At 42.1% G+C, this 144,179-nt stretch overlaps 1 protein-coding gene across 1 annotated transcript; it reads left to right on the top strand.

The window, feature by feature from the left end:
• The first annotated feature begins 31,794 nt into the window (after nucleotides 1–31,794).
• Nucleotides 31,795–67,205, top strand: LOC126259717 (uncharacterized). Its single transcript, XM_049956692.1, has 2 exons — nucleotides 31,795–31,885; nucleotides 65,537–67,205. The coding sequence occupies exons 1-2, from the start codon at nucleotides 31,807–31,809 to the stop codon at nucleotides 66,772–66,774; spliced, it is 1,317 nt and encodes a 438-aa protein (XP_049812649.1). The 5' UTR covers nucleotides 31,795–31,806; the 3' UTR covers nucleotides 66,775–67,205.
• Nucleotides 67,206–144,179: the final 76,974 nt, after the last annotated feature.

Below are 144,179 nucleotides of genomic sequence, written 5' to 3' on the forward strand. Positions count from 1 at the left end.
GACATGATTGAATCTACTAAACAATAGAAGAGACTGAGTCGACCGCAGTTCTGAGTGTTAATTAAAAAACACTTGCTGCCGAAACGCAAGCATGCGTGTTTACCTTTCGTCAGCGGCAGCAGTGGTGGCTGATGCTGTGAATTTTCGAAATATCTCCTGACTGTTAAACGCATGTCGAATACATTTTCTATGTCTTCAGTGAAGCCGACACTCCTAGTTGTTCCGTAGCTAAGCTAATTGCCATGGTAAACACTATTTGGCTGGAACAGCGCGTACGTCGTTGCCCTCAAATCGCTTCCATGTGTTAACTGTCAGTGCTCGGTGTGATTCTCCGTACTAGGAGGCTTTGCAGTTTAAGTCCTTACGAGATAAGACTAACCTGTGAACAAGTGTTCACATAATGACTCTCGCAATCGTCTCAGTGTGGCGCGAGTCGCCTTATTCAAACACTCGAAGAATTGCTGCGAGAGAAAGAGCGAGTTTTTCTGTTCACAAATTGTCTATATTAATGCTGATAGCCATGCATTTTCTTTCTGGCCAATAAAAGTGTTGGCGCTTGTTATAACTCCACCTACTAGAATTTTGTAGCATATCACAGGCATTGTTTCTTCTGTAGGACAGAGTTTAACTTCTGCTACGTAATATTGAGATAAACAGTTTTTTCTTTCATGCGAGTTTTAACACAGGTGGCTGCAGCAGTGTTTTGAGTTTGCCCAGACGTTTATTTGCCATCTCCAGCCTTGTTCCTGTAGGAAGGCTTTCTGAACTGTCATCGTTCAAAACAAGGACAACGGTACCTTTTGCCGAGGGACTGCACAGTGGCTCCGGCGTGTCATTGTGTCCGCTAGATGTCCCGCTGTGTGGGTATCCTCCTAACATTGGGATGGGAGTTGCAGTCTTAAAATTTCCTTCCCTCATAACTACGTCTCGTACTCGGGTCTGGGAAATTACTTGCGTGTAATTGCTACAGTGGTTTATATTTATGAAATGCTGACTTGTTTATTCGTTTTGTCTATCAATAATTCATTTTCCCGTAACTATGTCGTATGACATATCGATGTAACCGGAATTGTTTCAGGAATTCAATGTAAGTTGTATTATTTGATTGCACCTTACTGATCACCTTCCTTCCACGATAATTTTTGTACTGAAGCTAGACAATGGTGGAGGTGTTGTCTAAGTCAGACAAAAATTGTACTTTTTCTCAAGCATTGAATATTAGTCAGCCACTTGGTCTAGTCCTTATTCCATTTAATTCTTTTGGTTTGGATACTTTAATTTTTAACATGGTTAACTTTGCTAATAATTTAATTTTATCCCTTAAGTGAAGACTATATAATTCTTTTGTTAATACTATCAAATTCATTTTTTATTTATTTAAATATTTTGTGTGTATTTTAGATTTTATATCGAAGCTGAGGAGCCCCTCAAGTTGATCTTTTAATGCTGTTTTCTCAACACTTACAATTTAAATCAGTTCAAAACGTTAAAGGACTTTATACATAATGCAAAAATACATTGTTTTTGTTTGTTTTACAAAAATTAGCATTGTAAGAATAATATAACAATCAAAATAAATCTTTAGCAAATCCTACTCAGGTCGAAATTTTAAAACTTTATATTAATGAAATGCAAAATTCAAAAGTATTATAGTCACAAACAATGTATGAATAAAATTGCAGAATATTACACTCATAGACAGTAAATTAACTTTACAAAAATGTTATCTTTAAGACACAATATACATGAGCAGGTTTTCTTTTTAACATAGTATTCTAATTAACATTATAAGTAGATGACACATTTCTTTACAAAAAAGTTTCTCCTGCATTACTCATGAAACAGAGACTACGAAAAGACTGTTATTCAGTTCTTATTTAGACACTTACACATATTATATAGAGAGATGTAAATTGCATCAATGCATCGAAGTCCTATGTTAATTGTTGTGCTTGTTGCAGCTTTTTCACTGTCTGACACTGATCTTTACCTAATTTTGACCAATATTTTCATGCCATGTCTACGAATGTTCTTCCGTGAGGTTGGCGACGAATGTCTGTGCACGAAGCTGAAGGATCTGTGCGAGATGTTTATTGGCGAACCTTTGGGTAGGCACCGTCGTTCTTCATCGAATTTTGCAACAGGATGTTGCCATAGATTGATGTGGCTCTCATAATAAGTGCGGATACTCGTGGATTATTGGCTTTAAAACGTGTATATTTCTTGTTAATCAACTGCTAAAGGTATTTATTTTTTTATAGCACTTTGGAGACGATCGGTTTGCAGTCGGATGGGTATTTGGAAAGGCATATCTTGAAATATTCTCGCCCATTGCCCAGACGTTTATTTGCCATCTCCAGCCTTGTTCCTGTAGGAAGGCTTTCTGAAATGTCATCGCTCAAAACAATGACAACGGCACCTTTTGCCGAGGGACTGCACAGCTGTTTCACAAAGGAAGACCGCACTGCAGTTCCTTCTCTAAATCCTCGCACGAACGAAAAAATGGCTGACATGGAAATAAGTGTCCAAGAAATAGAAAAGCAACTGAAACCACTCAACAGAGGAAAGTCCACTGGACCTGACGGGATACCAATTCGATTCTACATAGAGTACGCGAAAGAACTTGCCCCCCTTCTAACAGCTGTGTACTGCAAGGCTCTGGAGGAACGAAAGGTTCCAAATGACTGGAAAAGAGTACAGGTAGTGCCAGTTTTCAAGAAGGGTCGTCGAGCAGATGCGCAAAACTGATATCGATCTGTTGTAGAATTTTAGAACATGTTTTTTGCTCTCGTATCATGTCATTTCTGGAAACCCAGAATCTACTCTGTAGGAATCAACATGGATTCCGGAAACAGTGATAGTGTGAGACCCAACTCGCTTTATTTGTTCATGAGACTCAGAAAATATTAGGTACAGGCTCCCAGGTAGATGCCATTTTCCTTGACTTCCGGAAGGCGTTCGATACAGTTCCGCACTGTCGCCTGATAAACAAAGTAAGAGCCTACGGAATATCAGACCAGCTGTGTGGCTGGATTGAAGAGTTTTTAGCAAACAGAAAACAGCATGTTTTTCTCAATGGAGAGACGTCTACAGACGTTAAAGTAACCTCTGGCGTGCCACAGGGGAGTGTTATGGGATCATTGCTTTTCACAATATATGTATAAATGACCTAGTAGATAGTGTCGGAAGTTCCATGTGGCTTTTCGCGGATGATGCTGCAATATACAGAGAAGTTGCAGCATTAGAAAATTGTAGCGAAATGCAGGAAGATCTGCAGCGGATAGGCTCAAATGGTTCAAATGGCTCTGAGCACTATGGGACTTAACTACTGTGGTCATCAGTCCCCTAGAACCAGTCCCCTACTTAAACCTAACTAACCTAAGGACATCACACACATCCATGTCCGAGGCAGGATTCGAACCTGCGACCGTAGCAGCGGATAGGCACTTGGTGCAGGAAGTGGCAACTGACCCTTAGCATAGACAAATGCAAAGTATTGCGAATACATAAAAAGAAGGAACCTTTATTGTATGATTATATGATAGCGGAATAAACACTGGTAGCAGTTACTTCTGTAAAATACGTATGCCTACGGAACGATTTGAAGTGGAATGATCATATAAAATTAATTGTTGGTAAGGCGGGTGCCAGGTTGAGATTCATTGGGAGAGTCCTTAGAAAATGTAGTCCATCAACAAAGGAGGTGGCTTACAAAACACTCGTTCGACCCATAGTTGAGTATTGCTCATCAGTGTGGGATCCGTACCAGGTCGGGTTGACAGAGGAGATAAGATCCAAAGAAGAGCGGCGCGTTTCGTCACTGGGCTATTTGTTAAGCGTGATAGCGTTACGGAGATGTTTAGCAAACACAAGTGGCAGACTCTGCAAGAGAGACGCTCTGCATAGCGGTGCAGCTTGCTGTCCAGGTTTCGAGAGGGTGCGTTTCTGGATGACGTATCGAATATATTGCTTCCCCCTACTTGTACCTCCTGAGGAGATCACGAATGTAAAATTAGAGAGATTCGAGCGCGCACTGAGGCTTTCCGGCAGTCGTTCTTCCCGCGAACCATACGCGACTGGAACAGGAAAGGGAGGCAATGACAGTGGCACGTAAAGTGCCCTCGGCCATACACCGTTGGGTGGCTTGCGGAGTATAAATGTATATGTAGATGTAGATCTTTCTTCAGCATCAGTATTGGGACTCTACATCTTCTATTCTTCCAAGCAACTTCCTTTCTTCAGACTTGATCCTTACCCCTTCTCGGGGCAGGATATAGGAAATTATTGACTAATAGTTGCTTTGAAGTTTTTCATTCGACAGTCTTTTAATCGTTGATTAGGATGTGTAATTCAGCATTGATTGACTGATTTTCCTTCAGCTGTGTAGTTCAATATAACAACGCAGTTTGGTGGTGACAGTGTGTTTCTACACGTAATTTTTTGCCAAATTGTGCCTCAAAGAAGTCTGGGTTTCGGGGAGGCATTTTGTTTTTATGCCGTGCACTGGCTGCTGTTTGGTTTTTTATGGCCCGTCGTTGGCTGCAGTCCTTTTGACACGAGTATTGCTCGAAAATGAATTTTCGCAAGGCCTAGACCCAACGTCGATATTCTTCTGCTCATCCACCCTCCTTGTAATTGTCAAGGGACGGTTGCTACTGGTGTTAGGTACAAGAGTTGCCTTGGTTACAAATCACCATTCTTCTCGGGCACTTGTCAGTGTCTCCGCATCATAGAAAATCGTTGATCTCGTCCATTCACGTCCCATACAGATTTTCAGTTGTCGTCTACCGCATCGAAGTCTCTTGCAGAACTTTGAGTACAAAAATCTTGCCGGCCGCAGTGGCCATGCGGTTCTAGGCGCTTCAGTCTCGAGCCGCGCGACCGCTACGGTCGCAGGTTCGAATCCTGCCTCGGGCATGGATGTGTGTGATGTCCTTAGGTTAGTTAGGTTTAAGTAGTTCTAAAATCTAGGGGACTGATGACCACAGATGTTAAGTCCCATAGTGCTCAGAGCCATTTGAACCATTTGAACAAAAATCTTTTCTCATAATCTACCTTATGCCTAATGCCTAACTTACACCTCTTAAGAGATTCTTGAGATGATTTGGCATCCTATCTATGCGTTACAGATCTAGTTTCTCTATCAGGTTGCAATTTTTTTCCTGATATCTTAGGTTAATGAACTCTTTGTAATATTCGTTACGTGTGGTATTGTGGTGTGGCATGTTAGTATGTCATGGTGTTAGATCATGATTTATGCGTTGCACCTTTGCAAACTCCACATATCATGTTAGTTAGTACATACAGAAATTTAAGATACTCCTCATTTCTCTGTCTCTTCTTTTCCTCAGACTCCTGGTCATGTCCTGTCTGAAACATACTTGACAGCTTCTTTGATATTATTTACTGATACCTATAAATGATTATTCATCAATATGGCTTACATAATGAAGTCCTGAACTTCGAATAATATTGTCCTTAGCACAGTGAGTTGTCAGGGATGAGTGAGATCTAAACTGTCGGTACAGCTGAGCCTTCACCACAGGCTTCCCCAGTCAAGACCAGTGGCAGTGCCAAGTCACGCTGAGGACGAGTGTCCCGAGGGCAACCCACTCGTAACCAGAGTCAAGACCAGAATCTCCTCTCCAGACCAGAGTCTGAATCAGATGCCATTTCTCCACTCTTCCCTTTCCATCAAACCTCGGTAAACTCGAAAAGTGCACCCATGCAACTATTCCTGCGAGGGTCTCATGCCAATCAAGTGACTATACGAGCGCCATGTCTCCCCTGTAGCTCTTCTGCTCTACCTTGTGGTCAATCGTAACCAATGTTGATAATATTAATTTCCCTGCTGTACAGTCAATCCCTGACTTGTAAATTTCTGCACAGGGAGGAGAAGACATTACGTTCCCAAATTATTATTCCCATGGCCACATGAGGCAGCGTGTTTTCAGTTTCCGTTTAGGCCTAACGTAATCAACATACTTATCACCAAGATCATATTGTTGACAGGCCAAACGCTGCAGCATGTCTGACCAGGGGTCTCAGATAAACGAAGAGAAGCGCTTGTGTGTCCCGACATAGACCATTTTATAGCCGCTATAAATGTTGCGTTCCTTCCTAAAATTCTTCCGAAGGCCTGAGGCTTCCCAAAAATCTCGGCAGGCAGAGGGCTGATACCACCTGATGGCCCATCAATAGCGCCTGGTCCAGGTTGAACATGGATTTTTATGGATGCCATCTCTTTACAAAATGGGCGATTGCGACACTGTCGAAACACCTTGGTCAGGCAACCTACTTCTCTCCTGTCCCTGCCATGCCCAGAATCTTCTAACAGGTAGGTCCAGGTAGGTAATTTTTCGCCTCTTCAGCCGAAAGCATTATCTGCACACCAGTGCGAATATTCTTGGGACTAACGTTCTGTTTTGGTAATTAATTTCAGATGCTACTCTCCCTAACAGCTGCATGTGACTCCCATGCCCCAAATGTCCATTGCAAGATTGACTGTTAAATCACCAAAACAAATGCTTGTTGTCATCTCCAGAAAATGCTATTTGAAGGAGAGCTATTGTAAAGATCTCACATGCAAAACAATGTACATGCTCACATTGATAAGTTCCTGTTTTCTCACAAAAACGTCTATGGTGTGATAACAACATTAACGAGTAGGCTTGAATATAAAATAAGTGAGAGAGTGACTTGTTCTTTCTCAACAGATATGTGAGTGACTTGAAGACTGTTTAAGTAATAGAACCCAGTTTATGTCCTCGTCGGTGAATGTTCATCGGAGACAAGCGTATCGTCAGGAGTGTCCCAGGGAAGTGTCGTAGGACTGCTGTTGTTCTCTATATACACTACTGGTCATTAAAATTGCTACACCAAGAAGAAATGCAGATGATAAACCGGTATTCATTGGACAAATATGTTATACTAGAACTGACATGTGATTACATTTTCACGCAATTTGGGTGCAGAGATCCTGAGAAATCAGTACCCAGAACAACCACCTCTGGCCGTAATAACTGCCTTGATACGCCTGGGCATTGAGTCAAACGGAGCTTGGATGGCGTGTACACGTACAGCTGCCCTTGCAGCTTCAACACAATACCACAGTGCATCACGAGTAGTGACTGGCGTACTGCGACGAGCCAGTTGCTCGGCCACCATTGGCCAGACGTTTTCAACTGATGAGAGATCTGGAGAATGTGCTGGCCAGGGCAGCAGTCGAACATTTTCTGTATCCAGAAAGGCCCGTACAGGACCTGCATCATGCGGTCGTGCATTATCCTGCTGAAATGTAGGGTTTCGCAGGGATCGAAGGAATGGTAGAGCCACGGGCCGTAACACATCTGAAATGTAACGTCCACTGTTCAAAGTGCCGTCAATGCGAACAAGAGGTGACCGAGACGTGTAACCAATGGCATCCCATACCATCACGCCGGGTGATATGCCAGTATGGCGATGACGAATACACGCTTCCAATGTGCGTTCACCGCGATGTCGCCAAACATGGATGAGACCATCATGATGCTGTAAACAAAACCTGGATTCACCAGAAAAAATGATGTTTTGCCATTCGTGCACCCAGTTTCATCGTTTAGTACACCATCGCAGGCGCTCCTGTCGGTGATGCAGCGTCAAGGGTAACCGCAGCCATGGTCTCCGAGCTGATAGTCCATGCTGCTGCAAACGTCGTCGAACTGTTCGTGCAGATGGTTGTTATCTTGCAAATGTCCCCATCTGTTGACTCAGGGATCGAGACGTGGCTGCACGATCCGTTACAGCCATGCGGATAAGTTGCCTATCATCTCGACTGCTAGTGATATGAGGCCGTTGGGATCCAGCACGGCGTTCCGTATTACCCTCCTGAACTCACCGATTCCATATTCTGCTAACAGTCATTGTACTATCTCGACCACCGCGAGCAGCAATGTCGCGATACGATAAACCGCAATCGCGATAGGCTATAATGCGACCTTTAACAATGTCGGCAACGTGATGGTACGCATTTCTCCTCCTTACATGAAGCATCACAACAACATTTCACCAGGCAACGCCGGTTAACTGCTGTTCGTGTATGAGAAATCGGTTGGAATCTTTCCTCATGTTAGCATGTTGTAGGTGTCGTCACCGGCGCCAACCTTGTGTGAATGCTCTGAAAAGCTAATCATTTGCATATCACAGCATCTTCTTCCTGTCGGTAAAATTTCTCGTCTGTAGCACATCATCTTCGTGGTGTAACAATTTTAATGGCCAGTAGTGTACATAAATGATGTGGCGGGCAGGGTGAGCAGCAATCTGCCGTCGTTTGCTGATGATGCTGTGGTTTGCAGTGCTGTGTGGAAAATGAGTTACTGTAGGGAGGTACAAGATGGCCTAGACAAAATTTCATTTGATATGATGGATGGCAGTTAACTCTAAATGTGGAAAAATGTGAGTTAATGCAGTTGAGTACGAAGAACAAGTCTATAATGTTTGGTTACAGTGCAACTAGTGTCCCACCTGACACAGTCAAGTCGTTTAAATATCAGGGCGTAACCTTGCAAAGCTGTATGAACTGGAACGAGCATATGAGAACTGTGGCAGGGAAGGGGAATGGTCGACTTCGGTTTATTGGGAAAATTTTAGGAAAGACTATTTCATCTGTAAAGGAGACTGCATGTACGAAGAAGCTGGTGCGACCTACACACTGCTTTAGTGTTTGGGATCCATACCAGGTCAGAATGAAGGAAGACATTGAAGCAATCCAGGGGCAGACTGCGGTATTTGTAACCGGTAGTTTCGAGTAACAAAGAGAAACACTGTTGAGAAAATTTAGAGGACTGGCATTTAAAGCTGACTGCCGAACGATTCTGCTGCCGCCAACAGACATTGCACGTAAGGACCACGAAGGTAAGATTCGAGGAATTAGGGTTCAAACAGTCGTTTTATCCTCGCTGTATTTGCGAGTGGAACAGGAAACGAAATTACTAGTAGTTGTACAGGGTACTATCCACCACACACTGCACGATGCCTTGCGTAGTATCTATGAATATGTCATGTAGATAGTATTGAAGATGAAGAAGTGCTCTTACCTCTTAAGGTATGCGCTCTAGAGCCCTAGTTCACTGGACGTTTTTCTTGTTATGGTGTAAAGAACCTACCCCTAAATTTGTCCATATTTTTTATGTGCCCAGGTCGCGTCAGTCAGAACTCTGCCTTCGTAGCGCACATGTCGGCGCTCGATGATGTGGAATTCGTATGTACAGTATTACGATTGCAGTCACAAAGTGCTGCACAAAGAAAAGCAAGAAGAAGTGGCGATGGGCGAAAAATTGGAAGGCGTTCTACACTCCACCATGCTAACATGCTGAGAGAACTTGCTGCCGAACAAGATGACTATCGGAATACTTTAAAAATGAACGAGGAATCTGTCAACGAACTGGTTAACTTCGTTACACCACATGTGCACAGAAAGCACATTGTTCATATACTCGCCGGATTTCGCTGTCCTTAGTGCTAGAAGCTATTTGTAAACCCGAAAAGACATTATTGCAGAGGATCGGTAGGTAGTGTTGTTATGTACACTGCTGGCCACCGTAAATGCAACACCAAGAAAGACAAGAGGTAGCACAACAAAATTTATTTTGTAGATAACATGTTGACCAAGTATCAAATGACAGACGTCTGTGACATGTGGTTCCTGCCAGAATCAGTAGCCAGAGTAGCCGCCATTGTTGGAGATCACCGCTGCCACACGTCTCGGCATTGAGTCAAAGAGACGTTGGATGTGTTCCTGAGGTACAGCGGCCCAAGCAGCTTCCACACGTTGCCAAAGATCATCTGGTGTGGCAGCTGGGGATGTAATCTGGGTCACTCATTGAGCAACCATGGACCACATGTTTTCTATCGGCGAAAGATCCGGAGAGCGAGCCGGCCAGGGAAGCAATTCAATCTGGTTATTGACGAAGAACCTTTGGAAAATGCGTGCCACGTGTGGTCGCGCATTATCCTGTTGAAATATGGCTGTGGCCGAGCCCTGAAGGTAAGGAAGGACAACTGGCTCCAGCATCTCGGATATGTAGCGCCGGCTATTTAAAGTACCGGCAATGCGTACTAGAGGCGTGCGAGAGTAATATCCAATACCGCCCCATACCATAATACCCTGTGCAAGACCAGTGTGGCGATGCATAATGCAGCTGTCCAGCATCCTCTCTCCACGGTGTCTCCACACTCGAATCCGACCATCGTGGTGCTGCAGACAGAAGCGTGCCTCGTCAGTAAAGACAACGTCATTCCATTCTGCCGTACACATCCGTCTGTCATCACACCATTGGCGACGGAGACGTCTGTGGTTCTGCGTCAATGGTAGATGAAGCAATGGACGTCGTGCGGACAGACCACTCTGCTGTAAACGGCGTCGAATGGTACGCGCAGACACTGGATGATGCGTTACAGACGCAATGTGCTGTGCTATGGTTTGGGATGTCACTGAGCGATCCGTCACTGCCATGCGCACAACTTGCCTATCAGCACGCGCAGTGGTGCACCGAGGTGAATGCGATCGACCACGTCGGTCCGTCGTACCCTCCTGCATCCAACGATCACATATCCGCATTACAGTTGTTTGGTTTCGTCCAACACGACTAGCGATTTCTCTGTATGATAATCCACAATCTCGGTAAGCCAATATCCTTCCTCTGTCGAACTCGGATACTTGATCAAACAATGTTCGCTGTTGTCTACGAGGCATAACTGATCGTCTTGTGAAACAACCACAAGGTAAACACACGTGCCGAACGTACACTCGTCGAAATCGCCAAGCCTTAAATGGCGCTATGAGGTGGCGCCACAGGCGCGCGTGATGTGCGTCTGCACTGAAATTCTAATCAGTTGCATACCTCATCGCTGCAAACCCATGGTGTAAATTTCACTTGATTCGGATGCTTCCTTCAGGGTGTTGCATTTACGGTGGCCAGCAGTGTATTTCTGCAGTACACAGTTGTAGCTTTAAGTAGCTTCTTTATATGTTTGTATGTTGGCTGCACTATATACTGTATTAATATCGCTGCAGCGTTCTGCGCCCTTGGCAAGAGACTGTGGTTGGACGGACTAGGGGTTAGCACTTAGAGAGCGGGCGGCTTTGACATGTGTCCTTCGTGGAGACTCAGTGTTGGTAGGACATGCATTGTAAAATGAGGATCGATGTAGTTGGTAATGTTAGGGTAGTGGAATTATTGACAACGATATAATTTTGGGAACTAAATGTCACATGAATAAGGTAAAATCTGCTAAATACATTGTTTGCTCTTCAACAAAATCTTTCTTTTGCTAATCATATGTCTCCTAGTAGTTAGAGCCTATAGTAGTTAGAATCCTTTTATGTAGCTGGCTGTAGTTGCTGCTTGGTGTAAATGCTGTAGTTCGTTTTATGAAGATTTTCTGTGAGGTAACTGACTTATGAAAAGTATGGGTTATTGTTAGGATTTCTTCCAATTCGGGGCGATTCTTTTGTGTTAATTATTTGACGCAATGTTGTCATTGTATAGCAGTCAGATTGTGTTGGGTTTGTATATTGTGGGTAATAAATGAATAGGTTAAGTTTGGGTTCTCCTTGTCAGGGAAAATTCTGTAGATCAGTGTTTGAAATGAGAAAATAGGTAAACACTAAGAAGCTTCATACCCTCTGAAACGAACAAATAAGCAGTTGCAGTGTTATTTCCGTGCACTCCAACACTTCTGTCGAATGTTTCCACAGATTATTGATTAAGTGTTAAATATGCACTTGAATGGATGATTCCACTCATCTGTCTTTCCTGATGTACTCGTCTTCTTATGGCGAATCAACATAATTTGTTTAAACCTTCGAAAAGCATGAAGTATCGGCGGGAACAGCCATGTATTGCACAATATCACCCTCAAAAAACACGGTACGGTATACTGCGCAATATATGTAGTGACGGTCAAGATTTTTAAAGCCTTTCAGTCTTTTTCAATAAGTCTGCCCAAACCGCCAGCACTTCTCACAGACGTTCAGTATTATTCGGCTTACTCAGTACTGCGCAATAAGTGCTGAGCGTCTGAGGGTCCCTTTAGTCGCACGTCCAGTGGATGACAATTCGAACATTTGCGGAATATAAATGAAAACTTTGAACGTAAAAGCAGTTCTCAAAAGTATGCAAAGATTCTGTGTACATGTATGTAAGGAAGATGCCCTTCCAACGTCAGATAGTTATTTCAATAAATTTTACTTTTTCTTTTTACCTCCATTTTTATAGAACTTATACTCGAGTAAAGTTCTGTCAGTCATTTTAAAACCCCTTGTCTTTTTAGTATATGCTGATGATGCACTAAAGTTTCAAGAGCACAGGATTTACGGCTTGCACTCTATCATTAAATAACGTTCATAAGGAATTTTGGTGTCCTAATTTCTAAAGCTAAATCAGAAACACTGGAGTATCTACAGTAAAGAGACAACCTGAAGCAAAGTTATTTTATCGTAATATTAGAGCAAATATCATCATTCTGCAATTTGTATTCCCAAATTGGACAGATATTAATAAAGGTCTTGGAACCAACCAGTCTAACTGGAGCGATGACATGATATGGAACAGAACCCGACAAAAACAGAGAAGAAGGTTCCATAAAACTATGGCTTTTCCACTCCTTTTGTGCTGTAAAGGATCGAGATGAAATTTACAAGAATAACAGCTTGTTACTCTAGATCAAAACATATAAGAAATGAAAAGATATGGCAAGAAGTACAGACACACACACACAAAAAAAAGTTTTGCATCACCTCCGTTCCGAGAGTTCCGGAACTTGTACAGAAAATTGAAATAGAGACCAACATAAACAACATTTCTGCCCTTTTTATTGTTCATTACAAACTACACATTGCGTGTTGTACCACATATAGTCAGACCTTCAGAGGTCGTGTTTCAGTTAGCTGTACACACTGGTACCTCTAATACCCAATAGCACATCCATTTGCATTGATGTATGCCTGTTTTCGTCGTGGCATACTATCCACAAGTTCATCAAGGCATTGTTGGTCCGGATAATCCCACTACTCAACGGCGATTCGGCGTGGATCCCTGAGAGTGGTTGGTGGGTCACGTCGTCCATAAATAGCCCTTTTCAATCTATCCCAGGCATGTTCGATAGGGTTCATGTCTGAAGAATATGCTGACCACTCTAGTAGAGCGATGCCTTTATCCTGAAGGAAGTGATTCACAAGATATGGACGATGAAGGCGCGTATTGTCGTCCATGAAGACGAATGCATCACCAATATGCTGCCGATATGTTTGCACAATCGGTCGGAGGATGGCATTCACTTATCGTACACCCGTTAAAGCGCCTTCCATGACCACTAGCGGAGTACGTCGGCCCCACATAATGCCACCACAAAACAGAGGGGAACTTCCACCTTGCTGCACTCGCTCTACAGTGTGTCCAAGGCGTTCAGCCTAACCGGGTTGCCTCGAAACACGTCTCCGACGATAGTCTGGTTGAAAGCCTATGCGACACTTGGTGAAGAGAACGTGATGCCAACCCTGAGCTTTCCATTTGAAAGGTGGCTGCACTGAGCCACAGCGCCAGAGATCGCGCCAGAGAGTATTATTCAGCCGCCTCCACTGGCAGTGCTTGTCGAGAACTCGTAGTAGTCAGTGCTTATTGAGAAGTAGCGGTAGGCAGTGCGTGTCGAGAAGTCGTAGTGGAGAGTGCTTATCGAGATGTGGTGGTAGAGAGTCGGTGTTGAGATGTTGTAGTAGGGAGTGCTTGTTCCATGTTTTATGCAGTTTTGATGGGCTAGACAGCAGATGTTGTTCGAATGGAGATATTGTCATGATCAGAGTGCTTTTCGTCAATATATATGAAGGTAAAAAAAAATTCCCTTTTCTATTATTTCAATGTCTTAAATAATGCGTCATTACAGGTTCAGTCAACAAAGCATCTGGCTTGTGCTCTTGTATTAGAGTGTAATTCTGGTTTCCTTACGCAATTATAGTATTTCTATTTTTTTTAATTACTTCAGTATAAATGGTATTTAAAATTTCTTGTCTTATTGAAGAAGAACCGTGCCAGATGTGTACGTTGAATCACACTTCCACACACAGAACAGCGACACTTGTGTTTTGGTTTCGTACGTTTTATAGTTGCTGGGGACTTAATTAATTAATTGTGTTAACGGAAATTTTCTTTCATTCTTTGTTGTTATTCTATGCAGTCAGATTGCGTACTAAAACTAGTCAGGGCCAACCGTTTACGACACTTCGTAACCGAACATACAGCTACTAAAATTTAAATTTATTTGCATTCTTTTTTTAAATAATTAAGCCCCCATGCACGTGGCGACCGCTGCTTCGGATCGTCCCTTGGAATTCTTCTGATTGTAAAAATAGTAGACAGTAGTATTGTTGTAGTAATTTGTAGTTTAGTAATTGTAGTCTATATTGCATGTGTAGATTTGGTAATTGAGATTCTTCTAATGGTATTTTGCAAAATTTAATTTCTGTTGTCTTGTCTATGGGTTTGACAATTTAGTGCCATTATTTCAATTGTTCGATTAATCGTGTTTGTGGGAAACATTTCGTGTGAATGGTATTGTTGGAGATAAAGAGTGATTGCGTGTAATTTTGGTACAGTGAAGAGTTTTGTATGTTTTGTAAATGATTACGCGATCGATGAAAAAGGCAAAAATGATGGATAGTCAGAATGACGAAATTGTGGACATGGCGAACTCGCCAACACAGGAGAACAGTATGATGAATAATGAAGTGGAAAACAATTTAATAAGTCGGGAAAATAGTCCGGAACCATTTCAAAATTTTTCTCAATCAAAAAATTTTCAGAATCCGAGATTAACGACGGAAGATTCTGTAATAGTATCAAACACAGATAGCCTTACAGCTATGATGAAGGAAGCTGGTTTTGTGGGAAATGTTAGGGGCGAAAGGAATTTTGAACTAGTTCATACGGAGCAGTTGATGGGTGCAATATTAAATTTGGGATCACGGTTAGACTCACTGGGATCACAGTTACGATCTGAAATTAAAATTGATATGGGAACAATGGAATCAATGTTGGGATCTAAATTTAAAACAGAGATGGGAACTTTGAGATCTGAATTAAAAACTGATATGGGAACAATGGAAACACGGTTAGACTCACTGGGATCACAAAAAGAAATTAGAGAAGAAGTACAACCGATTTTGAACTCTCACAATAATAGATTAATTGCAGTAGAGATTAGACAAAGGGAACAGGATAGAGAACAGGAAGAAAGAGATCGCGTGATAGTACAGAAATTGTCAGAGTTAAACTTACAACGTGCACACGATAAGGAAGAAATATTTGAGAGAATCGAGGAATCCGTACCAAATGACAGATTAAATAACCTAACACAACAATATGAACAGTTAACTACCAAATGTGTCAATACTGAAACCCGAGTCGCAACACTTACGGAAGACGTAAATAAGCAGAAAGAAAAAATAGGTGACTTATCGGAAAGAGTTGAGGAGATTTCAGATAAATTGACAAATCTTAGTTTACATGGGGACAGAGATTCGGATGATACAGCTCCATTACCATTTGCAGAAACCGAAGAGTACCAGAACATACATAAGCATGTTGAAAATAAGGGAAAATTTAATGAACGCGTGAAAAATGAATTTGAGGCATTACAAAAGCAAGTCAAACAAATTGAAGGCGAAATCGTAGGAAAAGACAGCAAAAGAAATTTAGAATCACAGGTAGCAGAGGGATTTGAAGAAAGTAATTTGTTTCACTTACGGGATGCAACAAGAGAGCGCCAGGCGCGCGAACTTGACAATAATCAACACTGGGACTGGGACAGACGCGGTAGGTCTTTGTCGCCGCGAGGCGAAAACGTTGACTTTAAACACTTTTTGGCTGTTCGGAAATTTAAGATCTTCCGCAATTCTAAGAATGACATACATCCATGTTCATGGTTAGATCAATTTATGTACGCACTTCCACCAAATTGGCCACTAAGTCACAAACTGGAATTTATGTGTGGATATTTAGAAAACGAACCGGCGACGCGGATGCGCGCACTCATTAGAGATTGTAATAATCTGAATGATTTTTATCATGCATTTCTATCGGCATATTGGTCCGAAAACACACAAGACAGAGTCAAACATAGTCTGATTATGCAGTGTAATTTTAAACAGTCTGAGTTCCGCACGCCGGCAAAATACTTTGAAGACATGATTCGAAAGAATCAGTTCCTGTCCAACCCTTATAGCCCGACTAAATTAATTCGCATTTGTTTAACTAAGCTGCCACAATCCATAAGACAAATTGCTTTAGCCGGAAGATGTAAAGACGACATTGAGACTTTTAAGACTTTGCTACAAGAACTTGAGTATGACAACGACGACGGGACTTCTTGTAATTATTTCATTAACAGTAATTACAATAGATTTTCAGAGAAAAGTGATAGTGATCGGAACGGGCGTTATATGGGTAACTTTGAGAATGACAGACGTAACAGACAGGACAATAGATACCAGCCTTATGACAATAACAGACGTTCTAACAGAAATTACACAGACAATTATAATAACGGTAATTCCTACCGGAATGATCAATCATACGGAAACAGTAATCGGTATCATGAAGACAGAAATTATTCATACAATAATAGAAATTATTACTACAGAAATAACCAGGGCAGTAGATCTAACAGTAATTTCAGAAGTGACAGTCGAAATTACACAAGAAGCAGTCATGCAGACAGACAGGAAAATAGAAATTTTAATAACAGACACAACCAAGAATTTGCATATAACAGACAGGAGGGACCTAATTGGCATCCTCCACGTGACAGAACTTCAGAGAGACAAGTGCAAATAGTAGAAATTGATCCGCGAAATGACGCGAATAATCGAAGACGTGACGCAAGCAGTCGACAATGACTTGTAGCTTCGGCTTCTGGCAGCAATATAGACGGTTCAGAAAGTAATGACACTACGACTTTACACTACGTACGCCTGGAAGACATGAGAGACATTTTGCTAGACGAAAAGGAAAATAATGTAGACGCATTTTTACATCCTGTTATTGAAGTATGTGTGGGTAAGAATAAGTTCACTGCAGTTTTAGATTCTGGGAGCCCATTGAATGTTATTAGTGAATCAGTTTTTCGTATATGTGTAAGAACTATTGCTTGTCCTGTGTTACCTGTTTCTAAAACTACAATTCGAGGAGCTATTTCTGGAAAAAGTGTGGAAGTCAAACAACAGACCAACCTAAATTTCATTTGTCAAGGATACGAATTTTCTGCTAATTTTATTATTGTTCCACTACTCAATACACAAATTATATTAGGTATGGAGTTTCTTAACACACATAAGGCAATTTTAAACTCTAAAGAAGGAAGTGTGAATTTGACTGTTGCCGGAATGCCGAAATGTTTGAAATTTTTCGAGTGTTTAGCAAGATCTGAATCAGATACAAAATGTTTAAGGTTTCTTACTTCTGATGTTTTCGTTGAGCATTATGACGACAATGTGTTCATTCATGACAATGACAATAGATACAGAGACGCGATGGATGATATAATTAATAGCGAAGAATTAATTAATGAAAAGGTTAAGAAAGCTGAAGTGCCAGATGACGTTGCAAGAGAAGAGCTGCACCACATTTTGACTTCACATGCTGCAGTATTTAGTCATCACACAGGAACTATACAAGGCTTACAATATTTATTTAAAGTAAAAGAACACACACCATTTCGGGGGAAAACGTACGCTATTCCTTTGGCTTACAGAGACAAGGTTAAGAGTGAACTTCAATACATGATAGATCAAGGCATTATTGAGCCAGCAGTCAGTCCTTATACCAGCCCATTACACGTTGTTCTTAAAAAGGATGGGTCAATTCGTTTGGTTCTGGATTCCAGACAGGTAAATAATATCATCATTCCTGAAACTGACCGTCCACAAAATTTAGATGAACTTCTTCAACATTTCCATGGAATTAAAGTTTTATCCACGATTGATATGCGCGCAAGTTTTTGGCAAATAGAACTCCACCCTGATTGTAGAAAATATACTGCCTTTTTAGCCTTTGGTAACTGTTACCAGTTTCGGAAATTACCGTTTGGACTTACTGTATCTTCAGCAGCATTCATTCGTAGTTTAAACGAAATCTTACCTGTTTATCTTCGTGACAATATTACTTCATATGCTGACGACATTCTTATTGCTAAACATTCTTGGAGTGAGCACAACAAAATTTTGGATCCATTATTACGTATTTTTGCAAGAGTTGGTATTACAGTGAACTTAGAAAAATCTGAATTTGGTCGTTCTCAGGTGAAATTTCTTGGTCATATTATTTCTACAGAAGGTATTCTTCCTGATCCAGAGAAATTAGACACTATTCGTAATTATGCTGTTCCTACCACAAAACGTGATGTTCGTAGTTTCCTTGGTGTCTGTAATTTTCTTAGACGCTTTGTTACATTGGACAATTTGGCCACACCTCGTTTATGTGAACTATCTGGAAAGAATTCTAATTGGTGTTGGGATGAGGAAGCTCAATCAGAATTTGAACAACTTCGTGATGCTTTAGTTGCTGCTCCACTTCTTTCACATCCGGATTTATCTAAAGATTTTTGTTTGGCGACAGACTCATCATACAAAGGCCTAGGTGCACATTTATTTCAAGAGATAGAAGAAAACGGCGTTGTAGTGCAGAAAACTATTGCCGATCTGTTCTTGCCAAATGCAAATTATGTCAAAAGGCTAAGCCGCCAACTATTCCTCACAGAGCACCGTTGTTTCCTATCATTCCAGCGAAATTAAAGGAGATGGCTGCAGTCGATTTGTTCGGTCCAGTGGTTCGTTCTACTAATGGTTATGCGTACATTTTGGTAGCAGTGGAATTGACATCAAAATATGTGTGTTTTACACCTTTACGCAAAGCAACAGCTCGTTCAGTATCTAATGCTTTCATCAAACATTTTCTTAAAGAAGTGGATCATGTTGATAAGGTTATATCAGATAATGGATCACAGTTTCGCTCTAAAATTTGGCTTCGTACTCTACAGCATCGTAAGATTAAACCAAATTTCATTTCACTTTTTCACCCTCAATCTAACGCTTCAGAGAGATGGATGAAGGAAATCAATAAATTGTGTCGACTTTATTGTCATCAGAATCACAGAACTTGGGATCAGTATCTTCATATTTTTCAAAACATTCTGAATGAACTTCCTAATGACTCAACTTCTTTACCGCCTATACTGATATTAAAAAACAAAGCACCGACAAATCGCATTTCTGAAATCGTTCCTTTTCCGCCTTCACGGAAACTGCGGCATTCTGAAGTTGTCAACCTGGCTCTGCAAAATATTACATCTGCGGCTGCTAGAAGAGAGAAATCAGCTAAACATCCTGGTCGTTTAAAAACCTTGTCAGTTGGTCAAAAGGTGTTAATTAAGTCTCATCGTTTGTCTCACAAAGGAAAAGGCTTGTGTCGCAAATTTTTTCTGCTTTATAACGCTCCATATAGAATTCGCAAAATTATTCATGATAACACTGTTGAAGTAGAAACTCTTAAATCTCGGCGCTCTAAAGGAATACATCATATATCAAACGTTAAAATTTTTGTGGATTGACATACTTTTGAGACATCAACAGTTATACGTAAACACACGGAGAATGCAAGGATACCGCGCTGTGTTCCGGCGGCGGCACATACTCAAAGCAACAGTCAAGTCTGCGCGCCGCACAAGGCAGTCGTTGACCGCAAACAATAACTTCCTACGTCACGCGCCTACAGGTGATCGAGCGCGCAGTGCGAATGCACTGACAGCCGTAAACAAATACACAGTCTAATTTCTCCGATTAAATTCAGTATAAAGCTATAGTGACTTGATGAATTATGTTATTAACGTTCAGTATTTTTCAGGATACGGTTCTATAAAATATTTAAGAACTTCAGGTAAATTCTGTGTGTGTCCGACGTTAAGACGTCTTGCTATGGAGAAAATTTCAGGAAGAATGTAATTTCGAAGAAAAAAGTAATAAACTAAAAAGGGTAACTATTAATTGAGTTTATTTTTCAGGTAACATAATTCCACTTAGGTACGTACTTTAGACGTAATTTGCTGCTCGCGATTACGTGATTTATACTTTGTGCTAAATTTCATGTTCTATGAATTTACTTGTGAAGCGACGTGCTTGCGTACATTAACTGATTTTGACAATGATTGATTAATGAACAGGGTTGCTACTTATGTATATTATGCATCTCTTGGCTGCACTGCTTTTTCACTGATGTCACTTTTTATTATGTGCCTGCTGTGCTTATTTATTTAAATTATAGTTGTCACCTGATTAGTTGTGCTGATATGGTTATGTATGAAAGTTATACTTTGTGATTTATCTGGTTGCACCGTCATGTTTACTTATTAAGATTACATACGAACATTTATTTGCTTATGCTGATATGATGCTAATGACCTGTTTATTATGTAAGATACATATTTGCTGCTTTGCGTATGGATTGCATATTTATACATTTCTGTTTGTTGTCATAACTACTCTTTAATTTAGTATTTAGAAATGCTGATATACTGCGTACGAACATGGAGTTTGGGTCACACTATGGTATTAATTATAGATTGTTTGCTTGGCAGAGCCTCATGGTAGGAATTGTGCTGCATCCACTTGTTGACATTATGTTCTCCACTGGTATATTTACTCGCTGTTGCATGTTTTACTTACGCTTAGTGCCTTATATTTTAAGATAAGAAAATGAACTGCTGTAATTCTACGAACGACGTTGGTACAAGAAACTTCATTGAAGTCACATGAGCTGGAGGTTTTATGGAAGCTGTATAAATTAATGCTAATAGGAAGGAAGCTAACGACATGCCATACCAATACTAGGTTTAGACCATTAACAATTATTACACTGCATTCTTCGTGAGCAATTGAAATAGCAAGTGACACTTGACACAAAAAATACTCCACATGTTTGCTTCTGCCATGATTCTTGAAGTGGTGTACACACTGTGAAATATTATGATCATTCACACTCCCTAATCGTACTTAATTACTGAGAGTTTTTCGAAGTCTGTTAGAGGTCATGTATGCATTTCTTTTGTTTAATGATGGACAAGGTAACCAAAATGTATTTTATAATTCATAATGAGTAGAAGATTTGGGTCAGATGGATTACACAGAGATTGTGTGTGAACATTGTGTCTTCGGATTGCATGGGATGATGAATTGAAGTTTGCACTAGGATTTTATCTGTACTTGTTCGAGGAGACTGACTAGAGGAAAGAGTTGTTATGGAAGTGAAATGATATTGGTAATAAGTTTTATATGTGTTGACGTATTGAAGAGGTATTATTGAGGTATTAGGATTGTGTGAAGTTGATGATTATTGGAGTTTTGGTGGATAAGAGGCAAATTAAGTGAGGAGCATATTTTTTTAGTTGGTTTATATGGAACAAGGAGGATGAAGATGGCAGACTAGAACACTAAAGTGGAAGGAAGATTGTCTACACACACTTTGTTAAATCAATAAGCAGTACCTTTTTTTTTTTTTTTTGTAGTAATTTTGTAGTAATTTTTTGAAGTAATTGCATATCTTGGCACACTGACAGTTGTTCAGCAACCGTACATTTTGATCTGGATTGGCAAAAATTGGTCTTGACATGATGACTATGACATTGACTAACTATTATTGACTGTTGTACATTGCTGCCACTACTACTTGATACACATGATGAACATCAAATTTTGACAGAATTGCATTTACACAGTTAACACTATTCAATTACACAGTAGCACTAATGTGGACGAAAGATGAGTGAGTGTGTTTTGTGTGTTTTCCCTTCCTAATCCCAAATAATTGGTACCGACCTATCTCCTAAATATTATTTTACTTGTTTGTTGTGGCTTGCACTGACTCCCATAAATATTGTAGGTTTACTGATATTTGTGTATTTGTAATAGTTAATATGACAATTATCTGATATCATTTGTGTGTTTATTAGAATTTGTATGTTTAGTGTAAGAGCATTGAGAATAATTTTGTAAAAGCAATGGTGTGTGCATTCAAACTGTTGTTCACACCTGCACTTGTTCAACATTGTGTGCCACTTAGAAATGTTTAATTTCTGCTGACGAACTGTGTGATTAGTGATAGTGAATATTATGGACTGTTACTTCCACTTTTTCTACATGATTGGTGCCACTAGGACATGTTTAATTTCTGCTTATAAACTCTGTTGAACAGTGTGATTAGTGATAGTGAATATTATGGACTGCTGTCTGCACCTGTTCAACATTACTGGGTGCCACAGATGGAACTGCTTCTACTGAAAAGATGTCACCTGTTGGTGTCTGCACTTGCTCAACATTGCTGGGTGCCACTGATGGACTGCTGTCTGCACCTGTTCAACATTACTGGGTGTCACTAGTGGAACTGCTTATACTGAAATGATGTCACTTGTTGCTGTCTGCACCTGCTCAACATTGCTGGGTGCCACTATTGGAACTGCTTCTATTGAAATGATGTCACTTGTCGGTGTCTGCACCTGCTCAACATTGCTGGGTGCCACTGATGGACTGCTTCTACTGAGATAATGTCACTTGTTGGTGTCTGCACCTGTTCAACATTACTGGGTGCCACTGATGGACTGCTTCTACTGAGATAATGTCACTTGTTGGTGTCTGCACCTGTTCAACATTACTGGGTGCCACTGATGGACTGCTTCTACTGAGATAATGTCACTTGTTGGTGTCTGCACCTGTTCAACATTACTGGGTGCCACTGATGGACTGCTTCTACTGAGATAATGTCACTTGTTGGTGTCTGCACCTGTTCAACATTACTGGGTGCCACTGATGGACTGCTTCTACTGAGATAATGTCACTTGTTGGTGTCTGCACCTGTTCAACATTGATGGGTGCCACTGATGGACTGCTTCTACTGAAATGATGTCACTTGTTGCTGTCTGCACCTGCTCAACATTACTGGGTGCTACTGATGAACTGCTTCTACTGAAATAATGTCACTTGTTGGTGTCTGCACCTGCTCAACATTGCTGGGTGCCACTGATGGAACTGCTTCTAATGAAATGATGTCACTTGTTGATGTCTGCACCTGCTCAACATTACTGGGTGCCACTGATGGACTGCTGTCTGCACCTGTTCTACATTTCTGGGTGCCACTGATGGACTGCTTCTACTGAAATGATGTCACTTGTTGGTGTCTGCACCTGTTCAACATTGCTGGGTGCAACTGATGGAACTGCTATTGAAATGATGTCGCTTGTCGGTGTCTGCACCTACTCAACATTGCTGGGTGCCACTGTTGGAACTGTTTCTACTGAAATGATGTTACTTCTTGCTGTTTGCACCTGTTGACCATTGCTGGGTGCTACTGCTGGAACTATCAACTACTTGTTTTTTTTTTAATAATTGAAAGCATTTTATGTGAACATTTGTATAAACTGATTTTTTGTGTATTGTGTAAACTATTATGTAAAGTCACATGTATGAAAGAATTTGTATTCCTTACTGTATTTTATATATTAGGTTATTGAAAGGTCAGTGCAAAGCCAAAATTTTATCTAATTATGTGATATTTACGTATTAATACTCTCTTTTATTTTTGTCTGTATTTTTGCGGACGAATTTGGTGGTATTTTCACCACCAATGCTGGCAAAAATACCATCAAATTCTGGCCCGTGGAGGAAGGGCATATGAAAGGTGGCTGCACTGAGCCACAGCGCCAGAGATCGCGCCAGAGAGTATTATTCAGCCGCCTCCACTGGCAGTGCTTGTCGAGAACTCGTAGTAGTCAGTGCTTATTGAGAAGTAGCGATAGGCAGTGCGTGTCGAGAAGTCGTAGTGGAGAGTGCTTATCGAGATGTGGTGGTAGAGAGTCGGTGTTGAGATGTTGTAGTAGGGAGTGCTTGTTCTATGTTTTATGCAGTTTTGATGGGCTAGACAGCAGATGTTGTTCGAATGGAGATATTGTCATGATCAGAGTGCTTTTCGTCAATATATATGAAGGTAAAAAAAAATTCCCTTTTCTATTATTTCAATGTCTTAAATAATGCGTCATTACAGGTTCAGTCAACACAGCATCTGGCTTGTGTTCTTGTATTAGAGTGTAATTCTGGTTTCCTTACGCAATTATAGTATTTCTATTTTTTTTAATTACTTCAGTACAAATGGTATTTAAAATTTCTTGTCTTATTGAAGAAGAACCGTGCCAGATGTGTACGTTGAATCACACTTCCACACACAGAACAGCGACACTTGTGTTTTGGTTTCGTACGTTTTATAGTTGCTGGGGACTTAATTAATTGTGTTAACGGAAATTTTCTTTCATTCTTTGTTGTTATTCTATGCAGTCAGATTGCGTACTAAAACTAGTCAGGGCCAACCGTTTACGACACTTCGTAACCGAACATACAGCTACTAAAATTTAAATTTATTTGCATTCTTTTTTTAAATAATTAAGCCCCCATGCACATTCGGCATGTTGTTGGGCCCATCTGTATCGCGCTACATGGTGTCGTGGTTGCAAAGATGGACCTCGCCATGGACATCGAGAGTGAAGTTGCGCATCATGCAGTCTAAGGCGCACAGTTTGAGTCGTAACACGACGTCCTGTGGCTGCACGAAAGGCATTATTAACATGGTGGCGTTGGTGTCAGGGTTCCTCTGAGCCATAATCCCTAGGTAGCGGTCATCTAATGCAGTAGTAGCCCTTCGGCAGCCTGAGCGAGGTATGTCGTCGACAGTTTCTGTCTCTCTGTATCTCCTCCATATTCAAACAACGTCGCTTTGGTTCACTCTGAGACATCTGGACACTTCCCTTGTTGAGAGCCCTTCTTGGCACAAAGTAACAATGGGCACGCGATCTAACCGCGGTATTGACTGACGAGGCACGGTTGAACTACAAACAACACGAGCCGTGTACCTCCTTCCCGGTGGAACAATTGGAACTGATCGTCTGTCGGACCCCTTCCGTCTAATAGGCGCTAACCGCGCATGGTTGTTTACATCTTTGGGCGGGTTTAGTGACATCTCTGAACAGTCAAAGGGACTGTGTCTGTGATCCAATATCCAGAGTTAATGTCTATCTTCAGCAGTTCTGGGAACCGGGATGATGCAAAACTTTTTTGATGTGTCTATAGTGGTGGCAGTTGAGGAAAAAAACAAAAACTTACCACTACAGTTGGTGTGAAGAAATACAAAGGCTAGGCAATAAAATATTTCCTAGATTGTCTTTACCTTATAAACCATGCGCGAGATGTACACCACAAGAGGAAAGAAGATATGGAAGGAATTTGTTAAAATGAAACAGGCTAAGAAGGATGCGAAAGAGAAGATAATACTAAATGAGATGTTTTTTTTTCTCTCTGTTTCGACTTCAGTATCAGAAGTTCAGCTAGTATCGGGTAGAGCATTGTTTCGGACTAGAATTCTTTCTAGGCCCTAGTTAAGGTGACAGCACTTGTTACCATGGCAAAACATAAACAAGTGCGCTTGGGAGTGGCAACAAGTTATCTGAACCTAGTGGTTTTCGGTGCATGGAAATTTGCATTTTGTTTGCAAGTACGTAATATTACATTTCCATTGTATTTTTAAATAAAACTTTTATTATTCCCTGTGTTATAAGTTGTGATAGATCTAGCCGATGTAATAACAACAGGAACTACCATGGCGGTAGAATGCACGCAGAATAATGGGGCCAGTAGATGCGCAGTTGGCAGCACCAGCATTGGGAGGGGGGGGGGGGGAGCGGGTATGTGTAGACGATTATCGTGCTGTAGGTGAAATGCCGAGCGCTGGAAGGGAAGTACCATTCTAAAATGATAAACTGATGCCTACGCTCATATTTTTCGCAAGTATTAGCCGGAGTCCCTCCATGCCTGCACTGGCATGGTGACCATCCAAAAAGATCTACGTCACCTTTGCTTTGATTAGTCTCTATAAAGAATGCCGCTGCAGATGCAACAAAATCTGGTATTTATTTTCGCTTGACCTGTTGTAACTTTCAGAGGGGTATCAAAAGTAGCGAATTTTGAGTAAAATCTACATTTCTCTAGTTACCATTTTAAAATTTGCTTCTGTTGTGAAAACACGGTGGAGTTTACACAAAGTCACCCAACTATCATGTAATGCAGACGCAATTGCGAGAGAATTCTGAAACAGTGATGTATTAAGTTTATTAAATGAGGAAATGCGAACAGGTAAGGTCAGTAACTTATGAGAAAGCACATCCTCGGTACAAAAATAAACGTGTAATGTCTTTACTTATTTTATTCCAAAACACACACCATTTCTCGTTTCTAGCTATCTATAGCCCTTAAAAATTACGTGCTTTCTTCCGAAAAGACTGTTGTAAGTGGAATAACACGGTAGATAATGAAGTTTCGCATAATAATCATATGGAGAAATGTTCTCCTTTTTGTGTGCTATCATTTTCCTAAATCTCCTTTCTATATCTCAAACAGGTGATGTGTTACAACGAATGTTATGGATATATCCTTCTGGCTTTATCGTTGACGCGAGCAATCGCAAATGAGTGAGCTATATATCAATTTTCTCAAGATTGTTGAAAGATGGAGACTCTACCCAAGTCTAAAGAAAAATTCAGTATGTTTGCTAAATTTCATATATAGCAACATATTATGTTACGTGCTCCATATGCAAAATCATAGCAATTCCAATATTTTATTGTTAACTTTTTCGAATTTCCTGTACTGTCTTACTTAAATACAAATATCTCAATAAATCTGATCATTAACGAAATGATCAGATAGTCATCATGAAGATGATACATAAAGCTAAAGCAACCCAAAAATGAATTTCATTTTTACTCAATAGTTTATGTAAAATAGAACAAAGACATCAGAGTGTGCGCCTCGATTCTGTCATCACAGTGTGTCTGCTGGTGGTGGAAGGTGGGTAAACAGTGCTGGCCTCCCCTTCCGAACAAACGGTTGAACTCAGCCAGCACTTCAGATGAAAATTGGCCACCATATCCTCTGCGAAGTCTACTCTTGGAATGCATCATCTTACTTTTATTTCTTTAGCAGGCACAAATGAAGAAATGACCATACAAATGGAATGAAAATATTTTGAAGGAAGCCCGGAAAAATTCAGACTTTTTGAAATGACAATCACGGAGGGGAGTCATGAATGCTCAATTCCAAGAAGTACATGTGATCATGATCTTACAGCTCTGTAGCAGAACGAAGAGGTGACCATAAACTTGTTTGAGAAAGTCACGTATTTTTTTCCGAGAACATTCACAGATGAACATGAAACAATATTATGCGATCATGTTAAAAATTAAAGACAGGCAGCTTATGCAATTGAGTGAAGGTGTATGTAGTGTATAAATATGCAGAGTAACTGAATGTAAAGCATAACTTGAATATGACGAAAAGGAAATCGAATAAACACTTTTACTATGATTTCATGAAAAGTCATGGAGACAATGCTAAGGACTGCTCAATCCACAACTTTAAAGCGAGGAAGTTTTCAGCAAAGAATAACCTGACAGACAGTTTAATGAACTAGGTGAGCTGGTGGACTTGTTCAAGTTTATACCCATTCACGATAAAATTATTTTTTACAATAAAAATTACTTTAATAGACGTCGATTTCATGACTGGCACAACCCTTCATAAATTTAAACAGCATAAATGTAAAGGTTGGAAAGAATATTTAAAAAATTGGCCAACTTATATTGTTATAACATGAAGATCTTTAATTCTATTAAATAATGTATCAGAGTGTCGCTTAATGTTAAGAACGAGTACAACCGTCAGAAATTATTATAATTTCTAAAAACAATATGTGTCTGATACTATCCGACCTTGCCCTCCTCTACGTGACTCAATTACTATCGCCATACAACACGAAGTCCAATTTCTGCTGTCCTTTACTACTTCCATAACTGTGATGGCTTCCATGTAGCCTCCCCCTCCACCCCCTCCCCATCCACCACCAACAATCCTTTGATGAATCCGACTCTCACGTATAAAATTATGTCCAGAGTTTGTGGGAAGTCTCTAAGCTTTCTCATTATCAAACACTTAATGAGTGTAGTTTTGATAATTTGCTCTACATTTTAACAAAAGCTAAATTTTCTCGTATGATATCTCCTGAACCATCCGTAACACAATGATATAATTTTGCAGGAACATTCTGTGAAGACTGTGGATAGTATCAGCAAGAGAAGTGATAAATTATACGCTGTGTCTGATGCTGAATTTGTAATGTATGAACGGGGGAAATGTAAAAAACAATAAATTTTTTCCCAAGCGTTATTTTATGGGGGAGAGAGGCAGGGGTTCAGAGAGAAGAAGTTTCGAAAAAGTTTGAAATTATGGGTAAAATCTCCTGGTAGTCGCTACATGCTTTCATTTTTAATTACAGAATGATAGTAGTGTGGGTAATTTACTCCTAATAGTTACAGTTATTATTTTACAAATGAAGAAACTACTGGTGTAATGTTGTTCATTACCCATTCTCAATCACCACTAGAAATATCTGCATTTATATACTTTACACTCGGTATATACAGTCTCCATCTGCAATAGTTGGCTTCTACACCTACATACATGCATATACTGTGTGATATGTCTCGGAGGGCTCCCTGTACCACTACTAGACATTTTCTTTTCTGATCCACTCGAGCAATGGAAAAATGGCTGTCTGGAAAAATGGCTGTCTGTATGTCTCCATACAAGCCCTAATTACTGTCAACTTATCTTCATGGTCCATAAACAAGATGTACGTTGGTGGCATTGGAATCGCTCTGCAGTCAGCCTCAAATGCCTGTTCTGTAAATTTTCTCAATAGTGGTCTTTGTAAAGAACGTCATCTTCCTTTCAGTGATTCCCAATTGGGGTCCTGAACCATCTCTGTAATACTTTCAAATTGCTCGAACCTACCAATAACAAATCTAGTAGCTCACCTCTGAATTGCTTCTAGGTCTTCCTTTAATACCACCTGGTGCTGAGCCCAAACACCTGAACAGTACTCAATAATTGGTGTAACCAGTGTCCTATATGTGATCTCCTTTACAAATGAAACACACTTGTAAGCTGGAAGATTAAATGAATGTCAATTTCGCACCTTACATGAGAGATTTTATACATCGTAACAAGAAGAGGAATATGTCACCTGACATACTTCAGTGAAATGGACCGGATTTGCCTATTAAAATGTACAGTATGCAATGCAAAGGGATGACCCTCAGTCACTGGTATTAACACACTGAACCTAAACCCTGCATGTCAGTGAGCAAGAGGCGAAAAAAGCTGCTGGAGGAAACGTTTTAGTTGTGGGCAGATGCGAGCTGCGTCGTCACAGCCAGAGTACAATGGAACGCTTTTAAGGTGACCTGTGGCGATGGACAACGAACGTGCTGAGTGACACATGGAGGGAAACAGGTACCGGGCTACGGAAAGAATCTTTACAAAACTGCATTGGGGAATTTCCAGATGGATACAAACAGACCAATGATGCAGTTGATCACGTGAAAGGTGCGTGGTATGCTCATGGCGTACGCATGTAACTTTTATGCGTCTGGAGCGGGCACAAACTGTCTGAAATGAACTAGCAAGAAGTAAAGTGCCGAAATTTCGACGCAGTTTGATGATAGGCCCTTTGCGATTGACAGAGATAGTTTCCACAAGATCACAAGATGACAGGAATGCTCCTGTTGGCTGTAAAACCCATGATGAAGCATGAAAGGACCCAGGTGGGGGACAGTTTTGCTACAGGGACAGAAGACTGAAAATTTCGAGGACTCTCCTCTGAAGCAGCGTCAAGTGCAGTACAGGGCACATCACACTTCGTACGATGCAAAGGAGGAATTTTGTGTGACTTTGGCTGACATTCAGCTAGGTTTTAGCTGTGGCGTCGTTCAGCTCCAACAGTGGAGAAATGAAACAGCCCCATAGTTAATTGTTCTTGCAAGAACTGAGAGTGCATTGTAATATGTACGCTGCTCCATCCAAGCACGTCCATACCACCATACTTCAAGACAGGACAGTTTCTGCTGATAAAATTAGAAAAGATTTTCATTAGCTTTTATAGGACTTTCAGAGGACGAGAACAGCCATGCAGCCGATAGCTCATTACAGCTGAACTAAATACCGCTAGCAGAGGCATCCACTGTGAACTCGAGCAACCTTGAGCAATCTTTTGCTCAGCTTCTCACAAAAACTAACCACCCTCTATGGACTTGATTGTCATCCTAAATAGCACCTAACTTAGAACCGGAATCAGATGATTTGTCGTAATATTGGCCAACTTCAAGATGTAGTAGTAAGAATAACTTTTTAGAGAACCTTCTGCTTAAAATTTGCTATTGTTGTGTTCAGTGTTTCGATTATACAGGACGTAATGCGTTATCTTGACAACTGTCCTAACATCGTCATGTTACAATCTATATAAATTCGTGTACTTCTTTGACACTAATCCTGAATTAAAAACTATTTGTGTACAGCTAAACGCTGTTGTGCTCTGTCATAGAATAAGGGTCCACTCCTAATCTCAGTCATTTATTCTACAGACGCTAACTCACTCACAGGGTGTTTTTGCTGATGTCTGAAGATAGAGAAAAGGAGTGGAGTGTCAGACACTTTTCTAAAATTCTTCCAACAAACCGAATTCGACCACTCACCTTCTGTATTACAGTTCTTATAAGCTCACTCCATTTCATATTGCCTTGCAGCGGTACACCTTGATATTTAAATGACGTGACTTTGTCAAGCAGCACACTATGAATATTGTTCCAGAACATTATGGGTTTGTTTTTCATACTCACCTGTGTTAATTTACATTTTTATATATTTAGAGCGAGGTGCCATTTATTACACCAACTAGAAGTTTTATCTAAGTCATCTTGTATCTTCGTATAGTCACTCAACTTTGACACCTTCCCGTACACAACATTATCATCACCAAACAACAGCAGATTGCTGCCCATCCTGTCCGACAGATCATTTATGTGTATACAGAAAATAATAACAATACTATCATACTTTCCGGGGCACCCCTGAAAGTACCCTTGTGTCTGATGAACGCTCGCCTTCGAGGACAACCTACTGGGTTCTGTCACTCAAGAAATCTTCGAGCCGCTCACATATCTGTATGCTCGTATCTTCGTTACCAGTGTGCAGTGTGGGACTGTGTCAAATGTTTTCGGAAATTTGGGAGTATGGACTGCGCCTGTTGCCCCTCACCCACAGTTCCCAGTATATCACGTGAGAAAGGGCAATCTTAGTTTCGCACGAGCGGCTCTTTCTAAAACCGTACTGATTTGTAGACAGAAGCTGTTCCCTCCCAGGAAAATTTTTTGTATTAATTATTGCGTTAAATGTTTAAGTAAGATTACATCTCTGAATCAGTAGATTATGATACCATGTTACATTGTTAAATTCGGTCAGTAATTACATGAAATACTGAAATTCCATATTTTGTTGCCCCTGACATCCGTTAGATAGGCAACCCGCAGCTGTATTGAGTACTGTTTAGTAAAGTAGGTGGAGATGTCTCGTTAAGTGCTGAATGCAGAGCATGTCTGATGGAACAGTTACAAACGCTGGACTTTTACTTTGGAAGAAAAACCAAATAATGAAAAGAATCGTTCGATGGAGTCGATTGAGACGCGGGCCTACAGGCTATCTGTGTCGAGATAGGCAGAGCAAACAGCGGCCGGAGGCGCGGCGGGCGGCGATCGCTTTATCAGCGCCAAGTCAGCCTCAGTCCGCCAGACGCCGCCATGGCCGCCGCCGTCGCGACGCGCGTCGTCCTTGCTTGCTGCCTGTGCGCCGTCCTCTTCAGCTGCTCTCTGCCCACAGGTGAGCCTCAAGCCCCGTTCTGTCCAGTCACAAGCCGCTTCATCATCCTTTCAATCGAAACACATTTGTTGAAATAGTCTTCTTATCGGAGAGATACACCTGGATACGATAGGTCTGCATTGCCCTCTGCAACATGATACCAGCTCCTCAATCCCGGGACATTTTCTTCCGTTATCTTTTCTATTTGTACGGGAAGACCGAGGCGTATGGGACATGTAAGCTATTTCGAAGTTACGTTTTCCTGTAGTTTACGTTGGAATATTCTTCGCACTAACAATGCCGAGATACGTTACGTCTTAAGCTAAGCTACTGTTTAAAGACAAACTGTTGATTAACATTGTTACCAAATATTTTCAAAAGTTCAAAATGGTTCAAATGGCTCTGAGCACTATAGGACTTAACTTCTGAGGTCATCAGACCCATAGAACTTAGAACTACTTAAAACCAACTAACCTAAGGACATCAGACACATCCATGCCCAAGGCAGGATTCGAACCTGAGACCGTAGCGGTCGCGCGGTTCCAGACTGTAGCGCCTAGAACCGCTCGGCCACTCCGGCCGGCTTTTCAAAAGTACTTGCCCAATTTACATAACATTTTTACATGATACTATAATGGACATTCGGACGAACTTAGACTAATGGCTGGCCGCTGTGGCCGAGTGGTTCTAGGCGCTTCAGTGCGGAGCCGCGCTGCTGCTACGGTCCCAGTTTCGAATCCTGCCCCGGGCATGGATGTGTGTGATGTCCTTAGGTTAGTTAGGTTTAAGTAGTTCTGAGTTCTAGGGGACTGATGACCTCAGATGTTAAGTCCCATAGTGCTTAGAGCCATTTGAACCATTTAGGCTAATGTTGCGAATGCATATAATAAATAAATATACGTGTAACATACACTGGTGTCCAAAATTAAAGCAACAAACCGCTGTTTCCCCGTCCTGTGTCTAATTCACAATATAACAAAGTTCGTTGCATGTGTACTTCGCCGTTAACCTTCAAGTTCAAACGCTTCAGTTGCCTGTCCTGATGTACAAATGCAAAGACAGCTCGAGCTAAAATATCCGCTCTTTTCAAACTTTCCTATATTAAACAGTGTGTCAGAGTGTGCTCCAAGAAAATTTAACTGAACGCACCTCTGAATAATCACATGTCCAAAAACTTGGCGGACGGAATCTGTGCACATACCGTTATAGGTATTGCCTTCAAACACCGCCGACAAACTACCCTTCTTGACCATCCACGCCACTCCTTAAATACGCACGGCAGTCCCCTTCTCTTAGTGTCGTTAATATCACATACTTGTTTGCAGTCAGTTCATTAAATGTAAATTAATTAAGCTACAGATAATCTGGAAAGAAAATTGGAGCTTCTTCTGGGTCGTCACCACATTCTCGACAAATCTGAAGAAAGACGTCGTTCTACCAGGCTGTACGTGGAAATTGTACCTCTTGAAGCACTATTAGTTCCTAGGATGACTCATTGTCAACGGCATCTACAGCATATGTTGATATAGCATCTCTGTCAAACAGGAATCGCGAGCCATGCACATCTGAGCAAAGCACGACCATATAAAATACCAAATGGGTCATGTAACTGATGTCCGTACGATCCTGTTCTGCACCGAAGATGGTATTCCCGTCAACGGACAATCACGGCAACGATGACGTCAGGACACCTATCAAACAGGGTTATGTTTCCGGAGTAGCCCCACATCCACAATCGCTGTTACAGTCACAGACAGTGCAGTATGGTTCAGGGAAGACACCTACCACTCTTCGGTGGAGTGCCATAGAAAGAAAGGAAGGAGGACAGTAGCAAACTCATTTGGCCCGATGGCTTAATGTGGGTCGTTCTATTGTTTTTCGGGTGTGGCGACACTGTATCCCGAAGACCAAGGCAGGGTTGACCACGTGTGACGCCAGAAAGAGAGGGCCGTTATTTGGCTGTAAGGGCACGAAGGAACCGCCAAAGTAGGGCACGGCAATTGAAATGAGACCTCGCAGCATCCCCTGGACGTGTTGTATCGAGGCAAACGGTGCACAGAAAGCTTCTGCAGAGTGGCCTTTATTGTCGGAGATCTTCTGTATGTGGACCTCTGCCGCGTCCTCACAGCAGGGAATGTCTAGAGTCGAGTCGTTGACATGCCACCTCGACGATAGAACTGTGGGCCAATTTCCTTTTTACAGATGAGACCCAATTTGGTGTGAAGAGTGATCCTCGAGGGGTTCGCCTCTGGAGGGAGAAACCGATATCGAGGAAGATCTCTAATGGTGTGGGCAGGGAATGTATTGGAGATTCGAAAACCTCTCCAAGAAATTGTACTGATGAATCAGCAAGGTTTAATTACTGTCAGGTATTGTGACGAAATCTTGGGACGTCATCAGCGCTTTTTGCGAGGTGCTGTGGGATCAGATTTCGTACTGATGGACGATAATTCTCGACCTCGTAGGGCACAGATTGTTGATATTTCCTTGGATATTGCACGAGTGGCGTGCTCTGCTCGCTCGCTCTGGGACGCACTAGGGTGACGGGCTGCATCACGTCAATATCCAAAACCACTCTCCAAGACTTACGAGCAGCTCTGCAGGGAGTATGGGGGTTATTGTCTCAACATGAGATTGATGACATCATTCACAGTGTGCCCCGTCGTTGTCAGCCCTGTACTGCTGCCACACGTGGTCACACGCCACACTGAGCACATTAACCAGTTGTCGGAATGTGTGTGCAAATCTGTTAAGTTGGACAAAAATGAAGAACATTTTTGTCTACCGTTATGCACGTTGCAGTTGTTCAAATTCTGTGTCCCTGCATTGTTCCTACTTTACTATCACCTGTTTATATTATTTTGTTGCAAAATAAACGCAAACTTGCACAATTTCCGTTTGTTGCTTTAATTTTAGACAGCAGTGAACAAGGGTGAAGCATCGTTAACAAAAATCCTGAAAAGTTCTTGACCGGTTTACTTATGATTTATATGCGATACTCTAACACAAACATTCGAACGGACGAAGGTTACAACACCGTACAGGTTTTCTGTTAAAACCGGCTCGACAAAGGAAGTTCTATGATGTGCTCTGATTGAAAATTTGCTTTTTCATGTTTTATTTCTTACAGTAAGTTTTAGCGACGATAGCAGGGCATTTGAACCATTAGAAAAATTGTTCCTTCCATAGAAATCCTTTCTTACTATACATATTTCTAAAGAAAAATTGTATACACAGTGATGTGCTGTTTTGTTTTCTTGCTCGCAGTTGGTTTTCGCAAAAAAGGGTAAGTTTTATTTATGGCTCGTCGGCTTATGATTAGAAATCAACTATGGAATTTTAATTTGAAATAGCAAGAAGCAAGGCTCAAGGTCAGGGAGAGGGCGTAAGCGGAGGACTAGAGAGAGGGTGAGAGGAAGCGGACACAGAGGAAACGAACAGAGAGGAAACGAGAAGATGTTCACCGAGATAGGGGAGGAGGCGGTGGAGAGAGAGTGGGGAGAAAGAGAAGGACAGAGAGAGGGGAAGCAGGTATCCACAGAGAGGTGATGCACAGAGAGATGGGAGGAGGAGGGGATGGACGAAAAGATGGGGTCGAGGAGGTAGGCAGAGAGAGGGGTAGAAGGAGATAGATGGAGGATATCCAATTCCTGTACATGTTTAACAATTGCGATTAATTGCCAGGTTCGCTAATAGAATTATAAAGTAAGTTCGTTAAATTTTTAAATATTTTTTCCATCCCTACCACCTTAAAGATTTAAATTTTTGGAGGTTTGCATTGGACATGGGTCTATTTTATTTCAAAAAATTTTAATTGGACCTTATATACATCTTAGTACTAAATTTCCGTGACGGGAGAAAGCTCACTCGAGTAAGCAAAAATTATAACAAAGTTATTAAAGTTTTGAACACAATACGCCGAACTCGAGGCTTTGGTTTAACCGTTAGTGAGACATAATCACACGTGTAGTTCATAATAAAGATATAAATGTTTTGAACAGAATAGGTCTGATTCCATATACTAGTTTAACCTACAGTAAAACACTGAATATTCTCGGGAAAAAATTGTTATTTTGTAAAAGAGGTTCAGTGACGACATCCTTGTTTTACCGTATAAGTGTAAGTGTATCACCTAATGTACTTCTTGGAAATGAGCACATCTACTCGTTTCCCTGATAGTAAGTAATGTTTAGAATCCTGACATTTTTACGATTTCCTTCATGCTATTTTCATCACATTCCTGTTCTGACTTCTACGTACGTACCTATTCATAAAAGATGTCAACATTCAAGGATTTATGAAATCTATTCTGTACAGTCAACTCGGAATTGCTTTTATGATACAGTTAGATCATACCGCTGTGGTAGTTCCCATGGTTACTAGTTGCGCTAGACTTTGTCACCTTCCACAATGTAGAGAATATAAGTTGCATCTAAACATAAAATAAAAGTGTAATATAACCTACCTGTAAACGAAACGCAACGCTCCAGAGTTCGTGCATGGAGAAACTTTGCAAAAGCATATAAGTTGTCGCTCCGAAACGCACTGTTCTTTTGATTCAAAATCGCGTAAGTGACCTTCTTCCTCTATAATTCACACTGCTGTAGCGCTTTCAGTTCTTTGACTAGTGTTGGAGTTTAGAAACAGTTCTAGTCCGATACAAACCGCTGTCCTATATTGTCCGACCTTTCCCCACTGAATGATTTGGAGAAGTCTCTGGAGAGACTATTGCTGTGTAGTCCTATACCTTAGCGACTCCAGAGGAAGTGAAAGTACGGGTATGTGCTCACGGTATCACCACGTCTTGTACGAGGATCACAGGATCGAATCCTACCACGGCTTGAATGTAGATTTCACATGTTACGTTACCCAGCGACCCACACATATACTTACGTAAATGGGAAACTTTATACCACAATGCATCAGTTTTCTTGTGGTGCTGTCTTGAGTAGCCATGAGAGACTGATCTAGTATGGCTGCCGATAGCGCAGTTCAACATATGGTTAGAGACTGTCCTCAGAGGAAGTATCCTGGACCATATAGTGACTTTATTGATGCTACTCCCTGTGCTGTTAGTGGCTTCAGTCATTAGATATTGAATTATGATTAAATTCATTTGTCTTTTTTTAAACTCGCAGTTGCATAATTTAATGTAGTCAGTAATATTAAGGTAGTAATTTTCACAATTTAGAAATGTGTATAAAATTTGTGCCAAAATGTAAAACAAAACAATATATAAATACTTAACCAGATATAAATGTAAAATTAAACTAGTCAATGTTTGCTGTTGTTGCCATACGATAGTTAAAATAAATAAAGAACAATGCGTCAGTCTGATAGTTATCATTGTTCTAATCACATAACAGGTATTAAATGATTAAACTTTCTCTCCATTCAGAACAGATATCGATCATCTACTTTTATATGAGGTTTGATCTCATTTGATCCCACTAGCTCAAATACACTCTTGCATTTGACTGTGAAGTGGAAGCAAACAGCTGTCACTCCTTCCCCCCCCCCCCCCCCCCCCACCCCCCCTTTTTTCCAGCTCAATGCAAATCGGAGAAATTTCTTGTCATACCTAAATCCCATAATGGAGACTGATGGCCAAAGGGTGGTATCGCATCTCAAACATACTTTATCCGTATTGATCAGGCCGTTTGCGGTGTGGGGTCTTGCATTATTCTGCTGGAATATGCGATTTGATACTCTGGTAATGAAAGGTACGACAACAGGGTTTACCACTCTTCCCACTTACTGGCGAGTACCCAGCTACAGTCACCAAATAGATCTTGCTGTCACATCCAATTGCTCCTCACACCATGATCCCAGGAATTCGAGCAGTTCGTCCACTGACACGTTCGCGTCGACCGCTCAATGTTCCAGTTGACTTAGGCTCTATTGCAAGCAAATATCTGTTGTTTTTGGTGTGGTGTCAGCGGTAAATACTGTAGACTTCAATCCACCACCCAATAATCTGTTCCCTACGGTACGCGGTGACTCATTGCCTAAATTCCATTCGTCAGAACTAGTCAAACAATCCTACGTATTTCTCCTGGTTTAGTCCTTCTGAAAGGACACTTGGAGCCATATTGTCGTTCAGCAGTCACGGCACTACAGATAACTGTGTGTGCGTCCGAAAGACAACAAGAAGCCCTGCATGCTGTCAAGTATGCTTGCTGTGTGGTGATCTCCACCTGAGATGTTCCAGGAGCATTAGAAAAACAGAATAGTGAGGTGCTGGTAGTGTAAAAAATTCCATTTATGTCAGAGGAATTGTTGATAGAAAAGCTTACGTTTGTACGTATGACGCTTGTAAACGGAAAAAAATTGTTCTCAGCAAGAAAATAGAATGTTAACTCCAAAACATGTATGTAGTCACAATGTTGCTCCACTGAGATGTGACAATACGTAGCCTATAAAATTTCTTGGCTATGATGGAATTGTAGGGAAAGGAACACACCGCACTAATGTGTCTAAACTAAACTGGCCCATCAGCAGCGCCGTAGATAAGTTAGTTAAATAGAATCTTCAATGACTGAAACACCCACGTACTTATGTGTACTGAGCTTCATGTGATTGTACGGTTTACTCCTCAACTCCTTCAGGATGCTAAAATTGTAAGTTGTACGTGACCAAGCAAGCAATGAACGGCCTAGAGTATTCATAAATTCAAGCACTTAAACATGCAATAATGTTTTGTAAAATCACAATTAAGTACGAAACGGCACCAAAGTTCATTGCATCTGTACTTCGCCGTCAACCTTCAGTTCAAACGCTTCAGTTACGTGTCCTGATGTACAAATGCAAAGACAGCTCGCGCTAAAATCTCCGCTCTTTTCAAACTTTCCTAAATTAAACAGTATGTCAGAGTGTGCTCTATGAAAATTCAGCTGATCGCAACTCTGAAAAATCACAGGTCCAAAAACGTGGCGGACGAAATCTATGCACATACCGACATAGGTATTGCCTTCAAACACCGACGACAGATTACCCTTCTTGACCATCCACGCCACTCTTTAAATACGCACAACAGTCCCCTTGTCGCAGTGTCTTGAATGTCACATACCTGACTGCAGTCAGTTCATTAAACGTAAATTAATTAAGCTACAGAAAATCGGGAAACAATTTTGGTAGCTTCTTCAGGGTCGGCACCACAGTCTCCATAAATCTGAAGAATGACGTCGTTCTACCAGGCTATATTTGGAAATTGTACCTCACCAAGCACTATTAGTTTCCACGGTGACTCATTCTCAAGTGCATCTACAGCAGATGTTGATATAGCATCTCTGTGAAACAGGAATCGCGAGCCATGGACATCTGTGCAAAGCACGACCATCCGAGTGTCCCATATAAAGTACCAAATAGATCATCTAACCGAATATGACTTCAAACTGCGCATCGAATAAACTTGGCACACCTTGACAACAGCAACTTACATTTCATTGGCGGGTCCTTTAGAAGGGACACTGAGTCACGCATTCAGGAAAATGGGCACTCATTTGAACGCCTCTCTCAAATGAACATCCCATCAGCAGTACATCAATCTGAATACAACTAGTTATGCATAGCATGCCGCATTTACTTCTAAAACTTTGAAAGTTTCTACTTCCATAACTAAGCCGATTTTGGAGATTATGACTTTGTGTTCGATGAAATGTATGAAACCGCGAGTCAATACTGATTCTAAGACGTGTCTTAGAGTGGAATACACTCTTTGAAATATTGTAGGTATCCTGTAGCAGGTATACAACAACGCGAGCGAAAAGTTACATGTAACTTGTACAGAAGTCAAGCTGCAGTTACAAGAGTCGACGGATATGAAACGGAAGCAACTGTTGAAAAAATATTGTAACAGTGTGTAACCTTCCCCGGTCTCATTCAATCTGTATAGTGAGCAAGCAGTAACGAAAACCAAAGAGAAATCTGGAGATGGAATTAAAATTCAAGGAGAAGAAACAAAAACTTTGAGGCTTGCCGATGGCATTTTAATTCTGTGAGAGACAGCAAAGGACTTCGAATAACAGTGGACTGAAATGCATAGTGTCTTGTAATGTAAGACAACGGTAATAAAATGTACTGGAATTGTATCACGTGGTGCTGAGGGGATTAGAATAGAAAATGAGATGCAAAAAGTAGTAAACGCGTTGCTATATTTGGGCAGCAAAATAACAGGTGATAGTCGAAGTATAGTGACCACGAAATGTACAGTGGATATGGCACGTAAATCATGTTTGAAAAAGAGGAATGTGCTATATCTAATGTAAATTTGAGTGTAAGTAGTCTTCTTTGAAGGTATTTGTCTAGCGTTTAGACTTCGACGAAAGTGATACATAGACTATATATTGTGTTGACAAGAAGGAGTTACAATCTTTTGGAATGTTGTGTTACAGAAAGATTCTGAGGACTGGACTGATAGATCGAATAACTAACGGGGAAGTAATAAAAGGAATTGGTGAAAAGAGAAATTTATGGCACAACTTAACTAAATGAAGGGATCAGTCGACAGGACACACCCTGGAGCACCAAGGAATAGTCAGTTTCGTGCTGAAGGTTGGGGGTAAAATCTGTAGAGGCTCAAATGGATGGAGGTTGCAATGGCGGATACTGTAGAGCGGTGAGCTAAATCAGACCAGTTTTGAGGCTGAAGACCACAATAATAACAACAACGAAAACTAAATTATAAAGATATGCGTTAAATTGTTTGTATACAGTTGGTTTAAATACGTCAAATACATAATAGAAAAAATAATACTTCTTTAAATAAAACATAATTCATTGTTGTAACTCTCCGGAAAATAAATGAGCCGTTCAGAAATGGCTCTGAGCACTATGCGACTTAACACCTGAGGTCCTCTGTCCCCTAGAACTTAGAACTACTTTAACCTAACCAATCTAAGGACACCACACACATCCACGCCCGAGGCAGGATTCGAACCTGCGACCGCAGCAGTCGCGCGGTTCCAGACTGAAGCGCCTAGAACCGCTCGGTCACGCCGGCCGGCTTAAATAAGCCGTGTTCACAACTCAGCAGAGAGAGTAATATTCAGGCTGCTGAAGATGCTTCACAAATAAACTGCCGAAAAAGAACTGCCGTTGATTTAAACGAAATATACCTCCACGAACGTTCCTTCCGTTTGCCCAAGTAAATGCATATTTCTCTCACTTATTATTTTGCAAGCTAGAGAGACAAACGCTTTATCCGAATATCTCTGTATAAATTATTTCCTACATGACGATAATCTATGAGCAGACAGAAGTATTTGTTCAAAACAGGGTAGATGAAATCATTCAGCTACTCGAATAACTGATGGCTTGAAAAAGTCATAAGAGGAAACATAACGTAGTGGAGAAGTATCATTCAGAGTTGTCACTTTAACGACAAATGCTGCCTTCACAAGGCACGGAATTCATTCGATCGGCGACCGTTAACTTTCTAATTCATGAAATCTAAACAACGTTGTATTCCTTGAGACCTGTTACCAAGTTACCGACTCGCGAAATTGCAACGTATTCGATAATTGTTGCGTTATGGCGAGGACTAACTTACAGAAGTAGTTTACTAGATAGTTTATAATGAAAAAATTGCTTTTGATTTTGTTTCCAAGCGGACAAACACGCAACCTTACACGGCAGACAAGCGTAATATCTCGCGATACGATCGGCCATCGTAATTCGGCAACAGCTCACGTATCAGCCTGAGGCTTTTGCGTTATCTACTTTGCAATCACCATTTGAAGGCCCATCACGTCACTGTCTACATTACCCATTAGCAAACAAGAAACTTTTTCGTTTGATGTCGTCTCATCTGGTCCAGCACATTCAAGTTCGCATAAAACACAGCACAGTGTATTGTTAATGTATGTGGCAGGTGAAATACGAATACACGTTAAACGGAAATCTACTCAGCAGCCAAGGAAGTTCTCCCCGTTTGGAACAGACAGAACAGTTAAGATTTTGGTGCTCACACAGTAGATTTCTGATCGCCCTGTTTGTCTCCGTAGAGGCGACACGGTGTCAATAAGTCACACATTTGTGGGCATCCTGTGGGGCGGCTTACGCATATGTAAACATTTTCTCCCTGAACTTGAAGATCCATCCCAGAAACTGATGATCTCGAAAACTCGAATTCTCGTGTAATTTTGAGTAATTCTGTGATTCATGCGTCTTGCACCGATTATCATCCCACGTTCAAAGTCGTTTAACTCGTGACGAGCTCTCATGTTCACTACTCACCTGCTGAAACAGACTGCTCAGATACCGTGTCTCCTCTCGGGAAATACGCCAAGTCTATACTCTGTTCATCGTAAGAATAAACCTGATGTACACATTACGCCATGTATTCTTCCGCGTTTGCATGAATCTCAGTGGACTTCGTTTCACGTGGAGCGGAAGTCAAGCTGTGACAAGTTTTCTCCTTTACTTTAACTGTAAAGCCTTGCTGCTTGTCAATTTCGTGCTTCTAGGTTAACGGAAAAAATGTATGTATTTTGATGGGTGGGTTTGCGAGTATCAGAACATGTGACATAAATGGCTTAATCTTAATTGCATTCACTTAGAAGTTTAAACTTTTGACACCCCTAAGGGGCGATAGACATTAATATGTGACGTAATCTGAACTTGATAGGCCTACCTGGTCCAGAGACAAAGCAATCTTAACAGACAGAGAGGAGGATAAAAAAAGACCAATTTTTTTTTCGTGCGATATAATTACAAATTAACATTCGCGGATTTTTTTCCTTTACTTGTACTGTGAAATCTTGCCCTTGCCAAATTTCTTGGCTGGATCACGGACAGGACCCCATATATTTTGATGACTCTGTTTACGTATATTAAAATACATGATGTACGTGGCCGTCTCTACTGATTGCATTGACTTAGGAGTTTAAATTTATTACACAGTGCAGGATTGTAGATTTTAGTATGTAATTTAAAGTGTCAACCTGGTACGCCTACTCATTCAAAAAAGTTCAAATGTGTGTGAATTTCTAAGGGACCAAACTGATGTGGTCATCGGTCCCTAGGCTACACACTTCTTAAACTAACTTATGCTAAGAACAATACACACACACACACACACACACACACACACACACACACACACACACACACACACACACACCCATGCCCGAGGGAGGACTCGAACCTTCGGCGGGAGGGGCAGTGCAATCAGTGACATGGCGCCTCTAACCTACTCATTAAACAGATAGACTGACACACAACAAAGCGATTCTATATGGTATATAATTAAATTTTCCGTGAGACTATGAGTCCCAACTTTATCAACGATATCGATGGAAGCTGAATAAATGAGTTAGAATTTGTGCCACGACCGAAACTTTGAACCCGGCTTCAGTTCCCCTCCGAGGCACAAATTTTAATTCATTTATTCAGATTCCACCGATTCTATATGGATTCCTTTTTACCGACTGAGGCACAGGATCCTAAAAAGGATTCAAAATCAAGTTTAGAGCGCTTTATCCTGTTGAATTAGTCAGTTAAAAACAATCTCATAACTTACGATAAGTCGAAATGGAGAGTATTCCTAGTAATGATGTAAGAAACTAACTTTCACTATAATATTCCCAAAATAGAAATGCTTGCACTCACATAAGAAGGCTCATAATGGGTGGCTGAGCAAAAGTATGGTGCATAGGTGCTTGGCACCATATGGAATCTTAACGTGATGAGAAGTGACATCCGTCAACTTCTACCAGGACTGATCATAAACGCCCCTGTGCCAGATATAGCTCTGCAGACAAAATCAAATACTGTCATGTATGATCGTCTGGTAGACACAGTGAGGCTGCATTTATAATGAAGCCTAGACCGTACACAGCCATCATAAAGTTAAGCAGGGGCTTGACTTCCCCTCCTCACCATGTACAATGTACGCTGCATTTTAAAATAGAAAGCGTTATCAGCTACTTGTTTTTCAGATCCCTCAGGCGTGGAAGCCACGCAACTTTCTAGCCAAATTTTTAAAATTTGCCATGTTGTTTCTCTTTCTATGTTCAGAAAATTTTAACCACGTTGACAACGGCTTAAAGGAAAACGCGTGGAATTTTCTGCGACAGCATAAAACCTAGTTTTATTGTCCTCTGTTCCAGCCTTCTTTGTGGTCTGCGGTTCAGGTGTGCGTTCAATGCTGCGGATAAAGAGCTAAAAATGGAAAACCGTAATAACAAAGTAGCGAATGGCGCCACACACACAAGGCTACAGCGCTATTGGCTAGCAGAATGTAAATAGTGAAACTGAGATAAAGTTAGAAATAAATGAACAGCAACTAATGTTACTCTATTTCCTTCCACACCTATTTTACAAATTATAACAATAATCTATAAGATTTCCAGATTCCTTAAACGCGACATCTGTCTTGTTTCACAAATCTCATAAATGTAGTTTTCTACAGCGTCAGTTTGTATGCACCCACTTGCCACAGAAAGTGCACGCCAGTAATTTCACACGCGAAATCCAGCACACAAATAGGGTCACTGTAGAGAGAGAAAGTCGTATTGAACTATTAAGATTCATAAACTGCATCTTTTTTTTCCTTTATTGATTTTCGATTCCCCCCCACCTGGGAAGGGGTGAGGTAATAGCAGCTTATTACGCTGCTCTACAGCCGAGAGAAAAGTTAAACACACAATGGTGAGAGAACAAACAATAAAAAGGTAATAAAACGGTGGCTTTGTTAATAACAGTAAAATGGCGGAAAGTTGCGGAACTTAAAATACAACAACACTGCGATGACGATGCAGATGAAGATACACAAGAAGCAAACAGGCACCATTAAAAAAGACGGCGACAGTCTGGTTTCTGTTCGCATGAGATAAAAAACACAACTTGCGACAGTATGGTGGCTGTTCGCAACAGAAAATGGTTCAAATGGCTCTGGGCACTATGGGACTTAACATCTGTGGTCATCAGTCCCCCAGAACGTAGAACTACTTAAACCTAACTCACCTAAGGACATCACACACATCCATGCCCGAGGCAGGATTCGAACCTGCAACTGTAGCAGTCGCGCGGTTCCGGGCTGAAGTTTTCGCAACATTGACAGGGTACGCACAACACTGAACACTTACTTATAACAAAATTATACAGGCAACACGGTGGCAGATCGGGGGGGGGGGGGGGGGACTCAGACCTAAGAGGGGGAAAAGGGGGGCAGGCGAGAAAAGATAAAAAGAGGGAGCTGATGGAGAGAGGGGACATAGAAAAGGGGGGCAGGGCAGACGCGAAATGGAGCGAGAAAGGCAGGGGAGGGGAGAGCAAAAAGGACTTGGGGGAGAGAAGGGAGGCACAAAGAGAGGGTAGGTGGAGAAAAAGAGGATGGAAGGGGGGCAGGAGGGAGCCCAGGAAAGGACAAGGATAGGAGGGGAGGTGAGGATCAGAGTTGATAGGAAGGATAAATGGAGGGAGAGACGGCATCATCCGGGAGGGGGGTCGACGGAAGCCACCTTGGGAAAGGTGATAAAGGGTGTAGCGGTGAATGTGCGGCAGAAGGCGGGGGTTGGAGAGGAGAGGAGCAACCAGAGGTTGAGGGGGATCAAGGCGACAGGAGGTGTAGAGGATGCGGATATGTTCGAGGAAAAGGAGCAGGTGGGGGAAAGGAGTCAAGTCATAGAGGATCTGCCTGCAGGACGGGAGGCATATATGGAAGGTGAGGCAGAGTGCATGGCGCTGGATCTGGAGTGACTCATAGAATTTTGGAGGGGGGGGGGGCGGATATCTGGGCGGGAGTGGCATAACAGAGGATGGGATGGATTAAGGATTTGTAGGTGTGGAGGATGGTAGAGGGGTTCACCCCCATGTCCAGCCAGAGAGGAGTATGAGGAGTCAGACGCGATTGTGGGCCTTGCATTGAATAGAGCGGAGATGAGGGATCCAGGTGAGGTGACGGTCAATGGTGAGGGCAAGGTAGGTTAGGATGGGGGAGAAGTGGACAGGATGGGCGCAGATGGTAAGGGAGAAATCAAGGAGCCGGAAGGAGCTAGTGGTATGACCTACGATGATTGCCTGAGTCTTGGAAGGATTGATTTTCAGGAGCCACTGATTACACCATGCAGCAAAAAGGTCAAAGTGATTCTGGAGAAGGCGCTGGGACTCTTGAAGGGTAGAAGCAAGGACAAGGAAGGCAGTGTCATCGGCATACTGCAGGAGGTGTGAAGGAGAGGAGTTGGGGCATATCTGCCATTAAATAGCATCGCAGTAGTCCTACTATTATTCTCATGCATTAACTCACCTGGAACTAGTACTAACTGTGCCAGTCGAGAAGGTTAAAAATCCAGTCCAGACCGATATCATTGTCCATGAGGGAAACACATCTTTGTTAAATCTCAGTATTATAGATGATGTTTTTAAGAATTACACTGAGAGGTCAAAACTTTATTACCCCCACGTTAATAGCGTACCGTTCCACATCTGGACAGTAGCGGTTCGGAGTGGCATGTATTTAGAAAGTCCTAGGTAGGTTATCTGAGAAATGTGGCATCCAATGTTCACGCTAATTTCGCGCAAATTTAGTAAATTGTGGGATGGTGGCCTGTGGGCTCGGGTGTAGTGTCCGATAGGGTCAAAAATGTATTTCATATCATGCGAATCTGGTCGCCAAGAGACCAACGTGCGTCTCGAATCACTGTAGCACACTTCTGGCCCTGTGAAAAAGTTATACTATTGGAAGATGCAGTCGACGTGGTAGAAGACATCAGCCGTGAGGACGCAGGGCGTCCGCAGTTATGTTCAAGTAGTTCACGTGTGTCAAGGTATCTTCGATTATTACTAGAGGTTCAATGGAATCCAGGTGAATGTTCTCTTACTACTTTTACTCTTTACTGGCTTCTCCACTCTTCAACAATTGTCATGTATTCCTATTCGCCAGCATTCATGACAGCGGTTTCCCTTTACTCTCGCTCTGCTTGTTAATCTCGGTCGTCGGCGCGTCTTGCTTCCTGGTGGCGACGATTCCAGGGTTGCTTTTATCCATCGTCCTTGCTCCATTCTCCGTACCTGGGCACTGAAGAACTCTATCCCCAATCTTTTGCACGACTGGTTGCTCCGTATCCATTATCTCCCTAATTTCCTTTTCTCCGCTCTGTCATGTATATCCTGGCTGCTCTCCTTATACCATCCATCTCTGCTACCTATATTCTGCTTCTCTGCCGCTCCCACAGGATCCATTGTTCTCCACCATATGTTAGTATACGTTCCAATACTGTTTGCAGAATCTTCTTCTTTGTTTCTTTTGATATTGCCCGCCTACACAGAACTCCATTTAGTATTTTAATTGCCCCTCTTGCCTGCTGAATCCTGCGTTCTACATCTGCTTCACAGCTTCCCGGGGAATGGATAATTTCCCTACGTATTTAAACTGTTTTACTGCTTCAATAGTTCCGCGAGGCAGTATTACATACCTTCCATCTCCTCCCACTTCTAGATATTCTGTTTTGCTCATATTTATCCTAATCCCGCCTCTTTCAGATGCTTCCATTAACTTCTTTATCATAAATTTGACATCCTCTCTATTTTGTGCCGACAGTACCCGATCATCGGCAAATAATAATGAGTATATAGCACCACTCTGGAAATGATACGCCATACGTGCTCTTGACTAATTCCACAGTTCCAATATATAAAGCATATGTAGTTTGAGCAGGGTCAGTGACCTGCAGCCGTGTCTAAGCTCTCTCGATGTTTGGAATATCTCACGGAACTTTCCCCCTACTTTAACTGCTGCTTACAATTGGAGATTCTTTGAATTCAGGATACCTGTTATGCTTCTACGCCCTTATACTCCATCGCTTCTCATAGTCCGTTGAGGTGAAAGGAATCACACGCTTTTTATAAATCAACAAATATTAGGTGTACCTCTTGGTACTTAAAACACACCTTCTCACTTACTTGTGTAAGGCTAAAAATATCCATACAAGATCGCCCAACTATGAAACGTACTTGTTTCTCTCGTACCTTTCCTTCAATCTTATCCTCCAGTCTTTTATTCAGTTCAGTTCTCCACAGGTTAATATTGCGCCCACCAACCCGCGCCCGAGGCGCAGTGGATGATTCGACCACCTGTTGGCCAGGATGTCGGTGTAACCGGACAGGACCATGGGCCGCGCTTACACCAGAAACATAATTTATCCAACCGGGCGACAGGTTTCCAAGATTAACTGTCCAATGTCCGCAGTCTCAAGTGCGGAGCTTCATGTTCAGTAATGCGCTCTGAACAATGGACTCCGAAATAGTTGTACCCACACAAGCACAGGTATTGAAGATCGCCGCCCGTCCAGACTAATACCCAATTCGTATCTGCATCGCTAATTTACATTCCCTACCACGTCACGTGCCTGCAGCGCCACCATGTGGCATTCAATCTGGCGTGGCGAGTCGTCATAATTGTTTCGTTCACCAGGATATTTGGAGATTTGTATTACGAAGTGCGTAACAGCTATAGTTCTCTTTTGGGAACCACATTTTAACTGCATAGTAACACAATCTGTGCGCCTAGCATAAAAGGACGTCCACAGTATGTCGTGTGTAGCAAGGAACATAAAGCGATCACGTCCGGGCTGTGGAAGCGTTTTCCTATTCCAGTCACCTCTTTTTATCACAAATGCCTGAGTTTTGAAGGCTGGTCATATGTTGCAGATCGAGTCTTATTTTGGTCATCATATTTTTTCTTGATTGTTTGTAAGTGTTAATTACCATAATAGCACTTTTTGTCATGTCAAATTAATTATCATGGGTACAACGGTCACAAATCCTCATCGGAGTAAAATTTGAAACAGCTCAAAAATTTTTGCTGCAGTAATTGAAAATTAGTGTTTTTCTTACAGTCTGGATGTATAGTCCGTTATGTAAGATCATGGTTGGAATTAGATACTGCAAGATATCACCTCAGTTCTTTCAGAGCTCGATAGAGGGAGTCTTTGTCCTCCATGCAATGTCCATAAACCATTAATTTGTTTTCATTCTTGATTGAAACACACAAGAAGAGACGTGAGTGCAGCTTATGCGTCGCTGTGTTTTTCTGTAGACATCCCAAAGGTCCGAAAATGAGTAATGCGGTGGCGTCCAAGTATATGGGGAATTCAGTCATTTTTACAAAAATGGGTAACATGCTACGAATTGGTTAAAAACGTGGATGACTCTGAAAACGTCTCTCAGTCGGTAAAGTGACTCCAAAAGTGGAAATAATTGTTACTAATGTTTTCCGGGAAACCCATTCTTAACACTGCGTCAAGCGAAATTCACTTTGAAACAGCTGTTAACGCAAATTCGACTCATTTGGAGGTCTCTTCCACATGCATACGTGGAAAGCTTGGTTTCAAGCATTCCTCTGCGATGCAAAGCAATTGTCGACGGTGTAGGTGACGGAAAGTATTATTAATTGTAAGTGCATTTTTCTTTTGTTCTTATATGATGTATTTATATGTTTTGGTTTATTTACAAATAAATTTTTCTACATATTAACCCTACTGCACTGTTACTTAACAGACTGTAAATGAATAGTAATAAAGGAAAAAAATTCAAAAAGAAATTGGTAGATACGGCTGGCATTTCAGTTTCTTCATAAAATCATGCAGATCTTCAACATCTTGACGGGATTAACAGACATATGTCTCAAATCTGTGACTATTATAGGCGGTCGAACAACCCCTCAAACTGTTCGTGCAGATGGTTGTTGTCTTGCAAACGTCTATATCTGTTGCCTCAGGGATCGAGACGTGGCTGCACGATCCGTTACAGCCATGTGGATAAGATGCCTGTCATTTCGACTACTAGTGATACGAGGCCGTTGGGTTCCAGCACGGCGTTCCGTATTACCCACCTAAACCCACCGATTCTGCATTCTGCTAACAGTCATTGGATCTCGACCAACGCGAGCAGCAATGTCGCAATACGATAAACCGCAATCGCGATAGGCTACAATCCGATCTTTATCAAAGTCGGAAACGTGATGGTACGCATTTCTCCTCCTTACATGAAGCATCACAACAACATTTCACCAGGCAAAGCCGGTCAACTGCTGTTTGTGTATGAGAAATCGTTTGGAAACTTTCCTCATGTCAGCACGTTGTAGGTGTCGCCACCGGCACCAACCTTGTGTGAATGCTCTGAAAAGCTAATCATTTGTATATCACAGCATCTTCGTCCTGTCAGTTAAATTTCGCGTCTGTAGCACGTCATCTTCGTGTCTTCGTGGTGTAGCAATTTTAATGGCCATTAGTATATATATATATTATTTTTATGATAAAAAGGGATGGAGGAACAGTTGTGTTAATTAATTTTTTTGCAAGTGAAGGCGGGCAGTATAAGGCCAATTAATGTAATATTTTTATTAGTTAGGTGCTACGAAGTGATTACATTATTATTCGTAATTTTTCACAATGCACAGATGACAAAGCTATGAGAGATGGAGCATTTGTTTGGGCTGGAGATGATGGGCAAGAAAATCGGACGATGTTTTTCGAAGGAAGGATCCCACCTATCACCTCAAACGATTTGAGAAAACTATTGTCTGCATGGATCAACAAGTTTGTACGGAAATTTATACTGACCTGTTCCCAGATGCACGTCTAGTGACTTCATCACTGTTCCGTACAGGTAACTGTACATGTTGTTGGTATCGGTATGTAGGAAATAGGACATGCGCTGAATTTCCTACGTTAGCTGTACTCAAAGAGAAAGAAAAAAAAATAATAAGTCTCAGTTTAATAATTAAAGTTCTGAAAGTTTAATGTGTCCTAAATGAACATTGCACATTCCTAAGTCTATTCGGTTAAGATACAAGTCTACTATAGTTAATAGGAAAAGCAGTTTGTTAATGCTTGGGTCTTATTTCCACTGAAGCATAGGAAACATCTTCCACTTCAAAAGTTTCCTGAAAAAGTAAATAGTGGCAACACACTATTGCAGTTCTCCAAACGTGTTTTATGTATCTTAAATATTTACCTCACTCTCTATTTCCAGCTTTTCACTCTTCTTTGTGGAACACGAGTAATTGTAATATCTGTTTTCAGGTTCTTTCTTGGCACTAAATGTTCGCTGCATACTGTAAGTCGTCCAAGACGTCTAAGGAAACAGTCCGATAACAGAACTGTAAATCGTTTAATCGCGGCCCACATACTTATCTTCTATCTCTCGAAACCGTGCGTCGTGATACAGGCATCAAAGAGAAATAAAAATTATTCAACAGCGAAATTTCATTGCGATGTTGATCACCGAGGGCGAGAGTGTATTGTCAACTATTTTCGTAATTCTTGTTGCAGTAGGTTATTGTTATAATTTATTTAGGACCTGACAAATCTCAATTTATTCAACCTTTTATTGGCGGCATTGTAGTCAGGCCATGTGGCGATTACTTCAGGTCATGTAAGCTACTGATTTGTTGCTGGTTCTAATTAGACATACGTTTCGTACTGGTTTTGTGTTCTAATTATGCGATGACGAGCGGAAACAGTTTAACTACTGCCCACTGCGAGAGAGAATGTCTCCAGCTGGTGTTGCGAGCAAAGTGAAACGTCCCCTTTGGAAAATTATTAATTACTGTGCTGGTAAACCTGTTACGTTATTTGATTTTTAAAACTGAACTTGCTCAGATATTTCTCTCTTTACTTATTCTGATCATCAATAAACTGACACACAATATTTTTAGCGCAACGCAATCTGACTTTCAATAATCCCTACAAAAGAATGGCCCTGACTAGCAATAACGTACACCTTTCATGAATCACTTACCTCACAAAAACCTTCGTTACTCGAACTACTGCAATACAGCGAGCACCAATACTGCCAGCTAAATAAAAGATTCTAACTACGGAAGGCACTAACTACTGATAGGCATAGTCAGCAAATGAAAGATTTTGATAGAGAACAATGTATTCACCTTAATAATGATATCAGTTCATGACATCCAGTCTTACAAATTCCCTTTTTCTGGCGGACACACGTCCAGATCGTCCGCTCTCAAAATTCTGCCATCTCTCTTCCCACATCCACCACTGCTGGCGGCTCACCTCCAACTGCACAACGCTACGCGCTGTTCACATCCAACTGCCCAACACTACAATAGAGAATATTCCAACAATGCCAACCAGCCATAGACTGCACACAGCACAGTCAGTGATTTTCATACAGAGCGCTACGTGGCGTTACCAACATAAAAACCTCAGCAGCCTACTTACGAAATGATACGGGTAGGAAGGCTTAGAAGCGGAGCAGAGGCAAGTGAGATTCGTTCTAGCGATGATAGAATGACGGAAGGAACTTCGACAAAAGGCCCGTTGTTATAGCTTGATACCTGTGAACGAAAATTTCAAAAACGGTGTAGGCGATCGGCTGCGCGCGTGCCGCTTCCATGAGCTTTTGTGGAAGTGACGGAAAGACGGTGAAACGACGTTTAGACGACAAGGTGTGGGACGTCCACGCCTCGTCACAGAATGTGGAGAGCGGAGGCATAACCCGCTCCATGACGCATCGTAGTTTCGGAGCAAACCGTTCAGCGCACATTGATGAACATAGGCTTCCACAATAGACGACCCAAGGACATCGCCAGTTATTGTTTCAGTGGACATGAAGTGATTGAGATTGGACTGCGGATCAATGGAAACGTGTCGCCTGGTTGAACGAATCTAGTTTTTTGCTGATGGTCGTTCCTGAAAAGCTGTCATTGAAGCGTGCGGTTGCTCTAGACACGTACTTCACATCGGAGGGACTCTGGTTGGGGCATCTGAGCTTCCATGGGGGCTTATGTTAGTAGACACCATGGCAGCTATGATCTACGTCAAATTTATTGCGGACCACTTTTACCAAATGGTTCAAATGGCTCTGAGCACTATGGGACTTAACATATGAGGTCATCAGTCCCCTAGAACTTAGAACTACTTAAACCTAACTAACCTAAGGACATCACACACATTCATGCCCGAAGCAGGATTCGAACCTGCGACCGTAGCAGTCTCACGGTTCCACTTTTACCCTTTCATCTTAGATTTGTTGCCCGATCGCGATGGTATATTCCAGCAGTATAGTTATCCGTGTTACAAGACAAGAATACTGTTGATCTCTAGGCTTGATATGAACCAGATGGAAGACATCTAGATTTGTGTCGGGAGCCAGCGAAGCGCCCACAAGCCACCGGCCTGTAAGAACTGCGAGACCAGTATGTAGACATCTAGTGCCGCCTACTCCTAGAAACCTAGCCACTGCTTTTCGAATCCATTGCACTCAGAATGGCTGCTGTATTGCGTTACAAAAGGTGGACCAACAAGCTATTAAGTAGGTGGTTATTGTAATTTCTTTTTCTGCTATACGTTACTGTTCTATAACACCAATACAGTATGGAGCTACTCTGATCTTCTCTCACGAGTTGCGATGTACTCGAAATAAGGTTGCACAGTTATCCAGAAAATATTTATTTTGTTATTAATCCAGTTACGGACCACAAAAATTTATTAATCACTTAATTTATTTCTGTCAGTGATGACCATAATAAACATGATAAGGTAGCTTGATGTACAATGTTTCCAAATTACATAAAACACAGAATCAAAAATTATTACAAGCGAACATGACAATATATCACTTGTCATGTCTGAATGTCAACGTGTAGGGCGCAATGATGCCCATGGTAGTCAATCTTTTATTATTTTGTGACAAACCTTGCACGTCTGATTACTGTTACTGTACCATCTACATGCACAATGACACGAATTATGTAGTAAAGTGGTTTTACTCAGGTACGGATATGTCATCATGTTTGCTAATAATGGTTTTTGATTCTGTATTTTATATTATTTGGAGAAATTGTACATCAAGCTACCTCTCTATGTTTATTATTTTTTGGTCTGGAGATGGTCATCGTTGACCGTAATTGATTACCTGATTAACAAAACTTTTGTGACTAGATTTCTAATAAAATAAACTGATCTTCTCTGTTATATTCTGCAATGGTCAAAGAAATTAGAGGATTAGCCGAGTTACTAAACTACTCAGAACACCCTTCCTCTGCTGGGAAACGAATACTGAAATTTACTGTGGGTATTCAAATAATTTATTCTCTTTTTTTTATGTATGAGTTTCATTTCTACTAGAGATTCAACCCATTCAGATGTCGATGAATAACGTGGTCAATCTTTGTTCTTGTCAAACAGAACACGAGTGATGCCGTCCCAGTTCTAGAGTAAGGCGCAACTTGCGACTCGCGTGTCTACCGGGGTTGCAGGTGAACTGGACAGCATTTTTCATCAGCCTGTACGATTGATGAGCTCAGTAGCAACCCAGAAAAAACGTCCCTTTCAGGGTAAATCGAGAAATATTAACCGATCGGCTGATTATGTATAAAACAGTCCGGGAAGTAACTGATTGACAAGAGCATGACATCTAACTCAAATGAAACACCGTCCTCAAATTCCGCGTGGTCGTGTTAAATACATACACAAACATTACCGATAAACTGTTGATAAACTGAACCCTGCGCTCGTGAAGAATAAGATAAATTTATAATTCGACCACCTAACTTCCGCAGCACGGATCAACTCATACACGTAGTCAAATGGAACGGTATGCAGTACAAGAAGGATCAAAAATGGTTCAAATGGCTCTGAGCACTATGGGACTTAACATCTGTGGGCATCAGTCCCATAGAACGTAGAAATACTTAAACCTAACTAACCCAAGGACATCAAACACATCCATACCCGAGGCAGGATTCGAACCTGCGAGCGTAGTGGTCACGCGGTTCCAGGCTGAAGCGCCTAGAATCGCACGGCCACACCGGCCGGCCAAGAAGGATCGAATGAATTGATTTATTATTGGAAGTATATGGGAATATATGTTCCGACAGAACTGAAAATGAACACGTACCTCCCATAAGTCGTTTCATGTGGTCTAACGCTGAACACATTAGTATACTCTTACTTGCGCAATATTAGCTCACTATATTTTTGTTTGTTTTCTGGAAAAGTGAAAAAAAGCAAGGAGGTAATTTAAAGATTAAATATCATTTTGAAGCCAAATCTTCCAGACTGTTAGGTCCCGTCACGTTCACGTACAGTTTCTTCTAAACAGCCGACGTTTGGGCCCCACTGCTAGGGACTTATTCAGGGTCTTACGGTGTTCGCGGTTAGGTAACAGGGAACATCATGCTGGCAGCATCCTTTCATAAGGACACAGGTAATTTTCACAAACTGAAACATGGTCGCGTATGGAACAGTGATCCAGAAAGTGTAGAATACATTTCTCTTTATTTCATATCTTTGATCATTTTCTTTCAAACTCTGAAGGTGGAATGTGTAAAATACAGGTAGCGAAAGGCTATTCACAATATGTACAGAAACCAGATGGCAGTTATAAGAGTCGAGGGGAACGAAAGGGAAGCAGCTGTTGAGAAGGGGTTTGTAGCCTATTCCTGATGTTCTTTAATCTGCATACTGAGCAAGCAGTAAAGTAAACAAAAGAAAAATTTGGAGTAGGAATGAAAATCCATGGAGAAGAAATAGAAACTTTGATATTGGCCAAAGACATTGTAATTCTGTCAGAGACTGCAAAGGACCTGGGAGAGCTGCTGATCGGAATGGACAGTGCCTTGAAAGGAGGATATAATATGAACATCAACAAAAGCAAAACGAGAGTAATGGAATGTAATCGAATTAAATCAGGAGATGCTGAGAGAATTAGGTTAGGAAATGAGACACTTAAAGTAGTAGAATAGTTTTTCTATTTGAGAAACAAAGTAACTGATGGTTGTCGAAGTAGGGAGGATATAAAATGTAGACTGGTTATGGCAAGGGAAGCATTTCTGAAGAAGAGAAATTTGTTAACATCGAGTATAGATTTAACTGACAGGAAGTAGTTTCTGAAAGTATTTGTATGGAGTGTGGCCAGGTATTGAAGTGAAACATGCACGATAACTAGTTTAGACAAGAAGAGAATAGAAATTTTCGAAATACGGTGCTACAGGAGAATGCTGAAGATTAGATGGCTACATCACGTAACTAATGAGGAGGTAGTGAGTAGAATTGGGGAGAATAGGAATTTATGGCACAACTTGACTAGAAGAAGGAATCGCTTGATACGAGACGTTCTGAGGCATCATGGGATCACCAGTTTAGTATTGAAGGGAAGCGTGGAGGGTAAAAATCGTAGAGGGAGACCAAGAGATGAATACACTAAGCAGATTCTGAAGGATCTAGATTGGACTAGTTATTCGGAGATGAAGAGGCTTCCACAGGACAGAATATCATGGAGAGATGCATCAGACCGGTTTTTGGACTGAAGACCACAATCACAACAACGTGATCACAATCTTGTTAGGTACTCAGATTACCGGTTTTGGTCTGTTTTTAAAACAGTTCTGAAGATGACCGTTTCTGACCGAAACCGGTAATCTGAGGACGCAACAAATTTGTGATCACAGTTGTAAAATTAAAAAAAAATATTATACAGGTAATTTTCTTTCCTGGTCTTTGCCAACGAGGCTTCTTTTCCGTTTCTAATGATCTTGACCTCGACGAGGCGATAACCATAACCTTCCATCCTTGTCGCCCGTCCCCATAGCCCTCCCTCTGTTCCATACATGATTCACATACTACTCCGTGCTGAAATGTGTAGACAGTTAATGGGACTCTTCCCGAGCGATTATCGGATGATTTCGGCCCTGTAATAAAAAATCGTGCAGAAGAGCAATGCCTCCGAATTTTTTATGTGAAAACTCATAGAGATTTTGAAATAAAAAGAAATTCATTTCCTCTCTACATCTTTACCCTTCAAGTCTACATATCTATTTCTCAACAAATTCATCTGGCGACGAACATATTTCTCCTACCGAGAGACCAGTTTGTTGATAGCGCCACTGTTGGATGTTTGGGTTTGTTGATGAAGCCACAACATCATCTTTGCTTGCATCGCTTCACCGCTATCAAAGTGAAGATTTCGAAGGTGTTTTTTAAGTTTCTGGTAACAGATGAAAATAGGATGGGGAAAGTCGGGACTATAAGAAGGATGATTTTTGAGGGAGAAGCCCAGGCGTTGCGTTGCTGCAAATGTCGCAGCGCTCGTGTGTGGTCTGGCATTGTCGGGCTGAAGGAAAGCGTGCCTCATGTGTGGAAGAACGCTTCCTGCAGTTAGAAAGTCGATTACAGCACGCCATTTCTCACACACCGACACATATATGTCACACACCACCATGTCACTTGCTGCAATTCAGAGTCCTCTAGCGGCAGAAGGTTGTGGGAAAGTTGACAGAGTATATATATATATATATATATATATATATATATATATATATATATATATATATATATATATATATATACAACAAGTGTATGTGTCCCGTTAATAAAACCCGTTCTTCAATTAACCTCACAGCAAGAAATCACACAGGATCAAATCTAGTGATCTTAGTGGACACTCAGTTTTTAATGATCGGCAATTAATTCGGTTTTCTCGAAAAGTGTTACGGACTAGCTGACCTCATGAGCAATGTGACGTGGAGCTCCATCGTGCATTAAAACAGTTGAGTCCAAAGCACCTATCTCCTGAAAGCCGCGGATCACATTTTGGCGAAACTGATCACAGGAACGTGGGCCGTTCACGGTGCATGCCCTTTGTCCTCGAGCGTCCGAGTTTCTCAAAGAAAACTGGACCCACAATGGACTCTCTCGAGAAGCTGCAACACACAGTGACGCATTCGCTACGGAGGGGAACATCATGAAAGTTCGTTGGCGTTGAAAATCACCAGATGCAACAATTTTGAGTGTTCAAATGGCTCTGAGCACTATGGGACTTAACAGCGGATGTCATCAGTCCCCTAGAACTTAGAACTTCTTAAACCTAACTAACCTAAGGACACACACATCCATGCCAGAGGCAGGTTTCGAACCTGCGACCGTAGCGGTCGCGCGGTTCCAGACTGAAGCGCCTAGAACTGCTCGGCCACTCCGGCCGGCCTTTTGAGTGTTCACTGATACACTGAGCGTACAGTGTGCGTCATTGTTCCACAACGCGTTCCAAGGCCACATGTCATCAACTTCAAATCTTGCAAGAAACGCAAGAGCCAAGCGTACCCGAATGTCTGAGTCACTTGGCAAAAGTTGGTCAGCAGTGTGAAGTTTCTACTGCTACCACTTCACAATGTTCGCAGCACCTTCCGAACAATGGACCATGAAATGTTCAGCTATCGTTACCCAGCTTGCACTACTTGAAGATCGTATATTGCGTCCAAAATTCTCAGTCTCGGCAACAGTAATTTCTTCCGTTGTTTGTGGCACAACTGATTGTATGCCTCTCTCACGAGCAGTTCCCAAATTGCCAATTAATTCAAATTTCCTAATCGTGTTCTTCGACCTCGTATTCCCTGAACGCATCGATATTCGTGAGGAGCAGCAATATTGTAGCTGTTGATTTGATAAAACAGCCTTACCTCGTCCAGGCCCATGTTGACTGTCTGCAACTATAATGACCACTGATGCTTGTGAAAGTCCCACGTCGCCATACCACTACCGGCGCCTAACGGCAAGTCATGCCACTGACACTACTACCAGAGTAAATCTTGGAGCGCACAGTTTGAGCATCATCCATATAATGTTGAGGATCCGTACGGTAAAGTTTTCCGTCGGTTTCAAGTAGCGAAAGTTTAATTACAACAGCCCTGTACAATGCGCTAACGCCTGTTGCTGTTGCTACCTTTCATGCCAATGTGCACTTGCAGACTCGCCAGATACACTATTACAATGGTTTCCAGAACAATGCTTAACTTGTAGTATCATTAATTTACGATTTTTCAAACCTATGTCTTCTTAGAAGCATTTTATTGCAAAGCAGGAGCAATGGAACGTTACAAAAATCCCCAGAATCCTCTGCAAAGCCTCTGTCAAGAAAAACGACGGAGTGTTGAAGTTTAAGGTCAGGATTGAATCATACATCACCTATGGCGATGGGACTATGCTTAGTTCTAGAGATCAGGTCTGTAGATGGTGAAATGGAGAGAAGACTTACTCACGAGAGATCAGAAAACAGCACTGCAGCACCGTAACGAGAGATATGCGAACGGAAAATGTCTTGTGCCAGTCTTGAACCAAGCAGGTTGCTCCTTCTAGAGTCATAATCTTGGGTAATCACAGCAGTCATCGTGTGCCACTAGTCACACTAGAATCTTGGCACTCACTGATCCAGGTGTCCTTCTGTGGATTTCTGAAAAAATGAACAGTTTAATACCATCAGTTTCCCTCTGAACAGCTGACACCGCACTTCGAGTTCCCTTGCCACTGACTTTCGTCGTGTCCGTTTCCTTCCCAATGTACTAATTCTTTTCTGGCTGGTATGGTTGATGGTTCTTCATATCTGTGGTGTCACCGCTAGACACCACACTTGCTAGGTGGTAACTTAAATCGGCCGCGGTCCTGTAGTACATGTCGGACCCGCGTGTCGCCACTGTGTATTCGCAAACGTAGCGCCACCACAGGGCAGGTCACAAGACACGGACATGACCTCGCCCCAGTTGTACGGACGACATAGCTTGCGACTAGACCTACCAAGTATTCCTCTCATTTGCCGAGAGACAGTTTAAATAGCCTTCAGCTAGTCCATCGCTACTACCTAGCAAGGCGCCATGTGTATCATTGCTAATTGCTTACTACTATGCAAGAGATGTATTTCAACAAGAACAAGACTACATTAAAGTTAAGTATATTAAAATCTCTCTTCTTTTCTTTATAGTTTTCATCCAGTCTCCTGTTTCAGAAATTACGCCCGTCTGCGTTAGTTTCGCGTGCACCTAGCCACTCATTGTGTCGAGACCTTAGGGAATCGACACAACAATAATTTGGCGCCGAGGAGTGGTGCCGCGCCCACGTTGCAGTCTTTGTGTTATACTTGCTCTAATTTGCTTGAGTCATGGCTTCGCCGCATTCTCCAGATGTACTGTCCGAATTTTTTCGCTTGCAGAATCAGCAGACGCAGGCGTTATTGGAAGCCCTTGGACAGCTCGTCCAGGGTCAACGTGCGCTGCAAACCGATGCGGCGGCAGCCGCTTCATCGCTACCGCAGCCACACAACGCTGTCGCACCGCCATTTAGGCCCTTTGAGGCCCATAACGAAAGCTGGACTGAGTGGGCCGATCAGTTCCGGTTCCACCTCACAGCTTATGGAATTCAAGGTAAAGAGCGGCAGCCGTTTTTGCTTTCTTGTGTCGGTGTGTCTACCTACCGTGTGATAGTGAAATTGTTTCCCCGACGCGACGTCGCAACTCTGTCCTACGAAGAAATTTTGTCTGCTTTAGATGCCTATTTCAAAGAAACAGTAAATGTAGTTGCCAAACGGTATACGTTTTTTCGTACAAAACGTACGGCCGGTCAGACTAACAGGGAGTGGGTTGCAACTTTGCAAGGCCTTACTAGAGACTGCGCGTTTGCCTGTGAATGTGGCCTCCCATATTCAGATACTATGGTGCGTGATGCAATTGCACAGAACGTTTCTGATGTTCGCATAAGGGAACAGATTTTGAAACTAGTTAATCCCTCCCTGCAACAAGTGATAGACATATTGGACAGGCAAGACACACTTGACTTTGCTCAGGAATCATTTGAAACTTCGCCAGCAGTGTGTCACATTAATCGGCCCGCCGGGCCCGCTGCACGGGACGCTAAGCGGCCCTCGCGCCCGACTTCGCTGCGGCCGCCTAGCTTGCAACCACGTGCGCCGCGTAAGCAAGCAAATGCAGTGAAATCTTGCCCGCGGTGTGCCACTAGACATTCGCGTGAACATTGCCCGTCACGCCAAGCTATTTGCTTTTACTGTCACAAGAAAGGACATGTACAAAGTGTTTGCCAGAAAAAGTTAAGATCAGACAATCACACAAATTCCAGGCCCTTTGCTTCGCGCCGGAATCGCACCCAGGACAATCAGGCTCGTGGACCTTCGCCCATGGACATTCATGTAGTTCATGCCCACCCGTCCAGTGACACTTTAGCTAACAGTGACTGTGTTCGTCCCACCCAAAGTGTGCGTCGACGTCGCCGGAAATCCCGTAAAGTTGCAAGTGCTTCTGGACCTGTATCAGTTCAAATTGCACGAGACAGTCGCTCTTGTCGTCAACAAGACAATAAACTTTTTGTGGACTTAGACTTTGCAGGACAAGTGATACCATTCCAGCTCGATACCGGAGCTGCAGTTTCCTTGCTCAATCACGACACGTACAAACAACTGGGCGCCCCGCCATTGCGTGCCGCAAATGTTACGTTAACTAGTTACTCAGGACAGCACATACCTGTGTTAGGACAGTGCAGCCTTATTGCAACATACAAGGGACAGACAAAACTTGTGTCATTTTATGTTCTTCGTTCCTCTAGTGCCGTGAACTTGTTTGGTTTAGATTTGTTTCAATTGTTTAATTTGTCTATAGTGAATCAGGTCCTATCAGTGAATCAGACTGTGCCTTCCGCCAGTGTTTCTAGTCTTTGTGAAGAATTTGCAGACATTTTTGCACCGGGCCTTGGTTGCGCTAAGAACTATGAAGCGCATTTGGAACTGAAAGACAACGCGCAACCAAAATTTTTCAGAGCGCGCAATGTTCCCCACGCATTGCGTGATGAGGTCGCAAAAACATTAGCCGAATTAGAATCTCAAGGTGTAATTGAACGTGTGCAGGCTTCTCTCTGGGCCTCACCCTTAGTAATTTTGCCAAAACCTTCCGGAAAACTGAGACTTTGCGTGGACTTCAAGGCAACTGTGAATCCCCAACTAGTGACTGCTACTTTTCCTTTGCCCCGCCCGGAAGACCTTTTTGACAAACTGTGCCCGGGAAATTATTTTTCAAAATTGGACCTAGCAGATGCGTACTTGCAAATACCTGTGGACGAAGAATCCCAGCGCGTCTTAGTGGTCCACACGCATCTTGGCTTGTATCGCTTCAAAAGACTGCCATTCGGGTGTGCATCCGCCCCTGCTTTGTTTCAGCAATATTTACAACCTATTTGTGCGTCGGTCCCTACTGCTGCGAACTATCTGGACGATATTGGGATCTCAGGAAAGACAGAAGCCGAACATTTGCAGAATCTCCGGACCTTATTTCAGGTCTTGCGTCAGAATGGTCTTCGCTTGAGGAAGGACAAATGTGTGTTTTTTGCTCGTGACTTACCGTACCTGGGCCATGTCCTTAACGCCCAAGGTATACATCCGAGTCCAGAGCTCCTTCGTGCCATTCAGGACTTGCCGTCACCGCAGAACTTAAAACAGCTACAGAGTGTGCTGGGTAAGGTAAATTATTATCATCGATTTGTGCGCAATGCTTCTTCCATTTCAGCTCCGCTTCATCGCTTACGCCGTACAGGTGTTCCGTTCGTCTGGACGACGGAATGCGAACGCGCCTTTCGCCAGTTGAAATCGGCGTTACTTTCAAATACTTGCCTTACGCCATTCGATCCCCGAAAACCCCTTTTGTTGATGGTCGATGCATCGGATTTCGGGATCGGTGCTGTGCTTGCGCACAAGGATGGCTCGCATGATCGCCCTATTGCCTTTGCGTCCAAATTGCTCTCATCTGCGCAAAGAAATTATTCACAAATAGAGAAGGAAGCTTTGGCTCTTGTGTTTGGTGTAACAAAGTTTCACGATTTCTTGTATGGTCGTCACTTTACAATCATCACGGACCACAAACCTTTGACATCGCTTTTTCATCCGAACAAACCTGTACCTCCACGTACAGCGCAGAAAGTCATTCGCTGGTCTCTTTTTCTCTCGCAGTACCGCTACGATATCTTGTATCGGTCCACTGCTAAGCACGGAAACGCTGATGCGTTGTCCCGTTTGCCTGTTGCTGAGGATAGAGCATTCGATTCTTCCGAACTTGCTTGCATGTTCATTGATTCGGAAGCCGATGACGTGGTCGCATCGTTTCCGATTGATTTTCGTCGTGTCGCTACTGCCACAGCTGCTGACCCTGTCCTTGCTTCCGTTTTGCGTTTTGTTGCTACGCAATGGCCCTGGTCAAAGTCACGGATCGCGGATCCTTTGGTTCGCCGTTATTTTGCTCACAAGGAGAGACTTTTTGTCCGACGTGGTGTTTTGTTGTTGCGTTCCGATAATGATCAATCCCGAGTCGTGGTCCCACGATCGTTGCAGTCCTCTGTCTTAAAGCTTCTTCACCAAGGACATTGGGGTATCGTGCGAACGAAACAACTTGCTCGACAGCACTGTACTTGGTTCGGAATCGATGCTGCGATTACGAAAATGTGCTCCTCTTGCGTGGCGTGTGCCGAACAACAATCCGCACCGCCGCGGAAATTCTTTGCATGGCCGAAAGCCACTTCCCCTTGGCAACGCTTGCACATCGATTTTGCTGGTCCATTCTGGAATGCTCGATGGTTGGTTGTGGTCGATGCTTTCAGTAATTTTCCTTTTGTTGTCCGGATGTCTTCCACGACGTCTTCTGCCACAATCCAAGCCTTGTCTGCTATCTTTTGCATTGAGGGTCTTCCGCAGACTATTGTTTCCGACAATGGCCCACAATTCATGTCCGCAGAATTTCAGTCGTTCTGCAAGGCCAATGGTATTCAACATCTGACATCCGCGCCGTTTTCGCCTCAGTCAAACGGTGCCGCTGAACGATTGGTCCGGACTTTCAAGTCGCAGATGTTGAAGTTGAAAGAGTCGCATTCTCGGGAGGACGCTTTGTTGCTCTTTTTGTCCTCATATCGCTCTCAGCCCCGCGATGGTCGCTCGCCGGCTGAGTTGCTCCATGGTCGTCCTCATCGAACTCTGATGTCTTTGCTGCATCCGCCACATCAGGTTCCTGTGCAGCGGCAGACTCCTGCTTTTGCTCCTGGCGACGTTGTCTATTATCGCAACTATCGCGGTTCACAGCGTTGGCTCGCAGGGCGCATTCTTCGCTGCCTCGGCCGCGCGATGTATTTGGTTTTGGGGGCCTCTGGTGAGGTGCGTCGGCATCTCAATCAGCTGCGCCTCTGTCGTCGCCTGGGTTCTGCCGCTCCCCGTCTGCTTTCAGCGACGGAGCCGTCCGGTCAGCGCCTTGGGGACCCATCTACTGGCTCGCCTCATCCCCAGGTGTTACCGACGATGCCTTCCATTTTGCCTCATGGCGTCGCGCCGCCGCAGCCGCCGCCGGCGCCGCCAGCAGCGGCCGCTTCGCTGCAGCCGCCTCGCGCCTCCCTGGGTCACGCGCCGCCGCTTGCTTCCCGTGACCAGCCGTCCTCCGCCATGGACCTCTTGCCCGCTCCGGACCAGATGTCGTCTTCGCCCGTCGGGTGCTCCGACCACATGGAGGTCGACCCCGCGGCTCCTCTTATATCATTCCGTGCGCAAACACCTCATGTTGACGTGCACCCTGGACTAGGTTTGCAGGCGTTTCCTAGCTCCCCTCGGACCGAATGGCCGGGTGCGGGTGGCACAGCCTCGCCTGTTGTTAGGCTCCCCACCTCATCGCATACGTCAACATGGGGTCCTCCCCACGGCGGGCGGAAGCCTTATCTCACGACCGTTCGCCGATTTGCGGGGGAGGAATGTGGTGTCACCGCTAGACACCACACTTGCTAGGTGGTAACTTAAATCGGCCGCGGTCCTGTAGTACATGTCGGACCCGCGTGTCGCCACTGTGTATTCGCAAACGTAGCGCCACCACAGGGCAGGTCACAAGACACGGACATGACCTCGCCCCAGTTGTACGGACGACATAGCTTGCGACTAGACCTACCAAGTATTCCTCTCATTTGCCGAGAGACAGTTTAAATAGCCTTCAGCTAGTCCATCGCTACTACCTAGCAAGGCGCCATGTGTATCATTGCTAATTGCTTACTACTATGCAAGAGATGTATTTCAACAAGAACAATACATTAAAGTTAAGTATATTAAAATCTCTCTTCTTTTCTTTATAGTTTTCATCCAGTCTCCTGTTTCAGAAATTACGCCCGTCTGCGTTAGTTTCGCGTGCACCTAGCCACTCATTGTGTCGAGACCTTAGGGAATCGACACAACAATATCCCTTTACAAAAATAAAGAAAAATCATAAATTATCGTAATTATTATTGAATAACATAAGCTATTTGTTACTTTTTCAAGTTACCAATCGCTCACATTCTTAACTAACGCAACGTGGTAGCTATATATTAGTATGTAGTTGGTATTTTCTGATTTGTTTTGGGGTTAGTTATTTACTTCAATAAAAGACATCAACACATGGAGGAAGGTCAGAAATCATGTCACATGTTGTTAATGCAATACATGCATCATCAGTCTTTTGGTTTATATTGTTAGAAATGGATGCAGTAAGAGGTTCCAGGGGTTGCGTTGCCATGAATTACTTAAAAGTTAGCGTTGGCACTCACAAGATATTTTTTTACTATCTTGTGGACAGCTATTGATATGGTGACAATTTCATCTCCTTCTGCTTTACATTTCTCCAATATTCTTTCATGTTGTAAACAACGTGTCCCTATTTTCTGCCTTCAGACCGCTTCACAGATCGTCTATATCTACTTCTGTCTTGGAAATTTTCTAAATTTACCGCTTTCCTTCTCAAAAGACGCCTCTGTTTTGTTTCTTCTGCTTTTATGTTGTGTATTCATAAATAATTTTCAGCTTCCGGATCCAGTGTGTTTTTAGGTGTTTTAAATTTCTACTTCTTACGTACAATGCATATTTCCTTTTTTTTTTAAGTGTCCGGAGCATGGCCTTGGGAAGTGGGACTGCTGAAGAACAAGACAACAACAACCGAGGCTACTGCGGCCAAAAGTTCAACTGCAACGACCGGCGCACCAAGCACGACGACTTCCACACCGCCCACCCCAGAGTCAACACTTCGTCCTCGGTCTCGCCCCAGGAGCAACTCTAAGAAGCATCATCACCTCCACACATCCACAACCCCGCAACCGACAACAAAGGACTACACCATTGATACGACTACCACCACCGAAGCGCCCCCACCTTCCGTCCCACAAGTCGTTGTCCAAACGGATCCCCAACTCTTTGCTTCTGTCCAGCCTCAACTCCCAGCGGTCCCTCCACCCGAAATGTCACCCATAGTTATCGTCGAGCCGGACTCCTATGCCGATGCTAGCCGTGCTTACCGCTCAATGTACGAACAACCATACGGCAGCATGTATCCACCTCCAATGTCGTACGCACCTCCAGTGCCATACTATTCTCCTCCACCTCCACCGCCGCTGGCGCGATATCCCTCCCCGTATGACCCGTACGCATTCGGAGGGTATCCCAGCTATCAGTGGCCAGCGATCGAACCATCCTACCTGCGGCCTTATCGCTCATACCCATTTGCACCTATGCCCTCTCTACAGAGCTATCCAATTGACTATTCACCATACCCATGGTGGCAGCCTCAAGTTCAGGGGATGATGGTAGGTGCAGATGGCTCAGCTGCTCCAGGCATCCAAGGTGGATGCACCTCAGAGCCAAAACGTGACCGCGAAGAGTTGACGCCTGCACTAAAGGACGCGCCAGTGGATAAGAAGGTTGAGGAACCTTCCCCAACATACGTCAGTCTCCTGCCCAGCTACACTGCCAAAGTGGATTCACTTGCCGCCCCAACGAGCACGAGAGAGAGGAGCAATGTGAAGGTAGAAAAGCCTTTCATTGTGGAGGAAAAGGCAGAGCAACCTAACATTGCCCCTGGAAATAATGTTTATGGCATGGGTGATACTGTTGGGAAGGAGAACCATATTCTGAGAAACAATCCTTACCAGCCAGCGCCACCAAGTTCATATTGGCCCGGATACTACGAGCAGAATCAGTGGCCACAGTGGAATCAGTGGCAGCAGTGGCCGGCTTCTCAGCAGTCTCAGTATCCGTATAGTGTGGGACCACAGCAGCCATCAGTAGTGCAGTCCCAGAAAAGACAGGCTCCGTTCTATGGGTGGGGAGGACGGCAGTACGCGTAAGTGGTACTTCTCCCAGGCAAATGACTGTCTCCGAGTGCGAAATACATTTTAATTTTCACCTTTAGTAAGTCTCTACCTTTAAAAAAATTTAGTGCACTACTTCTTTGCCGTCTGCAGAGGGTTAAGGAGGGAATAGGCCTATCCATTCGCCGAAGAAATCGTGGAAATATAATCGAATCTAAAACTGAAAGGCATGGAAAGAAGATTACCGCCGCTGACGGTGGATGACGTTCAGAAGAGTCACTGAGGCTGCTGCTATGCTATAATGTCACTTTATCGCTTAGCTCAAGAATTTATTTTATTTTTTCCAGGTCTTACCATTTCTAAGAAGTAATGAAGCACTGCACAACAAAACGACTTATATATCGTTCATGTAGTGAAGTATATATGTATTATTTAAATATACAGACAATAATTTTTGTATGATTCTACTACATCTTTCTTTTTTTGTATCTATTTTACTCTCTCTCTCGAAAAATGTATGTCAACAACTGTGGTAAGTACTTGTGTAGCACTGCGATGTATTTCTGTTGTTATGACAGGAAGTGAGGTAGAACATGATTCCAGCTCTCAGTCTTGGTTGTGGAGGTGGTGGCTGTGTAGTAACTGCCGAATATGGTTGAGAGAGGTGACCTGAGCTGATGAAATATGTTGGAAAAAAAGTGGTGGTGACGTCAAGATTGCGGCGTTTGGTGTGGATCTCAAGGTCCATGAGGAACATGCATTGTGTGAGACGAAAGAGAAATAGTTTGTTAGAAATAGGACACTGACTATGAAATGAGCTGTGGTAGGAGAAAAGAGCTCACGATATTACACACTGGTGAATAATATGTAGTGGTATACAAATGGAGAAATAATTACACAAATGACACTAGGGACCGAGGCTGGAATCGAAATAAAATATTCTTAAAATGACAAACCAACAGATTTGAGAGAATGAAGAAGAAAAAAAAGGAGTTATATTAAAGCCTCACTTGACTAATAGTGACAGAAATAAATTACTGAAGGATAAGTATTGTTATGTCACAGACCAGACTTTGCAACACAATTGATAATTAAAGTGAAACCTAGAGACACCTGTAAAATATTTCTTGTCATACTCATTCGACTACGATCCATAGTACACCGATATTTACGCGTTTGTAGCAGATTAAGTGGTAATCTCAAACTGCAATGGTCGAACTTTTTATTGGTGACAGCGTATTGGACTTTTGTACTGCACAATATTCTCACGAATATACGAAGCGTGTCCCCATAAATCGATTCTGGTACTCGTCCGCAGAAGACACACAGTCGTACAAGATTTTTTTTAAATAATGGACTTACACACCTCAGACCATGAAAAACATGAGTTACGGTGTAAGTGATACGTTGTTTCAATAGTTAAGGCATTATTCCCGCATTAACTGAATCTGCATCATCAGTAAGTGCTTCATGAGGCATGGTGACACTGAAGAATGTATATCATTGCCTAGGCATGGTCACACTAAAGAATGTGTAGTACTGTCTTCATTCGACCTCGGAACTGACTTATCCCACCAAAACACGAATTCTTTCCTATACTCCATAAAGAGGCTTCACAAACTGCGACATGGTCGCGAATAGAACAGAGGTCCAGAAAGTGTGGAATAAATTTGTTTCCGTCAATGTTCACAAAATTGTTCGGCCCTTAGAATACCAGTTTCGGTCAGCGATGACTATCTTCAGATTTGCAGAAAAACACAGGAAAAAACAAATACAACTAGTGCACTGTATACATCTTAAAACAATAAAAAGGCCAGAACGAAAAGAATTACTGACATACATGGGGAAAACAAGCGTTTAAAATATGATGACGCATACCACTGTTAAAATATGCCCTAATATAATGAAACCATAGCATCATCAAGAGATACACACAAAATCAACACAACATCGCCGCACATATTTAAAATATGGTGTACTCTAGTACTAGACCACAGTGTCTGCGGAATCATCTTGTTAACAGCGCTACTGTTCATGACAAAATGCAGTACAGTGGCCACAAAATGTTTGTGTCGTAACCTGGTTAGATTTCTCTACTGTAAGGCTAAAAAAAAAAAAAAAAAAAAAAAAAAAAAAAAAAAAAAAAAAAAAAAGGCTCTGACAAGGGAACCTCCCCATCGCACACCCCTCAGATTTAGTTATAAGTTGGCACAGTGGATAGGCCTTGAAAAACTGAACACAGATGAATCGAGAAAACAGGAAGAAGTTGTGTGGAACTATGAAAAAAATAAGCAAAATATACAAACTGAGTAGTCCATGCGCAAGGTAGGTAACATTAAGGAGTATTTGAGCTAAGGAGCGCCATGCTCTCGTGGTTAGCGTGAGCAGCTGCGGAATGAGAGGTCCATGGTTCAAGTCTTCCCTCGAGTAAAAAGTTTACTTTCTTTATTTTCGCAAAGTTATTATCTGTCCGTTCGTTCATTGACGTCTCTGTTCACTGTAATGAGTTTAGTGTCTGTGTTTTGCGACCTCACCGCAAAACCGTGCGATTAGTAGACGAAAGGACGTGCCACTCCAATGGGAACCGAGAACATTTGATCGCAGGGTCATATGTCAACCGATTCCTCCACAGGAAAACACGTCTGATATATTCTATACGACACTGATGACGGCATGTGCGTCACATGACAGGAATATGTTGTCGACCCACCTAACTTGTACACTTGGCGAATGGGTGAAAAGATTCCTACTTATGTGTCAGTGCCTGAATTTTGATAATTGTGTCAAAATAAAAAATTAAAATTTTCGCTCGAGGGGAGATGTGAACCAAGGACCTCTCGTTCCGCGGCTGATCACGCTAACCACGGGACCACAACACAGCTGAGATCTGATATTCCTTGATGTGGCTTATGTTGCGCATTGACTACTCAGTTTATATATTTTGCTTATTTTTTTTCATAGTTCCACACAACTTCTTCCTGTTTTCTCGATTGATCTGTGTTCAGTTTTTCAAGGCCTATCCACTGTGCCAACTTATAACTAAATCTGAGGGGGTGCGATGGGGAGGTTCCCTTGTGAGCACTATGGGACTGAACATCTGAGGTCATCAGTCCCCTAGAACTTAGAACTACTTAAACCTAACTATCCTAAGGACATCACACACATCCATGCCCAAGGCAGGATTCGAACCTGCGACCGTAGCGGTCGCGCGGTTCCAGACTGAAGTGCCTAGAACCGCGCGGCCACACAGGCCGGCTGTAAGGCTACACATATTCGTCAATTATAAAAGTGTGCAAAAAGCAATAACAAGAAAAATACGACAGGTAGAGTCTATAGTGGGCTTATCAGATGTACAAGTTATGAAAAATACATCTAAATTTAAATTCAGAGTGTTAGAAAGAAGTGTAGCGCTGTTAACGAGATGATTTCGTTGACAGTGTGGCCTAGTGTATACCATATTTTAAATACGTGTCCTATGCTGTGCAGATTTTGTATATCTCTTTTGATGATGGTGTTGTGACTTTACTGTATTAGGACTTTTTAATAATTGGTATGCGTTGTCATATTTTAAGCGCACGTTTTCCGCACGTATGTGGGTAATATTGTTCATTACTGTCTGTTCTGTAGTTTTAGGATGTAGACAGTCCACTAGTTGTATTTCTTTTTTCTCATGTTTTGCTGCAGAACTGAAGATGATCATTGCTGACGAAACCGGCAGTCTTTCTTAACAGTTTTTATCATAGACAGAAATAAATTACATGTATTGTCAGAGGTGATAGTGATCATAGGTTTAACTGTTGATTTATTTCATTTAACCGTTGATTTATTTCGCCCATGGTCCTTGGAACTGTTGTTAATACTTATCCATGTAAGCAACAAGCAATGAATTTTCAAAACTTTCATCATAGGGAACTTGATATTCACTGCTAGATAACACCATCTTCATTATCATCATCATCAGCTTCAATATTGTTATGCATATGACAAGCAGGAGGTAAGCTATAACGAAGGACGGGTATGTACAATATGTACGAGAGCCAAGAGGGAATAATTTAAGAGTGGAAGCCCAAGAACGAAGTGCTCGGATTAAGAAGGTGTAAGTAGGCTGTTTAGGTTTTTATGTTGGTAACGCCACGTAGCGCTCTGTATGAAAATGACTGGCTGTGCTGTGTGCGGTCTGTGGCTGGTTGGCATTGTTGGAATATTCGCTATTGTAGTGTTGGGCAGTTGGATATGAACAGTGCGCAGCGTTGCGCAGTTGGAGGTGAGCCGCCAGCAGTGGTGGATGTGGGGAGAGAGATGGCGGAGTTTTGAGAGCGGATGATCTGGACGTGTGTCCATCAGATACAGTAAATTTTTTAAAGACTGGATGTAATGAACTGACATATATATTATGACTTTTGATCACTATTAAGGTAAATATGTTGTTTGTTCTGTATCAAAATCTTTCATTCGCTAAGTATGCCTATCAGTAGTTAGTGCCTTCAGTAGTTATAAACCTTTATTTTGCTGGCAGTCTTGGCGCTCGCTGTATTGCAGTAGTTCGAATAACGACGATTTTTGTGAGGTAAGTGATTCATGAAAGGTGTAGGTTATTGTTAGTCAGGACCATTCTTTTGTAGGGATTATTGAAAGTCAGATTGCATTGCGCTAAAAATATTGTGTGTCAGTTTAGTGTTGATCAGGATAAGTAAAGAGCGAAATGTCTGAGTACGTTCAGTTCTGCTCTGCTGTTTGAAAATCAAATAACGTAAGGGGTATCCAAGCACAGTAATTCATAAATTTTACTAAGGGGAAGTTTCAAAGGATGTAAGACAAGGATGTACAGTAGTCTTTCGCCCCTACTGTTCGATCTATACATCGATGAAGGAATGGCGGAGATGAAAGAAAGGTTGAGGAGTGGAATTAAAATTCAATGTGGAAGGATATCAATGATACGATTTGCTGATGACATTGCTATCTTGAGTGAAAGTGAAGAAGAATTACAGTATGTAGTGCACGGAACAAACGGTCTAATGAGTACAAAATACAGACTGAGAGTTAATCGAAGGTAGATGAAAGAAATGATAAGTGACAGTAATGAGAGCAGCGAGAAACTTAACATCAGGATTGGTGATAACGAAGCAGATGAAGCTAAGGAATTGCGCTACCTAAGCAGAAAAATTAGCCAAGACGGATGGATCAAGGAGGACATAAAAGCAGACTAGCACAGGCAAAAATGCGTTCCTGGCTGAGAGACGTCTACTAGCGTCAAATATAGACCGTACTTTGAGGAAGAGATTTCTGAGAAGGTACGTTTGGACCACAGCTATCTATGGTAGTGAAAAATGGGCTGTGGGAAAACCGGAACAGAAAAGAATCGAAGCATCTGAGATGTGGTGCTACAGGGGAATAGAATCGGTGCGGAAATAACTGACAAGAAGAAGGGACAGGATGGTAGGACATCTGTTAACACATCAGGGAATAACTTCCATGGTGTTAGAGCGAGCTGTAGAGGGTAAAATCTGTAGAGGAAGACAGAGGTTAGAATGAACCTAGCAAATAGTTGAGGACGTAGGTTGCGAGTGCTATGACGACATGAAAAGATTGGAACAGGAGAGAAATTCTTGGCGGGCTGCATCAGACCAGGCAGAAGACTGATGACTTAAAAAAATAAAAAAAATATCACTTGCTCACAATTAAGAGCAGAGCTTCTCTGTGCAGCTTGAGTACCTTTTGGATGCATTGTAATATGATAAATTAAACATCGCACGCAACGTTTTCGATGCTTCTCATTTGGAATCTTGTTAATATAAACACGCTTATAACATTCGGTACAGGGAACAGACCTCTGTTTTTCGAGTTGTTTACGAAATCGTCCTCTTGTAAAATCTTAGAGGGTGTATTATCTGTTAACTAGCATCTAGACGATCACCGTCAGCGAGTACAGCGACGAACCGGGGGTCTAATGTTTTGGAGAGATGCAGTGGTGTTACTCTTGGCGTAATCGTATGTGGAGACATGGAGTGCGACTTCAGCTCACGGGTGATAGTTACTGAGAGAACACTGACGGTACCTCACAGACAACCTGCGTCCTCAGGTTTTGCCTCTCATGCGACAGTACCGTGATGCCACTTTTCAACAGAACGATGCACACATTGCACGTATCTCTGTGAAACATACAAGTAATGTTGAGGCAATCCCGTGGCTAACAAGGTCCATAGCCCTGTCCTCGATAGAAAATGTGTGGGACCAGCTCGGACGTCAACTTCGTCGCAGTGTCACAGAGATATCAAGGACTACTTATGACAGCTGGGTACCAGGTTGCTTTGGAAGAGCGTGCAACGGCTTGCGATGCCCTTGCATGCATCCAGGTCACAGGGGTTGCAGCGTCATACTGATAAGGGGACTCACACAATCAAGTCCTTTATTAATTTGATTCGATTTTATTTTATAATCATTGAAATAGCTTCAAGTACCTTCTCAACCTATGGAGGTTCTCTTCGTTCCCCCTGCTATCACCCCTTCTGTGTGCTTCGCTTTTTTTTGTCAGGCAGAGTTCTTCGTTTGACAGGTCTAGCGAGTTCTGCATTAGTTCGTGAACTTAGATAAAGTTTTCCACAATAGTTTTTCCGACTTAACCCTTAACTGGATCGTGATGATCCGAGCTTACTAACTTCTTGAATGAATTTGTATATCAGTATGTTGTTGCACTCACAGTATTTAAGCGAGTTTGAAATAAACGCTTTTTACTGAGTAGTACTAGTACTGCTTATTAAAGACGTTTCGCCAAACGTAAGTACAATTTAGTCGGATATTACCTGCCTTTTTCCAAGCCGAAAGTTTTCACACTTCGTTTTACAAGTTCACACGAAACCGACATGCTACGTGTTCAGTCGTGCTGCCCTATTTTGTACATGCGCAGATGTCCCTGTTAGTGCACGCTGTTTGGGATCCTATCCACTGGAGAAGTATTCCAGTATAGGGTGTCTGCGTACGAGCGTCCAAAACTTTAGCACGACACAGGTTCCCTACCTCAAATTGTTCAGTGGAACATTCTTTATGTTCTGGCACATTTTTGCACGCTCTCACGGAAATATCCTGTATAAACTCTATACAGCTTTAACAGGAAATCTTTTCTCAGAAAAATTGTGATTTCTCATTTGTTATCAATAAACTGAAGCCTGTCTACTACGTTATTTGCAACTTCTATTGTGCCATTGTTCCAAATTTTCAATGAAGTGTGGCTTGCAGATGAGAACAAAGAGCAATTTCATGATACATTGAATGGGACAGAAAATGTATCAGAGCGGTCTAACATGATATCTCAGGTGGCATACCATTTATATTTTATTGAGATATTATTTTTCTAGACCCTTATGGAATTTTCAATAATTTACATCAACGTCTCATGTATAGACATACCAGGTATTTTGAAGAAAGAGGATGAACTCTGCCTCCCAATCCACACTTCCACCAGTTCCTCTGGCTTAGAAATTTCAAATCGAAAGAGACCCAGACGAGAAAACAAAGCAGCGTCGACTGCATAGGTTACAGATAGGCTGCAGATTCTCATTTCAACGATAGGAGCGCTATCATTTATTGTGTTTCACTGCATGCGTCGTTACTGTGCTATTGTGGAGGAAGAGGGTTTCTACGTTAAAACCTCGGTCAAAACTTCTGGGAATAGATCGTAGTCACGTTTCCGGCTCTGTTATCTACATCTCCAGGAAAGCCATAATAAGGTGATAGTATCTCTGTCAGTGATGATATCTTAGATTGTAAGATACTGTGAGTGGAACGTAAGGTGTCCTAACAGAAGTACCTTAAGACGTCGCTGATGGTCAAAATCATATCCAGATGATGGTGGGGATTACAATGAAAACACTACGGAGTTCACGCTTTATCATACATGCCTTGTTGTGCTCTAACAAAGTTGCACACGTTTTCGTACACTCCTTGTTGAACGATACCAAAGCTGACATTGGTTCCACACACTGACCTTCTTCCCATAGGCGGCAGTTTACTACGTACCTGCGAATACATGAAATATTTCAGTATATGCAGAGTAGCTTTTGGGATGAGAGTCAAATAACAAGAGCTGTCTATTCACTGCTGCAGGAACTGTATTGTACTTGCTTTTCTAAATATCCCTTTTATTACATTATACAGGCCATCTATGTGTCATAACACTCCATGGATGCACACACACAACAGACACGCATATGTACATACATACGTCCATACACATAGTAGAAGATTTAATTAACTTTTGGCAGGGAAATTGACAGTCATTGTCCTAGAAATAAAATAAAATAGTTCCAGGCCCCGTTTCCAACGAAGTGTTTTGTGACGTCTACAGAGGACACGAGGTATGCGGACTTTCAGGGTTTACCGTTGCAGTTTATCCGACGTAGCTCTTCAGATATTACTTCACATAGGGAAGAAGTTGCAGTGTTAGCATGGTCAACACAGTGGTGTGTCGTGGCAGGAGCTTCTCTCACAATGAAACTTACACGTTCTGTATTCTCATCTGATATCCCTCTTGCTTCGGTTCTCTGTATAATCCTGCTTCCTAGATACAGTTCTTTTACTTCTTTCCTTACCGTAACCCTTTTCATTTCACGATGTTAAGCAAGTCGTTAGTCTCTACTGCTATTCTTCATTTTCTCTAACTGAAACGTCTTTGTGCCAGTGAATCTACTGAGTGAAACTGCTGCTACTGAGTGAAACTTCTGATCTTTACCGCCAGATGAAACTTCTGGTGAAACTACTGAGTGAAACTGAACCTACTGTCTCTTTACTTATTTTTATCATTTCAACACTGACCTACCGAATTTTACCTGACAAAGACAACACATACTTAAACTATTCATTTATTACCCACAATATAAAAGCCAAACGCAATTTGACTGCTATAGAATGACAATATGGCTTCGAATAAAAAAAATTCTATTCACAGTCCCTAAAGACAGTTATAAAAATTAAACAGAAGAGAAGTCTACGCCAGTTTTATGCACAAAGGCTGAGCAGTATGTAGCACGAAGTTCAAATTCCAAAGTGTAATCATATGTTTACAAGCAATAGTGCACATCGTGTTTGTGGCGTGTTCTGCAAAGAAATGTCAATAGTGAGTTCAACGGTCTCTCTTTTCTACAGTTATGCGAGCTCTTGCAGGAGTGCAGTGAGCTTAAAAGCAGCTGAAGCGACACATTAAATTTGACAGGCAACACAACAATGGGTATTTCCCGCAGGCTAGTACGCAGCCCAGCGCAGCAGAGCATTACGTCAAGTTCACATACAATATACATCACTGCTCTCGCAGTATCACAATATTCCGAAAATATATGTGAACAGTTCGCAAAATGCGGATAACATACAATTTCCTAAATGAGAAGTAATCCAACTGTGTAATTACCTAGACATATGTCAGAGACTTAGTGAAATGTTTATTTCTCTCTGTTAAATGTCACATACCTGTGTAATTCTGTGTTAAAGAAATATGGTACCGATGTACAAAACTGTATTAGCTAGGGCTCCTTGTGCTTGCCACACATATGGTCGGTCGCAGGTTCGAATCCTGCCTCGGGCATGGATGTGTGTGATATCCTTAGGTTAGTTAGGTTTAAGTAGTTCTAAGTTCTAGGGGATTGATGACCTCAGCAGTTAAGTCCCATAGTGCTCAGAGCCACACACATGGTATACAAAGTAGGTATACCCCCATGAGGAATAATGTAATTATACCTCAGGTCTTACAGATTAAAACTCTGGAATGAAATGTATCACCAAAAACCTTCTCTGTATCATTGTAGTTCAAAAATATTTCTAAGTACAAAAAGTCATCACTAAAATGCGTGTCATGTAGCGCTAAACTGTACTTCTTGCTGTAAGAAAAGTTCTGTCATTGCTTAACGGTAAAAATGGGCCACGTGTCGTAGTTATCGTCATTCATAAGCAAGGTTCTCCAAAAATCAATGTACTTACCTTGTCATATACAAAAGTAAAGTGCTATGTGTGTAAATGACGTAGTTTCTTTGCATTTATCTTACCGTGTAGTTTTCTCCTTTTGTCTGCAGCAGAACTTATATTTTTAATAGCCAGATCAAATAAGTCTTTACGTCGAAGTTTACGTGTACTGAGAGAAGGTACAAGCTCTCTGATTCTGTTCGGTGGTTCCTCATTCTTCACTACAAGAATAGGTGGTAAAGCAGAGGAGTCATGAGGCATTTCATTAAGTACATTTTGAAATAAGTGTATCTGTACCAACACTGATGCTTCCTGTGACAATAAAGTCTGCAAAGCTTATTAATTTCTTTCATAATTCAGACGGGCTACAACGTGCAGAGTACAATGAAATAAAAACAGAATTGATTTTACGATTCCAAAGCATGCGTGACCAAATAGCACATCTGACTTGTAGTCCGTTATCTGAAATGACCTTGGCAACTTGTCCAACTTCACTTAACAAATTTTTAACAAAGGCGTTGGATACAGAACGTCCAGTGGATTTGCGTAAAGGTGTGAAACAAACAAATTTTTAAGTAAGTTCAACGCGACGACAACATACGAAAATCCATTCAGTGTTTCCACAAGGAGTCCCAGAATATCAACAACAGCTAATTCTTTTAATCTAGTAGGAAGAAAAGGAAACAACGGAGCACGATGTGAGATGGTAGACGGTTTAACTTTTTGACAAAGATCACAAATAGACAAGACTCTCCTAATTCTCTTTTCCATGTTGTTAAAATAACAAGTCTTCCGAATAATATGATAACATTTTCGTGGACCAAAATGTGCGTAGCTGAAATGAATGTACCAGATGAGCTTATTAACATAATCTTTAGGAATAAAAAGTACCCATAGCTTGTCATCAACAGTGCAACGCTTGAAGGGCATGTTATTTCAAACCAGATAATAATGACTACTCAGAGTGAGTGTCTTTTCATGCCATTTACTTTTAATATCTTTCCAAATCGGTTCCTTGTCTTGCTCATGAGCAATGTCCTTTGAAGATGCAGTGACGAAGATTTCAAAGGCTACTTTTCGATTGTAAAGAATACTGAAATTTATCTCAAGGTTAGCTTCCGTGTTGCTTTTCTCAAGGCCAGTCGGTGTACGTGACAGTGTGTCCGCAACAATGTTTTCCGTGAAAGGAATGTAGATTATTGGCAGAATTCTTACAGGAACAATGCCCAACGTTTCAACCTGTCATTATTTAATTTTGAGGACATAAGAAATTGTAATGCCCGATGATCACTATAAACTTTTACATATTTTCCAGAAAGAAAGATGCGAAATTTGTCAAATGTGCAAACGATAGCTAAAGCTTCCAATTCAGTGACGGAATAATTTTTCTCAGATTTTGTTAGCACGCGGCTAGCAAAAGCGATGGTTTTCCGAACAGTAATGTCATTTTCTATAGCTTCTTGAAATAAATGGGCACCAAGACGTCCATGCTAAAGCAGAAATCTTGTGACAGATCTGGGTGAGCTAAGACTGGCGTGTTAAGAAGCTCTTCTTTCAAAGAAGCAAATTCCAACTGTGCCTGTTCGTCCCACATCCAAATAGTGTTTTTGCCAGTAAGAGAACAAAGTATTGGAGTTACAAGAATTTGCATATTCAAAAAAACAACGGTAGAAACTCACGAGACCTACAAAACTGCGAATTGTCTTTTTGTGGATGGAGCAGGAATGACTGATTGCTTTCAACTTTTTCGGATCCGGCTGAATGCCCTCAGCAGAAATAATGTGACCCAAAAACTTCACCTTTGTCCTACCGAATTACGATTTTTCCAAGTTGACTGTAATTCCCGATTCAGCAAAAGTGCGTAACAAACTTGAGGATACGATGCTGTTGTTCCCAAGATGATTCTGCTATTAAAATTTCATCCACGTACGAGGTGATGTGTCATTTTAAGAACTCAGGTAATATGGAATTTAGCCCACGAATGAATGCTGCTGAAGAAATGTTCAAACCAAAAGGAAGTTTCCGAAATAAATAACAAACACCGAAATACAGAAAAGCCGTATTTTTTCTACATTCTGGATGAAGTTCAATTTGATAAAAGCTAGATGTGAGATCAATAGGAGACAATAATTTTACACCACTGAAATTTTGTAGAAGTTCTTCCAACGTTTGCGGTCTGTCTGTTTCAGGAATGCTTCTGCTATTTATTTGTCTGGAATCTAAGACAAGTCTAATCGATCCGTTTTTCTTGTCAACAACATGTAATAGATTATTGTATGAGCTTACCGCAGGTTCAATAACGCCCTTGTCGAGCATACACTGTATTTCCGTTCTAACACGGTCCCTATAATGTGCCGGAATTACGTATGATCTGACGCAAAATTTAGTATGCTCACAAACAGGAAATTTGTATTGAAATCCTTTAATTGTTCCTGAGTAAAAACTGCGGAATATGCCAAAAAGGTCCTGGCTATCAGTCTTATTACAGTTTCCAATTATTTTAATTTTTTATGAATTAAAAGATTAGTATCTAATACGTCACCAATATCATCCATGTTAGTACTTGCAAAATGATTATCAATCTCAAGTTCCGTCAAAAGTTCCAAACTGTGATCTGACAGAAGGTAAAGCCGACTGATTTCCTTGCCATGGTTTGAAAGCCAATCTTCATATTTCAAAGCTATTGACTTACCTACTTTCTCTAAACTTATTTCAGTGTCGTGAAAGTTTAAAATTGCTTTGTACTCATTCAAAAAGTCTACACCGAATATAATCTCCGTCGACAATAATGGAATAATAAGAAAATTCATAATAAATTTGTGGCTTTAACAAAAGAATTCTAAGTTACTTTGTAGGTGTACATCTACACTTTGTCAAAAAATTGCACCTTGTAATTTAATTTTACGTAAATAAAGTGTAGGGCATTCGTTCGATTTGTTGCACTTACTGAAAGCTGTTTCACTAATTACCGAAATAGGACTGCCGAAGTCAAGTACTGCCGTAAATTTTATGTTATATTCTGTGATGTTAATTACAGGATACGCAGTATTGTTCCGTTTCATGTCATGTTCCTGGAGTAAAATGTCCCTATTGTCTTCCATTTTCACGTAACTGATAATCATGGCACCTACGCCGTCCGCTTATAAGTACGTTTTGTGGGTGCCTGCTGTGCGAGTCATTGTCTATTGTCGCCTGTCGTTGCTGGGATTCGGAGGTCTAATTTCTACAATTTCAGCTTGTCGAGAGAACCCTGCCCTATTTGACTCACGCCAGTTCTGATTAAATTTAGGTCTATTGTCATGACTATAGCGTCTGTCGTCTTGTCGGTAATTTCTGTAATTTCTTTCTTGTCGATTAAGTGGAGGAGAATATCTCCAAGAATAGTAATTACGAGGTGGACTGTTGCGTCTGAAGTCATTTTGTCTTCCTTGATAATAATTATTATGGTTCCCATATTGTCTGTTTCTATGGTTGTCTCCGTCATAGTCATTACCACGGGAATGTGATCTTTCTCTGTCATTATAGTTATTATGTCAATGGTTGCCATACGAGAGATGTCTGTTTTGGTCACGATTTGCGTTACAGCAGTAGACTTGTCGTGTCCGGTTATTATTTCTGTCGTCACGAAATTGTGATGGAGGTGACCTGTATATGCCGGCCGGAGTGGCCGAGCGGTTCCAGGCGCTTCAGTCTCGAACCGCGCGATCGCTACGGTCGCAGGTTCGAATCCTGCCTCGGGCATGGATGTTTGTGATGTCCTTAGGTTAGTTAGGTTTAAGTAGTTCTACGTTCTAGGGGACTGATGCCTCAGCTGTTAAGTCCCATAGTGCTCAGAGCCATTTGAACCATTTTTTGACCTGTATTTTTGCCGTTTTCCTGTTTTCGTACTTCATTTCTACATATACATTTATACTCCGCAAGCCACCCATCGATGTGTGCTATTGTCCTTGTCGATTTGCAGTTCTTGCAAAAGTCCTGAAAAGCTTCGATATCATCTTTACAACGTCCAGCCAAATAAAATGTCTTAAGTGTTCAGACAACTTAATTAAACAAATGCGAATAAGTTCCGAGGGGCTGTACTGGTTTGACAAATACTGATTCTTGTGTAACATAGCTTAAAAGTATTTTACAGGGCTGGAAACTTTAGACTGTTCGAAATGTTTCATCATTATAATGCTGTGTTTTACTCAATCTTGAGTAGCCTGATACCAATATACAGAAAGGAAGGCATGATAAAAATCTCCTTCACTCTGACAAATGAAATGATCGTATGGCATTGTTGGCCGGGAGACTCGTTTTGGGGAAGTTCCGCTCCCACATTGGGCTACTTGCATGCCGGTGATGAGAATGAAATGATGATGAGGACAACAGAACACCCAGTCCATGAGCGGAGAAAATCTCCAATCCGGCCGGGAATCGAACCCGGGGCCGCTGCACGGAAGGCAAGCACGTTGCCACTCAGCTAAGCAGACGGACTCCTTCACTGTGACAGTCGCGAGTAACCGATCGCATTCTTACAGCTGGTTCATTTCGTAAATAGCCACACATAAATTCTTATCTACGAGTATGCTCTGATGACCAGTTAGGAGGAAAACAGTGAGAAAATTGATGAAGCCAAGCTTCTGAATGTATGTCATTACTAGAATTCTTGACTGTTTTAAATTTACGCGTTGTGATGAAGAGCTTATAGTCAAAGTCATCGTAGCACTGAGTCGCAAATCGGTCATCGTTAAGTCGTGTCCGTGGTTCCATCTCAAGGCTCGGTGCACCCCGCCGACTACTTTCAAAATCTTCGAAATACCATGTGTTATTACTTTGTGACTTTTCTATGTTTCTAAATCCCTCTTCCCGTGTCGGAGCGCGAGTATCCTCCGAAATATGTAATTCTTGTATCACCTGTGCCAACTGATCTTGTACTTCCCGCATTTTTCTTTTGCGTTGCGTATTGATTTGTTTCTGACTCTGTTTCAATTTCCTAATTTCCTTGTACTCCTCTGTGTCTGTAAAGGCTACCGGTCTTGTTTCATTCAAATTATCATCTACCTTCGTCGATAAATTTGTTAACCGATACGAAAGTTCGGCTACTTTTTCGGATAATGAGCTGATATCCTCCGTGTGTTTTCCTGAAACAAGTTTTAGAGTTTCTATTTGTGTCGTAATCGTATCTACTGTGTTCTTTAAGTTTTCCTGATTTTTTACAAGTTGCGCGACGGTATCGGTAGATGCAACAGAGTCAGTTTTAGCCTGCAAGGTGTCATGATTTTCGTGTACAACCATCTGAAGTTCTTTTATGCTGCTTCATAATCCTGTAATGTGTTTTCAAAATTCTCACAAATTTGTGTTTTTACATCTTCAGAAATTTTTTGATATTTCGGTTCGATTTTGGGTATCTCAGCGGTTAAATCTTCACGTGTTTGTTCAAGTGTTTCTTTAATTTCGTCAATTATGTCTAACTTTTGAAGTTGTTGTTGTATTCGTTCCTGATTTTGTTCCATTTGTGTTTGTTTCTCTGTTTGATCAAATTTTTGAATTAATTGCAATAACAATTCATTAGCGACTGAAACTTGTTCCTTTGTGGTTTTCGTCAGTGAGTTTGCACCGGCAATATTCGTATTTTGAAAAGCAGAGATTGCATCTTGACTTAATTGAGAAAAGTGTATTGATGCAAAACCTGAATCTGCAGTATTTGCAAGATTTTGTTCTGTTATTTCACATTCCTGAGGCGAATTGATACCGACCGATCGACAATAGTTCCCTATTCACTGATTGCTTCAGTTACTACACTGTTATTTACTCTCTGGTCCATGTCCCCATGCAGTATCACCAAATTATTATCATGAACATTCGTCAGTTCGTTACTAAAATGTGCTAATCAGCTACGCTCGTCATCACTGTCATTTTTCAATTTCGTTTGCAGCCTAGTTTTACGCTTTTCACTCAACATGATAATCAGACTAATTTGCACAATAACGCACAAATAACAATTTTAAAAGCAAAAATAGGAAGACACACCAAAATAGCACTGAAATTAATATCTAATTAGTTGCAATAGCGACTGCGAGATACTTAGCGGAAATTCACATGCATGCCACAACTATTTTGCTCATGACGGTCCTGTGCAACAATAAGAAACTACAACTACAAAAGAAATTCCATTTATACAATTATGCGCTAGAAATAAACAATAACTAATTTCTAATCATACACTAATTATTCAAACTGCAAGAAAAATCAGAAAATTCCAGTGAATTGTTCTTGGCTAAGGGTCGACAGGTGAAACGTCTTTGAGTCAGTGAGAGTACTGAGTGAAACTGCTGCTAATGAGTGAAACTTCTGGTCTTTATCGGCAGATGAAACTTCTGGTGAAATTACTAAGTGAAACTGAACCTACTGTCTCGTTACTTATTTTTATCATTTCAACACTGACCTACCGAATTTTCCCTGACAAAGCCTACACAAACTTAACAAGCCGCCAAAAATAAGCTCAATGCGTTCCTTTCAGTCGGAATTACATTCACTTCAATGTCAATACGAACATGTCATCGTAATGGGTGACATGAACATAGACCTGCTAAGAGACACTCCCTCCGCAAGAAGATTGTTTATTACAATAGCATGAACATTCTTTCATTACAACCTATACACCATACAGCACATAGTCATACTCTTATAGACGTAATCGCAACGAAACAGACTGACAAAGTAAGAGATGTTGGTCAGACCTCGGCCCCAGGCCTCTCAGCAAATAATGTAATATTCCTGGCCTACTCTGTGCAGCTCCAAAAAATCAAATCGCGTTACATAACTTGTAAGAACATGAAACGTATTGATCTTGACGCTCTAACAGCCGATTGCTCAGAAATCTCATGGCACCAAATAATCAGAGAACATACAATCGATGGCAAAATTAATTAACTTGGTGATAAACTCACTGCCCTCTATGACAAACATTCACCTGTACGCACAATACGTGTAAGAAAATATCCTGCTCCATGGCTGACAGTTGATTTACGTCAAATGATGAATAATAGGGATGCTGCCCACAGGCGTTTCAAGGCAGATCTGAAACCCGAGCGTTTAGAAGAATATAGAAAGCTACGGAACAGAGTGAAACATTGCATTCGCAATGCTATAATCAGGTGCGCCCGCTCCCTTGTATGTAGCGATTTGACGCCCACGACTCTAAGGAAGAGTCTCCGTAGCTTGGGGGACGGAAAGGAAAAATCGGAAACTGATTTTCATTTCTCAGCTAACGAGTTAAATGAATTCTTCTCTGCACCTCTGAAAACCCATACGGCTGATAATTACTGTCCACAAGAATCCCCTAACTGGATAACTAACAACGATACCTTCCATCTAAAACACGTAACCATAAATACGGCAAGAAAAGCAATAATGAGAATCTCTTCTGATGCGATAGGCAATGACAGTATCAGTATAACCGTGGTACACATCTGCCGGGACGTAAATAACGGTTGAATTATTCGAACTTTACATGCAAATGGGGCATCTATGTTCTTTATTTGTATTTATTTGCATGTAGGACGAGTTAAAAATGTTGCCAATATCTTAGTACCTGTCTTAACTGACATATTTAATTTTTCCCTCGTGAACGGAATATACCCCACAGCATGGAAAAGAAATATAATGCGGCCCATCCCTAAGATCGAAAACCCGCAACTGCCAAGTGATTACCGACCAATTAGCGTACTGCCTGCTGTTTCCAAAGCACTTGAATTTATTGTTCATGATCAAATCACTGAACACCTGTATGAATTCAGCCCATATGACAAATTTCAATCCGGTTTCCACAAACACCAGAGCACAAACACTCCTCAAATTAAAGTAACTGATGACCTGAAATATGCCATCGACAGCGGAAAGGCCACAATATTGACGCTACTAGACTTCAGCAAAGCTTTTGACACTGTTAACTTTGACATATTGCTCAGAAAAATGCAACAGCATAATTTCTCAGATAGTGCAATGAGATGGTTTGAAAGCTACTTAAAAGATAGACAGCAAAGTGTTGTCTGTGTAAATGAAAAATCTTCCTGGAAACATGTCTCCTCGGGAATGCCACAAGGATCAGTCTTAGGACCACTTTTGTTTTCTTTATATGTCAACGATATTTCGTCGGTTCTGTCCTCCTGCAAATATCATTTCTATGCCGACGACCTCCAGCTCTAACTAAGCGTCAGATCTGAAGATATAAATACTCCAATCACTCAGATGAATGATGATCTGTCTTCAGTAGTGACATGGGTGAAAAGCCTGGGGCTTAAACTAAATGCAAAGAAGACACAAGTAATCTTAATATCCCATCAGAAATTAATAAGTTCAGATTTCCGCGAACAGCTGCCTCCTATTCTGCTCGACGGTATTCCAGTACCATATCAGGAAACAGTTAAGAAATTATGTGTAACTTTGGATGAGCATCTCAGCTGGGCAGAGAATACAGTCGCAATGTGCCGGAAGACGTCCGCTTGTCTCTATGCTCTCAGAAAGTTTCGGAAAGTATTTCTACAGGACGTGAGACGCGAGCTCGTGCAAGCACTCGTTCTACGGAACCACCACTATTGTGATGTAATTCAACAAGGCATGAGTAGTGGAAACAATAGACGGTTAGAACTAACCATGAATTCCTGCGTGCGTTACACCTGCAACTTTCGCCGATATGATCATGTTAGTGCTTCATACTCTTAGTGCTTCATACTCCCAGCTAGGGTGGCTGCGGCCAGACAAATTGTGTGACTACCACACTCTGTGTCTCCTTCACCGACTCCTCGTCGCGCAACTACCCCAGTACCTTGCTTCAGAGATTAAACTCCATTCATGCCATCATAATCGAAACAATAGGTCCCTGTTATTTGGTATCCTAAATGTGCCCACTCACAAAACAAAAACTTTTGCAAACTCTTTCTCAATTGCTGCTATCCGCCTCTGGAACAAACTGCTCCTTACCTTGCGCAAAATTCAATCCCCTGCCGCTTTTCAGAAGAAGCTGAACCATTTCCTACTATCATCCTCATAACTTTTTCTAGAAAATTAATGTAAAAGGCCAATCCTCCCCTCTGTCAAATAGCAAAGCTAGTGTGTCCTATCTTGCTCCTTTCTCTTCTTCCTCTTCGTCTATCTCTATTAGCCACGCGATCTTCTTTTCCTTTATATTTCCTTAATTATGTTTCACCATGTCTCTATTCTTCTCCTCCCTTCACCATCAGTCTCCCTCATACTCCCTGCTGCTACCACTCCTATCTCTTTCATAATGTCTAATTATAGCAGTACTTATCATCTACGAATGTAAACTGTATATGTATGTATTTTGCCTAGTGTGCCTTTGTAATTCTTTATTTCACTTTTCGTACTAGATGTAGTTTAATATGCCTACTAAAACATATGACAGTAAAATAAGGAGAATGCCTGGTTAGATGTAAGAGAGGCAAAAGTTTGCCAGGTCGAATAAATGAATAAAATAAAAAAAATAGAAACATTCTTTTATTTCACACAATACACAAGCCCAACGCAATATGACTGCTATAGAATAACAACATGGCTTAAAATAATTAACACAAAAGAATGACCCTGAATTGGAAGAAATCCTAACAATTACCCATACTTTTCATAAGTCACTTACCTCACAGAAAGTATTCATAACACGAACTGTAGCAATTACAGAAAGCAGCAGCTACAGACAGCTGTGGTGTGCGTACTGTAAGACCTTCGGTACGCACACCATCAGATTAGTTGACTTGTCGCTCTAGCGAAGTAGGTGAGTGTCAGCAATATGTCTCGTGGTCTTATTGTGGCGTGTTTATCTTCTGCCGTTAGGTCGGACGATAGAAATGCCACTTGCACGCTTAGAGTAGCAGATTGACGGTGACCAACTTTAAACACAACTTGATTAATTTTCACACACATTTATTAAAATAATAAAAAGCATAGAAATAACTTAACTTGGTTCTGGATGCTATTTACAATTGACAATCTGAAGTTCCTTTGGTCTTGGTGCGTTAATCTTATTCTCACATATCTCTGATACTTGACAAAGTGTCTATACATTTATCTTCATGGCTATGTACAGGAATATGGTAATCTTATTAGGCGCAGACTGAAACTTGACTACAGACTAATGCAGACTACTATAGCCTCTAACTACTTGGATGCCTATGGTTAGCAAAAGAAAGATTTTGTTGAGGAGCAAAGAATGTATTTACCTTATTCATGTGACATCCAGTTCCAAAAATAGTTGTCAATAATTCCACTACCCAAACATTACCAGCCACATCCATCCTCATTTTACAATGCAAGTCCTACCAATACTGAGTCTCCATGAACGACACATGTCCAAGCCATGCGCTCGCCAACTGCTAACTGCTAGTCCGTTCGACCACAGAGAGCTGTCAGCGATGTTAATACAGTCTATAGCACTGTCAACATACAAACATATCGACAGGCTTCTTACATAACTTACGCAGTTGTAAATAAACCATACGAAAATTGGAAAAAAAGAAAGAAATGTGAGTACAGTCCATCTAGTAGTGAGGATTTCAGTGACATGAAGGTACTGAGAAACCACTCCACAGCAAGTTTCCCGTGCTCTGAATGTCGCATACTTGTGGAAGACACTCTTGCGCTGCATCTCTGTAACGTGAATTCTTGCTCAGCCTGGCGAGACGCAAAGTTCAGCCCTGGAAGGGTTCCAAGTGCGACTTTCGGCCAGACGAACTGCAGACGGTAACTCGTCTGGGTAAAACTGTGGACGTGTAATGGATGTCTGTGAGAAAAGCAGTAGTCTTAAAGCTCATTCCTTCACTAAAGTCATCTGTTCATCGGCTGTCCCACATCTCTTTTCCTGTAGGTTTGACAACTGACAGTTTGTATAACTAATCTGTCTTCCCCAACCCTGTTAATATGTTGTTTCCATTTTATGCTCCCTTGCACTGTTCTTCCATTTATACAGTATACATCAAGTCCTTTTCTTACAATATTGTTCTGCATTTGATATCTGAGGATACGGCCTTTAACTTCTCTTAAAAATTGTATTATTCCTCTGCATTTCTAAGTTATCGCCGTAGATTCGCTTCCATACTGGAATACTGGTAGCCATTCCTTTGAGAAAATTTTTGTAGCCTTCGTTGTCTTGTCATTCAGTGTTCTGAACCACACAACATCTCAGTGTTACCTCCGTCTGCTTTCTCTGAAGTAGTGATAGTTTTCAGAGAGACGATTCAATTGAATTAATCAATCGAAATTGCATGCATGTAACAGATGCAGACAACAGTCGCCACGGGAGGACTGCACTTCGTTTGATAGTGGTTAGTGAGTCTGTTATCGCACGTGGTTCGTGCTTCGAAAAGAAAGTACGAGTACGTAATATGTTCAGTACCGAGTACTGTATGAGAATAATACTCCTTTTTTATATCACTATCGATTAAAAATAGTACAGCGGGGCATGTGTCTCACTGGTATTGAAGATCGATAATGTCTCTGATATGGAGACCAGTGATCTAACCGTTGTCAGTACAGCTTGACCAAAAATTACTGCTAGATACTGTACAGGTCCATAATGTATCTCAGTGCTGCCTTGTATTTTGTTCAAAGACAAATTAATGAATGCACACCGTATGTGTTCAGTCATTGCGTCTCCCAACAATTCGTTGTTGACTTCGCTGTTCCAGCCGTTGAATATTCTGAAAAACAGTCAATGAATACATATCCAAAATTCGAGGAAAGGATTCTATAAATGATGACTGTATAATAGGTCACTCTCAAGTTCAGTATTATTTAAAGCCAGTGGAAAAAATACGTGCACAGGCGAAACTGACAGAATAACGCAGCTCTGCAGAACTCATAAAACAAAAGACTTACTATTATATTTTTTGTGTTAACAAAGGGATACCACATGGCTCTAAGTGCATCTTTCATAGGATTCCTGTGTTTTACAATATAGATTTAACCGAAGTTTGTTTATACATAATTAAAGAAGGAAAGGTGCATGTATGTGCTAGAGCTAGACTCTACCCTTAATACCAATAAGAAAACCATCTGCATTTTATACAGAAAAGCAGGTGTATTTTACTAAAAAAAATTCTTAAGTGTAATCTTTTCCATATTCATAACTATTATTGCAGTCCTTCAGCTGAAATTGTAATACCTATTTTGTGTTGATCTATTGTTACTTTGGAGCGAACTCGAAATTTCTCTTTGATGACCGGTACTTGAGTTTTTGTAATGAAATAGTTTTTAAATGGCAGTTCTTAATTTCGATGTTTTGCAGACTGTTCATTTTCTGAATTCTGAGTAATTGTTTGGTGGAAATGCCATATAATATTTACTGTACGTAATAGGTAAAAGGCCACACCCTTACCGTAGTCCTCCGTTAATCTTCTGTTAATCTACTTTATTTGTGTGTTCACGTGTCCTGTGTTTATTACAGTCTGTGTGTTTACGGCAATAGCCACACTACGGGCAGGTAACTCGGACGCACGTTGTTAGACGAATGTGCAGTACCGCTTGAGTGAGAGGTAAATAAACTCGAACTTGGCTACCTCGGACAACGTAACGGACAGTGATGGCTCGCTATATAGGATGAAGAACCGGAACCGAGTACTATCCACGTGCCCCAAAACCACTGGGCAACCTAGCTATGGACCTTCGGCTGCCACTATTGTGTATTGTCTGTGTGTGTGTGTGTGTGTGTGTGTGTGTGTGTGTGTGTGTGTGTGTGTGTGTATGTGTGTGTGAGTGTGAGTGTGTGTGTATGTGTGTGTGTATGTGCGTATGTGTGTGTACTGAACCGGGGGCCTAGAAACGACGAAGAGGCTTCGTCCCACCATAGCCCTCAGTGGTTCACAACTCCACAACAGGCCACAGCAGACTACCAACCCCATCGCTGCCCCACACCGAACCCAGGGTTATTGTGCGGTTCGGCCCATAGGCAAGTAGAAACCTAATAACTACCGTGTTGCAGGCATTTTGGTTTTTGAGGCGTATATAAGAAGCAAACCCAGCATGTAAACAATAACACCTGCCCGTATGCACAGCAGTAAATGAAATTTTTATTCAACAATATTCTTCTCCACTGTCACTGTGCCAACATTTATGTACAGTCTAATGTGTTTGTTCCATCTGAATAAATCGTTCGCGACTTTGATTCTGATATTTAATTCTTCTCTAATAACCTAAAGTAGTATGCCTTTTTGCAGTTACGTCCTCTCATTTGCACTAAATATCGCATTTATTTTGGCAGCTTCTAAAACTAAACCCCATAGTTAGATTCCATGATAGCGTTGAGGTTCAGTTCGGAGTGATAAATGCTATGTAGTAGATGCTTGTGTAGGGATCAAAAAAAGTTTTTTTATCGCCTGGGTTCCGAGAGTTCCGGAACCTGTACAGATAATTGGAAAAGAGATCAACATAAACATCATTTCCGCCTTTTTATTGCTCATGAAAACCACACATTGCGTGTTGTACCAACTTATAGCGAGACCTCCAGAGCTGGTGGTCCAGATTTCTGTACACACTGGTACCTCTAATACTCAGCAGTACGTCCTATTGCATTGATGCATGCCTGAATTCGTCGTGGCATATAATCCACAAGTTCATCAAGACACTGTTGGTCCAGATTGTCCCACACCTCAACGGCGATTCGGCATAGATCGCCCAGAGTGGTTGGTGGGTCACGTCGACCATAAACAGCCATTTTCAATCTATTCCAGACATGTTCGATAGGATTCATATCTGGAAACTATGCTGGCCACTCTAGTCGAAAGATGTCGTTATTCTGAAGGAAGTCATCCACAAGATGTGCACGATTGGGGCTCGAATTGTCGTCCATGAAAACGAATTCTTCTCCAATATGCTGCCGATATGGTCGCACTATCGGTCGGAGGATGGCATTCACGTATCGTACAGCCCTTACAGCGCCATCCATCATCACCAGCGGCGTACGTCGGCCCCACATAATGCCACCCCTAAACAGCAAGGAAACTCCACCGTGCTGCACTCGCTGGACAGTGTGTCTAAGGCGATCAGCCTGACCGGGTTGCCTCGAGACACGTCTCCGACGATTGTCTGGTTGAAGGCACATGCGACACTCGTCGATGAAGAGAATGTGATGCCAGTCCTGAGCGGTCCATTCGGCATGTTGTTGGGCTCATCTGTACCGCGCTGCATGGTGTCGTGGTTGCAAAGATGGACCTTGCCATCGATGTCGGGAGTGAAGTTGCGCATCATGCAGCCTATTGCGCACAGTTTGAGTCGTAACACGACGTTCTGTGCTACACGAAAAGCATTATTCAACATGGTGGCGTTGCTGTCAGGGTTCCTCAGAGCCATAATCCGTAGGTAGCCGTCATCCACTGCAGTATTAGCCCTTGGGCGGCCTGAGCAATGCATGTCATCGACAGTTCCTGTCTCTCTGTATCTCCTCCACGTCAGCACAACATCACTTCGGTTCACTCTGAGACGTCTGGACACTTCCCTTGTTGAGAGTCGTTCCTAGCTCAAAGTAACAATGGTTACGCGATCGAAACGCGGTATTGACCACCTAGGCATGAATGAATTATAGAGAACACGAGCCGTGTACGTCCTTCCTGGTGGAATGACTGGAACTGATCGGCTGTCGGGTCCCCTCAGTCTAATAGGCGCTGCTCATGCATGTTCGTTTACATCTATTGGAGGGTTTGGTGACATCTCTGAACATTCAAAGGGACTGTGTCTGTCATACATTAACCACACTCAACATCTGTCTTCAGGAGTTCTGGGAAACGAGGCGATGCAAAACTTTTTTGGTGTGTTTACATTTATTCATATCGCCAATGAAATATTTATTGTGAGGACCGTATTTTTCCTCCTTTGGCGTAGAAACCTGAATTCCAGTCTGCTCTACTTCGTGTCCCTCTATCCGTAATTTGCAAACCATCCCATTGCCAAATTTTCAACATTGTGACCTCAAATTCCGCCACCTTCTACGCTAACACGATAGATCAATTAAGAGACGATAACTACAAGCCATCGCTCCTAGAACCCGTCTCCACGTTCATCTTCCATCCTTGCACTGCGATGTAACAACGTGCACCTCTTTAAGCGGAAAGTCGTTGTACCTCGTCATTTGGCCACGTTAGTGTCTGGTACGGCCACATTACCACTTCGCCTTACTGGTTAATGCAGAGGCTTTTTTAAGTGTTTTTTGTTATTGCAGGAGGCAACATTGCAAAACCTAGAAGCCACTACAAACAAATACATATAGAAATATGGGCATTTCACTAGTGTCAAGGATGCTAAATATTGCTCTGAAAGGCGAAATAGTTACCTGACCAGGGAGGCCAGAAGCATGGAATGGAGATGGTAACAGGGTACACTACAGTAGGCTACTTTGACAAGTGGAGTGCTGTCACAGACTACACATCTGTATGCGTCACTGAATGAAGTGCCCATGTAGAATAAGAACAGATACACTGCGTGCAGCATATCTCATCTTGGCTGCTCAAGAGGTGGCAATCCGTGGTAATCGTTATGTTTTATTTTTCTTCGTTGTTATGTAAGTTGGCTGTTTACGTTTTTATGTTGGTAACGCCACGTAGCGCTATGTGTGAAAATCACTGGCTGTGCTGTGTGCAGTCTGTGGCTGTTTTGCATTGTTGGAATATTTGCAATTGTAGCGTTCTGCAGTTGGAGGTGAGCCGCCAGAAGTGGTGGATCTGGGAGAGAGATGGCAGAGTTTTGAGAGCGGACGATCTGGACGTGTGTCCGTCAGAAAAAGGAAATTTATAGGACTGAATGTCTTGAACTGATATATGATGACATTTGAGCACTATTAAGGTAAATACAATGTTTGTTCTCTATCAAAATCTTTCATTTGCTAACTATGCCTATCAGTAGTTTGTGCCTTCAGTAGTTAGAATCATTTATTTAGCTGGCAGTACTGGCGATCGCTGTATTGCAGTAGTTCGAGTAACGAAGATTTTTGTGAGGTAAGTGATTCATGAAATGTATAGGTTATTGTTAGTCAGGGCCATTCTTTTGTAGGGATTATTGAAAGTCAGATTGCGTTGCGCTAAAAATATTGTGTGTCAGTTTAGTGTTGATCAGAATAAGTAAAGAGAGAAATGTCTGAGTACGTTCAGCTTTGCTCAGCTGTTTGAAAATCAAATAACCTAGAGGTTTTTCAGCAGCACTGTCATTTATACATTTTTCTAAGCGGATGTTTCAGTTGTGTGTTTAAAGTGGTTTTGCTATTCTTAAAATTAAGTGTATGTTTGTGTTATAATGTTAACCCGAACAGTGCAAGACGAGTGCTCACATAAACGCTAGCTAATAAAAAGAGTCACCAAAACAATTTGAAACTGGACAATTCTATTGAATTCAACTTTTACCAGATATAACCAGAAAACGTAAACCTGTGTAATAGATAAATTGTCCTGTGAAATTCTCTACTATCAGTTCGTGTTCAGTGCTACAATGCGTCACAACATAGTACGTGACGCGCAGTCCCAATACACAAAATTAACAGACTAGAAAGTCTACATAAAATTACAACAAACAAGAGTGTCTTACGCCAGACCTGTGGAGATGCACATTATACTGGCCGTGGCACGTGAGAAAGTGCACTATGCCACATGTTGGGTTTATGTATTTGCTCTTCGACACTGGGGAAGGAGGCGTAGACCCATCTTCCCTTATCAGATATGTTCCATTCTGTCTGCCTTGTATCGATCTTTCACTTGTTTAATTTCTATTTGTCGGTCATGTCTTTCCAGATATTTCTCTTATTTAATCGCGTCTTCTCTCTTCAGTCAGTAGGCTGCTGGTCTGTGGCGAATTGTAATATCTATAGGGAAAACTCCCAGTACCACACACATCGCCTCGAGAAAGGTCGTGCCGAAAGCTCCCGAGATTCTGAGTAGAACACTCCTCTGGCAGCGCCTCACAATGAATCTATGCATACCTATGCATAATTAGTACACCCAAGTTGAAATCTGGTTTCGCAGGACAGAGTGTATCAGGATGTGGAAAGGGGCCAAGGTCAATTACTGTTAATTATACAAGAACACACATAACTTTATTGCTCAAACCAATGCACAGTTTTCTCTTTAAAACACAAAGATCAATTTATGGCTGACGGCCCCCGTAACTTCTCCAGATAAGTTTGAATGATTGCTTTTAAAACACCAGGATTTAGTGCAACGGCTGAAGGCCTTACTTAAGCAAAATTACAATATCTTCTCGGCTAAAGGCTGTAATAATATTTCAGCTCAGCTAAGGAAATTCTTTAAAAGCCAAGCATTGACAAATTCCGGCAGAAGGCCATATTAAGGAAAATTGAACATAATTTACATAATAAAGGAGAGGCTTTAAAGATAAGCTTTTACACAGTATAAAAGAAAAACATCGTAAGAAAACTTGAAGTATCTTGTTGGCTGAAGGCCCAAAGAATTACTCAAGAAAAATTAAATACAACCTTAAGATATACACTTACAGAACACTGCTGAAGGCCGTTTCAAGAATTCAAGATAATTAAAGAGAAACCTTACAGACAACGATTTACATTTTAAAGCCACAGATTCTGAAACAAATGCGGCTGAAGGCCTAAATAGACAGCAACAAGAATTTTAAATGAAACACGGCTGATGGCCTAATCTTAAAGTTGTTATGAAGTTCGGATGAAGGCCATATACTAAACATAAAACAGACAATATTAATACGTGGTTGAAGGCCTGGCACAGTACCTGCGACCAAATAAAATGACAATCACCAGCAACAAACAGTGGTGCTAAGAAGTGTTCCAAGGGTCAGCCTGGGGGGGAAACTCTAACCATAGTTAAGGCGAGACAGACAGACAAGTGTAACAGTAAACAAGCGGGTTGCAGCACGACCTACGGACGGCTGACGAACCAACCAACCGCCTAACCAATCCCCTTCCACCCAACCAACAGGACGACAACCAAAAGCATCAGCAAAGACGAGGACCGCAGCAGGATTATGTCTTAATAATTGGCGTAAAAACACAGTCAAGGCACAATAAACACTCAAAGAAAAAAAAAAAGAGAACAACACCAAGCTGTCGAACTACACGCTGTGCCAGACAGCATCAACATGGCGAGGAAAACACACTGCCGCAAAACTACGCTAACGACCAGGACAGATAACCAGAACATTAACGGCCACAAGGCAGAAGATACCGCCGGTGCACTTCACTAATAAATTATAATCATTTCAAAGGTTAAATACCGTAGACGCAGACAGCTGCAAAATTTTGCCGACTCCAACACACCATCAAGTTTGCTTCTTGCGGTGACAGCCCAGGATGCAACAACCAGCAATCAACGAAGAGATGTCACGACGGGTGAGCTTTCATGACAGGTTTACTGATTACTCAACTCCAGTATGCAGGTGCGATGGGCGACGAACGTAGCATTTCTCGCAGCTAGTGCCACACAACTCTGACCCCGCGTGCACGCCTCCAGTGGCCCCGTCCTGATCACATGCCGCAGAGACTTCCCCAGTGCTCCGCTGCAACCGACCAACTCCCCTCACACACCATGACACGGAAATATAACTGCCACACCAAAGAGGTTACGGCAGTACAAGTATCGATAAACGATGCTGCTGCCGCTGACGGAGGCAAGTGAGCAACTCGTTCAGATAGTAACTGAGGGAGGAATAAGACGCCACTCGATGATGACAAAATGCCCAAAAGGAAAAACAGCATTAGTGCGAGCCGAACACAGTTCACAAGCTCTAGCCACAAAACAAGTAGTTGACTCAAAGGATGCTGTGTAATGTACCCTGATGGTCTATAAGGGTATAATGTGTCGTATAGTGTTCAGTCTTGCAAGTTTGTACATAAAGTTGGTCCCTTTGTTAATCGTTAGGCGGCATGTTCGATAAAGTGTAAATGTTTGTCAATAAGAATGCCGAGGTATCTTTTCATTGCTTTCATTTTTATAGATGCATTGTTTATAGTTTGATTTCTTTTGAATGTGCCTAGTAGAAGTAGGTAAACAGTTTTATTAGTTGCTATTATGAGTTTGTTGTTCATGCACTATTCACCGATGAACGCGAGGAGTAAACAGTTTTATTAGTTGCTAGTGTGAGTTTGTTGTTCATGCACTATTCACCGATGAACGCGAGGAGTCGCGAGGCTTTACTCTCTAATTGAGATCTGGAGTTCGCAAATACCGTGACCATAATGTCATCAGCATATGCAGCCATCCAGTTTGCCACGTCGTCGTCTTCTAGTGTATTCAGCAGTGGTTTCTACGGCTATGTCCTAGAAAATCGGTGGGCATATGGGTCCCTGTGGACAACCTCTTGTCACCCTCTTAATAACCATTTTGGCGACCAGTCTTCCATTCCATTTTATTTTTACAATAATCTCTAAGGCTGCTGTATAGATCCAGCGGAATACTCATCTCTCTAAGTCTTGAAAACAGCACTGGAACCAAAGTTTGTCCAAAGCACCAGCTGTGTCATTCAGGATTGCTAGTAAGTACACTCCTGGAAATTGAAATAAGAACACCGTGAATTCATTGTCCCAGGAAGGGGAAACTTTATTGACACATCCCTGGGGTCAACAGAGCATGCACAATGTCGGCACTAGTACAGTGTATATCCACCTTTCGCAGCAATGCAGGCTGCTATTCTCCCATGGAGACGATCGTAGAGATGCTGGATGTGGTCCTGTGGAAAGGCTTGCCATGCCATTTCCACCTGGCGCCTCAGTTGGACCAGCGTTCGTGCTGGACGTGCAGACCGCGTGAGACGACGCTTCATCCAGTCCCAAACATGCTCAATGGGGGACAGATCCGGAGATCTTGCTGGCCAGGGTAGTTGACTTACACCTTCTAGAGCACGTTGGGTGGCACGGGATACATGCGGACGTGCATTGTCCTGTTGGAACAGCAAGTTTCCTTGCCGGTCTAGGAATGGTAGAACGATGGGTTCGATGACGGTTTGGATGTACCGTGCACTATTCAGTGTCCCCTCGACGATCACCAGTGGTGTACGGCCAGTGTAGGAGATCGCTCTCCACACCATGATGCCGGGTGTTGGCCCTGTGTGCCTCGGTCGTATGCAGTCCTGATTGTGGCGCTCACCTGCACGGCGCCAAACACGCATACGACCATCATTGGCACCAAGGCAGAAGCGACTCTCATCGCTGAAGACGACACGTCTCCATTCGTCCCTCCATTCACGCCTGTTGCGACACCACTGGAGCCGGGCTGCACGATGTTGGGGCGTGAGCGGAAGACGGCCTAACGGTGTGCGGGACCGTAGCCCAGCTTCATGGAGACGGTTGCGAATAGTCCTCGCCGATACCCCAGGAGCAACAGTGTCCCTAATTTGCTGGGAAGTGGCGGTGCGGTCCCCTACGGCACTGCGTAGGATCCTACGGTCTTGGCGTGCATCCGTGCGTCGCTGCGGTCCGGTCCCAGGTCGACGGGCACGTGCACCTTCCGCCGACCACTGGCGACAACATCGATGTACTGTGGAGACCTCACGCCCCACGTGTTGAGCAATTCGGCGGTACGTCCACCCGGCCTCCCGCATGCCCACTATACGCCCTCGCTCAAAGTCCGTCAACTGCACATACGGTTCACGTCCACGCTGTCGCGGCATGCTACCAGTGTTAAAGACTGCGATGGAGCTCCGTATGCCACGGCAAACTGGCTGACACTGACGGCGGCGGTGCACAAATGCTGCGCAGCTACCGCCATTCGACGGCCAACACCGCAGTTCCTGGTGTGTCCGCTGTGCCGTGCGTGCGATCATTGCTTGTACAGCCCTCTCGCAGTGTCCGGAGCAAGTATGGTGGGTCTGACACACCGGTGTCAATGTGTTCTTTTTTTCCATTTCCAGGAGTGTATTTGTAATGTATTGTCTGTGTCATTTTTGTGGCCCTGTTTACTGCGTCGTCGATGGATTTATGCGGTCGAAGACAGAACTAACGTGGGCTGAAGCAGAAGAGATGCCGATGCGACTGAAACCTGTGGCACAGCAATCTCCCCTTTACCTATGACAGAACGTTAATGATGCAGATAGGTATGTATGCATTAGGGTCAGTCGGGTATTTTTCCTCTGTTTTCTTGATTGTAGCTCCATTTGCCTTCCTTCTAGTAGAGCGTCATTCAGTAAGTCTGTCAGGCATGGTACGATAAGTGGAGCAGCTTGTTTGATGGTATCGGGGTGGATGCCGACTGGGCACGGAGCCTTTTTGTTCCTCATTTTGTGTGCTGCCAATGCAACCTCCTCGCAAACTAAGGCGGTGGGGATACCTTCATTTTAGTATTTGTCATAAGTTAGTGTGCGAAGGACGGTGTGAAGTTGTCTGTCCTGAGTGCGGTCATCATCAGGAAGTAGTTTGATGAAGGACTACTGCGCTGTGGATCTCCAGCCTCTTGTAGTAGTACCATCTTCTTTTTTCAGAGGAGATAATACTGTCGGGGTGTTGATACGTCCAGTCTGAAGTTTAAACGCCTCCCCCCAGATGTTTTTCTGTAAGTTTATCCTAACATATGTGTCCCAATTGTCTGTCCTGGTCTTACGTATTTCTTCTTTGTATCTCGTATTTCTCTTTCCTGTGCTGTCTTTGATTTTTGGTAACATCGTCGTTTATCACGAGTGTCTTTTGTTAGACTATGGTGCCCTTTCGTTTGGTGCGCTGCGCGCTCAGGTACAGTTGTAGCTTGTGCTCTCTGTAAGACGTCTGTAAGAACGTAAGTTCTGTAATCTACTCTTCCTTGGGTGACCCAAAGAGAAAACTCTTCAGTCACATACCTTAGTTTTTGCCACTTTGCGTTGCGTAGCAGGAACCTTGCGTGTTGTGACTGTGTCTGTGCCTGTGTTTGTTTTTGTGCATATACTTATTGCTTTAAGATTACTGAGTATTTTCCTATCGAGAACGTGCCAGTTCGTTACGTGTATTAATGATGCATTGTTTGTCAGAGAAATGTCTATATTTCTGCCTACTCCACTATTTCTGTGCTAAGTTGGGGATTGGCCAGGTTTGTATAAAACGGAAAGATTATATTCGTTTATAAAGTCGACTACTATTTGTCCTCTGCGACCGTTCTGTCAGATGCCAGAAGTTTGGCCCAGTATTTATGTCTGTTACGATAAGTAGTCGTCTACCATTTGCAGATCACTCAATTTCTTTTATTACTTCAGCAAAATGGTCTATATGACATGAGGACTGGGCGTAAATCGACGAAATGATCCATGTTTCCCTGCCTGAAATTATTTCGACTGTAACCGTATGTTATGTGCATAGTTGCGTTATTTGTGTTGCTGTAACGTTAGTGTTTACTAAAACCATTGCAGCGTTGATCTTTTTTGTGCCTATGATTTGCATGTACTGCCTCGAAAGGCCTACAATTCTTTCGTATCGTGTATACGGTTCTTGTAGACACAACACGTCCGCCCATACCTTGTTCACCAGCCTGCCAAGTTCTGCGTACACCGTCGTGCTACCCATACAGTTTAGTTGGAAGAATTTCACTATAGTAATTTAGTAAACACAATGAACTTTGGTCCACTCTGGGTGTAATAGAGGTACACGCGTCCATGCACAATTACCAGGTCCTTGTAGACATTGTCAAGGTTAAGGTCTTCATTCCTTCGTCCCCATTATTTGCGTGAAAGATTACAGAGTTCGAATTTATCTATTGGCAGGTTTTCGGTTCGTAGAACCATTCTGTTTCTTCAACCGTGGGGTAACATATGGTGTCATCCAGTGGGTGATTCAGTCTTGTTAGCAGTCTTAGAGCAGTTTGAAAAACTCCTTTCTTTTCCAGCAGACTTAGCCACAAGTTGTTTTCGATGTTATCGTAGTCTTATTTTGTTTCTTACTTTATGATTTTGTAACTCTGTCTGATGTACTGGGTCGTGGTGTTTACCTCTTCAAGAAGTTTCCCATTCTGGGTGATGTGGTGTCTCCGTCAGTTCAAGATTTTTGTGATTTTTCAGTTTGTTCATGTTGCTTTAATACTCATGTGGTGTGTAGTCACTTTTAGCTGGTTCAAGTTTTCTATTCGCTTTTGTTTCTCATTGATAATTGTTTCTTGCACGTAAGTTGTCTTTTCGTCTGTATTTCCAACGCAGACGAAGCGTACAGTTTGCATGTATAGTTTACATTTTGATGTGTCATATTCATATTTTTCTGAAACTATTATTTCATTATATGGTTGCTTGTCCTTTGGTGAGGGAAGAATTACTTCACGTTTATGTTGTTTCGGTGTGTCTAGAAGTACTGGTGTTTCACCTGTGTCATGATACGGTTCTGGTTGGACTTGACCGTGTCTCAGACGTCTATCGTTATGTTTATGTTCTTAAGTGTGGCCTGTTGTGTTTAACGATTATGTCGTGATCCTATTCTTGGTAGGCATCACCGTTTCTGGGATGTGTCTCGTCATTTTTATGTACTTCTGTTGAGTGTATTGTGTTGTTTTTAAAGTCTTCTTTACTGAGGAGTTCCTCTTCCAGTTCTTCTACTCTAAGAATACTCGGCGTTTGGAGTGTTTCCCACTGGAAAAGTTCATGTTTGATGTGCCTCGCCACACTGTAGTCCATGACGACAGAGAAACGCACATTGTCGATGTTATCTGTTACCCTAAAATATTTTTCTTGCACAATGTTGCTACTATTGAGAGGATTCAAGTCCGTTGGAGAACCTTTGGTCATCATCAGGCCAAGTTGCTGCCACTTCAAGTCGCCACGTTCTTGTTTCCGTTGCTGGTGATTTCCATTTGCTTCTGCGACATGTGTTCATATCTGTGTTTTGTTGAGAGGACATTTTCACATTTCCGTAACTGATATTTGTATTCATGTCCCTACTTAGATGTACAAAGAGTGTTGTCTCACTGCTTTTGTTTTGGTGTGTGCGACTTGACACTGTTGGTGACGTCATACTCCGTTCTTTTTCTATTTGTCTATCTGTCCTTTATATGCTATGAACAGCTTAGTGTACGCATTGTCGTAGCCAAGATAGACACAAAGACCACTCCAACGACAGTATTTCTAGTTCATATGCCAACTACCACCACAGATGCTGAAAACATTGAAGAAATGTGTGATGAGATAAGAGACAGTTGTCATGGGGGACAACAATTCGATAGTAAGAAGAGAAAGAGAAGTAGAAATAGTAACTAAATATGGACTGGGGGCGCTGGATAGAAAGAGGAAGCCATCTGGTAGAATTTTGTACAGAGTGTAGTTTAATCATCCTTAATACTTGGTTGAGCATAATGAAAAAGCTCGTATACGTGAAAGAGACCATGAGACACCAGAAGGTTTCAGATGGGTTATGTAGTGGTAAAGACAGAGATATTGGAACCAGACTTTAAATTTTAAAGCATTTACAGGAATAGATGTGGACTCTGACCACAATTAATTGGTTATGAACTGTAGATTAAAATCGAAGAAGCTGCAAAAATAGGAAATTAAGGAGATGTTGGTGGGAGTTCCAGGGGGAGTATTCGGAAACGACTGACTAGAACAGGGGAAAGGATTACAGTACGAGACGAGTGGGTAGCTCTGAATTGTGCAGTAGTGAAGTCAGCACAAGATTAAATAGGTAAAGAGAGAAGGCCTAGTAGAAAGCCTTGGATGTCACATGAAATATTTAATTGATGGAACGAGATAATGTGAAAATGACGCAAATGAAGCAGGTGAAAGATAATGCAAACTACTAAAAAATGAGATTGTCAGGAAGCCCAAAATGGCCAAGCAGGAACGGCTGGAAGCAAATGTAAGGATTTAGAAGCATATTTCACTAGAGGAAAGACAGATAACTCCTACATGAAAATTAAAGAGCCCTTTAGAGAAGGAGCAGTTATATTAATTTCAAGAGCTCAGATAGAAAACTAGTACCAAGCAAAGAAGGGAAAGCTGGAAGATGAACTGATTGGCCTACACAAGGGAGATGAAGGCAATATTATGGAAAAGGAATATGATGTAGATAAAGATGAGATGGGAGGTATGATACTGCGATAAGAATTTGATGGAGCACTGAAAGCTCTATGTCGAAACAAGGCTCCTGGAGTAGACGGCATTCTGTTAGAAATATTGATAGCCTTGGGAGAGTCAAGCACTACAGAACTAGTCCATCTAAAACACAAGATGTATGAGACAGACGAAATTCCATCAGACATCAATAAGAACGCAATAATTCCAATTTCATAGCAAGCAGGTGCTCCCAGGTGTTCTGCGGTGAGATGTTGTGGAATACCTGCTGTTCAATGTGTTATCGTACAGCTCCGGCTACGAACTGCGTTTCTGCGCTCGTCATTCGGTTTCGATACCTGGGTTGTTATACCTATCGCAAAATCGGATCCCGCCGACGCAGAACCCTTAATTATATTGTCTCATTAGTTACTGCGTGTGCAGCAGCTCGAATTTTCGTTTCGCCGTGGCTCAAAAAGGACACTTCAGGCTTAAAATCCAGCACGCCTTCAAACCTTGATATCCAGTTTCCTGCATGCAGCAGCGGCTAACAGAGTTGAGAGACCCGCCCCAACTGAATTATTCAGCGTCGCACGAATTGATGAATTATCATTATTATCTTAAGGAAATAAAATCAAAAGCTCTGCAGCTAATATTTTGTCGGAGGAATTGTGATATATTACAAATCTAATATGGACGACCTTATTAGACAAAATGGTTCAAATGGCTCTGAGGAATATGGGACTTAACATCTGAGGTCATCAGTCCCCTAGAACTTAGAACTACTTAAACCTAACTAACCTGCCCGAGGCAGCGGTCGCGCGGTTCCAGACTGAAGCGCCTAGAACCGCTCGGCCGTTCCGGCCGGCGACCTTATTAGACATTCTACGGAAGTGTATAGAGAGTATTTGTTTATGCCTAACCGCATTAGTTGTGCCCGTAGGTTTGACGATTGTAGCAATGACGTATAGGCCTGTATGGTTCAATTATTAGAACATCAATAAGGTAAAAGCCTGAAGTCATACCTCAGACGCACAGCCGAAAGCCATCCCACAAAATTCTGTCGTGGTTAAGGCCAGCTCTCAATCAGGACGAGAAACGTAGACTATGTCCGAAAACTAAAAAGAAAAAATAATTATTTATTTGACCATTATCTCATACAAAGTTCTTGAATGGCACGTTTAGAGAAAAGATTCCTACTTTCATGTGCGTTTTCTCGGGTATTTTTGCATTTATGCGTGATATTTGCAATGGGTGACAGGCTGCATTATTCTGTTGCTTTGCTGTAATTTTGTAATTAATGATTGATATTTATGTGTGGTTAATGGCTAATTTTGGAAAAAAACTTTTCTTACGGGTTTCTTGTAGTTCACTTGAGCATAAGCTTACACATATTAAACAACACTCACACAGTTTACAGTGTAATTACACGTTGAAAACAAAAACGTACAATAACAAACAGCCACGAACATATTTTACATTTTAAGCATAACGGAGATAACGCTATAAATCGTCCACAGAGTCTGCATACTTTTCATTAGTGCAGGGAGTATTTTTCACATGTAATCTGAGTCTTTACTTCCTTGTACATTACTTAGAAAGGTACTTAGCTCAGTATATAATTGCTTTATTTGCTTCTTTAAGGATATTAAAGAAGCATTTGAAGAATTTCACTGCGTCACTGTCTAGTTTTCGTTGAATAATTTGTCTTAATATTTTATATGAATTTATTTAGTCAGTGGAGTGCTTACACATTTTGCGGTGCATTTCCAAATGGTTGTCCTATGCTATGTATGTTTGTGGCTAATATAGCATTTTATAGATGGTCTTCGTATATATATGTCTAGACTATAATGTGCTGTGTACAGCTGGTGTGGAGATCCCGTCCTGTTTCTTTCAGATAGAACATGCAGCATTCGTAATATATTATTTAATGTACAATATTTTGAAATCTGAATATGAGTCATTACACGGTATTTTGTTTGTTAGCTTCTGCTGTAGTTCAGTAGACACAAAGAATAAAGTTTCACCTTTTGTGCTTTTAACAAATATGCAACCTTTTATGATATACTAGCAATGTATGGGGTGCTAGCTATACATTTGTTTTTATGTTTTTCTTTTGTAGCGATGAAGAAAAGGAAATCGTGAGTGGGAGTACCAAAAATTATTTTATAGACAAACACAATGTTTTTACAGTCGCATGTGTTCATCAGCCATTTGTAATGGATAAAACAAAAATGTTTTAGTGTAGTCTACTGTTGCTTTTTTTTCACCCCGGTTCCAGTGTCCATCCGGGCAGCATGATTTAGTTTTTCCGTTGTTTCTCTAAATTACTTCAGGCAAATTACAGAATGATTGCTACTATAACGGTGGTGGTAAGTTCTTATGGGACCAAACTGCTGAGGTCTTCGGTCCCTAGGCTTACACACTACTTAATCTAACTTAAACTAACTTACGCTAAAGACAACAGACACACCCATGCCCGAAGGAGGACTCGAACCTCCGACGGTGGGACCCGCGCGAACCGTGGTAAGGCGCCTCACACCGCGCGGCTACACCGATCGGCAAACATAACGGCAGACTACCTATCTCAGCCCTATAAAATTAGAATTTTAAAATGTAACTGGCTGTTTATATGAACTATGTTTTCTTTTCGTGTCTCTTGCACCGTAATACATGTTCAATATTGTTGTAAAAGTGACCCAAGAATGAATAAAATTTCTACTCATCTGGTACAAATACTGGCACTACTACAACTAGTAGTGTGGGAAATTATCTTGCCTCTACACGTCGTGCATTAGCTCAATGTACTGGGCGTTGGACGGTACGCAGACGTTTCTAAAGAGAACTTGAAATATAGGAACGTGAAATAGCTCGACTTCCTATACCATAACTCCTGACACAAATATCACTTTTCTTTCTTTTGTGATCTCTGTTTCATACGCAGCAAATATACTACGTAGTCCTATGCAGGGTGAATCAGAACCACACCGAAAAACTTTCAGAGATTGCTCAGGTATACCTTCTGAGTTCAAAATGGTTCATGTGGCTCTGAGCACTATGGGACTTAACATCTGAGGTCATCAGTCCCCTAGAACTTAGAACTACTTAAACCTAACTAACCTAAGGACATCGCACACATCCATGCCCGAGGCAGGATTCGAACCTGCGACCGTAGCGGTCGCGCGGTTCCAGACTGTAGCGCCTAGAAGCGCTCGGCCACACCGGCCGGCATACCTTCTGAGTATTTTCACATAAAGCACACAGGTCTTCGGCGATCCGTTGCAGACTTACTGCATTACTTCTCGTTCCTTGCCCCAATTAGCTTTGTATTGTATGGCTCTGAGGCCGGCCGAAGTGGCCGCGTGGTTCTGGCGCTGCAGTCTGGAACCGCGAGACCGCTACGGTCGCAGGTTCGAATCCTGCCTCGGGCATGGATGTGTGTGATGTCCTTAGGTTAGTTAGGTTTAACTAGTTCTAGGGGACTAATGACCTCAGCAGTTGAGTCCCATAGTGCTCAGAGCCATTTGAACCATTTTTTTGTTATGGCTCTGAAAACAGTGCACAGCAGTTCAAACGTCGACGATATGCTCAGGACCATTGCTAGGTATTTTTCCGCCACAGGCGAGTACTGAAAAATGTGGCCCCCTCTATTTTACTAGTATCGGTGTTCTCGATATCCACCCCCTCCCCCCCCCCCTCCTCACGTCCACCAACAGCAAAACAGTGCGAATCTCCTATTTGCAGTTTTAATGATTAAATTAGGGTGACCAGATGTCATCAATCTCTGTAAAACTGATTGAGGACAAAAAATTCCTCAATTTCTCTTTTTTCCTTCCCAATTTTTGAAACTTCCCACAGTAATTGAAATAGAAGGAATGTGCTGAACTTTTTAAACTAGAAGACAAGTCAGTAAGCCTGTGCAACCAAATTTTGCATCAATTACTTATTTTATTTAACTGAAAAAAATGATGTAGGTATTGAACTATTTTCTGGTGTGAATAAATATTTTCTTGAATTTAGAAATCGTGCTATATTGATGGGAAACATACCAAAGGGTCGAATTAGACCATCTGAAATGTTATTGGAAAGAGGAACACATGTCATACTTTTCAGCATCCACTTGAGCATCCTTGAGAGTTGGCGTCTTTCATTAGTCTCCCTGGTGGCTCAGTGGTCTAAGCGACTGGCTTCTGGTCATTCGCCGGAGATGGGTCCAGGTTCGAGTCCCAGTGAGGCATGGATGTTGTGTTTGTCTAAATGTACTGGTTGTTTGCCTTCCCTCGAGTCAGTGTCTCTCAATTAGGGACGGGAGACTGTGCTCAGACCCTACTGAGATGCTCATGGTGGTCGTTAAATCGTATGTTAAAAAAGATGTTATGTACATCTTTTTCATTAAATTGTTTCTTCAAGCAAAGTTACTGGACTCGGAATATTCCTTCTTCTGTTCAGTAAAGTTTTGGCTTGCGACTTTTTTCTTGTACAAATCACAATGAAATTTCAATACGAAATCAAAATATAGCTTTGTTTTCAAGTGTTGTCCTGTATCAGTAACATTTAAAATTTATCAGTGGTAATACTCTGGATGTTGTACTTGCTCTTATTTCATACCTATTTCACATGAAAAGTATCGCTCAGGTTCATCGTACGTGGACAACCATCATATTTTCATAAATTCTTTGCAAATCTTCGGCTTTACCATAAGACGTCAGACGCTGTCCTCAATTATCTCCTCATTTGGAAACGTGATAGTCCTCAATTTTGTATTGAAATTGAGGACAAACGTCATTTACTCATTAATTCCATGCTCAAAAATCTAGTCACCTTACATTAAAGCCATTAAATACAGTTACATTTTAACATTTACATTCGTAAGTATGTAACATTAGGACATTGGAAATACTACAACAATTGCTGCATGATGCAATAGTTTGATTTCAACATTCTGTATTTTTGAAACATGAGACATTAAGAAGTAATATTTCGAAATACAACATTGTATCATCCACGCTGATGCTAGAAAGCTTAAATGCATTAGATGTAAAAGAACTGGTATTTAGAATTAAACAATAAAACACATCAAACATTAAATAATTTAATGAGCACTGTTCGTGAGATTTAATGTCTTTTTTTTAATTTTTCTCGTCTAGCTTCAATGGCATTTTACGTTCTTCCTCTTGATCCAATGGTACCTTCTTTGCCTTTATTTTAATAAAGTCGTTAATAAGGTCTCTAATGTAAAGCTGGTAAGCCACGTCTTTTTTTTTATTATTAACCCGTTTCTTAGAAACTCCTCTCCGCACTTGCCACAGATATCGGTAAGGGATACGAAGAGCTACGACCAAATCAGAAAACTCATTTTCCAACTGGCTTTGGTGCAAATAATTCAGCACATATTCGGATTTTGGTACGAGAGGAGCCTTGGAGAGTTGAAATTTCGGAAATGTCAAACAGTGCATCGTACACATGCAGTAATTGGTACTTGATGGGCGCTGAAGCATCACTTGCTTGATCGCCGTGTAACAGTAAGAGGTTTTAAAGTCAAAGATGGTGTACGACGCTGTACATCCCATCGACATGGTGACGAGGCTGCGATTCTTCACATTATTTATGAAGTTCCACTGGCCTGTGCCCGTCTGACTTCAGAAGGCGCTAGGGAATTTCGTGAAGATGAGGGATCGGGTTTGTATGCGTCTTTTCAGTGTGTTAACTTTCGTGTTTTGTGGGTATGTTGTTGGTAGCATAAGGACTAATTTTGGGCGTGTATGAAAAGCTTCTAGTGGTTCGTGTCTTATATTTTGAATGAGAATGAGGGGCGAAGTTTGTGTTGTTTCGCAAAATTTTATAGATTTGCCCCGAATAAATGTGTAAATGGTGGGTTCACTTAAAAGTCTCTTACGTGTGTGCTGGGGACATATCTGCTACGACCTGAGATGGCACGGAAAACATTGTTTTAGAGACGTTGCAGTCGGATTAGTGCTGTGTCTGACGCCAAAGATCACACCTCCAAGCCATACAAGGTGACCGGAAGTATGAGCTGGCGCCAGCGGAGGAGCTTGGACTGAGTGGCTAATCCGTCACTTTTCAGCAGCGGTTGTAGCCCACAGAAGAATGCCCAGCCATCGCTTGCTGCAGTGGTGATATGCCCGTTCCACATTAGGCGTCGATCTGTTTCCAGGGCTAGGTAAATTACTGAGTTTCTCCAGGTCAATTCTCTGCCGTCAATGATGAGTTGACGATCAGGAAGTTGATTTTATGGGTGAAATACATCGCCTGGCACTTTGTGGGGTTGATTTTTATTTTCTAACGATTACACAATTGTGTAACCTTGTAGAGATGTTGTTGTAGGTGACTATGTATGTGGAGGAGCCTGCGACTACTTCTGTATATGGCGGTGCCATCGGCGTAGAGAGTAGTCACTCCGACGTTCTGCCTAGGAATGTCACTCGTGTATATGGTATAAAGGACGAGACCTAAAACAGAGCCTTGCGGGACTCCTCCGCAATCTGCCCTGTCTGGGTGGGCTTGTCTCCATTCCTCACGAAGAACTGCCGTTCTGTAAGGAAGGAGTCAATGATCCAGATTATTTGTAATGGTCACCCTATCTCATCGACCTTATAAATTAGGGCATCGTGCCAGACGCCGTCATATGCTTTCTTCATGTCCAGGAACACTGCTCCTGATGCTTCTCTCCTTGCCCTGGCCACACAAATGTGTGCTACCTAGCGAAGGTATTGTTGGATACTGAAATGCTCAGGGCGGAATCCAAACTGTTCAGGCGTAAGGATATTGTTTTCAATCAGGAACTGACCGAGGGGTGAAAGGATTATTAATTCTAGGATTTTACTGAGGCCAGTTAGGAGGGAAATGGGTCTGTAGTTTTCGGGAAGGAGCAGCGTTTTGTTAGATTTGGGGAGAGTGTTGACCTCCGCAGTTTTTCACGCTGGGAGGAAGTATCAGTTTCAGGCAGGAGTTTTTTTAGGTAGGATATGGCGAAAGGGGGAAGGAGTTATAGGAGTGGGGTATGGATGCGGTCGGGACTGAGAGCCTTGTGGTTATTATGTCGCTTGATGAGTGTCGACGTGGGGACCCAGCAAAGAATGCGTACAGTCATTATATGATATCAAGAAAGGCTGCTGCTTCTGTGGAACACGAAGCAGCACCATTGATCACGAGGTGTGGGAGTTGCAATTGCCGGCCGGGGTGGCCGAGCGGTTATAGGCGCTACAGTCTGGAACCGCGCGACCGCTACGGTCGCAGGTTCGAATCCTGCCTCGGGCACGGACGTGTGTGATGTCCTTAGGTTAGTTAGGTTTAAGTAGTTCTAAGTTCTAGGGGACTGATGACCTTAGAAGTTAAGTCCCATTGTGTTCAGAGCCATTTGAACCATATATTTGAGTTGCAATTGACATAGAATCCGCAAGAATTAATAACCAGAATTTTCGTCTGTCCTTCATAGCGCTAACCTTATAACAGCCCTGACCTTGTGGGTTTCGAATTGATAAGGACAAGCTTCGGAGCTGATTGATCAGAACATGACTCGTTGATTATTTTGAGGTTCGGTCAGTGGTGCAAGTTCAAAGAAGTATTCATTTATTGAACGAGGCTGTTTTCTTGGGAATCATTCATCAGAAGACTGAAACGACTCTGTTCCTGAAGACTGCACATTGTCCTCAAATGTTATGATCATGGTCATTCGTTCCCTGTGGCTGTTGTCTGGGGTCAATCGAGAATGATTGGAAAATACCGTGCGCTTTTTACCAATGAAATTATTTTTCTTTGACAGCGTTTGATGGCAACAGGATCAGTCTGAATAATGTCGCCTAAATAGTGAGCATGGTTTCTGTCATTATTTTGTACCCTTCAGAGTTCATAATAGGATCAAACGTTGCGGGAAGCTCCACAGTTTGAAAACTGTCATTGTCATGAGGATAAAGTTTGTCACTGCTGCCAAGTAAGGCCAAATTTTGTGTACCTAAAACTGTTCCAACAGTTGTTACACGCTGTAAGATCTGATACTTGTACTTTTCTTCAAGATTTTTGGTATTAACGCTATCTATAGTTACGTCTTGTTATAGACCTGTAAACAGACCCTTCCTGCTACATGCTGTAAGATCTGATACTAGTACTTTTTTTCTTGTTCAAGCTTATTTCTAACCCTATCTATAATTACGTCTTGCTGTAGGCCTGTACACAGGCCCTTCCTGCTGCGAAAGTTGACAATATGTTAAACACTCTTTCCGTGCGAAAACAGACTCGCTGATATGTTTTGCCAATTGTCACATCCATTCTGAGTGAGGCTTGAATTTTAATTTCTGCCAAAGACCTTGCAGTGAAAACAGAAAACTTTAACTGTTTACACAGAATATTGAAGGTATTCACGGTACACTTCTTCATTTGACAGTTTTTATTTATAACGCCCAGATGAAAACTTTTCACAACTAATGAAAGTGTTTTGTTCACATGTTTTGCTCCATTCTTAGCCAAAAGAGTCCTTAACTTTTCTTCCCCTTTTGATAAGTCTTACCAGGAAGAACTATGTGAAAAATCTATTTTGACGCGTTCATCAGTCATTTTCAGGTGCGTGCTTTGATCACTGTCTTCGTCTTCAAGGCCTTACATTGTAACATCCAATACAACGTGTTCTTCTTGCTCTCGGCTGCTAACTTGTCTTTTCGTGTATGGTAGGCCAATGTCGTCGCCTTTTTGTGAGACTGAAGTTGATGCCGCAGCGGTTTCATAATTTTCTGGAGGATGTAGAAATGTTTAAACCACTCATTTAGTTTGGAGACTTCTATTTCTCCACCCACTTTTCTTTTTCTGTAATGAGCTCCCGAGAGTTTACCTGTTTCCCACTTTCGAACTTTTCTACTTGAAAATATATAGTACAATAATAATTCTGGAAATTGTATAGAATAATTCTCTATATTACATTAGAAAATTGTAACTCTATTACTGAATAATGTAGGGAGCCAGTAACATTAGAGGAAACCATTAGGGTCGCACTGGGCAGAGAGGCCCGGATGGCAACCGCGAAAAATACGAATCGTGCAGGGAGTCCGGAGCAGCTATTGCCACACTAGGCAGCCGAAGATGACAATTTTTTAAAGTTTCAATATGGTTTTCTTACGTTTTGTCGAATTTTAAAATTGTAGTTGTTCGATGGAAAAAAAGGTATGCAGTTAGGGCTGCGGGCACACGAAGAAAAGAGTTCTTACATACTCTGGTATTCTTGTTTTAATAGTGGTAACAGTTCCATTAAAATTTTAATGTAAATTGTAATTTAATGATTGTTATAAAATATACAGAACTCATTTCTACGACGCCACCAAACCTGGTGAATTTTATTGATATTTGACTAATCAGTTAACAACTTCATCAAATTTTTGGATGTTGCTGCAAACTCATTTATAACATTATCATGAAACACAACATGAGTGTTATTAGTAACACCTGTTTCAGTGTTCATGATTACGAAAGCTTCTAAGAGTTCTTGTCCTAACAGTCTCTATAGGATTTGAAGCAGAAAATGGCCTTTTGCTCGTTACTTGTGTAAATGCAAGCGTCAGTAAAGCGCAATATGCAACACAGAGATTGCCGTACGCAGTAATGCCTGCGTAAATTATACTGAGACGAAAGCTTGCTAGCGCAAGGCACATAACTTCTGCATTTACGCCCCGTCGATGAACAAGTTATGGTCCTCTCTTTCTGGTTGTTATTAGCTCATGCGTCAAATTTTAAGAAAACGATAGCTAATTTCTTTGAGAAAAGGTAGTGTAGTTCCTTTGTCGTGTTGCGAGTCTCAGACACCCAGACAACAGACTTACAGACACAAACTCATTTATATGCATGGGTATGATGAACTTCACTTACCTTTTACTCCATTTAGACATGTTGAAAGAGAAGTACAAAACGCAGCTTGCGGATAAGTGACTGATTATCTACAGGAAATAATAGTAGAACTAAAACATCAACAGAACCATTCAGTGCAACTGACGCTTGACAAACGATCTGCAGAGACAAAAGCAAAAAGAGGGACTGAGGAAGTGATGCTGTCAAGTCATAACAGCTGGGAATGCTGGAGACGGCGTAGGTTCTCTTCAATCAGAAAGATTCGCAAAAATTAGTAATAAATTCACTAAATATGAAGCAATACTTAACTTAAAGGGCGCGTCTTAGAAGATTGAAATTATTCCAAGTCCTCTAAAATATTAGAGTCTTGTCACTTTGCCTCAGAGTGATGCCTACGTAGAGTCCAGAGATGGCCTACGTTGCCTAAAGTTCGGAGACGACGGACGATGTCTGCAGCTTGTAGACTCGACGGTAACTGGAGACCGTACAGGACTCGACGAACCGAAGAGCACTGTCCGCCGTAGCTCAGTGCTCCTGTATTTAACGAGGAATCGACCAATCGGCCCCACACACGTGATGCCCATGAGTTGGCAGCTGCGGCCCCTACGGACCTCGGTATAGTTCGTACACCGAACCCATAAACCTGCTGCGATATGAGTGTTTCGAGAGCTGCTCATCGATTGTGGTGCGGTACTCTCTGGAGTCGTGAGTAGCGGCGCCACATCAATCTGACCACAAGACAGCGCACGTACCCCGCTCCAGCGCTCCACAGAGACGAATCAAGGTCATGTTCGTTTCGGTATCGTACTCACAAGTCAGGAGCTGTTGTTTTAGTTTTGAGGTGGGTAGGGGAAACGTGTTTAATTTCGTCAAAATAAGTAAAGCCTGTTGTAATTGTTCCATATGCTTTTGAAAACAATTCGGTGAAAGCAATTCGGTTTTCACTTTTTCTCCTCATTTGTTCAACTTTTTTCGATGTTTCATTTGAAATTAATTTTTCCCGCCTTTGCCACCCCTAAAACTTGACCGTCCTAGACGGCCGCCTAACCTTGGCTAATGGTAGAAACAGCCCTGCGTATGTGCTTTGTATATTGTTTGAAAACAAATTTGTTCACGCCATTCATGGTATTTTGGACTACAATAGTAAGACTGACTTTATTCTTCTTTCTCAAGTCAGCATTATGATCAGTTCTGTCGCAGGTTTGTTTTGCTGGCTTGTTTGCTGTACTTTAGTAGTGATATACAGTACTATGAGTAGGTTTTAAGTGATGGTGAGTTGGCAGTACGAACATCTTGGTTCACTATGTGCAGTGGAAGAGCGCTGCGACGACACTCTGATGAGCTCTTCTGCAACGCCGGCAGCCATAACACAGTACTTTTGCGTTTGAGGGCTGTTGCATTACTCTTTGTTTCGTGTTGGGCGTTTTAATAATTGTAAGTTGCAGACTTTTTCACATTTGTGCAGGTATTTTGACATGAAGAAATGTATCTGGGAAATGAATCATGATTATACACACACCAAAAAAAGTCTTGCATCACCTCTGTTCTGAGAGTTCCAGAACCAGTACAGAAAATTGGAATAGAGATCAACATAAACATCTTTTATTGTTCAAGAAAACCTCACATTGCATGTTGTACCACCATACAGCGAGACCTTCAGAGGTGGTGATCCAGATTGCTGTACACACCAGTACCTCTAATAACCAGTAGTATGGATCCAGAATATGATTTTCACTCTGCAGTGGAGTGTGCGCTGATATGAAACTTCCTGGCACATTAAAACTGTGTGCCGGACTGAAACTTGAACTCGGGACCTTTGTCTTTCGCGGGCAAGTGCTTTACCATCTGAGCTACCCAAGCACGACTCACGCCCCGTCCTCACAGCTTTACTTCCGCCAGTACCTCCTTTCCTACTTTCCAAACTTCACAGAAACTCTCCTGCGAACCATGCAGAACTAGCGCTCCTGGAAGAAAGGATATTGCGGGAACATGGCTTAGCCACAGCCTGGGGGATGTTTCCAGAATGAGATTTTCACTCTGTAGCTGAATGTGCGCTGATATGAAACTTCCTGGCAGATTAAAACTGTGTGCCGGACCGAGCAGACAAGCCCCGAACCCCACGTTCTGTGAAGGGTCGTGGACGTCCTACCATTTAGGGCCTAGCGCTAGTTTCGCTCTCCTGATACCTCTTTCGGTAGATGATCAACGACAGTAGTACGTGAACATTCGTCCAGATTCGCAGTTTTCGAGATACACATTCACAGGCTCTGAGCAATAATGATTTGCCCTTTGACAAAGTCACCTATGTCTATGGGTTTCCCCATTTTCAGCCCAGATCTTCGCTAGGCTGATCACCCCACCGTGTCTGCTCAGCTTACATACTTTTTTTTACTACGCATCGTGCCCGCAACACCACCAGGCGGTATCCAACGTCGCGCTGGGCAGTCGTCATAATGTTTTGGCTCATTAGTGTACATGAAGTATCCAAATTCTTTTCGAGCCTATAATTTTCAAAACTTTATTATACAGTATAGTTTACAGGCTGCTGATAATAACAGCGCAAAAAGATTACTGAAGAATGTTTTACTCAAAGATTTATTCGAAATTTACGATTTAGTGAAATCACGTTCAAAATTGGACTCCAGATAATAACTCGTTGTCTTAGAATTGATATGGCTTATTAGGAAATAAACGTTTTATCTTTTCCGAAAGTGGTGTAAATTAAAATTTACCCATTTTCAAAATCGTCACTTTATATTTGGATCAAAATTTCAGGAGAATTTTCGTATAGTTCTCAAGTTCTTATTGACAAATGGTTTAATTTTTCTAGAATAATATTCTACTGTATTATATACTAACTGAGTACTCGGCGTTGTCCGGATATGCATTTATTCTAATTTTTTTTTCTACTCCCCACCTTCTCTCTCCACGTTATCGCGCGCACCCCAATAAGAGGCTGGTGCTTCATACCACACAGTATTTCTTTCCGTATTGTAACTAATACGTGTACAAAATTTGGCTGAAATCATTCGAGTGGTTTAGGAGGAGCTCTTTTATCCATGGCTTTGCCCTCCTACACACATATCGAATATGTTTCATATGTATTTAACATATTTCACAGGTGTCTGTACACACATTTCACCTGTATTCTTACGTAATTTTGCCCTGTAGTTTCATTTTCACGCAGCCTCAATTTTTATGACGTACCTCCTGAGCTTTATGTTGTACAACAGTATAATTTTGCAGGTATATTCATTAGTATATATGTAAACTGTCTGACAAATCCTTTCTGAATAAACGTAGTTTTCCACGCAGTTTTTCACGCATCTCTGTCTTTATGACGTAGTATCTCTTGAACTATGTCTCAAACAATGATACGTCGTTCTAGGTACATCCAGCGGCATGTGTGGATACTCACAGTAAAATGTGTTGTGAATAGAGTTAGTAGTAAAGAAGTAAAAATTAAAACGTCATAAGTGATGCCGCATCTCAGTATTTGGCGTCATATATCCTGAACTACGTGATGTACAGTGATATATTTTTGCAGGTGTATCCAACGACAGATGTGGGTACCGTCTGCGAAATGTGTCGCTAGTAGAGTTAGTAGCAATGAAGTAATAAATTTAAACGTCTAGCATGATGCGGAAGTTTTTCACGCATTTCAGTGTTTCAGTGTTTACCTCACCGTACCCCCCGAAGTGAGTGTCGTACAATGATACCCTTATAATTTTTCTGGTACATTCAATAGTATATGTGAATACTGTCTGCAAAATATATCGCGAATACAGTTTACGTAAACAAGTAATAATTTAAAACGTCATACATAATGCGAGAATCTTACTGCACGAACTGCAAAAATGTGGCAAGCGACAAGCTTTTTTCCTTTCTTCATTTCGTCGGGATCGTCATCGAGAAAAAGTTTCGTAAAAGTTTGAAATTATATGAAAAGTTTGATGCTAGTCTCTAAGTGCTGGCGTTCTCAAATATTGGATGACTAATGTATGGGTATTCGGGCGTCATAGGCTACACTGCTTTTTCACTCCCACCCACACTACTTTGATGGGTGGATGGTTCTTACCCCACAGCGACGTTTTCCAGACAGTAAATGAGATGTGTACAAAGTTTTCTTGCAACTGATCCAGTGGTTTAAGACGATGTGTGGAGTAGATGTAAATATATACATAAATACGTTCATCCATTTTTATAATGTGTACGAGTTTTAAGTACAAAATTTGAGTTCCTAGAAAAACCTTGATGTACTTTATGTTTCTTTTGGTGGACCTTGGGTGAAATCTGCCTGGTTGATAGAGCCGGCGTAGCGTCCAAAAACGGGGCCAAGCCCGCGCCAACGGAACAGTCAGCCGGGTGCAGATCTTACCGCATCATTTAATCTTTCCGAGCCGGCGTTATAACTGTTGATACGCTCTTCAGTTACTTTATTTGCTCCTAGTCTATATGTTCCTTCTTCATCACAATTTAGGCCTAAGATTTACTGATTACTTTTCGCCAGCACTTTTGGTTTTCTCAGCGCGCTTCTTTGTGTTTAAATTAATTGTTTGGGCCCCATAAACACACACTGGTTGGACGACTGTGCTGAAGTGTCTCAGTCCGGTATATTTTGAGAGACAGCTTTTTTTGTAATTCACCTCTTTCGTAAGTCTGAAAACCGTTTCCATTTTGTTAAAAATGAATATCGCAACCAATATTCCCCTCTTATTGGTTTCACCTGCAAATTTAAATTCAGAAATTCTCTCTAATTTTCCGATTTTTGAATTTTATATGCTATGTTGTTGCTAGACATATCCTATGTTTATTCTAAGCGATATTTGGAGCTCTACCCCTTTGTGCTGTTTCTTTGTGTGTTTGTTATTGGCTGTTTCAGTGTCCTCGCATTATAACTCCACGTATTTTGCAGAAGCTAAGCGGTCTTGCCTAGTATCAGTTTTTCCTAATTTGATAGAGTCTTCAGTTTTAAGCTATGATATCAATTTTTGCCACTTAACGATTACTTTTTCTAAATAGTAGAGAAAGTCTCTTATCTTGTTCAACCTATTTTATGATTTGAAAACTTTCCGAAATTTCTCCCTTGGATTTTACATTAGATTCTGCACCATTCAGTGGTTCACTAATAACTGCAATGGTGCTGGCCCCAGAACAGGGGTTGCTAGTTGTCCAGCTTTAGCTGGACATGTCACGTTTTCTACGGTCGCGCACAGGCAAACATATACGAATCCAACCTTCCCTGATTTTATCAGGCTTTTTGGCGATGAAGCAGAGAAATCCTAAGACGCACAATGAGTCCCGTTCCAAACTAATTATGTAAGCATGAGCAGTAAGTTTAAAGGAGACACATTATGAGGATATATGTGTTGTACGTGGTATAAGATGCAGATATTTCTATTGGGGAAGGATGGTGCGCTGAACAACATTAAATCTGTATTTACTTTATTTACATAATAATGATTATACCTATTAGAAGCCGCATATTTTTAGGTTGGACAGTACCTCCAAGTACATGTGGCAAGAATAAGCCATTAATGTTTGTTTTCCCCCGGGCAGCAAAATGTTCAAATGTGTGTGAAATCTTATGGGACTTAACTGCTAAGGTCATCACTCCCTAAGCTTACACACTACTTAACCTAAATTATCCCAAGGACAAACACACACACCCATGCCCGAGGGAGGACTCGAACCTCCGCCGGGACCAGCCGCACAGTCCGTGACTGCAGCGCCCAAGGCCGCTCGGCTAATCCCGCGCGGCCCTGGGTAGCAGATCTGGTGAGGTGTTGAAGTGTGGATGTGTGTGTATAGGATGGTTAAACTATATTGGCAGGCATAGTGAAGTGATTGCAACGTTGCTAACTGAGATCGGCAATTTAAAACGTAAATATGACGCCTTAACACAAGAGGACCTACAGTCTGATATATTAAAATATAAAAGCGAACTGGAAGAAGCAAAAATAATAATAGGTTCATTAACTAATGAACTACAAAGACAGGCCTCACATAGAAAACACGCTGAGATCGATGAATTTTAACAGAAAATGCGTATCAGCGGAGCGAAAATCTGTGTCCAAGTGAAATATTTGTCTCCAAGAATAAATAAGAAATCTTCAGGAAATCTCACTGAGTTAAATATCTACTCAGATAGCCACGGACGCGGACTGGCGGAAGTACTACGAAACCATTACGATCTGAAAGTATGCAGTCATGTGAAACCAGGAGCATCAATGCGGGAAATTATTAGGGACGTTTTACTGGACAAACAAGACAGCAAAAATCGTCATGTTGTATTAATTGGGGCAGCAAATGATGTGTTTTGTAATGAGTTAGCTAACGCTATTATCAGTCTCAAAAGTGCCCTCAGTTCGATAGAGAACCAGAAAGTAACTGTTATTGTTATACCACATAGGCATGACCTCATGTCTGCTTCATGTGTGAACGCCGAAATTATGGAAGCAAATAAGCAGATACAAACAGTGTGTAAAGTGTACCCAAACATAAGATTTCTATCAGTCGATTTCCTGTATAGATGCAGCTTTACAAAACAAGGCATGCACCTGAATAGAAAAGGCTAGTCACCTCTGTGCAAAGCAATTTACGAAACGTTATAAACATATGAAAAACAGATTATCTATGAGTCAGTACCAGCCATTGTCATGAACTACCAACACATTACTGAAAGCAACCATGCAGGAAGTGAATCTGTCTTGGAGACAACAACTAAAGCAGCTGCAGGGCCACAAATTGCTACAGCATCACGATCAAATTCAGTAACAACTGCAGCACCAGCAAAACCAGCAACATCTGAACCAGCCCAAGCAACAACACCAATAACAGCAGCAGTAGCACAAGCAACAGAAGCAGAAGTGGTGCAACAACAACAGTAGCAGTTCCACTGCAGTCACTGGTAGAAAAGAGGAAGGAAACCACAGTGAGTACTGTATCACCACCTCCATCCTACGCCAAAGTGTTATCAAGTGCCTCCACTCAGCCTGCCCACATAAACCATGTAACATGTGAAACAAACAAGAACCTCGAGAAACAGACAACAAAAATGTCACCTCCAATAGCAGATAAGAAGACAGAAATTTCAGTAAGTATTGTATCATCTCCAGCCCATAGTGAAGTGTTACCTAGTGCATCAAATCAGCCATCCCACACTGATGTGTTATCAAGTAGGTCTATATCAAATCCCCCATGCCAGATAAATTATGCAGGAAGTGAAATAAAAAAGTCTGCCACTCGAGCCTCAAACAGAACCAAAAAAATACCACAGAGAAGTAATGATTTTTATGGCCTGCCACAAGGAAGTCCAGCTGCTACCGAAACGTAACACCATCACCACACCAAACATGAGGACCAGTGAAAAGCTAACCACCATGTGTGCATCCAATTGGGCCCAAGACACTATGCATCTTCCCTCTTGCTGTGAAAAATCGATATTATTCATGTGCATAAATATTAGATCTCTGAAATATAAAGCTGACGAACTTGGTGTTGTCTTGAATGGAAACAATAGAATAGTATTATGTCTTAATGAAGACTGGTTAAGAGAAGAAGAGATAAAACTGTATGTACCATCATGTTTTAATTTAATTACAAGTTACTGCAGACCCAATGAAGGTTATGGGGGTTCTCAATATATATAAGTGACAACCTAGGGTTAAGATATACTGTGCTTGATGTTAGGGACATATGCGTTAAAGGCATTCTTGAAACGGCTGTCATGCTACTACCAACATTAAAACTCACAGTGATTCCCCAATAGTGATGCCGATCAATTTGTAGAGTGTTTACATAACATTAGTCACCGTACAGAAAAATATACCAAACACAAGACAGTAATTTTAGGAGATTTAAATTTTGATGTAAGGAAAAAACACACAAAAATACTAATTTGCTTAACATGCTAAGATCCCATAATCTCTTTTGTGCAAATTATAGTCTCGACAATTTTATCACAAATATACATAAAGATGATTTTGAATTGGGACTCCTTAATGTTGACCATCTGACAGATCACAAAGGTATATGGGTAAAACTAACAATTAATGAAATAATGGGGGATTGTGAACCAACCAGGTATGTCAGGTTATTAAACGATAAAAGCATAAATAGCTTCGGGGATAAGCTGAAGCAACTAAACTGGAATAATATAATATATGCTTCCAACAATGCTGAGGAGACTTGTAGCAGGTTTATTAGTACTCTATCTGAAATTTTAAATACCTCCTGTCCAATGGCTACCAAACGAAACAAAACTATGGCAAGAAAGCATGGTCAAACTACTCCACATAGGTGGTTCACACCATGTTTACAGAAGCTAAGATTAATGGTTTTGATATGCTATGATAAGGTAAAAAATGGTACTGTTGACAATGCAACGTATGTTAACCTCAAGAGACACTATAGATCACAAATCAGATTAGCAAATTGTAGAGCAAATGATAACGTCATAAAAAACTCCAATAATAAGTGTAAGGCTGTGTGGAGGGTCATTAAAGCAGAATTAGGTACATGTAGTCATAGTGTAAAGGTTACAACTGATGTTAATGTCATCCCAGATAAATTTAACCTCTTTTTTATCAATGCAGCAAACCCTAATCCCTCATCTCCTCATAAGAAGAGTTCAAAATCAAATTCACAATCTACTTATATAAACCAGTTTTTACAAAACTTTGCTGATACCGTGCCAACCTGTAATTGGGGACATGTGTAAATAAGTAATGTAATTAAGTCAGTGGCAAAGTTACGTGACTCCAGATCAGAAGATATTTATGGCCTCTCAAATTTTGTGATTAAAAAAATAATCGACTTGATATCATTCCCTCTCTGCACACTCATAAACTGGATATTTGACAGTTTATTTTTCCAGAATGTCTAAAGAAGACAGTAGTAATTCCATTACACAGAAAGGGTAATAAATCCTGCACTAATAATTATCGTCCAATTTCTCTGATACCCATTTTTTTCAAAAATAATCGAATATTGTATACAAAAGCAAATTAACATGCATTTGTCAAAAAACAATATACTGACTAAGTCTCAATATGGTTTCAGGGCCCAGTTATCAACAATTAATGCTGTTGAAGATGTTGTTTCTATTGTGCAATCTTCTTTTGAATCCAAATTATCTGCTGAAGCCACACTAGTGGACTTAAACAAAGCATTTGGTTCTGTAAACCACACAATACAGCTGGAAAAACTATGGTGTTATGGCATTAGGGATCTGGAACTCTCCCTCATTAAATCATATCTCAGTAACAGACAGCAAACTGTAAGCTACAACGGTCAAAAGTCACAGTTATTGTATGTCATTAGAGGTGTTCCCCAAGCATCAGTGCTTGGGCCAATATGTGGTTCGAAGCCAAAGAGTTAACTATTAACTATGAAAAGACTGTAAATATATCCTTCAGCTTACCCAATGCTGATATTGAGTACACTTCTATCAAACTTCTTGGCATATACTTAGATACGAAATTAACCTTGCAAAGTCACATAGACAACATATCTCGAAAGCTTTCGCGAGTTATCCAACTACTGAAAAAATTACGCACCTGTGTTTCTGAAAGCCTGCTGATTAATTCCTATTAAGCATTCTTTCACTGCTATATTGGCTATGTTATTCTTCTATGGGGTAATTCTCCATGGTCCAGGAAAATTTTTATTTGGCAGAAGAAAGCCATCAGGAGCATCTCTGGGATTACCAAAAATAACATATCATGTAGGTCATACTTCAAAGAATTACAGATAATGACAGTCCCTTGTCTTTTTATATACAGCTGCCTTTTGTACATAAAAGAAAACTTTAACAGTTACAACCTTAGGTAGTCCATTCATAATCATAACACTCGTCAAACATTTAAGATAGACATTCCAACAACTCGACTCAAGAAAACACAAGACAGTTATGAATACGTGGGAATAAGGCTTTTTAACACATAACCTGTGCAGGCACATTGTGTCTCTCTTAATATATTTAAAAGTAAGACTAAGAAATGGCTGAAAGACAAAGCTTTTTACAGTGTTAAAGAATTTGAAAACTCTTCATAAATAGACCTGACTTATGAAACGCTGTTTGTACGTCTTCCTAAGCTAAATGTATTCGTTTATTATGAACATTCTTTAAAATTCACACTTTAGTTATGTGGGATATCTTTATGTATCAAATGTATTCCTTTATTATGTATGTTCTTTTAAAATGTATACTTTAGCTTTTTGTGATACCTCACAATATTTATATTTCTTAATATGTAAGTTGTACATTACTCATGACGACATCGATTGCATGTAAATGCTTAAAGATGGATAAATAAATAAATAAAAAATAAATAAATAGAATAGTCAACTTTGTGGTGCAGTTATGATCGTGCAGAAAACATCATGCCAAAAGTTTGCGAAATATTTGTGGAAGGACTGTTTGACACAGATGAAAAATTAGCAACATACTGATGAGTGTACATATTAAGATACAATGCATAAAAATATTAGCACTTATACCCATTACACTCTGTATAGATGACTAATAAATGCTTATGTCTGTCACCTACTTTATTCTTATAGTTTGAATGAGCCTAAGGCAGAACGTCACAACCACATCATGCATTCCAGAAAAATAGATCGTTGTTTATTTACTTGAGAGAGGATGAACTATGTAGCCAAGAGCGCTTGTAAACAACCTATATTGTCGATTACATGTTTTGGTAGGCATGCTTACCATCTTCAGAACTTGTTAAAAGATTATTACGTGTCTCCTACATTAGGTGTAGACTACAAGTACTCTTTCTAAAACGTTGCAAGTTATGTGAGGGACGAGATGAACGATGCATCGGCACTTCAAGGTTCAAACCACAATATACTGAGTAATTCACCACATGTTAGCTGTGGCCTGGCCGCAAGAAGTGCAAAGTAGTGTTTGGTAGGGAACATTTGACGATTTAGTCTGTGTATTGCAGTAGTAGCCTTGACATACCGATGCATCGTTCACGGTGTCCCTCACATACCTGGCAATGTTTTAGAAAGATGACTTGTACAGCTAGTGTAGAAGAATGTAATAACCTTTTATTGAGATCTGATGATGGTAAGCATGTTTACCGAAATTGGTAATCGACAATAACTAATGTTTAAAAGCGATCTTGGCTAAGAAGTTCATTGCGTGAAGCTATCGTTACAGATTTCTACTTGTCATTCAAGAGAAGTGAACTAATTGTTTATTTTGTCATAAGATTATACGCTATTGGCCATTAAAATTGCTACACCAAGAAGAAATGAAGATGATAAACGGGTATTTATTGGACAAATATATTATACTAGAAATGACATGTGATTACATTTTCACGCAATTTGGGTGCATAGATCCTGAGAAATCAGTACCCAGAACAACCACCTCTGCCAGTAATGACGTCCTTGACACGCCTGGGCATTGAGTCAAACAGAGCTTGGATGGCGTATATAGGTACAGCTGCCCAAGCAGCTTCAACACGATACCAAAGTTCATCAAGAGTAGTGACTGGCGTATTGTGACGAGCCACTTGCTCAGGCACCATTGACCAGACGTTTTCAATTGGTGACAGATCTGGAGAATGTGCTGGCCAGGGCAGCAGTCGAACATTTTCTGTATCCAGAAAGGCCCTGCAACATGTGGTCGTGCATTATCCTGCTGAAATGCAGGGTTTGACAGGGATCGAATGAAGAGTAGAGCCACTGGTCGTAACTCATCTGAAATGTAACGTCCACTGTTCAATATGTCGTCAATGCGAACAAGAGGTGACCGAGACGTGTAACCAATGGCACCCCATACCATCACGCCGCGTGATACGCCAGTATGGCGATGACGAATACACGCTTCCAATGTGTGTTCAACGCGATGTCGCCAAACACGGATGCGACTATCATGATGCTGTAAACAGAACCTGGATTCATCCGAAAAAATGATGTTTTGCCATTCGTGCACCCAGGTTCGTCGTTGAGTACACCATCGCAGGCGCTCCTGTCTGTGATGCAGCGTCAAGGGTAACCACAGCGACGGTCTCCGAGCTGATAGTCCATGCTTCTGCAAACGTCGTCGAACTGTTCGTGCAGATGATTGTCGTCTTGCAAACGTCCCCATCTGTTGACTCAGGGATCGATATGTGGTTGCACGATCCGCTACAGCCATGCGGATAAGTTGTCTGTCATCTCGACTGCTAGTGATACGAGGCCGTTGGGATCCAGCAGGGCGTTCCGTATTACCCTCCTGAACTCACCGATTCCATATTCTGCTAACAGTCACTGGATCTCGACCGACGCGAGCAGCAATGTCGCGATACGATAAACCGCAATAGCGATAGGCTAAAATCCGACCTTTATCAAAGTCGGAAACGTGATGATACGCATTTCTCCGCCTTACACGAGGCATCAAAACGACGTTTTACCAGGCAACGCCGGTCAACTGCTGTTTGTATATGAGAAATCGATTGGTAACTTCCCTCATGTCAGTACGTTGTAACCTTTATCAAAGTCGGAAACGTGATGATACGCATTTCTCCGCCTTACACGAGGCATCAAAACGACGTTTCACCAGGCAACGCCGGTCAACTGCTGTTTGTATATGAGAAATCGATTGGTAACTTTCCTCATGTCAGTACGTTGTAGGTGTCGCCTTCGGCGCCAACCTTGTGTGAATGCTGTGAAAAGCTAATGATTTGCATATCACAGCATCTTCTTGCTGTTGGTTAAATTTCGCGTCTGTAGCACGTCATCTTCGTGGTGTAGCAATTTCAATGGCCAGTAGTGTATAAGGAAGAGACTAAGCAAACAAGAAGACGGATAACTTAGTTCGTATCGTAATTGCCATAAGAGGTTGTTTATACTTTTTTACTTTTTTAGCATTTTTAATGTTGAGCCCACAAAAGCTAACTGTGATTGATTGCTAATAAACGATGGAAGTTGCAGACACCACTTCTGCTCCAAGTAGATAGTCGGCTTTTACGGCAAAATGTTTGGCTAAATATAACACCGAGTCCAGCTGTTCTGTTTTTGACCTAGTAATCCTAGCTGGGACCGACAGCGAAGGGAGTCGCCCTCTAGCTGAAAGTGACGAGCACCACACAGTAAGTGGTGAGGAAGGACAGGATGTAGAGCAGCAGCTGCAGGTTCAGCTTCAGGGGTCCGAGCAGCGTGAAGTCTGGCGGGCAGTGCGTCAGCTGATCGGCGAACAGCTCCAGCTCGACGACCGCCCGCTGGCCCAGCCGATGGTCGGCCATGAGACGGGCGACCAGCTGTCGCGTGGTGTCGGCCTCTGACGACGCCAGGTGGGCTGCGATCACCAGCAAGAGCGGCAGCGCCAAGATCAGGCACATCGCGACCGCCATCAACAGCAGGCTCGACTGGCTGACGTGGCCGAGCGGGTCTGTCAGCTGCGGAGAGAAGACCACAACTGGTAGAGCCGTTACTGAATGTGTTGAAGTGGCTAAGAGTGGTGGCCAGGTGCACTGTCAACGATATGAATTAACTTTATGGCACACATGGATTCGGCTACAGGAAACGCAGGTTAGAAACATTCTGTAATGACGCATTCCGTCGCAGAGACATACAATATCTTAAAGGCTGCGCCAAAGATTGAATTGAGAGGGATGTAGAATATAATCTCTGTAATGTTCATATTGTATTCTCTTTTGTTTCATACTCCTAGAAGGAGTTAAGACACACTTTCGGTTGTTACCTTGTAGGCGATGGACGTAATTTTTCGTGTGTGCGGAAAGGCAGCCATCTTGTTAGTATTTATGGTTTGTGCGACAGGCAAAAGAAGTTTTATTGTCTTGTGAATAAAAACTAGTGAGAAGTATCTAAGTTTTACCAGAATTATTTAAAGCGACGTAGCATTGTATTCCTTGGTTTCCACCGTCTTCGTGAAGTAAACCGATGCCGACTTAGGAAGATACACACGGTCAACAAAGAGAAGAATATCGATGGCGACTAATGAATTAATATTGTGCCAGAAGGACTAATTCTACGTCTAAGGTGAGAACTCTGAATAAATCAACAATGACGTAGAATTCAAAAATATTATTAATCGGAACTGTAAATTATGTTAGAGGCAAAATTTCATGCAGCACTGAATTTGTCCGCATTCAAGCCTGTCAGTACAAAAACTCAATAAATTTAATTTTTTTTATTTATTTCGCCACAATTCTGATGTGGGAGGCATGTGACCAGTCGGCAGAAGTGTAAGATCCATATCCTAGACAGATACGAGGGGTGTTGAATAATATCTACATCTACATCATACTCAAAAAGCCACCCATGGTGTACCACCATCTGATCCCTCCAACCTTATTCCACTCGCGTATAGTGCGTGGGAAGAATGATTGTCGACAAGCCTCTGTATTGGCTCTAATTTCTCTAAATTACCCTCATGGTCAATACGCGAGATGTATTTGGGGGGGGGGGGGGGAGGGGAAGTAATATGTTGTCCGACTCCTCCTAAAAAGTGGTGTCCCGAAATTCCAACAGTAAATCTCTCCGTGATGCACAACGCCTCCCTTGTAACCTTGCAACGTCTGCTGTTGGAGTTTGTTTAGTATCTCCGTAACGCTCTCTCGCCAGCTAAGCGATGCCGTGACGAAACGCGCCGCTCTTCGTTGGATCTTCTCTATCTCCTCTGTCAGTCCTACTTGATAGGGATCCCAGATAGATGAACAGTAGTCAAGAATCTGGCGAACAAGCGCCTTATAGGCCACTTCTTTCGTGGATGAGCTACATTTCCTTACGATTCTTCCGATGAATTGAGTCTGGTAGCCGGCCGTTGTGGACGAGTGGTTCTAGGCGCTTCAGTCTGGAACCGAGCTGCTGCGACGGTCGCAGGTTCGAATTCTGCCTCGGGGATGGACGTGTGTGCTGTACTTAGGGGAGTTAGGTTTAAGTAGTTCTAAGTCTAGGGGACTGATAACCACAGCAGTTGAGTCCCATAGTGCTCAGAGCCATTTGAACCATTTTTTGACTGATGACCTGAGATGTTTAAGTCCCATAGTGCTCAGAGCCATTTGAACCATTTTGAGTCTGGTAGCTGCTTTTCCCACTATCTGTTTTATGTGGTCATTCTACTTAACGTTGCTCTGGATAGTTACCCCTAGATTTTTTACGGCAGACGTTGTCTCCAGCTGTTTGTCGTTAATAGTGTAGCTGTAACGTAGTGGATTTCTTTTCCTATGTATGGGCCATATTTACTGATTATAAAGAATCCGCCTCGATTGCAAATAGAAACCGGATGTTGACCTAGGTTTCGACGCGGATAACCACACCTTTTTCGGAACATACTAAAACTACAAACTGCCTAAAGAGGCATGGTCCAACATTAATACAGAACGCCCAAAAGTGCAAAAGACTCGCATAAACACATCTGGGCGTTTTGTATTAATGTTGGGCCATGCCTCTTTAGGCAGTTTGTAGTTTTAGTGTGTTCTGAAGAAGGTGTGATTATCCGCGCCGAAACCTAGGTCAACATCCGGTTTCTATTTGCAGTCGAGGCGGATTCATTATAATCATTAAATTATTAACAATTGCTGACGCGCTGCATTGTTAAAAGTCCTCACATTTATTTACGTTCAGAGTCAATTGCCAGAGTCTCCATCATTCATCAATTCTCTGCAGGTGGTTCTGCAAATTCTTACTATCTTCTGGCGTTACTACTTTGGTATAGACTACTACATCATCTGCGAACAGCCTTAAAAGGCATCCTACGTTTCCACTAGATCATTTATATATATTGTAAACAACAAGGGTCGCAATACAGTTCCCTGTGGTGCTCCTAATATTACCTTTACATCTGTCTATTTGTTCCGTTACGAACGACGTGTTGTGCAAGTCTGCTCCGATACCCCGTAAGGTCGGTTTTTTTTCATTAAACGACAATGCCGGACGGTGTCAAATGCCTTACTGAAATGAGGGAACACGGCATCAACCAGAGTGCCGTTGTCCACTTCGCTCTGCATCTCATGGAGGAACAAAGCGAGCTAAGTTTCGCAGGATCTCTGTTTGCGAAATCCTTGTTGATTTTTATAGAGGAGATGTTCATTTTCCAAGAACTTCATAATTATTGAGCATAAAACATGTTCCATAATTCTACAACACATTGACGTCAACGATAATTGTACGGATCTCTCTTACGGCCTTTCTTAAAAACGGGAATGATGTGCGCTTTTTTTCAAGTCGTTAGGTACCCTTCGTTGCTCAAGTGATATACGATAAATTACTTCTACAAGGAGACAAGTTCTTTCGCATAATCTTTATAGCATCTTATAGGTATCTCATCTGGTCCTGACGCATTTCCAATAATTAACGCAGCGTATTTCTTTCCCAGCCAATTTCACTCGATATAAATGTGGAATTTGCTGTGGGATACCCTGGAATAATCCCACTTCAGTCACTGTAGTCTCACTAAGTTCCGATAGGTGACGGAGCTACAACTATACATCCTTCGAAATGGCGTCTGTAACGGAGGTACGTTCCAAGTACGGATCAGTCACTGAGTTACTTTTGAAGGAAAACCAGAACATCAAGGTCGCGCAAACCTGTCCGGTCTCCCGCATGGCGGCCGGCCGCAAGCAGCTATGACTCCTGTAGTGTAGGAACGTGCGGACACTCTCATTCGAGGTGATCGATGGATCACAATCAAAACCCCTCTGCACAACTGGACGTCTCCGTTGGTAGTGCTGGCAAGCTCGTCCACTAGTTGAGGTACTCGAAGGTATGTGTCTGCTGCGTTTTTCGTCGCCTAACAGCATGCCTTAAAGAGCGACGAAAAACCATCTATGCCGAATCACTTGCGCGTTACGAGGCTATTCTGACGCTTCTTTGTCGAACATCGTCACAAGCGATGAGACATGTGCTCATCACTTTGAACCGGAAACAAAGCGCCAATTCATCGAATGGAGCCACACCATGTTCTAAGCCTCACCGTCAGTTGGTAAAGTCGTGGCGACGGTCTTGTGGAACTGTGAGGGGATTATTCTGTGTGGTGTCCTCCCTTGTGGTGCAACGATCAACTCTTAAATGCATTGTGCTACTCTCAGGGAACTGAAGAAACGACTTCAGCATGTTCACCGTCACAAAAGGACCTAACACACTTCACTGGACAGCCGGATATACTGCATTACGGCTTCCATCTGTCTGGCCCAATGAGGGGTGTACTCCGCAGGAGGTAATACACGGACGATTGGTGGTTACTGATGTAGCAAGACGTTGGTCAGTAGAATGGTACCATATGGGCATTTTGGCCTTCCCAGTAAGTTGGCGTAAGGCCGTGGCATTTAATGGAGATTATGATGAAAAATAGGTTGAAGCCAAAAGAGAAGGGGGAGTAATATGGTCTATTGGAACCCTGAATAAAACGAACCTGCTTTCAAAAAAAGTGTTGTATTACTTACTGAACGCCTCTTGTAAAAGAACTATGAGAACTGTAGTGTCTGATAGGTATAGGTGTTCGACAAAAATTTGGAAACACAGCTAGAAATGAATGCTTGAACGTAAATGCATAAGTTAGCCAAAACTGCGTCTTGCAGTGTTGTATGTCACGACGGACAACGGCTGTGAAAATGCCCTCAAAAGGTTGTGTCAGTCGTGCTCAGAACTCTGTTCTTTGTAGTCGTGAGTGCATTTCGTCGGAGTTAAATGAATTTGGCCGTGGGTAAATTAACGGTGCTGATATATTAGGTGCTTCCATAACGAAGGGCACTGAAGTGTCTAGTGTTTCAGGAGGCACCGTATCGAACATTTCCCGTGTCGAAGAGGAAAATACAATTTGCCACGACACGTGACAAATGAAAGTATGCGCTTATTGGTGGTGACAGACGGCCACGGAAGAGGACTGTGACGAAAAATAGGAGTTAGACAGCTGCAAAAGTAACTGCAGTACTGAATGTCACACTGGCGAACCGCTCCAGCACCAAAAACGTACGAAGGTAGTTGCATAAAAAGAGCACTACAGGGCGAACTGGAAATGCTTGTAATAAGAAAACGTGCTGCGGGAGCCACAAAACGTGATCTGTGCGGCAATGGATGAATGTAGTATGGTCAGATGAGTCTTGTTTCACACTGTTTCCAACTTCTGGCCGAGTTTACATTCAAAAATTGAAACATTTCGAGGGTTTGGTGTTGATCTTGCCAAACATACACTACTGGCCATTAAAATTGCTACACCAAGAAGAAATGGATATGATAAACGGGTATAATTGGACAAATATATTATACTAGAAATGACATGTGATTACATTTTCACGCAATTTGGGTGCATAGATCCTGAGAAATCAGTACCCAGAACAACCACCTCTGCCAGTAATGACGTCCTTGACACGCCTGGGCATTGAGTCAAACAGAGCTTGGATGGCGTATATAGGTACAGCTGCCCAAGCAGCTTCAACACGATACCACAGTTCATCAAGAGTAGTGACTGGCGTATTGTGACGAGCCACTTGCTCGGCCACCATTGGCCAGACGTTTTCAATTGGTGAGAGGTCTGGAGAATGTGCTGGCCAGGGCAGCAGTCGAACATTTTCTGTATCCAGAAAGGCACGTACAGGACCTGCAACATGCGGTCGTGCATTATCCTACTGAAATGTAGGGTTTGACAGGGATCGAATGAAGGGTAGAGCCACGAATCGTAACACATCTGAAATGTAACGTCCACTGTTCAAAGTGCCGTCAATGCTAACAAGCGGTGACCGAGACGTGTAACCAATGGCACCCCATACCATCACCCGGGTGATACGCCAGTATGGCGATGACGAATACACGCTTCAAATGTGCGTTCACCGCGATGTCGCCAAACACGGATGCGACCATCATGATGCTGTAAATAGAACCTGGATTCATCCGAAAAAATAACGTTTTGCCCTTCGTGCACCCAGGTTCGTCTTTGAGTACACCATCCCAAGCGCTCCTGTCTGTGATGCAGCGTCAAGGGTAACCGCAGCCATGATCTCCGAGCTGATAGTCCATGCTGCTGCAAACGTCGTCGAACTGTTCGTGCAGATGATTGTTGTCTTGCAAACGTCCCCATCTGTTGACGCAGGGATCGAGACGTGGCTGCACGATCCGTTACAGCCATGCGGATAAAATGCCTGTCATCTCGACTGCTAGTGATACCAGGCCGTTGGGATCCAGCACGGCATTCCGTATTACCCTCCTGAACCCACCGATTCCATATTCTGCTAAAGGACATTGTATCTCGACCAACGCGAGCAGGAATGTCGCGATACGATAAACCGCAATCGCGATAGGCTACAATCCGACATTTATCAAATTCGGAAACGTGATGGTACGCATTTCTCCTCCTTACGCGAGGCATCACACCAGCGTTTCACCAGGCAACGCCGGTAAACTGTTGTTTGTGTATGAGAAATCGGTTGGATACTTTCCTCATGTCAGCACGTTGTAGGTGTCGCCTTCGGCGCCAACCTTGTGTGAATACTCTGAAAAGCTAATCACAGCGTCTTGTTCATGTCGGTTAAATTTCGCGTCTGTAGCACGTCATCGTCGTGATGTAGCAATTTTAATGGCCAGTAGTGTATTATGGTGTTGAATGGCCCCCTTCGTTATCCTGCAACATCGCATTACTGTCACGAATTGCGCAACCATTTTGGCTGATCAGGTCCATTCTGTGTTACAATATTTGTTCCCCAATTCGGATGCCGTGTTCCAAGACAGGGCCCCTGTTCACAAAGCTTGCTTCGTCGAGGATGGTTTGTGAGCACGAAGATAAATTGTAGCGTCTCCCCTGGCCACCACAGTCTCCAGATCTCAATATTTATGAGCCGTTGTCGTTTACTATGGAGAGAATGATGCGAGATTCCTATCCATCTACATCATCGTTAGCTGAACTTGCTACTGTTTTACAGTAGAACGATAACCAGTTGTATTTACCCGTTCAGAGACGACAGGAAGCTGTTTTCAAGGACCGTTTTAGGCACAGTAATGTTGTTTCAGTGTTTCCATATTTTGTTTAACCCCATTAAGTCTATAGGATAGTATCGATAAGAGTAGTGCAACATTGTCAAATGGTTGGTTCAAATGGTTGGTTCAAATGGCTCTGAGCACTATGGGACTTAACATCAGTCCCCTAGAACTTAGAAGTAGTTAAACCTAACTAACCTAAGGACATCATACACATCCATGCCCGAGGCAGGGTTCGAACCTGTGACCGTAGCGGTAGCGTGGTTCCAGATTGAAGCGCCTAGAATCGCTCGGCCACACCGGCCGGCTGCAACATCGTCATTCAAGGCCTTGATCATAGATTATTTTTCTGTGAAAGGCAATCGATACAGTTTTGCAATGTCGCTTAGTGAACAAAATATGGGCGTGCAGAATATTAGATCAGCTTTGTGATTATACTGAAGAGATCTCAGTAAATACTATACAGGGTGTCATTTTTAAAAGAGAGAAATCTTCTGGCATAAAAGTAACCTAGGGAGTAACGTTGATAGATCCATGCGGCTGTTTGTGGATAATGCTGCTGTATACAGACAAAGAAACGGATTCGCATTTTGCGAACATAGTTTGATGTGAGCTGTTTGCGAAACATGAAAATTCGTGCCAGACCACGACTCGAATCTGGATTTCTCACTTATCGCGTCCGTCTTACCGACATTTTTTATCTACACCTGCCACCCCTCTCCTCGGTAGTCAGCCAAGTTGATTACTTAATTTTTTTGTTGAGCGGGATGGTAGGTTAAATAAAACATCTTTATTTGTACAACTGCACCCTTCTAGGAGTAAAGAGAGTATCAGAACAACAAAAACAATATTGAAACATAAATAAAACATAAAGGCCACCCATCTGGCGGGCAGGCCGTTGTGGCCGAGCGGTTCTATGAGCTTCAGTCTGGAACAGTGCGACCGCTACGGTCGCAGGTTCGAATCCTGCCTCGGGCATGGCTGTGTGTGATGTCCTTAGGTTAGTTAGGTTTAAGTAATTCTAAGTTCTAGGCGACTGATGACCTCAGATGTTAAGTCCCATAGTGCTCAGAGCCATGTGAACCTTCTGGCGGTACCAACATTACACACTACACCCACAGCTACTAGTCACAAAATATCCACGGATCCTTCTAGCCTGCTGCTGGAGCTGTGCATCTGTATGGTTCTGCCACTTGTTCTGGTCCGTAAATTGACGTCCTCATGGGGTTAACAACTTTATACCCACTCCCCAACTGTGGGAAGAGTCCAAGAAGATAATTAGCAAACTATTGGTGGCAGCGTAGGTGATATCGGAGACGAGTTAATCATTTTAACAGGAACGTCCAGAATTCGCGAAAATGCTTGTCACCATCCCAGTACAGATACAGTAAGAATACCTTGATCCATAACACTGGGTGCATCTGAGCATGTGAATAAAACATCATATCCAGGATAAGAAGGGCTGTCAGAGTTACTGCAGTTGGGGTCATGCTCTAAGGACCATCAACAGTATCGAAATCCTTCACATCTTCATGGCATAATAGCACATTCCAGCTGGTAGTCATCTCTATCGGGTAAGGAAGTAACTCATCCATGAAGGAAGTTTGTGCGACCGATTCTTGGCCATTGTTGATAGATCAACAATGTCCGAGAAGCGGCCATTCAGATAGGACTTGTAGAAGAGATAGAGATGATCCAATGAAGTGTGGCACTTTTCGTCACAGGATCGTTTAGTCGGCAAGAGAGCGTTACGGAGATGCTCAACACCCTCCGTTGTGGGCGTTACAAGAGAGGTGTTGTGCATCACAGACAGATTTACTATTACCGTTTCGAGAGAGCACTTTCCAGGAAGAGTCAGACATCATATTATCTCATATTAGCTCACCCATGTACGTCCCGCATTATGACTATGAGGAGAAAATTCTAGATGTTACAGATAACACAGACGCTTACCAGCAATCATTCTTCCCATGCGCTATTCGCGAGCAGAACAGGGTTGGAGGACGCAGTTAGTGGTAAAAAAAGAAACCTCCGCTACACACCATTAGGTAGCTTGCGAAGTATGATGGAGATGTAGATGCAGATGGTACTGGAGATATAACAGAGAATCTACCAGATGTATGGAATGGAGTCTTTGGCGATTCATATATCTGTAGTTGACCAGCAAATACCAGACCAATCTGATGTCTGAATCGAGGAGGGCGCCAAGTAACTGAGAGCAGACGGTTTCCAGTCGGATTTCAGGGGTGGCCTCGCATCATCCGACCGTAAACATCATGGGCCCTCTACAGCATCTCACCTTGTATGCCAGCGTTAAGGTAACTGAAGTCGTTAAGGTGATATTGTGTATGGGAAATTTGCGCTGCTGAAATCTATGGTTCATGACAGGTAGCCTCCAGTTCTTCGGTCAGAGTTCATGTGAAGCTGGCTGGTCACAAGTCTACATCTCCATCATCATGGGGACATAGAAAGCAACTGCGCTAACCAGTATAGCTGCGCGGGGCAGCCGAGCCGTCTGAGGCGCCTTGTCACGGTCCACGAGGCTCCTCCCGTCGGAGGTTCGAGTCCTCTCTCGGGCATGGGTGTGTGTGTTGTGCTTAGCGTAAGTTAGTTTAAGTTAGATTATGTATGCTTAGGGACCAATGACCTCAGCAGTTTGGTCCCAGAAGACCTTACCACATGTTTCAAAATTTCGAACCTGTATATTGAGCATTCAGAGACTGTTATCTGCGGTATGGAGGATTAGTGTATCCAGCTATCCTCCTATGCCATTTGGCATTTAACTGCCACTGCAACAGCTTTAGCTGTGGCAGTGGACATGTTGACATCGTCATCCCGTGCAGTCAGGCATTTGCAGTGATCATTCCTCAGAATTAATGGGGCAGCTGAAAGTTGTCGCACATTCACAATGGGGGCAGGGACCGAATCCATCTGCTGTCCATCATCCAGAAGCATGGTACTGTGAGAGTTCTTCCTGCAGGTTTCAGATACAGCCAGTCAGTGTTCCTTCCATTGCTTTGGAGCCCATTATTTTTGGACCTGAGCATCAGTATCTGATAACGATTTGGGGGGCGGACTCAAGTGTAGCTCCGCACTGTCAAGTGTGTGTTTCCTGTTGGGCCATTCCCCCTTTGCATCACAAGACCAGTGCTGGGAGGGGATAGGGGTTGGAGGGTGGGGGGTACTCTGGCAGGGTGGACTGTCCCTAGCATTGGGAGCTGCTCAGGGCCAATTGAAAACCACGCTTCTGTCGACACTTGATGATCAGATGGTACAGAATGGAGGGCCCTCATATCGTTTATTTCCCTGGGGGCAGTTTCGTGGTGCGACGTTGCATGCAGCTTGATCTGAGATTTCCCTGTTGCATGCATCTCAAATAGGTCTTTGGCTGACGACCATAAATTATAATGGCATGGCATCTGCCTGTGTTCAAATGGGATGGGACATGTTTAGTAATATCTATGTGCACCTAGTGCACCCTGTTCAGATGTGAGTACATGGTAAAGTGTCCATTTTTCCGCCGTATTGCTTATCACAGTGCCATAGGGTATCAGTTGTGTGATCACCATTTGTGCTGGCACCTCAAATGGCAACTCGAACACATGAACCGTCCTCTGGCTGAGACCTGAACGTTCCCCTTTCAGCCAGCCTCAGTGGCCGAGCGGTTCTAGGCGCTTCAGTCCGTAACCGCGCTGCTGCTGCGGTCGTAGGTTCGAATCCTGCCTCGGGCATGGATGTGTGTGCTGTCCTTTGGGTAGTTAGGTTTAAGTAGTTCTAAGTCTTGGGCACTGATGACCTCAGATATTAAGTCCCATAGTGCTTAGAGCCATTTTAACCATTTTTCCATTTTCACAGGCCCAATGTGTCCATCCAAATGCCGGCCGAAGTGGCCGTGCGGTTAAAGGCGCTGCAGTCTGGAACCGCAAGGCCGCTACGGTCGCAGGTTCGAATCCTGCCTCGGGCATGGATGTTTGTGATGTCCTTAGGATAGTTAGGTTTAACTAGTTCTAAGTTCTAGGGGACTAATGACCTCAGCAGTTGACTCCCATAGTGCTCAGAGCCATTTGAACCATCCATCCAAATGCCTGAACTGAAGGTCACTCATTTTATTGAGTATCCTTTCAGAATACACATCAACAACTAGTTTCACATAGACCACGATACTAACAAGGAATGCTGAATCGCGACTAGTTCATGATAACTGATGCGAACGTCTTCTCGAAAAACAGATTTCGTTGTGAAAAAGATGGCTCTGAGCGCTATGGGACTTAACTTCTAAGGTCATCAGTCCCCTAGAACTTAGAACTACTTAAACCTAACTAACCTAAGGACATCACACACATCCATGCCCGAGGCAGGATTCGAACCTGCGACCGTAGCGGCCACGCGGTTCCAGACTGTAGCGTTTCGTTGTGAAAACGTGATGATGCATCAAAGTAAGTAAGCTACATGGAGACGATTGTAGACCCTAATAACACTATGTGTATGCTATTGCAGCAGGGCCATAAACAACATGTTCATGAGGCTCCACTGCCAAAGGCAGACTGGCCTCGTCAGTTGTCCGAGCGGACTTCAGTGACCAATCCAGACTTCCATATGTCACAAACTCTACAACACTTAAGCTCGAAGGGCTATAACGACGATAAAATATTTGTCCCCCCCTCTGCAGGAATCATGATATTTGTGAGTATAAAGGTTGTGGACTCCGTGACATATGAAAGCTAGGATCGGTTATGGAGGCACACTCACGTAGATGAAATTGTTGAGGCGATTGCTCGAGATAAGGGGAAATCTGGGTTCGAGTCCCACTCCTGCACATATTTTCATATGTCGCAATAATTTGACGAATTAAGGCGTGGTTTATTTTTAACGTTAGTGAATTTACTTTCCTAGGAAATTCAACCAATATATATTACTTTCCTCAACGTGTATTTCGTGAAAAGATTGTGGAGGTAATATTGAAGAGATTTCAAGGCGCACACAGGTTTACCAATAATTTTTCTTTTCACGCACCATTAGTGACTGGAACAGGTAAGGGTAGAAGTGACTGTGATACACAAGCAAACTTATGGTACACATTATTATGTGGCTTGCAGAATATAGATGTAGATGTAGAGGCATGTTGAGATTGTGGTTTGTAGAGGTGGAATAAGAATAACATCCCTTTACAGGATTGGACTGGAAGTGCAAGCTGAGTTAGGTGCTGTCCTGATTATTACATTGAATTTTAACCCCACACTGAATTTTTAATTCAGCTGGAGTAGTATCTAAATAAGTTTGACGACCTACTATGTCCTCGTATTTTAGGCTACTGCAGAATTGTAACTCTTACTGTCTTAGGATAATGAAAATGTGGCAGTACAGTAAAGCAACACAAGATCAAGAGACGTAGTCAAGTATAGGTCTGTGCGCGTCTCTCGGGAATTATTTTGTTTCGGACAACAAAAGAAGATACGTACGTCAGATGGGTTACAGCATATTCCAGTGAAATAGTGTTAAGCTGATAAGGAAGGGATAAATAAGTCTTGTCCCTTTTCCAGCTGCCATCCACTCGTTTATTTGGAGTAATGTGCAAAGTGATGGGTACCTAAATCACGAAGGGCGAATTACGATTATAACTACTGCCCTCTCAGATATGTTTTTAGTGTTTAACCGTTCTGCGAACTAGTTCAGCAGCACACTGGAGGAACATTGTTGCGGACAAGAGTGTCTGGCAGAAGCGAAAAGAGAATATTTCGTGTGGAAGTGAGATTTTTGTCATAATCTATCCACTACACTGCTCACCAAGCCAACCTACTCCAACCATTCCCCTCCCACCACACACACACACACACACACACACACACACACACTTCCCCTGCCCTGTCATACATTGATGCCAATGGCGGTCGGTACGTCTGCTGTGCCTCCACTCCACTCTCAAAATCAGTTCATCCTCTCGAGTTGGCTCCACATCCTGTGGACTGACAGAACCGTGAATAATTGATTTGGTGTTACCTTATGGCGCTACATTACGTGAATTAGAGTTTCATGAGCCTCTGAGGCTAGCGTTGATAACCGTAAGTGAAATAATTAATTCGGATTTTAACTTTATTTGTGATTATATACGTGTTTTGAAGGCGGCCGAGAGTCAATAAATAGACTATATGCCTCATATATAGATATTGTCCATAATTTTTGCTTGTCATAATAGCAATTAGTTCAGAAGTTGAAGCTTCCTGGTAGATTAAACCTGTGTGCCGCACTTGAACTCGAACGTAGCAGCTTTACCTTCCGCGGGCCAGTTCTCTACCAGATCAACTACTCGACCACGACTCACGACAGATCCTCAGAGTGTTGCTATCTCCTACCTTCCAGACTTCACATAAGTTCTGCTATGAAACTTGAAGGAATGGCGCTCCTGGAAGAAAGCATATTGCGGAGACATGGCTTAGTGACAGCCTGGGGGATGTTTCCATAATGAAGTTTCGCTCTGCAGCGGATTGTGCGTTGATATGAAATTTCCTGGCTGATTCAAACACAGTACCTGACCGGGACTCGAACTAGGGATTTTTGCCTTTCGCGGGAGAACTTCTGTGAAGTTTGGGAGATCTGGTAGAGGCAATGCTGTGACGACAGGTTGTAAGTCGTTCTCGGGTAGTCTAGCTGGTAGAGCACTAGCCTGCGAAAGGCAAAGGTCCCAGTTTCGAATCCCGATCCGGTACACATTTCTAATATACCAGGAAGTTTCATATCAGCACACACTCCATTGAAAAGTGAAAGTTGATTGTAGAATTAAGAAGCTAGTAATTTTCGCCAGATGACTTCTTCCTTTGCAAGGAAGTCTTTTGTGCAGAGTGAACTGTTCATCGGTCCTGAGTTCTGCAGGGAGGTGCCAGAGAAGCGGTTCCGGCCATAGCAAAAGTTTGTGTCTGGTAAGAGATTCGTGCGTCTGTCAAAATGTCTATGCACAAAGTATAAAGCAGCTACCAACGTCATACCTTAGCTAAAGATCTGGCGGAGAAACCGAAAAAATTCTGGTGATATGTAAAATTTCTAAGCGGGCCTGATGCTTCCATCGTTGACCAGTCTGATTTTGCAGTAGAAGATAGCAAAAGGAAGGTAGAAGTTTTAAATTCCACATTTAAGAAATCGTCACACAGGAGAATCATATAAATGTACCTTCGTTTGACCATCAAACAAGTCGCCAGGCCCAGATGGAATCCCAACTCGGTTTTACAAACAATAATCTACGTCATTGGCCTCTTAGTTTGTATTTATCATGAGTTTCTGGACCAGAGCAAAGTGCCAAGGGACAGGAAAAATTGGAAGTGACTCCTGCATATCAGAAGAGTAAAAGAATGGACCTGCAAAAATGTAGACCAACAGCCTTAACATAGGTTTGCTGCAGAATACTAGACTATTTTCTGAGTTCGAATATAATACATTTCCTAGAGATCGAAAAGCTCATTTCCACGAATCAGCACGGCTTTAAAAAGCATCGCTCGTGCGAAATCCAGCTTGCTCTTTTCGCATGTGATGTACTGCGAACTATGGATGAAGGGCAACAGGCAGATTCCATATTTCTAGATTTCCGAGAAGCGTTCGACAGGCTGTTAAAGAAGTTAGGTGCATACGGAATAGGTTTCCAGATTCGTGACTGGCTCGAAGACTTCTTAATTAATACTCGTAGGCCAGCCGGTGTCGCCTAGCGGTTCTAGGCGCTTCAGTCTGGAAGTGCGCGACCGCTACGGTCGGAGGTTCGAATCCTGCCTCGTGCATGGATGTGTGTGATGCCCTTAGGTTAGTTAGGTTTAAGTAGTTCTACGTTATAGGGGACTGATAACCTCAGATGTTAAGTCGCAGCCGGCCGGAGTGGCCGTGCGGTTCTAGGCGCCACAGTCTGGAACCGAGCGACTGCTACGGTCGCAGGTTCGAATCCTGCCTCGGGCATGGCTGTGAGTGATGTCCTTAGGTTGGTTAGGTATAATTAGTTCTAGGCGACTGATGACCACAGAAGTTAAGTCGCATAGTGCTCAGAGCCATTTGAACCATACTACTCTAAGAACCCGGTATGACGTCCTCGAGGGCAAATGTTCTTCGGAGACTAGGGTATCGTCAGGAGTGCCCCAGGAAAGTGTCATAGGACATCTGTTGTTATCTATATACATAAATGATTTGGCGATTATTTGCTGATGGTGCTGTGGTGTATGGTAAGGTGTCGAAGTTGAGTGACTGTAGAGAGATACAAGACGACTTAGACAAAATTTCTAGTTGGTGTGATGTAGCCAGCTCTAAATGTGGAAAAAGGTAAATTAATGCAGATGAGTAGGAGAAACAAGCCCTTAATGTTAGGATACAGCATTAGTAGTCTCCTGCTTGACACAGTCACGTAACGTTGCGAAGCGATATGAAATGGAACGAGCTTGTGAGGATTGTGGTAGGTAGGTGAATAGTCGACTTCGTTTCACTGGGACAATTTTAGGAAAGTGTGGTTCATCTGTAAGGGAGTCTGCGTATAGGACGCTAGCGCGATCTATTCTTCAGGACTGCTGCAGCGTTTGGTATTCGCGCCAGGTCGGGTTGAAAGAAGACATCGGAGAAATTCAGTGTCGAGCTGCTAGGTTTGTTACCGGTAGGTTCGACCAGCATGAAAGTATTAGGGATATGCTTAGGGAGCTCAAGTGAGAGTCCCTGGGAGGAAGAAGACATACATTTCTAAGAACACTACCGCGAAAGTTTAGAAAACCGGCATTTGATGTTGAGTGCAGAACGATCCTACTGCCGCCAACATATATTTAGAGTAGTGACCTCGAAGGTGAGATACTCGAACTTAGGGCTCATACGGAAGCATACAGACAGTCGTTTTCCCCTCGCTCTATCTACTAGAGCAGTGGTCTCCAAACCTTTTAGTGCGTGGGCCACATTGACTCCTCCACGAAGTCATAAGGGCCAAGATCTACCTAGTGGGATTAAAGCACCCTAGCCCTCCATGATCACCGTAATGTAAGGCTAAAGGAAAGATTAAATCTCAAAAATCTAAGATTGTGGGAATAGCTAGCACTGAAACGAACTACGATTTTTATTTAATTACATAATTTTGATTGGTGGACGTACCTGACCGAAACTCTGGCGTATTTTATTCTGGCGACTTTCACCGACAAAAAAGTATGTCACTGCACATTCTTCACGAAAGCGTCCTGCACAGTTAACGAAATCTCAAAATCATTGTTAGCAACATTATTACAATCAAAAGAAAATGAAACCTAGCTTAAGAAGCATCTTCCATAATGATTGATTACTAAGTCTAGTCGCTGAAGTGGTGTCCATTTGCAAGACTTGCACCAGCCTCATGAGTAGAATAAAATGCAAAGAATTTTTTTACTTAAAATGTTTTCGCCAAACTAGTCTGTTAACCGTTCTTTTTTTTTCACTATCGCACGGAGACTGGTCTGTCTGTTCATTGTGGATAGCCACAAGTTTCACCATGACCTTCTGCTTTGTAAAGATACAGCTCCGACAATGTCGCGGTGTATTGGTCGCGATAGGCCTCGGAACTCAATTGTTGGCAGTATAGGTACCACCTCAAATATTTGGCGGGCCGGATACCGGGGATGTCCGGCCACATAACGCGGGCCGTAGTTTGGAGACCCCTGTACTAGAGGAACAGGAAAGAAAACAACTAGTGCTAATGGGTATCCTCCGCAATGCACCGTATGGTGACTTGCGGAGTATGTGTGTCGATATAGATGTACACACTGGACTCGCATTCGGGAGGACGACGGTTCAATCCCGCGTCCGGCCATCCTGCTTTAGGTTTTCCGTGAGTTCCCTAAATCGCTCCAGGCAAATGCCGGGATGGTTCCTTTGAAAGGGCACGGCCGACTTCCTTCCCTAATCCAATGAGACCGATGTCCTCGCTGTTTGGTCTCTTCACCCAAACAATCCAATCCAATCCAATCCAATCCAATAGATGTAGGATATGACGTAATTGAGCAGCGTGGCCTGAGGTTTTAAATAAGTCCCAACAGCAGGAGCTCTACCCCACTACACCTAAGTTCTCCTGCCGTCACGAAACGTTTTGCGGCTGCTAAGTCAATCTTCTGACCATAGGGTCCTATCTTATAGGTGCTATGTTGACACTGCTCAAATGCTATAGATGATAGAAGCTCGACAGTTAATGATCACGTTGCTCGGTAGTTGTGAAAATCAGATCATCCGCAATCAGTACCTCAGCTCTAAGACGAGGAGTTGTGAATCGTGTGGAGTACAGCAGAATGAAGCTCCATTACGCATTGCTAATTATCTGCGTAAGTTCCTCGATGACAACTACTCAGTTACAGAAAAAGCATTACCAAATACAAAGAGCTGCTGTTACGTTTTGGCGTAAGTTATAAGGACACAAAGGATACAACTCCCAGCAATCAGAGGCGGAGTTGCTCCGACTACATATTTACTATGTAATTCGAATTATAAATCCGTGGACTCTCTACGCTTACTACTGTAACTACACTATCAATCTTTATTATAATTTTATTTTATTTTAGTTCTTACCCCTATTCTGTGTGTTGACAGCCTATAGAAACTAAAACTTTACACTTATTGAGTGATGCGACGTATCAATGCTCTTATCAAACTGAAATAACAAAATAAAACACTTGACAGTCATCAGCAGAATATGACTTTCCTTAAAGTTAAGAAGCAAGATGTGAAATAAACACCGGTCTTGCGACCGAGACTGACTGATGCTAGTTTGAGTACAGCGTGTCCGGAAAGTCCTCATATCGTAGAACAAAACAGTATTGCATTGATTGACTGTTCCGTCGGTTCTTGGTAGAATATTTTACGTATTATGAGTGAAACACACACTACACTGGTCTAATGTTCTACGATATTTATTATTTGTTTCACGAATCGGTTTTCGGCTGATACTTCATCCGGTACAAAGATAAGTATGTGATGCAGTGAAATTTTGTTGGATCACAGATTTCAAACTCGTGCATCTACAGAGTACCTCCATTTCCAGAGATGAAAAATGTTAGAATTACGCCTAAAACAAAAATTATTTCACCGTAAATACCATGCAGGATTATATAACTAAAGTAAAGTATGTGACATATTAACTAATTAGCTGTAGACAAATCACAACAGTAGTTCATAGAAGAAAATAACGGAACAGTAAACTTCGGTGATATATTCCAAAAATGTGGCTGAACAAAATAATCTTGTCTTTAATAGGTCCTAAATTATTAACACATAAGGTATCATAATGATACTAAGCAGATGAGTGAAGCAGCTATGTTTATCGGAAGTAAAGGTTTTAACACAACGAGAGAAATTATAGTAACTGAAATAAAGAAAATTGTGGCATGCGAGTAGAGGGGTAATTTGCAACATGGCCTGGAATGCGATTATGAGTAACACCTGCAGTTGAAAGTGGCGAATAAGGGAACTGTGTCTGGTCATTCAGTACTAAGCTTGGGCTGATGGACATATGTTTATTAATTTCCATTCTTTCGAGGTAATTCACATTTTTTTCTTTATGGATATGATGTAATACTTCGTTTCACCTTGCAACTATGGCCTTCTTTAAGCAGGCGCTCTGCGAAATTACAGTCTACTTTTCTAAATTTCCAACTTCTCTGGTATTCCTTCAAGCGGGTACATATTGCCCCTCCAGACTGACCTATATAGAATTTGCCACAATTACGTGAAATTTTATATATTCCACTCTTTTCCAAAGCTGGAGTATTTTTTTTTTTTTACCACTGGGAAAAAAATGTCCAACAGAGTTGTGCACATAACATGATGTTTTTAAGTTCCTGGATTTAAGCTTTGTGGCTAAGTCCGGTGACATTTTTCCTAAATAATGAATAGTGTACCATTTATTGCGTTCTTGGTGTGGTAGATCAAGAATAAACATATGTCCATCAGTCCAAGCTTAGTATTGAATTACCAGACAGGGATCGCTTACTCGCCGCTTCTAATTCCAAATACTGCTCGTAATCTCATCCAGGCCTTGTTGTAAATTACGCCGCTTACTCGCATGCCCCATTCCTCTATTTCAGTTACTGTAATTTCTCTCATTCCGTTAAAAAATTTATTTTTTTATTATCACAGCTTCTTCGCTCATGTGACTAATATCACTGTTATATCACAGATGTTTGTAATTTAGGACCTATGAAAGACAAGATTATTTTATTCAGCTATATCTTTGGAAGACGCGGACGGGGGCTGGGGAATTGGACTCGGATAGTCTGCTCATCTGTGTTACCTATTGTACTGTATGGAACAGGGGACTTGGGAACGACGGAGAGCCTACGTCCCGCCGTAGCCCTCAGTGGTCCACAAGCCCACAACAGGCTACAGCAGTCCACTCTCCCCACCGCCGCCCCACACCGAACCCAAGGTTATTGTGCGATCCGCACCCCAGTGGACCCCTCCGGGAACGTCTCACACCAGAGAAGTGTAACCCCAATGTTTTCGTGATAGAGTAATTATGGTGTACGCGTACGTGGAGAAAGTGTTTGCGCAGCGATCGCCAACATAGTGTAACTGAGGCGGAATAAGGGGAACCAGCCCACATTCGCCGAGGCAGTTGGAAAACCGCCTTCAAAACCATCCACAAACTGGCCGGCAACCGGACCTCGACACTAATCTGCCAGGCAGATTCGTGCCGGGGACCGGCACGCCTTCCCGCCCGGAAACAGCGTGTTAAATGGCACGGCTAACCGAGCATGTTACCTATACTGCTACGGTGATGTAACGGTTAGTAGTCGTAGCCAAGT

Source organism: Schistocerca nitens, chromosome 5 (assembly GCF_023898315.1).
Source record: "Schistocerca nitens isolate TAMUIC-IGC-003100 chromosome 5, iqSchNite1.1, whole genome shotgun sequence".
In the NCBI taxonomy this organism is placed as follows: Eukaryota; Metazoa; Arthropoda; class Insecta; order Orthoptera; family Acrididae; genus Schistocerca; species Schistocerca nitens.

Bases quoted from the DNA above. Each gene is read 5' to 3' on its own strand.
- LOC126259717 (XM_049956692.1), top strand. From the start codon at position 31,807: ATGGCCGCCGCCGTCGCGACGCGCGTCGTCCTTGCTTGCTGCCTGTGC. The intron at 31,886-65,536 runs GTGAGCCTCAAG...TTTTTTTTTAAG, and splicing joins CAGCTGCTCTCTGCCCACAG to TGTCCGGAGCATGGCCTTGG.